A 144,179-nucleotide genomic window follows, 5' to 3' on the forward strand; every position below is an offset into this window, starting at 1 on the left:
ACAAGTGACTACTTTGCTGGCACGGTTCTTTTACCTTATAAATGTATATGGAGGGCGTCTGCATAGCCTATGTCCTTCTGCTGCAACTGCCCTTTCCAACGCTGTATTGGGTGTTGTGATTGGTGCTGTGGTTCCTGAGATTACCCGCCTCAAAGGTTTGGGCTCTCTCTTTATTATATTAGTATAGATAGAGATAGATTTGTGACCTGAGTAATTCAATAGCTTTTGTTTTGGTTTTTGCAACTTTCACCCCTCACAGATTGCCTTCCTTGCATTAAAAAACCTGCACTTCAGCAGTGCTGTATTGCCTAGTATAAAAAAAATGCACAATGGAATATTTATTAAGAGTTGCTCGCTTATTATGATATCAGTCACAAGTACAACTGATCAAAGGTAAACTAAGACGAAAGTCACAGTTAGACTTAAGACCAAAACTTACGTTAAACTGAAACAAAAGTCTAACTTTACTACTCGGAAATGCCCTATGTGAATAACAATAGTCGTAAAGTTAGACTTTCGTCTCAGTTTACTTTTGTGAATCGGGCCCAATATGTAAAATTTCATAATAATTACACAGCTTACATTTAGGACAATCAAACACATATTCCCCTCCCTTGTTTCATTTGGAGCTAAGATTCCACAAATGGCAGGTCACGCCATTTTAATAGATTTGCCTTTGTGTAATGATCCACAGATCTGCACGCTGTTCCCGTCTTTATCCCCTTTGCATAACAAAGAATGGGATTGCTGCCCCTGAACTAGAGCCTGTTTGAAGGTTTCAGAAGTATTAGCTGAACATGAAACAAGATGCCCTGCCTCAGGCACCTCATAAGTGCAACTGCCTTATTCAGAATTCTTTAGAACTTACATTCATTCTAAGCTGTGTTTCAGATCCAAGTCCAACCACAACAACCTTCTAACTAAATGGTATTGTCTCTGTTTTTTTCTTTCCAGTTTTCTTTTGTTCTCTAGTTCGGCTTGTTTCTTCGTTTGCTATAAGCAGCCAACAATGTTTGTTGCAACTGCACTGTTCGATCAGTGCTTCATTCTGTTATCTAAAGTTTAAAAACTTAATAAGGAACAAAAGCACTCTAACTAAAAGGGGGAGTACAGTGCACAACACATCCCTTTTTCCATAACCATAGGCAAGTTACAATCAAAATGTACAAATCAAATGAAAATAAAACCAACCAGAAAATGAAAAGACAAAAACTGTGCAGCACTCTGAAATTGCACAATCACTTAATTATGTTTTCTTGAAATAGCCAGTCATACTTTCTTCACTAAGTCCTTCCTCCACATGCACAGCAGTCACAATGTTTCCTTCCCTCTCAAGCTCATTCCCACATATCCTTGAGAAAGGCCCCACCTTCTTACACCCATAGCTTCTTACTTTAATCATTGGGCAACTACTTGAGCATGCCATATGTTTTATGCTATGGCATCTATAACTGTGTGCAATGTCATTTATTCTCCATGTTTTGTCCATCCCCAGTGTTTCCTGTTCGCCTTTCTCAGCACATTTCACTTTATTCACAGCATATGCTCTATCTGCCTCTAATCTTTTTTCACCCTTCAATCCTCAGTATTATTGGCCTGATTTAGTTCTCGGCGGATGAGTTGCGCCGTCACACCGGTGATGGATATCCCATCCGCCGAAATATAAATCCCACAGGATATGATCGGATTTATATTTCCATGAACACGTTTTGATGGAGTAACCGGTCTGCCGAGATCTAAATCAGATCCTATGTTCCTTAGAAATCTTGATGTGCTTTCTGGTCATTTTACCATATTCATCGCCTTTTTCTCTGAGCAGTCTTTCCCACATAATAATTTGTCTGGTATTTTGAAATCATTATTTGTATTTATTTATTAGTCTCTTCCAATCTCTTCATGCAGATCCTTGAATTTGTCTGCCTCGACAAGGCCACATAATGCTCAGTACTGTCACCCAGCAGTTTCTTTCGACAATGTGATGCACTTTCTGCCATAATTCTCTTTCAGTGCTTTCATTGCCCCTCATTAAGCATGATCGGATTCTTCCTGTACATCCACATCCTCTTCCACATTGTTTCTATCTCTCTTCGATATGAGACTCTATAATACCCTTCTTCCTTCCACCACAAAACAATCTGTAATTTAGAAAGCTTCCTTTTAGATGCCAACACATCTTCTTCCACATCCCCCAAAAATGTTTCAAAGGCATTTCAGTCCTCCACACCATTATGGGCTTACCAGGAATCTGTAACAAGCATTTACAATGCAATAGGCCTCGCAATCGTCTGATTTTGAGCTATTTGCAATGCCTTTTAAAGTATTAAAACGCATTGTCATTTATTTACAATACCAATAGGTCAAACTTCTGCAAAAGCAAGACGCATTGTATTGCAGAACGTGGTATCTGTGAAGCAGGCGCCGCGCTTACTATTAAAGTTTTTAACAAAAGAAACGGAGAGCGGTTTCCCTGAAGTGGGCGCCACGCTCACGATGAAAGTTTATAATTTTTTTAATGAAACAGAGCGCTGTGTTCCTAAAGTGGGTGCTGCACTCAGCATGCAAGTTTATTAAAAAAAAAATAAGAGCTGAAAGTAAACACGGTGTCCCTGAAGCAGACACTGTGTTCTTCTTAAAAATAATAAAAAGATTATTTTGAAAAGTGTCGCTATTGTACTCTGAGTGCTGTGGGGGTAGGGGGCAGCCACTTTTAAAGTTAGAGCTGCATAGCGCTTCATTAGAAAAGCGGCACCATTGTCCTGTGTGGGCGAGCTAAAAATACAAAAAGCAGACGCCATTGTCCCCAATAGTCAATAAACAAAATAGTGCTCACCGACTTATAACGCAGACCGTGTAACAAGCCAAGTAAAAGGTCCAGTCATTATGGGAGGTAACAAATGCCGACAAGTGGGTCCCACAGAGGAACTAACAAGCCTATTTACGAATCAGATGCCAGCATTTTTACAAAAGACAATGGCACAAGCCAATTAAAAATATGGGTGGAGAGTGGGCGGGGTTTCAAAGCCATACTCCACTACTGCATGCCTCGGAACAGCGCATGTGCTGCCCAGTCTCGACCTAAAAACAATGGTGGCACTTCTATTGGTGGTGTGTCACAATGCAATAAACAAAACAGAAATAGTCACTGTGCTATAATCACTTTGCACCTTTTATAACAGAGTAAATCAATAAAATAGCAAGGCACTGGTGAAATTTCCTTTACGCCGACTTAATCTCACATAATTTTTAAAATTTCACATTATGTCTGTTATATGAAATTCCTGAAATATTGCTATACCATATAAATGTGTCATCCTTGACAACAAAATCCTGGAAGCGCACAGGACCCATGCAAACAATCAGAACCTGAGTGGATGCTTCTTACAGCACTATGTGTTTTTGTGCAAAATCAGTCCTTCCGTACAAAGTGAATGCCAGGATGCATTTCGTACTTAAATATAGCCAGTGTCAGTTTATGTAAATGTCCCTGGCAAGAATGTCAGATTAATACACAAATTCCTCTTAATATTGCCACAGTCAAGCCACCATCAAATACTACATGGGCATATTCAGAATTTCCCTGGCCTCGAGCATGAACATGCAAACTGTTCTTGTAGACCTTCATCGACGGGTCAAGCCTACCAGAAAGCATAAGCTGTCTTGTTGCAAAAGACTTGTTGGGAGATTAACCAATAAATTACAGTGGGTTTACAGCATGCCCATTGCTTATCATTGGTTTGTTCTATTGTCACTCTTAACTGGTTGCTTCTTATTTGATGGCTTTTCTTAACCAATCTTGTCCAGTCTGTGTTTGTCCATAATTTAGAGCAGAGGTCTTCAAACTTGTGAGCGGGTCTCCCTGGGGGGTTGGAGGTTAAGTAATCTCAGGGGGGCGCCAGGCTCTGGCCAAGATAAGCATCATGCTTTGTTTTAAGTGATAAAAACATGTGCAGCAGTAAGACCCTTTTTAATGGGCGATCACTAACATCTTTTGTCCTTTATATTCTGACTAGGATTATGTGCAAAAGGGGTAACAGAGCTTAACTCCAATGTTTAAATATGTTTAGACATATTTAAATATTGTCAATTTAGCAGAATAATTGTGAAACAATTGCGGGCCCTATGATTCTTTTTTTGGGGGGGGGGGGGCACGGCCTTAGGAAGTTCGAAGACCACTGATGAAGAGCATACCCTCTTTACCTTATTTTTGCTTGGCTGACTTTACTTTTAGGGACTCCTTTTTTCACTTCTGTTAAGCATCTTGTTAAAAGCAAAACGACATTCATGAACATCATTTGCGCCATCTTGTCTGATGGAAGTTTCTATGTGCACATAAACTGCAGTCATTCTGACCGACCGCAGCCATTTTGTATTCCATTGGTCACCTTTGTTTCACCCTGCCCTTACTAGCATCCCTCTGACCAACCTGGTATGTGAGTTGGGGGCTATAAACTATTGCCACAACAAACATCAACACCACCTGCTGCCACAAACTCGTTTTTCCTCTCTTCTCTGTTTACAGGCAAACCCATGGACACTCCTACACAAACTGGTTCCAAATACCAAACAGACTCTTGAAAACATGGGTTATTGCACTGCACACAGCAAGACTTGTTTTTGCCAACAATGGGACCTGTTTTTATCAACAGAACGGACTCTTCGATCAGGCCGGTCTCACATGTTTTAGACCCTGAAGCAAGGTCCAGCTGCAAGATTAAATTGTCTGTTTTGACCTGGGTGGGAGGAGAATTAATGTTGGGCTTGTGTAACCATGTTGATGAAACAATGTTGGGCTTGTGTGCCAACCTGCCCGGGGGCGGAGACTCCAAGCTTGTAACCATGATAAATGAAACAAATACATTGTGTCAAACCTGTATAAAAGGAAGAGCCAAAGCAGTTGCCAGAAGAACACCTCCCTGAGACATCCCGGTGTCTGCAGTTGACGTGGTCTCCTCTTAAGAATAATAAACCTTTTTCTTGTCTTCCAGTTTCCAGCGCTTGCCTCATTATTTTGGTAACGAACACAAGGTGAATTAGAGGTGGGACCCTGCCACTGGGCAGCATTGGGGGTCTTAGAAGACTCGCTGCTTTTCACAAATTGGCACCCACGTGGGGCCCATCAGCGACACATGGGTCCGGTAGAGAGGTCCTAACGACAGAGTGAACGACTAAATGATTGGGTGCACCTGCCTGAAAGAGACCCTCGTCTGGCTGCTGATCGACTAAACTTCACCGGTTCCGAACGGACCTATCTCGTGTGACCTGCGGTCCTGACTGGGACCTTACAGGAACGCCGCATTGATTGTTGGAGTAAGAGGACAACCAGGCGCTGGAAGGGGAAGACGAAGAACTGTCCATAAGGTCCGGGTAAGGTCGTGAAAAAAAACACCTTAACTTGATTGATTGATTGATAGAAATACTAGTATTCTTTTTTGAGTTATTTGAGACATTCCCTGCTTGCAAACAATGTAGAATAGGAATATTCTCTCTTTTCAGACAGCGAAGGACAGGTGGTGCAGACTTTTTTGTCTAAAAATAATTGAGATATTAATTTTGACCGCTAAATACGTCATGCCTATTTTCTCTAGATTGTTTGATTGTTTTGGACCGGACCGTTTGTTAGAGGTCAGTCATCCGGCACCGCCGGATGGCACCCCTAACAAGGACATGTACGTAAAATATGGATTAGCCACTGTAGCTTATAGCAAACTATGGCATACGTACACTAGGAAGGACCGGGTAAATCAGTGGCCACTGACGGAATCTTTCGATAGAAACGTTAGAATTCGCTCTCCACAAAAAGAAAGCTAGACCAGCCATGTTTGATAGTTTGGGTTTATGGCGAAAAGAGGCAGCTCAACGAAAGAAAAGAGACGAAGCTAGACAAGATAAAGAAACGCGAAAATCAGCTTACCAAGCCTGTAAAAAGTTAGAAGAAGAACTAAAAGAAAAGGAAATCGATAAAAAGGAACAGGAATGAAACATATCAGGTCAATGCCCTGTTAGAACGCCCCACAACTCTTTACCCCGAGTTACCAGCAAAACAGAGGGTAGATGATGATTTATTGTTAGGTCCCCCAATTATATACATGCCACCCCCTTATGCCCCTACTCATCCCGTAGTACAATGCCAGGAACCCCAAAGTATATCTGGAGATGGCACGATCGCCTCAGTCTCCACTGCCTCTGCTCCCACCGAGTCACCCACACCAAATCCCCCAACAAAGGATGCAGTAGTAAAGGTAGGAACAAAAGAAATAGGAGCGCCCAGGGTCCCGCGATTAAGTAAAAATGAGCGAGCAGTTTTAAAATAGTTAAAACCATCATAGATAGAAAAGAAACAGAAGAATATGTAACTGACATATGCGACTCCTATGTTGAAAACCACACACAATACTTTATTGTACGTCTCTGTTACCACACCCTTACTGCATATGAAGAGAAGTACCAAGATGTAGGGCCCGAGAGACTAGTGGCTCTCTATGGGAAGGTAGACATCGGAGATGAAGGCGACAACGATGTTGCAGAACTATTTTCACCCAAACTAGAAGTATTGCGTCACCTCATAGAACAAGGACAGATAGATAGGGACAGGATAACTAAGATAGCAGGACCCCCGGTGGAAAACCCAGATAGCATGATGCCAATAAAAGAAGATGTCCCTTACTAGGTACCTCCTAGAGGACAAGGGACTCATGACGGTATGAACCATCAAGACGTTAGAGGAAGGCTGGTCTACAATTGGGTGTACCAGTCATGGGAGAGACAAGACATTTTGACGTTCCGTAAATCCTTACCGGATTTAGGAAAGAATCCCACTACCTTTAACACTGAGCTAGGTACCGCTCTGGAATCAACAATAATGACACTAGACTTGTTCTTCGGGTTATGTTTGCCAACAGATGTGTGGAAACAGATTAGGAAAGTAGACCATACCGAACTGTTTGGTCATACCTGGGAACAACTCGACACCTAGATAAACAGCGGAACCCTGGTCAAAAACCAGTTAAAGCAATATTAGACCTTCTTGACAAAATAGTGCAAAAAGGAAAACGCTGATCCCAGAGAAAAAGATAGACTGGTCCATAGCAACCGCGTGCCGCCAGAAACCACAAGAGGATGTCTCAGAATATTTCTTCAGATTTGAAACTGTGTTCTCCAATTACAGTGGACAAGACATGTCCACCGCAACCGGACACCACTTATTTGTGCAGAACTACGTCAAAGGACTACTGCCAGATGTATCCCAGAAGCTACCAGCCAGCGAAAGCAGTTGGGCAGCATCTAAACCGGCGGCCATTCTCCAAATGGCCCTGTACTACGAGCATCAGAGAAACAAAAATGACAGGGCTACAGAAAGGAAAAAGATGGACTTGAAGGAAAGGGTAATGATAGCACAACTCCAGGGGGTGAATACAGGAAGGGAGCAATGTAGGGGAGGAAACCAGCAGAGTACCCCTAGAGTACAGCCACCTAGGAACAATCCATTGACATCATATGTAGGACGCCAAGACCTAGGACAGGATCAATGTGCATTTTGCAAAGAATATGGACACTGGAAATCCCAATGCCCGGCTTTATTAGGAGCTGGTAGGGGCAGAGGGACGAGGGAAATAGCAAATGGACAGAGAGGAACAGGACGTGGGAGAGGGTATGCGAGTGAAGCAAGTGAGGAAAGGCCAGGAAGAGTGAACACATTTGACCACCCCAGGCAGAATCAGTACCAACAGACAGATGACGACAACACTTACGACTTTGCATAGGACAGCCAAGGGCAAGGGAGGGATCCAGTCGAGTTCTATGTTGATCAGCAAGGTCCTTATGTTACCGCTGAGGTCCTGGGCACAAAGTCGCCATTGTAGACACAAGTCGCCATTTGGTAGACACAGGAGAAACGCGTAGTGCACTATCCAAACGACTGATTCCAAGGGCACCCTTGTCAGGCTCACATGTGACCTCAATAGGATTTGATGGTACGCCCTCCACCAACCCTTTGTCCCGACCGATCCCTTATTATCTTGACAGCAATGGCGTCAAAACAACATTCCTCCTCTCATCTAACACCCCAGACGCCATTATGGGTCTCGACTTTTTGAAACACTTCCATGCGACTATCAGATGCTCACCAGACGGAATGCGTGTCATTCTGTATGACAACCCCCGACGCCATAGAGAGAACCCTTTTCAGCACATGTTTTCCATCTCCGAGACTGACGCATCCCTACTAGACACCTTGCCATCACACTTATGGGCTAGGGCTGATTCAGACGTAGGACGAATGATGATTGACCCAGTACACGTAACAATACGACAGGACGCCACCCTACCGAAGGTACCGCAGTACAAAATATCGCCAGAGGGTGAGAAACCATTGACAGAGATCATACACTCTTTGGCAGAGGCAGGGGTGGTAGAGGAAGTAGTGAGCAACATTTATAACAGTCCCATACTACCGATTGTAAAGAGACAGGAGAGGGAGACGGGAAGGCCTACCGCTTCATCATTGACCTGCAGGAGGTAAACAGTATCGTAGTGCCACAATATCCGGTAGTTTCCGACAGCACGACAATTTTGACTTTAATCCCCTCCACTGCTACCACCTTCACTGTGATCGACGTCAAGAACGCCTTCTTTTCCATACCTATACACGAGGACAGCCGCTATCTTTTTGGATTTTCCCTAAATTCCCATTCATATAGATTTTGTAGAGCACTTCAGGGGTACACTGAGGGCCCAAGCATCTATAGCCAGGCGCTTAAAAGACAGTTGGATGCCATACGATTGCCAGATGGAGTGGCACTAATACAATATGTAGACAGCATACTTCTAGCAGCAGACACCATACCAATAGCCGTCACAGCCACCATCAAACTACTCCATTTCTTTGCTGAGAATGGTCACAAGGTCTCCTGAAAGAAATTGCAGTTCTGTAAATCACAAGTGACCTATTTGGGTAACCTTTTATCAAAAGAAGGGAGAAAACATACGCCTGACAGGATCCAGACAATTCTAGACACCCCTGTCCCCAAAAATCAGAAGCAAGTCCGCTCTTTGATAGGCCTCACTTCGTTTTGCAGACAGTGGTTACCGAACTTTAGCCTCAAGGCCAAACCCCTTCGCTCCCTCCTAGCTAAAGACATCCCCTCATCTCTCCCCTGGACCCCTGAATGCCAATCAGCCTTTAAAGAACTACGCAATGCCCTTTGCTCAGCACCAGTCCTAGGAACCCCAGATTACTCCAAACCATTCTTCCCCTGCACACACGAAAGGGAGGGATGTGCATTGTCTGTCCTAACACAATCAATTGGTCACAAACAACGCCCGTGTGCATATTTTTCTGCCACCCTCGATCCATTAGCCAGAGCACTGCCAGCGTGCCTGCGCTCTGTGGCAGCTGCAGCAGTATCAATACGCCAGAGTGAAGGAATAGTGCTCTCCAATTCAGTCACTGTTTTAGTACCCCATGCAGTCGACACACTATTGAACCAGACCAAAACAGAACACTTGACTGGCGCCCGACTGACAGGATATGAGTTGACCCTGCTAGCACCGCACATTACCCTAAAGCGGTGCACCGCCCTCAATCCAGCCACACTGTTACCCCTACCCGTGACACTAACCGATTAACAAACAAAGAGTAGAGTAGACCTCAGAGACACCGCCTTTCTAGAGCCAGATGGAGAACTATTGGTGGATGGTTCCTGCATCAAACTCCCCGATGGCACCACCTCAGCTGCATACGCTGTCACCACAGCCCGAACCATTCTAGAAACAGCCTGTATTGCCCAACTCATTGCCCTCACACGAGCTTGCATCTTAGCGACTGACAAGACAGTTAACATATACACCGACAGCCAGAATGCCTTCGGGGTGGTTCACCATTTCGGGATTCTATGGAAAGAAAGAGGGTTCCTGACTTCACACGGTACACCCATCCTGCATTGGGATTTTGTCTTCAACTTGACGGAAGCAGTCCTCCTCCACAAAAAGCTAGCAGTGATAAAATGCCAAGCACATATGAAAGTGACAGATCTCATTGGATAGGGAAATGCGCTAGCAGACGTTACTGCCGGAGCCACGGCAGAAGACAGGACTACGACACGAATGTATGTGACCAGGTCACAAGCTGAACAATGGACTGACGCTAGGGCCACTGTAAGGGACATACAGACAACAGGCACACAAGACGAATTGACCGAGTGGGAAAGGGTGGGACTAAAAGATGAGGAAAATAGCTGGAGAACTAAAGACGGGAATAAATGGCTGTTACCCAATGCCTATCTTATCCCCATATTGACCATGGCACATTTACCAGCACACATAGGCTCCACCCCCATGATTGAACTAATCACCAGAGTATGGCATAATGTCAAGATAGCAGAATCTGCAAAACGCCTAGTACGACAATGTAGAACACAACCCACGAAAGGGGACAGTAGTACCACGGGGAGGGTTTGGAGTCCCTGACCACCCCTTTGAAGTCCTTCAAAGGGATTACATCCAACTAGAGAGATGCCATGGTCTAAAATATGTCCTGGTGGTTGTGTGCGCTTTTAGCAAATGAGTGGAGGCATATCCCACCCGCAACAATACTGCCATAGCCACTGCGAAGGTATTGTTGAAAGAGTCCTTCCCCCGATACGGCCTTTGCAGAATTTTATGGAGCGACAATGGCCCACACTTCGTAGCCGAAGTGATATAGAACATACTGTAAGGGTGGGGGGTAAAACAAAAGTTCCATGCCGTCTTCCACCCCCAATCAGCGGGCCTGGTAGAGAGACACGATACAACATTGCAACTAAAGCTAGCCAAAATAGTTGCCACGACCGGGTTGAAATGGCCCGACGCACTTCCATTGGCATTGCTATCAATGCGCTCCACCCTAACCAAACACAGACTGACCCCGTATGAAGTGGTCTTCGGCAGGCCTATGAGCATTTGGGCGGCACCAAGACCTACCTCCTTTAACGATGCCCCGAACATATTAATGTCAGATTATTTGCATAAATTGACAAACGAGCTAGCAATTATCCACCAACAGGTGCAGCAAGCCTTGCCTGACGTATCCGGGGGTCCAGGACACATGATAAAGCCTGGGGACTTCATCCTAGTTCGCAACTTCCAAAGAACGAAGAATCTGGAGCCCATGTGGACGGGCCCCTGGCAAGTCTTGATCACCACTCGAACTGCCCTCCGAGTGGAAGGAAAACAAAACTGGCTGCATGCCCATCACTGCAAGAAAGTCCCTCCAACGCTGGCAACCTGTGAAGAGGCGGAGGTGCAAGAGGAAGTACTCGCGAAGGACCGACCAGCTCTGAGTTGCTACCCACAAGAAGACACCCTTGAACTGTCCGAGTTTCCCGACCCCACAGTGCCATCCAAGAAAGGGTACAACCTAAGATCGAATTAAGGAGGGTGCTCCAACAACCAGACCACTAACCGAGTCAAGGTCTCAGATCGGTAGCACAGTCAACCAACGCTACCAGGAAAAGCGCTAGACAAAAGTCTGTGGTCCTGCCAGCCGTTGAGCCTCTCGAAGATGATGGAAGAAACTGAGCACCTGAAGAGCAACCGCAAAGACACCAAGACTGCCAACCTGCACAGCACAAAGACAATTGCACTTGTAGCAGCATTTCTCACCTGTCTCCTGCTAATGGTCACCTTCTGGATCATTGAAGAAAATGCTCCTGCATACAGAACAATGCCACCCACCATGCAACCAACCACCAAGAAAGAACATTATCTGGTATCACTGTCGGCACATCTCCGAGAACGACGAAAGAATTCTGGAATAATTATTTCGTGCAGATGCTGGACCAGCACAATCTTGCCACCAATGCCACTAACTGTTGGGTCTGTGGGCTGCTACCACATGCCAGTGAACATTCCATCCCTTTCATCCCTTCACCCTTTTCTGTTCCCAGATCTTTCCTTGCCTGGATGATGCTCCTACAAGAAAGTTACAAAGACAATGCCCCTTCCGATGGGACAATCGCTCAGTTCTACAAGGAGTTCTGGCTAAACAAAACAGGAAGAACAGCCGCTCCCTAGTGCCCTCACACCTCCAATGTGACATTCCCAATGAATGTCCCCTCCAAAGAACGAATGGAAATACAAGTGTTCAATAATCCTGTCAGAGACACATTTTTCTACCTGAAGAAAAGAACTGCTGCAACACTGACTGTGGCCCTATCTGTGGTGAACGTCTCTGGCCTTGTATGCATTGAAGGCCGTGGGACTAAGAATGTGGGTCACAGCACTTGTAACATTGTGCTACCTAGTCTTATAGACCCTCGCACACCATGTTGCTCTCTTCCTTTTGTGCTTTCCCCATTGCAATCACATCAAACCGTATTGGCAAAGCAAGTAGGATTATTGGCTTTGCTAATGCTTCTTCATTAAATAGTGGACTATAAAGCTCACTCTGCTCGACTCCTGTACTTTTTACACAGGACAGTTGAACATTGCTTCCCTTCTGGTCAAGCTACTGCTTGTTCTATCTCTCTGGTTCCACAGATATAAAACCATAGACGGCTGTTCTACCCATAAAGCCGACCATCAGCTACCATTTAATTCTAAATGCACCAGAGAGCAGATAATCCCTTCTGCAGTCTAATATTGCAATTGAGAAATATAAGGCAATGGGGCCTGTTCAATTTGCAGGTCTGCTTTGTACTGAAAAACTCATATTTAGCAAGAAATAGGCCTGTCTTTTGAAGGCCATCTCATGCATTTCCATTGACAAGGAAGGATCATGTTAACAGATAGCGAGGCCACAGCAATAAACCATTTAAAACGCCAGGCCACACATGGCATTGATGACAGGGTGGTCATTATTGTGGATTCAGATTTTCTCACTAGTCTAGCTACAATTGACACAGTACATTTAATTTCAGCTGTGGTGTACTTCCCTCAAAAGTTTTCACCTTTTTTTCTTATAGAGCCGGCTACTAAGAAAGAAATAATCCTAAATATTAAGATATTTTGACACTGGAAATTTAAGATAACTTTGCGTAAGCTGACTGGAAATGTTAACCATTTTTAATGTGCTAACTGCCCTAGTCCTCAGTCTGAAAATGTTTGGCTTTCTCGACTAACCTTACAATACCTGCTATCTTATCCCTCTGGCAGATTCATCCTCCTGTGTCTAGTCCACGTGGTTTTCCGAGTTTGTTGCAATCCGGGTCTATGTCACTTTCACCAGCTCGCTCCTCCCACCCTCATCTTTTGGCTCTTGTTTTCAGGCAGTGCTATTGCACCATAGATGGCACCCTTGCCGCCTCTGCCTCCTTCACCCCAACGATATAATGAGTAGATAGAAAATGATGACGTTTCACTCGTGCTTAGGATGCATGTGTACTATGCCCGGGATCTATTTTACTCTTCAATCCAACTCCACGCCTGCCAGGGTGACTGGTCTATTAGTCCTTCCATTCAGGCACGCATCGGGAACCTTGGCATATTTTTGCTTGCCCAACCTCCATCATTGTCTCAGGCCCAGACACCCTCGCCATTACCTGCACCTTTAGAATCCTTTTCGCAGTCCCCATCCGCCCCTCCTGCCGTGGCCACAGCCTATTTCCTTAATACCCGCTCGGCGGTTAAGCATCAACTAGAGCTGTTCAATCTTTTGGACTCTGCAAAACCGGACTTTTTATTTCTCACTGAAACTTGGTTCTCACCCGAGTCACTACCTGGTGTTTTAGCGGCTCTCCCTGACTCCTATTACGCCCTCCGAGCAGATAGTCCGGGTGGGAAGGTAGGTGGGGGAGTGGCCATGATAGCCCGCTCCAATCTTCAGTTGCAGCTCCTCTCTTATCCCACTATCGCTTCAGTCGACTTTTTGGTCGCCCGCTCGGTCAACCCTACTGTCCCCCTTACTTGCTCATTATTCTATCGCCCTCCCCAGGCCAGGCCCCATTTCATCTCAGCTATTCAGGAACTGCTGGCCACTCTTGTGGTCAATAATTCCTCTGTGCTGATCTTGGGCGACTTTAATTTCTGGCCCTACGACCCCCGGGAAGACCTTACATCCAAGGACTTCACTGAATCTCTTCATTGTTTAAATCTCACTCCTCAGATTCACCTCCCCATCCACATATGCGGTCATACTGTCGATCAGATCTGGTCAGCTAACCTGTCTATCTCTTCCCTTACCATCTCTCCCTGTATCTGGTCTGACCATTCTTTGATTTCTTTCTCCCTCGACCTTGGGGCCATCAACAAGTCCTCCCTTCCCAAAAACATCTGGGCTTGGAACTGGAACCATGGGGACACGGCCGCCCTCTGCTCCTCGCTTGCGGCCTCACTCCCACATTTGGCTGAGGCCTCCCCTGACTCGCAGGTGGCCGCCATCGACAACTGGCTCTCTGCCTCCTGCGACTTAGCTGCCCCTCCTAAGCTAGTCAGGATGTGCTGCTCACATGAGGCCAACAGATGGTTCACCAACGACATTAAAGCCCTCAAACTCTCACTCAGACAAGCTGAACGCCACTGGAGGCGCGAGTACTGTCCCATCCTTTAGTCCCAATACTTGGCCCTCCTCAACGATTACAAGAAAGCTATTTTATTAGCTAAAACAGAACACTTCTCTACTAAGATTCTCCTAGCGGTCAACAAACCCAAGGAGATCTTCACTATTGTTCACAACCTAGCAGCTGCTGACAGAGTCACTCCCAAGCCTGCTCCCTCTCAATTTCTTTGCAATTCCCTCAACTGTTATTTCATTGAGAAGATTGCCACCATTAAACACAACATTCCCCTGCCCTCTCCTTCTTTTTCTCTGCCTTCACTATCTCCTCCATCTATCTTTCTTGATCAGCTTCCCTCGATCTCTAAGGAGACCTTTCTTACCCTGTTGAAGAAAGTGAAATCAGGGTCCCCTTCCAACTGCTGCCCTGTTTGTATACTGAAGGAGGTCTTTTCTAACTGCCCTGAATCCCCGCTTACTCTCCTTAACACTTCTATCACTCGGGGAATTGTTCCAGCTGCTTTTAAATCAGCTACAGTGATTCCCATCCTGGAAAAACCTGGGGCTGATCTTTCCTCCCTTTCTAGTTTCCGCCCTATTTCTCTGCTCCCGTTCCTGGGCAAGATCCTGGAGAGCCATGTTACCACCTGTCTCTCGGCCTTCATCGAGGAGAACCATCTTTTGGCCCTCCATCAGGCCGGCTTTCGTCCGGCCCATTCAACAGAATCTGTTGTTATCTCCGTCCTGGATGAGCTCAGGCAGAGTGCGGACACCAACTCCCCCCAGGCCCTCGTTCTCCTCGATTTGTCCGCCGCCTTCGACACGGTCGACCATTTCATCCTCCTCGACCGTGTCGGGGGCGCCGGCATCCGGGGGACTGCCCTGGCCTGGCTCACTTCCTTCTTTTAGGATCGGACACAGGCCGTCCAGCTGGAAGGCTTTTCTGCTCCCTCCTATTCTGTTGTTTGTGGGGTCCCCCAGGGTTCTTCTCTGTCCCCCCTTGTGTTCAACCTTTATATTCACCCTCTCATAGCCGCCTTACAAAAAATGGAGGTATAAGTATTTAACTATGCTGATGACCTCCAGCTCATTTTCAACCTTTCTTCCTCTCACGATTCTACTCTCAAGTTCCACACTGTACTTATTTTCATCTATGACTGGATGAATCATAATCATTTAAAACTCAATCCTGACAAAATGGAACTGGTCCTCACCAGTGGCCTTCCCAGTCCATGGTCCCCTGCCTTTTGGCCCCCTGCCCTTGGCCCCCCCCTTACCTTCCATCAAAGTTAAAACCCTGCGTATCCAAATTAGTCAAGATCTGACCATGCGCCCCCAGATCAGCTTCGTTGTTTCGGCCCATTTGTTGTCCCTCAAATCATCCGTAAAATCTCTCGCTTCTTTTCTGTCGAGGCCCTTAAACTCATCATCTCGGCCATCATCATCTCCCGCCTGGATTATGGCAATGGCCTTTTATGTAGGGATTCCGGCTTACGAGCTTCGGCGCCTTCAGCTTATCCAAAATCAATCAGCACACCTTATTTACAGGCTCCCTAAGTTTCATCGTGTTACCCCTCTGCTCAAATCCCTTCACTGGTTACCCATTCCCCAGCGATCCCTATTTAAGTTGGGCTGCCTTACTTTCATGGCTCTAGCCGGCACTGCTCCAGCGTTTGTCAACGCGAAAATTTGTGCCTATATCCCCAACAGAAGTCTCTGCTCCTCTACCCAGGCACTCTTGGAGGTGCCGGCACTGCTCCAGCGTTTGTCAACTCGAAAATTCGTGCCTATCTCCCCAACAGAAGCCTCTGCTCCTCTACCCAAATAAAGATCATTGTCTCCTCGATTAAAACTGGATCGGCATTAGATCCTCGTCCTTTTTCAGTCCTCCCACCGGTGATGGACACTGTCATCCCGGTCATTACTTTAGTTTGAAACACTCTATTGGGTTCAGGGACATACCCGGACTCCTTGAAAAATACCCTGGTGAAACCACTATTGAAGAAACCGAGTCTGGACAAGGATGAACTAAAGAACTATAGGCCCATAGCAAGCCTCCCTTTTTTAGCCAAAGTGGCTGAAAAAGCTATGAACCAACAACTATCCGAGCATGTAGAGAAACACCGTCTACTGGATGATACACAGTTCGGTTTCCGCAAGTATCATGGTACCGAAACCGCTTTAATCAAAGCAGCAGACGACATTAGAGCAATCCGAGACCAGGGAGGGACAGCAGTACTCGTACTGCTTGATTTATCGGCGGCTTTCGACGCGGTCGACCATAAGATCTTGGTGGACCGTGTCGGAAAGATGGGCATTTACCATGCAGCTAGAGATCTGCTCGCATCCTTCCTGGCCGATAGAACACAGGCCGTCACCCTGGGGCCATACCAATCTGCCAAGCTGTCACTACCGTGTGGCGTTCCTCAAGGCTCATCCCTAAGTCCGACACTATTTAACATCTATGTGTCGGACCTTGCTAATGTTATCAAAGCATACGGGATGAGCCTAACCTCCTACGCTGATGATACGCAATTGGTTCTGGCCATTAAAGGTGATGGATTTGAGGTGGCAGAGCGCTTCCAAAGTGGAATGCTAGCTATCGGAGAGTGGATGGCATCTAATTGCCTGAAGCTCAACTCCGAAAAAACGGAGGTGGTCATTTTTGGACCCCTTTCACCAGGTTGGTCAGCAGCCTGGTGGCCACCAGCCTTTGTAGCCCCTCCCAGCCCGGCCTCTAACATCAGGAACCTGGGAGTAACTTTTGATGAGGGTCTCAACTTTGTGGCACATGCAAACAAAATAGCGGCCACAGCCCATCATAAACTAAGAATGATCAGGAAAATCAGCCCGTTTTTACCAGATGCAGCTGCTAAAACACTGGTTAGTTCTTTCGTTTTATCATCCCTTGATTACTGCAATGGCCTATTTTTAAATGCCCAGGTCAGGGTAACCAACAAGCTTCAGACGATACAGAATGCAGCAGCACGTCTGCTTTCTAGAACACCCAAGTTCTCTGCCATATCAGACACAATCAAGAAATATCACTGGTTGACGATCCAGAATCGGATCAAGTTCAAATCACTTTGCATAGTGTACAAGGCACTCATGATCAAGGACCGCATTTCCTTAAGGACCAGCTGATACCCTACAAACCTGCCAGACAGCTCCGATCCACTACGCTTAACCAACTAGTGGTCCCACCTTCTAAAACAGTTTCATGGGGTGACCGCCGCTTTCAAGTCGCTGCACCTAAATTATGGAATGCCCTGCCGCAACACATTAGGACTAGCCCCTCACTTCTGCACTTTCGCAAAAGACTGAAGACCTGGCTCTTTAACCAGTATCACTGATCATTAACCATTCTTGGAGCCATTAACACCTTGGGAAAGTTATGTGAATAGTCTAGCGCCGAGACGCCTGCGGGTATTCGTTCGCGCTTAATAAATGACAAAAATACATAAATAAATAAATACCCAGGCACTCTTGGAGGTACCTCGCTTTCGGAGGAAAAAACAGGGAGGCCTGCGGTTTTCTACCCTTGTCCCCCGTTTCTGGAACGCCCTCCCTTTCACCATCAGGTCCATTCCTGTCTACATGGACTTACGCAAAGCTTTAAAAACTCATCTCTTTTCCCTAGCCTTCCCACTGCAGTAATCTTCCGGCATCCCCTCTTCCTCTGCTGTCAAATCATAGCGCCAAGAAACCGTTGGGTGTTAGCGCGCTTAATAAATTCTTTCAACTTCAACTTCATGGGATTTGTGGAGTTAATTCACAGTTTAGTTTATTTGAGATTTTTGCATACGTTTCTGTGCCATAGTTTCAAGACTGACAAGTTACAGGGTGAAGGTTTTGACTCTTTTACCAAAGCACCAGATTGTTTGGCTTCTGTAAATTGCTTTTCTGATATGATATCACCACACCATATCGTATAACACTATACCAAACAACGATACACACAACACAGTTCACACCAGGCCACAATGTAGAACACAGTACTATCATTTGTACAATTAACCTTATTTCCCTCTACCCCTCCACTACCCTTTTCAATCCAAATAACAGACTAACATATCCACCACTCAAATTACTTTCATATTTCACTGTACTAATTCACCACTAATCCTTTATGGGTTCAGGAGTAGCATTCTACTGGAAGAAAAAGCGCTTTGACGGCTCGTCAGGGGTAGCAAGCGCAATATAAATGCAATTTCAATACAATACAATTTTCTAACACAAATCTAGTAGATCAAGCCATATCACATATATTTATGCCACCCCACATCACAACACCATTGCTCACCATATCACTCGATACCTCGTCAAACCTCTCTGTGCTAACTCACTCTGCACCTTACACTACCCCACTACGATTCTACAGTCAAAAATCTGCATTCTGACTCTCCAAACACATCTCTACAGGATACTGCACCTTACAAAATGTTCCTTCAAAATAATGCCACATCACCCATCACATACCTCACTGCATCAGTGTCCACAGAGCACCACACCACATCTACCATATCATATCACCCGACCCAAACCACATTGCATACTTTCACAACACACCACATCAAATAACAACTGTCGATATCGGTTTCACCAAAAATAAGATGAGGAAGGCACAGACTGTCAACACTAGACATATGTGAGAATATGACATGATGAATAGAGGAACACACACGTCATTAAACAATTCAAATGGGCACCAAATATATGCCGCACATCTGCATTCTTGCAAAGAGTGAGATGTATATCTACTTAGACTTTGCGCCATGTTCCCATCACAAAAGTCACGCATATCTAGGCAAAAATCTTTTTATTCTCAACTTCCCATTTGCAAAAAGGGTTTTGCGCTGGAAATGTACTTGAAAATAATGCGCCGCGAGCCAATGCTTAAAGCCCCCCCCACCCCACCCCACCCCGGTGTCTTTTCCCGGTCTTTTCTCTTGTTTTTCAGTTATCTCCCATGTATATCCTCTGCACCATGTAAATATAATTTTCAATAAAAAATTACTGAAATAAAAAAGAAAATAATGCACAGCAGCGCCTATTGCTGCTTTCCATTGCTTAGCTCCAAGGGGGCATACCATGGGTAGTGCATGGGTGTTCTGAAGTAACCAGCCATGGTTTTTGTTGTAGAACACTTATGTACTACAAGTGTAGACAAGGTTGGGCATTAAAAAAAATACCTTTATACATGTGTGCAGCACATATCCGAAGTGGGAAAACATTTAAAGTTAGGCTAAGCTAGTATTTTCTACTGGGAAGGTACCCTTTCAGCACAAAAGCTATGCTAGTGTCACAAAGATACCCTTGCACTATGGCGCAAAGGTGTGTGCATGGTGCTTTGCAACCTTATTGTGTACTGCTGCTAGGGAAAGAGGAGATTTCTCTGTAGATGTCGTACTGTCCGGCTCTCCTTCCCACGCAGTGCATCACAAGAATTTTGGCTGCCTGCTACATTGCATGGGAATGGGAGAGGATGTAGCCTTATAGCTAGAGCGGTAGACCTTGAAGCTGGGGAACTGGGGGGCATATTATCAAGGGATTTATCTCCGCATTTTTGGCTTTAACCCCTTGCATGCTTGTGACGGAACAGTTCCGTCACAAGCCTCAGGTGAGCTGTGCTTGTGACGGAACGGTTCCGTCATGGCCCACTCGCCGCGCCTGCGAGGCGCGAATTCCGCGCCTGCGCTGACGTTTTAATGGGCGGGCGGGTTCGTGACGGAACCGTTCCGTCACAAGCACAGCTCACCCGCGAGCCGTGACGAAGCGGTTCCGTCACAAGCACGGAACCGCCGCGCGGCCGCCCCACACCCTTAGCGCTGCGGCGGAATAGCCGCCGCAGCGAAGGGGTTAAAAGCCAAGAAAGCGGAGATAAAATTATCTCCCTATCAGCAACAGGGTGCTAACACGCACATTTGCATGTTAGCCCCCTTTTTCTCTACGCTTCCCCTTGTATCTCTAATGAGATGCAAAGGGGGCGTTCCAGACAAAAATAATAGGAGAAATGTTGTTAAGCGACATTTCTCCTATTATCAAGGATTTCGCCAACCCTGTTAGTGATAAAAAAAAGCAGCGCTAACCGCGGTTTGCACTGCTTTTTTTTACACCTGGTATTTTCCTGACTTAGCAATGATATCCTATGGACGGTGGATATCATGGCTAAGTTTGTGAGCCCCTATCATCAAGCTAACGCCAAACTTTGAGAGATTATCGTTTGTTTTCCAGCGATAATCTCTCAATTGGCAGTTAGCGTGAGGATTTTTATCACTTCTGAGATAAACCTTGCTAATAGCAAGTTATCTCTGCGATAATTTTCGGGGATGCTTAGCGATAAAAAATGTGTTGCTAAGCATCGTTATCGATAAATATCGCTTAACGTTGGTAATATGCCCCTGGGTTCGAGTCACAGCAGGGACGCTCAAAATCCTGCGATTCTGCCTAAAAAAATGTATGTGTCCATCTGTAACAAAACTGGTGCTCATGTACGTCTCAGATCTAGTACTTGCTATATATAAAACTCTCCCAAAAAATGCAGTAAATAGATTGCTGATTGTTAAGACGCCATTGGCGAGTTCTATGGGACAGATCATATCAAGTAGAAAAGAGTCAAGGAAACACATAGGAATAAGATCAACATTAGATCCACTACAAACCTCGATCTTCTAATATTCATGAGACCTAATCCACCCAGAGTCAACTTTTCATGTAACATTCAATATTGTTTGGCATCATGAAGCTTGATTTAGCAGAAACCGGGTAATAAAATGCAAAACTGCTCCGGACAGGGGACCCCAAAGTATTGCTTGCCCCAGGCCCCGTAAAATCCTTGAAATGACACTGGGTAAAGAACAACAGGAAAGCATGACGCATAGAGCAAGGTGTATATGACGTTTATTACAAGAAGAATGTTACAAAACAAGTGGTGTCTTTTCTATGCAATATCGGCGGCTGGGTATCACAAAACAGATCTTTTTCCCCTTTTTTATTATAAAAAATATTAACAAATAAATACTCCAAGACGTATAAACTACAGGGAGAGAACAGAAAGGAAAGATCTATTGGGAAGTAGGAATGCACAAACTACATGACAAGCTTGACAGCTTTTCTAAACAAATGTGAAAAAATATTGTATATAAAATATGCAATGCTACTGCCAGTCATGCCAGGTTCGGTGTGTTTTTCTTTCTCGGCTTTCTCCAGTCAGGGGATTTGGTGAATCACAAAGGAATGGGAGTAGAGTTTTAATACTTTACATTTTACATCTATGTCATGCAAAGCGGTTACAGCATAGCAAGTATGGTTTGAGTTCCCTCCTGAGTGGAGCCCATCGAGTCAGAATGGGAGAGCGCCTTCTGCCTTCGTGGCCTGAGCGTCCTGAACATCTGATAGCTTCGGACATTTTTCTGTACATGTCTACACAACATTTGGTAGAGGTTAAAAAATGTAGGCTAAGGCTGCTTGCAAACGTACACATTAATTTTGATGTAAACGTGTGTTTAAATGGACCATTGCCCAATTTTCATCTGAATATGAAGAGTTTCACACTTGACCATACAGAACAAGAACCCAATCCACAGTTTCCAATGGGAATCCCATCATGGGCTCCAATCTGTACATTGAAGCACTGCATCGCCAGCCTTGTAAGCTCCCTGTCCCGGACATGGGGACTCCCTTGCATCCTGGACAGGGAGCCTGCTTGGGGCGTTTGATTTACAGTTCTGTGGAACAACAAAGCTCGGATTTTGGAGGAAGTGCTATCTATATGAGGGATCCAGCAGTGGAAGAATCTTCCATCATATACTGACGATCCAGGAAATTCTGTCAAAGAATTCCCCCCTGTAAATTGCGTTTTCAAAGACTTTCCATTACCACCACACTCTAAACTAGATCCTCTAGTCAGATCTCTTAACTGTGCCTGTTTTCCATAGCATACAGTTGTGCATGCTTGTTGTGTCATTTTGGTCTGCTGGCGTATTCAATGAATGCGTCCATGTCAGGGATCTGGGTTTGCACTCATGATCACAGGTTCTATTTCTGGTGGCTTAAGTGAGCTTTACATCCTTTTGAGGCAATATGCTTTCACATAGCGCTTTTGGGTAACAATAAACACCAATTGTCAGTCAATAGTGCCAAGGCACCTCAGGGACAAAGTACAGCTCTAGAAGTAGACTGGTAAAAATGTCTGTTGTTATTTAGATCCCTCCTTAAATTAAGAGTCCAAAACAAAGAAATAACATCTGTGGCATCTACCGGGTGTGCTGTGCACATATTACACATAGGCACACGCTGGGGAATAATGCACAGACACTACTCTCTCCTGTTTTGACTGAATTCTTTTCAAAGTTTCCTTTGTTTTGAGGTTGCTACTGGTAATAATGGACTGGAACACCGTGGGTCCAAAGCAGGAATAGGCACAATGTACACAAGGCTTATAATTGATGATAGTGCAAATATTGGTGAAAATACTGTCTGCACCACCTCATAAGTGTAAAAAATATGTGTTAACCAAATACAGTCCACGGGGTTGGCTCTATGCCAGATTTTTAGAAGAAAACATTATAAACCATCAATCTAAATTGCAATTATTTACACATTTAGTGGTTATACCGAAAATGTTGCATGGATTTAGCCATCATGGATTAGCCCTGGCTATCTCAGAATGCAGTTGAAACAATCACATTTTGCCATTACAAATTTCTAGAATAGAAGGCGTTGCTACCCATTGTTAGAACTACGCCTGCATCAGTAGTTTTCTAAAGGTGTGCAGTATTGCTGCGAAGAAGCAACTTTCTATGATCTTTCTTGATGCAAATGTTGTGTGTGGCACTATGTCTGGGTTTTTGAGTCAGTAGGAATTTGGTGGGCACCCACAACAAAAACAGAAAAACACAGATGGCGTCACATTAGTATGCGATCTAAGGCGCGCTGCAAGTTAAACGTTATCTTAAATAAAGCCTGTCTGTGATTGGAATCAAATGCTGAAATTTGTGGTTTTAATGAGGCAATGAAGGCTGCTATCCTTCTTCCAAGGTGTACTTAAACAGCACAGTAATATAATTATTGCAATTATACACTACAGGCTGAACGTAATTTTCATGCAGCATCTGCAATAACACAGGGACCTGATGGAACAAGGAAGTCCAACAATGACTTTCCTTTCAGTGGGAACGACCCAAATCGCATTGTTTAAGCACAGGTCCACCCAGAGTCCACCCAGAGAAGTCACATGGAGTTACTGTCAGATAACAGATATTTATTCTTATCTACAGGTGTTCATTGTGGATGTATGTCGTTACAATGCGATGTTCTACATCGCAGTACTTTACGATCATGTTTTACAACGCAAGTCATTACCACGATTTGCGTTGTTGGGGGCTGGATAGTGAATAGTTTAATTTACTATTCCAACTCCAGTCCCCGTGGATAGTAGGGAAGGAGTTGGATAGTAAATTAAACTATTTACTATCCTGGAGCGCCCCCCAGCGCAATTCGTTGTTACAACTTGCGTTCTAAAGGTTGCGTCGTAAGGGAACTGCTGTGTAACATCCGCGTTGTAAACGATGTTCCCCGTTCATTGTATCAACCTTGAGATGGTGAAAGGAAAACTGGGTGCACCAGGGTCCAAGACACATAATTGCAGTGGATGCATCAGTCCACTGAACCAGTGGCCTCCTCCTTATATTCAGTGAAATTGGATGGATACCTCTTTCAAAAACTGTAGAATTAACTTTTAAATTAGCAAATGAAGATTGACTCGATTATTTGACTCAATTTACTAAGTGAATAGAAGTGGTCAGTCTAAGGCAGTGAGGGAAATGACTTCCTGCTCAGTGGCTGAGTAACTGTTAATCACTCAGTGATTGGAAACTACTCTCTAATTTCAAGCTGTAAGCATTCTGAGCATCAGCAACGAAAGTAATAAGCATAACTGGGCGTTCACAATTTCAGTTTGTTATTTAGGAGGAATTCTGCAAAGAGGATGTCTTGAGAATGTTTCCATTATTGGTGCTTTTTTTATGCAAATTATTTTGCCTCATGTAAATGTACATCAGTAGGCAGACCACTTACAGAAACATGTCAGTGGCTGAAATGTTTTGTATTATGACTTCATGGATTTGCCTCCTTAGGCATGACAACATTATTGTTACCCCTCTGATCCTCTTTCTTAACCCCTTCACTGCGGCGGCTATTCCGCCGCAGTACTAAGGGGGGCGGGGCGGCCGCGCAGCGGGTCCATGCTGGTGACAGAACCGCTCCGTCACCAGCCACAGTTGCGCTGTGTTCATGACGGAGCGGTTCTGTCACGGCCCTGCCCGCTCAATAGAACGCTCAGCGCAGGCGAGGAATCCGCGCCGCGCAGGCGTGCCGAGCGGGCCGTGATGGACCGCTCCGTCATCAGCACAGCGCGACCGCGGCTGATGGCGGAGTGGTTCCGTCACCAGCAGGGGAGGGGTTAAGAAGGAATGTGACCATGAATGTGGCCCTTTGAATAAAATTGACAACTTACGAGTGGGGAGATCACTTTGTCACACAAGACAGCTTTTCCAGTAAAAGAGGACATCTGTGAAAAGCCCAGAAACAACAATGTAAGTTTTGAATCAAACATGGGCGTCAAATGGTTTCTTCTTTACTTATACAGTTTTATTAGAAGATGGACTAAAGTGTTATGAACTGTCATAACACAGCTGTTTTAACAAAACTGACCCAAGAAATGTAGACAGCGCAGTGCTGAAGCCTTGCGGTATACGACAGGCCTGAGTGCCACTTTATGTTTTAGAGATCCCCTTGGCTTGCTTTGTAGTACTACTAACTAACTGCACACAGTGGTATAAATACTTATTTTATTTGCACCTGTTGACCACACAATGTCTTTGTTCACCGAGTACAGTGAGTAGTACAATCAATGAGCGGGGGGGCCTCCATGAAATAATCTTAGTGCAGTGTAAGCTTAATGAAGGTTACTGGATTGCCAATATTGGAAAGCAATACCCCCTCTCCATTAATTAACACACTGAAGTCCCCACACAATTTAGTGGCCAGTAAATGCAGAAATGCAGACACTATGCTACGAATGATGCATATGCTTTCCCACACGAATCAGCCCTTGGACTGACTGACAAGGGTACATCTTGCTGCCAGGGTAGTACTTTACACTGTGTGGATGAAAGTGCATTGGGAAATGTATTGAAATGATTCCCTTGTCCAAAGAGGTGGTGTTTCGATCATGATACCAACCAGCATTTAACAAATCAGGTCTATTCCCTTAAAATCAATGAGGGAGTCCCGAACAATACTGAGTGAGACTCAGCCTTGCGTTACATTATATTGATTTGTATAGCGCACTAATCACCGAGAGAATATCCAGGTGCCTTCTCAAGGTAGGTTTAACAGCAAAAGGACTAGTTGACCACTGACATGTGTGGCTGGTTGGGGTTTGTGATTTATAAAAAGTTCTACCAGAAGAAATATCAGGTTTTTAGCTCTCACATGCACACATTTGGACTGGCTTAATGTGGAAGCTGGAGATTTCTGACAAGCCAGGTCATGAGGACTACGGGACAGTCAGTCACGTTAGGCAAAGCCACGCACAAATATCCTATTATTCCCTACATGCTGGGTGGCCTCTTCAAAGGCCCCGAAGATAAGATCATTGAGGCTGAGGCGGAGTGGGATATAAGCAGTATTATATATATCCACAGCAGTCATCTCTAGTGGCACTGTGTGTGGCCACAGCTCTGGAAAAGGATGTTCAGAGTTCCACGGGTCAAGCTGGGTCGAGTGGACATTTCTTGCAAGCGATAGGCAGGATACTGTCTGCTTTTTTGGCGATAGTGGTGTCTTGATGTTGGTGGGCACACTACGACTGGCAGGACTGAGGTGAGAGCTGGAGGGTATGCTGGCTTTCTGTGAGTTTTCTTGCATCATCACTCTCGAACATAGATCCTCGTGCAAACAACATTGTCCGCTGTCATAGTCTGGAAACGGAAGAAAACGACAGAAGTGAGAACAATAATCATATTACCTTGATTTTTATATAGTATTCACTACTGGTTTTGTAGCTTGCAGGGTCTCTATGTTACAGTCTTAGCTTGAAGGTTTTAGGAAGTGGAATAAGGGGAGGGGGGTCGTGTAAAGGGGACAGAGGATGGGGACAAACTAGGGAGAAGGGCAGGAGTGGACAAGGATGACAGGATGGGGTATAGGAGGGGACAAACATGAGGGAGAAGAAAGTAGGACAGGGAAGAAAACAGACCAAGGAAAAAGTGGGGACAAGGGGAAGAGGTTATGAGGGGGTAGGGCACACGGAAGTAGGTGAAAGAGAACAAAGAAGAAGAGCAAGCAGGGCAGTACCAGTGACCAGGGGGAGAAAGTGGAGAACATGGAAAGGGACTGAGAGGCGGAGAAAGAGCGGAGGATGGAGGAAAAGTTTGAAGGGTAGAAGCAGAGAGGAGAGAGTGACAGGGGAGTGCCAGAGGATGATGCTGTCTGGAGGCGCCAAGGAAGGTGTGCCAAGAGGGGAAATTGGAGACCTCTTTAATATGGGTGCAAATGGAGGCGGAGACCTCATGCAGGGTAAACTGTTAGATGATTTGGTATCTAATATGGTGCATTGTTCGTGCATGGTCGGTAGAGGACAGGGGGAGATAAGAGAAAGAGAAACGGAAGGGAGACAGCACATCACACATCTCTCTCGAGTCTGTCTTTCGAAGTGATCACTAATAACCCCTCCTTCCATTACACGTCCTGTACAACTCCTTTTATACAGGTTGGGGGGGGGGGGGGGCAATCGGTTTCCTGATTAAACATTCTTTTAGAAAACTCCTACAAGATGGGTACATATTAAAACATATTTGACATAATAAAAGCCGTGGAACGTTGTACATGTCCCCAATACGCCGTAACGGACTGGAGGGATTTAGAACTGTAGTGACAAAATGTAAAGAAATGAGAACAACCGAAGGCATGCTTTAAAGAAATTGAGGAAATTCATGACATGGTGGTGCCTCTGAAAGTGGCGCCACTACAGCGCCTTCTGGTAAATTGATAATTTTCCCTTGTAACGATTGGCAGGGCTGCCGCAGTGGCAGCCAATCACGTTAGGCTTACTGGACAGTCGGTAACTTGTCTGGAGTGCCTGTCACGTGACTGGCTCTGCCTCGTGCGGACCATGGAACCCCTTTGGAGGGATCGGGCTGTCACACAAGATGGCCGTTTCGGTACAGCCCCAAGTAGGCCGATTATAATAACAATAACCAATGGGACGAGGGGCAGTCAAGAGTTCACACATTGTGTCGCGCTCTCCCCTACCAGGATCAGCTCCCCGTCGTTGGTCATCTCCCTGGACCAGGCAGTTTTGGGGCCCTCCCCCTTCAGCAGCCGCTGTTCACACACCATCTTGTTCTCGCTCTCCCATTTGGCCAAACTCTGAAAAAAAAGAACAAAACGTGAGAGACGGAATTACAATGAACCACAACATAAAAGGAGAGACATTTAAATAACAAACGCCCCCTCCCCGGCAGGATATCGAACACCTCCGCAGTGAGGCCATCCGTCATGGCGTCATGGCGGGAGGCAGACGCCTCCTGAGGAGGGCCTTCCCTGGGGAACGATGCGCCGCCAATTTGTTCCAACTTCTAAACACTTGAGCTGTCACTTCCCAGCCTCATCTGTTACACGATAGGGCAGGGGAAGAGGGAGGGAGGGGGGAAAGGGGGGTGCGTGGAAAGGGCCGGTTTCCTGGCAGAAGTAGAAAGGACACGCGCACCTACTACTGTCGATTTCCGCAATGTAATCGCAACAAAAATTGCACCACTGCATGCAGTCTCACATACCTTGTTAGGACACCGACATAGTTTCAAAGCTGGCCCGATTTGTAGAGTGTTGGCCGCTTTTTAGCTATCAGATTCGTTAATAAGGGGCACTATTATTTTGGTATCTGGGCCGCTTTTGTGCCCCAGTTCGACAATGGCAGGAACACAAGAAACCACCAGCAGGAATAGGAATAGCAGGGAAGACCCTAGAACTTAATTTCGGTTGTACACTGACTTCTTCCTGTCCTCCTGATCAAAGCAAGAAAGGAACACAAGACAAATACTATTGTGCCAAGCCTATTCTGTATTGGCAGGTGTAGGCTTTCTGAACTTACATTCCATTGCTTGTTTTTCTGTTTCTTCTTGTTTAATTAAGAATATTCTACTCGCTGTATTTGGAATGTTCTAATAGAATTATGACCGTTCTGTCATTCATAAAGTCTTGATCACTGGTTATAGGACCTCAGAGATGTGAAAGCCTGTATTTTGGGGAAAGGCCTTTAATCAGGGTATTCGCCTCAGCAGTTGGCTTTAATACTGTAGCAGAACGTTTGAATACTGAAAACTCCATACAACATACTGAAGTGACTCAGAGTCAATAAGGATTGATATAGACCTTCTGCTCCACCTTTCCAACATTTCTCTTTCATTTTCTCCCTGTTTAATTGACAATATTCAACCCTCAGTGGGTTGAATATTCTAATAGTCTTATAGGTCTTCTGCCTCAGGCGGTACTGGTTGCTAAAGGATATCTCCTCCATTATAGGGTTTCCCCCGTGACTCAGGTCTATGACCCAAGGTCAGGGCTTTTAACAACCAGTATAGCCTTCAGCAGTAACTTATAATGCTATGCAGTTACCCTGAGCCTTTCCATTTATGTCATGTACTCTAGTTCTAGGGCACTCCTCTGAAGAAAAATTTTCTTATTATTTGGGGCTGGCTAGGTATTTGAATGTTTCTTTATAAAAATGTTCAGACCCCTTACCTTCTCACCCTATGATATGTGGTTCAAACCACGAACCAACATCTTCAAGGGTACCACAACAAGATTGACGCCTCTTTTCTTTCTTTGTAGGCACTTAGGTGCCTGTTTTTGAGAGTTGCCTGGTTCTGTTACTCCTGGCGCCATCTTGGAAAGGGCTTGTCCCGTTTTAAAAAGCTTTTAATCAGTTTATGAGTTTGTTCGCCCCTTTTTTGTTGCCTTATTTTTTAATTTTGTCAGAGGTCAGTAGACACAGGGGAGCCTGTGTCTATTGATAGAGGTTGCTTGACCTCAATTATAACTTTTACTTTCCCCTCATATGTTTTCTTCTTGATCGCTTGTGCTGCTAGTGCGGACCTTGCCATGCCCCCAATGAAATGCCTCTCTGATGATGGCCTTCTTAATGTAGTTAACAGCGCATCCAGCACATTGGCCCTGGTTCACCCCCTCAGCTGTCACCTACCCAGCCGGACATCTGACATTGTTTTCGTCTTTTCCCAGTTTTGCTTCCTTCCCACTATCTTTCTCTTATGTCTATACCTGGAATCTGTAACTGAAGTAATTATGTAATCTTTAACTTGCTGAACCTCATGGAGAAGCGTGGCTCAATGGTTAGAGCGGCAGACCCTGATGCAGAGGTCTAGCCCGGGACCAGAGTTCAATTCCTTGCCTCGGCGGGTCTTGGACTCAAAAATTTCACGGACCTGATCATTCTCGCCACGGTGCCTATTCTAATCATAGAGTCCCACTCTGCAACTCTGGGCAATAGCTTGCTTAATCTCCACAACGGCCCCCACGACGCTAAGGATGCCTGGCCTTCACCCTGGGGGTGCCCAGGAGTGGACGCCTCACAGGGAAAGCCAGGACGGGTTCCACAGCGGTATTCGTACAAGCGCCTTGAGACCCTTGCAGGTGAGTAGTGCGCTATACAAGTATCAATTTACATTTACATGTAAAGCGCTCTGATACCTACGGGTCTAGCCAGTGCTATATAAAACTTTGCAGATAAAAAATACACTGTTTCTTGTTTTGATCTTTCCCAGATAGTGAATGAACCCACGCATGGGCAGGACATTTGCTGGATGGGATATTTACTAACAATTCCAACCTTGTAAACCCTCACTCCCTCCCATTGACCTGGTCAGGTCGAACTGGCAGATAAAACTACAAGAAAGGCTTCCTGCAGTAATAAGAAATCTGTAGGTCGAGCTTGGCACAAAATACCAGATACTGAATTAAATTCCCTACTTCTAAAAATGTGCTGCCTGAATTAGGGAATAACTGAAATCATGTGGCAGAGGACTATTCCGATTGAATTAGCTCCGCCCTCAACAGCATTGCTTCTGCCAAACTAAGAGCTAATAATACAAAAAAGTTCTCAGCCCTGGTTTGATGAAACACTCAGGGCTGCTAAACTGGGATGTAGGAGACAAGAGCACAAATGCCATTGGGGACATAAGGAGGGAGAGAGAGAAAAATACAAACTCTTCTTACCAGAATACAAAGTACGCTTTCATTTGTTGCAAATGAGGATATTACACAGAGCAAATAAAACTAGCAAGTGTTTCTAATAAATCTCTTTTAAACAATTAAAAAAATCTGTCCCTCTCTACAGCAAGCAACTCAGCAGTGAGTAATCAAGATTTCAGTGACTCTTGAGCTTTTAGCTAGTTTCTTTCAGGAAAAAGTAATGACCATCTTTAAAATGTCACCTCTGACTCCCCCGGCATTCATTATAATAACCAACCCTTAGACATGGGCTCAAAAAATGCCAGTTTCAGGCAATTTGAGGCCCCTTCAGTAGAGCAAATCGTAAAAGTCATACCCAGTATTAAACCTGGATCTCCTCAGGATCCCTGCCCCCTAAGACAGTGTACTTAGCACCCAAGGCAACATCATATCTGATAAAAATGTGTACTTCTATGTTCGAGACAGGAGTCTTTACTGCGCCCTGGAAGCTAGCATCAGTTCGCCCATTACTAAAGAAAAATCCAGTCTTAACGTTATGGATTTGAATGATTACCATCCTATATTGCGGCTTCTGTGTCTACCCAAACTGGCAGAGAGGATCATGAATATGCAACTTACCCCCTACATAGATACAAATCATCTCCTCGATGATACTCAGTTCAGCTTTAGGCAGGGCCACAGCACGGAATCTGCACTTATAGTGGCTACTGAGGCAATTAGAGCCACCCTGGATGGGGACGGAAGTGCAGCCCTCATCTTGCTGGATCTGTCAGCAACCTTTGATATGGTCAACCATGAGCTTTTGGATGACTGTATGTGAGAACTTGGGATAGAAGGTCCTGCGCTGGCCCTATTACAGTCATTCCTTTCTGGGCGGCGACAAGCAGTGTTCCTGGGGGAATTCACCTCAGAATCCTATTGTCTGCCCTGTAGTGTCTCTCAGGGATCATCCCTAAGCCCCACAAAGTCCAATCTATATTTAACACCGCTGGCCACTTTCATAAAAGCCTTCTGGGCCAGATATACGACCTGCAAAATAGCGCCTTGCAAATTGCGACTCATTTGTGGCTCGCAATTTGCAAGGCGCTATTTGAAATGTACAACAGTGTGTTTAACACTGTTTGCGATTCCCAATGGGGTTGCAAATCGCGAGGCTCATGAATATTAATGAGCCTCTCGCAATTTGCAAGTCCATTGGGAATGACAGGCCCTCCCAGGGATGGTGGCCTGCTGGGCTCAGCAGACCACCATGTCTGGGACTGCTTTTAAATAAAGCATTTTTTTTTTTAATGCAGACCATTTTCCTCAAAGGAAAACGGGATGCATTAAAAAAAAAAATGTTACGTTTCGTTTACTTTTTTAAGGGCAGGTAGTGGTCTTATAAAACCTGGCATTTTATTCAGTTAATACAAATATAACTGAGTTCCACTGTCCTCTTGTTTCGCTTAGTGCCAAGATGCCTCCGGGCAATCGTTGCGCTCAATAAGACCACTCGTTCATTCGTTACTTAAGAGAATTCCATAAAACAAAGGTTATATTTGGTGGTTTAATCCTTCCAGTTCACCCCTGAAGGTCCATCCAAACGGTACCCCACTCTCCTAACCATGGCAAAGGTTCCCTCAGGGTACTCTGTTGTTATTGATTGCCTAACCCTGTTTGTTACATGAGACATATGTATTATTCATGGCTAATTAAGACAATGCAAAAAGCAATTATACCCTTCACTTTCTGCCCTGTGTGGAAATGCCAACTCCTGCATAAGTTTGCACAAACTACTCTCTGTGCTATAAGATGATATATGACGCTCATTGAAGTGCACTCCACCTATATTGTACACGTCTGCACCCGAATATACACTACTGAACACAGCTGTATCAAAATATTACTCTTTACAGGACCTTGTATGGCAATACCCTGATGGTGCATGAAATCGGTCTTTTGTAATACTCTGCAGCTGGCATTGTTCAGACGCCCATGAGACCTTGCCCACTCCTTACAAAACCCTGCGCATAACATAACATGTGTATTTGTAAAGGGCACATATCACCCAAGGGTCTCAAGGCGCTGAATAACAGATGTATATTGTTACCCAACTCAATGGTACTCATTTTATCGACCTCAGATGGATGAAAGGCTGAGTGGACCCACCGGGATTAGATCCTGTGACCATGAGGTTGAACACAGGCCCCTACCGTGAATGCATTAGTCCACTGCGCCACCAGATTTGGCATAAATAAATAAACAAACAAATATAAATAAATGAACATAAATAAATGAATAAATAAATGATTCAGCAGCCTGTCTTTACACTCTCCCGGATCTGGATCCCGGGGACTCCCTGACCCGGTGTGCTGTCCTGGTCCAGGGAGTTTGAGAGTTCACTCTGATGCTACAACAGTGGTCCTTTTGTTATACGCTCTGAGGGTGACGTACTGTGCCGTGCAGCCATGGCGCTCGGTATTAATAAGTGATGATATGTGTGTTTCACCCGCTGTGTCCCTGTTGCCCATTTCCATCTCCTCACTGCAGCGGTCGCTCATTGGCCCAGGGCTCCATTAGCCTTCCACTGGTCATTTCTATGTTCACCACACCTGAACAGAGTGATTACTAGAGTGAAATGGATGAACCAGCAATGAAACCAGATCTCTCTATTGGCCAGAGCCTCATAAAATCCCCTGGCGCTGAGAAAGTGGGCCTTTGCTTGGCACCTCAGACTGACGAAAGTTTCGAGAAACAGCCTGTCGCTGGTGCTACCAGTCCTCACAAGTGACTGAGTCACTCCTTGGGAAGAGTGAGCTGCTCCTGCTTTTCATGCTCCCAAATCTGAAGCTTGCATGGCAAGCCTTCAGTGAGTCAGCACTTGATCAGAAGGGATTGACTGACAGGGACGAGTCAGTCGCAAATGAAACCCTGCTCGTCAGGCAGCTGACCTTGACTGTAACGGCCTGCCTTCACAGACTGCCCAACCCCGCCACCTACTAATTTGAAACACATAAACCTGTTGGTCGAAAGCTGCAAACGAGAGAGAGAGCTACCAGGGGCGGCTCTAGGCTCATGGCGGCCCGGGGCAGGGAGCGTAGGTAGGGGCCCCAGAAGAGGGGGTTCGGGCGGGGCGGAACGTGGAGGCCAGTGAAGAGGGGTCAGGGTGTTTGGAAGTGGAACAGAGCTGGAGGCCGCCAAATCCCTGCCAGGGGCCGCCACACAAATATGTATCCATCCTCAGAGGATTATTATATTAAGGATATATTTTGGCGTGGCGGCCCCTGGGGTTTGGTGGCCCTGTGCAGGTGCACAGCTTGCACATGCCTAAGGCCGCCCCTGGAGCTACATAGGCTGGGTCTGAAACTGCCCGTCAGCCATTTTAAGAATGCTTCTGTTCTGAGGCACCAGATCTGAAAGTCTAATTTTAAACACAACATAATACATACAAGTCTTTTGTTTACTGGTTGTTATTTTTGGATTTGTTTTCAGCTTCTTTTGGATTTAAAAACACAACTGAAGCACTAACAGGTTCACTGATAAAAAAACAATAACTGATCTCGAGTGGGTTATGTCCTAAAATCTTCTTTAAAATCTTTGACTAAAGGGAGATTTTTTTTGCACAGTTTTATATAGCACGAACTCGACCTGAATGTTGAGCGTCGTTGCCGAGACTCGATTCCAGTTCCCCAGATTCGAGGTCGACAGCCCTAGCCGTTAGGCCAATTACAAGCAGTTTTGAAACAAAAAGTTATTATGTATTTAAAGTAATGTACAGTCCTCAGTGGTGTTATTTTTCCTTTGTAGCAAATATGTCTCTATAAAGGAACTGCCACTTCCTTGCAGCTGGTATCAGACCGGGATGAGGGGAGTATCTCTCTGAACGACATTGGAAGGATGTCTCTTTTCCTGGTTTCCTATACCTTTCCTTCTGCATCCCATGTCCAGTGCAGCCATTCAGGTTCCTGCTCTGAACAGAGGTCAGTTTCAGGCCTCAGCATTTTTTAATCTTGGTAGAGGGGCTCTGACTATACTACCACTTTGGCGCAGGTTATGATGCAATGCCACCCCATAAACACCACCAGGGCAGGGCAGCTGTTTCATTGCCAGGAGAGAAGATGAAGCCTACCTAGTGGTAGTTTCTGTTAGATGACCGAGCATATATTAATGTTGCTGTGTAAGTAAAATATTGTAAAATGTGTTATTTTGATCTGTCCCCGAACTTTTCAGGAATCGAGGTAATTGAGGATAGAATTGAGCGTTTAACCCACTTAGTTTTACAATAAAAAGTGATGGAGGCTAGAGCGGTAGCCAGATAGAGATTTAGAATATCTGAAGACAACAGCACTGGTATCATAACATCACACACATTATCAAGAGGTAGAGAAACTAACCCTTGTACAACATGTTTCTACCTGGAAACTACAATGAGGAGAATGATACAGGAACTTTGTTGTGCTTAATTGTTATTGATGCTCACACGAAGCACAAAAAGATACATCAGGTTGTCATTAAGTTGTGTCACAGTCCTTGGGGTTGACAAAGTCTATGGTAGTGCCCAAAAACAACACGTGTGTGTTCCCCATTTCACACAATCGGTTACACACAAGCTTACCTCCTCATTACAAAGTACCTCACTTGCAGTGAAGTCCAACCAAAAACTGTAAAAGACATACACATTATAAATATACATTATTATATATGGATCGTCACCAATCCTAGTAATGGTTTGGTCTACCTTGGCTATTCCTTTAACTCATTATAGATCATTGGGAGGGCATGTTTAACAATTCAGATTGATACAAGCTTCTGTAACTGTGAACTTTGCTGACTTTCTCTGGACCTCCTTCTGCCTTTTTTTAAAGTACAGGAGGCATGTTCAGTGGTCATCCATAAGGTCTGGATCCATACCAGATGTTCAGGGTAATCCCTGTCAATGTATACTAGCCCCCTTAAGATTGATACATTTATTTAGGAGTTTTATATAGTGCTGAGTGTCACCTCATGGATACTTCAGAGCACTGTACAGTTTGATTTAACCCGTTGCGTGCTCATGACGGCTCCACGCCGTCATGAGTCACGGGCGGCGTGTGCTCATGATGGCGTGGAGCCGTCTTAAGTACGGGAGCACCACGCCCACCCCCTAGCCCCTCCCGCGCCGCTCCGGAATTCGGGGCGCAGGGAAGGGGTTAAAGTTCAGGCTTACTTGTATATAAATGTATGCCTGTAGATATCCTAATGATCTAACATGATTCCTGCCCTGTAGAACATTGTCTGAAACCATTGCAGTGCTTAATTTGAGCCGGTGGTTCCTGGTGCTCAGCACCAGCACTTAATTGTCAACACCAGCATTTATTACAGTCTGCCACATGATGGCATTGTTTAGTTAATTCAGAGATGAGTAGAACAGTTGTTTATCAATTCAATATACATTTAAACAACTAAAATCTGCCACCCAAGACACACTTGTAGCTTTGGGGGCCTGAAATAGTCTGAATTGTCACACTTGTAGGAGTGTGATAGTTGTGTTTCATAGGTACTGTCATTGGCAGCGCTGACAGGGGCAATGGGTGGTACAACCTGCAATGGCCTCCTGATGAGGGCCCTGGCACTTCTTATTTTACAAATGAAGCACAGCACTAATGTCAGGTACAGGCAGAACAGTTCAGAGGCACCCGTCCGATGCGGTCTCTAGAGATCAATATGGCAGATTGTGCCGCCTTGGGTGGTATGGTATCAGAATATCATTGTCATAATTTCACCTGAAATAAATAGTGTCCTAAATATCATTTACAAAAATATCATCTCATTGGAGCCAATAATAGAACATCTATACTCGGGGACACAATTTTAGAGATGACATTTATGACACAATATTTAAGTCCGGACAATATTTCTCTATGCCAAATTCTGATATATAACCACCTGGGGCTAACCAATGCACCAGAGGAAGAGACTGGATGGAAGAGGTTCTAAGAACAGAACAAGTGGGCACACATGCAGTCAGGTTTAAATGTAAGAATCCCCTTTACGGGGCCCAATAGTAAAACAAAGAAAGGGTCCTGAGAGGTCAGGTGAAGAGAGACAGGAATCTGCATTTCCTAAGTTTTCTGTGGGTCATCACATTTAAGAACTATTATCATTAAGCTACAGACTCCCTTCCCTGATCTAGTGTTTATGAGGCTTCTCAGCATATGAAGCTTTATGAATGATATCTTCTCAATAAATTCATATTTTGCATCACAGAAGGGTTAACACCATGTGACAAATGACTACTTTTCTAATGTAATCCACGGACTTTACCGGTATTTGCCCTAAACCACATATACTGCGCAAAGCATTGGTCAGCGAGGAAGAGGCCAAAGTACGGCTGCAGCGGGAGGTTGAGGCAGGGATTGAGTATGAATGGTTCACCTTGCAAGGTCGGCCATCAACAGTTTGTTCTTCAAACTCCTCCCCAATTTTGAAGTTGATCTCGGTGGTACGGACCGTGGTGGAGGTTTTGATGTAGAAGGTTTCGCAGTCCTGCTTGATCTCCACCGCTGGTTTAGATGCCGCAGCCACAGCAATCTTCCGCAGCATGACGTTGACGCCTGGAATTGAGTAGAGACATTAGGATTAGAATTAGGAATGGAGACAAGAAAGATAGAATTAGGAAACATTTTCATTTTAGGATTTCAATGCTGTGTCTGCTGGTGGGTGGAGGGAGGGGAGAGAATTGCTGATGTTAAAGACCAAGCATACAATTGGAGGAACCCCACTTAGCATATGCATATGACCACTCTCAATTCTACTCTATGCAGGTGTGGTTCTTCCTTCTCAGTCACCTCTACCAGTCTTGGTCATGATGTTTCTTTCACCTTACAATCACTCCTCCTTGTTTCTGTGTGCCTGCATGTTGGAATACATATGTACAGCCACACACATTAGCATACAGAGCTCAAATTTTATATATTCATCATGTGATCAAGCCTCTGGCTAGAGGCGAAACGCGTCATGCAGGACTGCTTGGGTGTTAATCTTTTGATGAAATAAACACTACTTTTGCACAAGAGCTGGGTCTGGCTTGTTCGTTCTAATCCAGTTGGAGTAGCAGAACTGGGAAGCGGCAGCGTCGAGCGATACAAGTGCAATATATATATATATATATATATATATATATATATACGCTCGCGAGAGCTGAAACGCGTATTGACATCAGGAAAATAAAGTCATTTCAGCACGTAATTGGGCCAGTGTCCGCAATTTTTTACTTGAGGGATTTGGATTCAGAACGGAACTTCGTGATATATATATATATATATATATATATATATATATATATATATATATATATACTTAGGGACTGTTTAGAGGATGGTTGTATGTCTGTCTGAGCCGTGGAGTATATTGCTCTGATGCCCAGGCGGACATCAAGTCCCCCAAATCTAGAGATGTCTCCGCCCCATGGACATTTCTTAACACTGGCAGGAACTGGTGTCATTGGTGGCTCCTATCAATGTTGTAAAGTATAACAGACGCCTCTGTCATACTGGACGGCCATCCATCAAGCTATACATAATTTTACTTTATTTAAAAGCAAACTTCCGGAGTGGGGAGTCTTTTTTTAAAAAAATCTTTACTGCTCTAACCCCCAGGTTCTATCACGGTGAGGGACAGCAAATAAAAAAGCCATCCACGGACCTCGTGCGCTGGTCGAATGGCTGACCTCCGACGGCTCAATGGAGTGCGGCCGTAGGGCTCAGCGGAGTACGGCTGTCGGGCTCAGTGGAGTACGGCAAAAGGGCTCAGTGGAGTGCGGCCATAGGGCTCAGAGGAGTACAGCCGTAGGGCTCAGTAGATTGGCTGTCGGGCTCAGTGGAGTACGGCCGTAGGGCTCAGCGGAGTACGGCCGTAGGGCTCAGCGGAGCACGACTGTAGGGCTCAGTGGAGTACAGCTGTCGGGCTCAGTGGAGTATGGCCGTAGGGCTCAGTGGAGTATGGCTGTCAGGCTCAGTGGAGTACGGCCGTAGGGCTCAGTGGAGTACAGCTGTAGGGCTCAGTGGAGTACAGCTGTAGGGCTCAGTGGAGTACGGCCATAGGGCTCAGTGGAGTAAGACTGTAGGGCTCTGTGGAGTATGGCTGTAGTGTTTAGTGGAGGACAGCCGTCGGGCTCATTGGAGTGCGGCCGTAGGGCTCAGTGGAGTACGGCCGTAGGGCTCAGTAGATTGGCCGTAGGGCTCAGTGGATTGGCTGTCTGGCTCAGTGGAGTACGGCCGTAGGGCTTAGTGGAGTACGGCCGTAGGGCTCAGTGGATTACGACTGTAGGGCTCAGTGGAGTATGGCTGTCGGCTCAGTGGAGTACGGCCATAGGGCTCATTGGAGTGCGGCCGTAGGGCTCAGTGGATTACGACTGTGAGGCTCAGTGGAGATCGGCTGTAAGGCTCAGTGGAGTATGGCCATAGGGCTCAGTGGAGTAAGACTGTAGGGCTCAGTGGAGTAAGACTGTAGGGCTCATTGGAGTTGTGCTGTAGGGCTCAGTGGAGTACAGCCATAGGGCTCAGTGGAGTAAGACTGTAGGGCTCAGTGGAGTAAGACTGTAGGGCTCATTGGAGTGGGGCTGTCGGGCTCAGTGGAGTACGGCTGTTGGGCTCAGTGGAGTACGGCCGTAGGGCTCAGCGGAGTACGGCTGTCGTGCTCAGTGGAGTACGGCCGTAGGGCTCAGCGGAGTACAGCTGTTGGGCTCAGTAGATTGGCTGTCGGGCTCAGTGGAGTACGGCTGTCGGGATCAGTGGAGTACGGCCATAGGGCTCAGCGGAGTATGGCTGTCGGGCTCAGTGGAGTACGGCCGTAGGGCTCAGTGGAGTACGGCCGTAGGGCTCAGTGGAGTACGGCCGTAGGACTCAGTGGTGTACGACTGTAGGGCTCAGTGGAGTACAGCTGTAGGGCTCAGTGGAGTACGGCCGTAGCGCTCAGCAGAGTATGGCTGTCGGGCTCAGTGGAGTACGGCCGTAGGGCTCAGTGAAATAAAGCTGTAGGGCTCAGTGGAGAACGGCCATAGGGCTCAGTGGAGTAAGACTGTAGGGCTCTGTGGAGTACGGCCGTAGGGTTTAGTGGAGTACAGCCGTCGGGCTCATTGGAGTGCGGCCGTAGGGCTCAGTGGAGTACGGCCGTAGGGCTCAGTAGATTCGCCGTAGGGCTCAGTTGATCGGCTGCCGGGCTCAGTGGAGTATGGCCGTAGGGCTCAGTGGAGTACGGCCGTAGGGCTCAGTGGATTACGACCGTAGGGCTCAGCGGAGTATGGCTGCCGTCTCAGTGGAGTACGGCCATAGGGCTCATTGGATTACGACTGTAGGGCTCAGTGGAGTAAGACTGTAGGGCTCAGTGGAGTACGGCCGTAGGGCTCAGTGGAGTACTGCCATAGGGCTCAGTGGATTACGACTGTAGGGCTCAGCGGAGTATGGCTGTCGGCTCAGTGGAGTACGGCCATAGGGCTCAGTGGAGTACGGCCATAGGGCTCATTGGATTACGACTGTAGGGCTCTGTGGAATACGGCCGTAGGATTCAGTGGAGTATAGCCGTCGGGCTCAGTGGAGTGCGGCGGTAGGACTCAGTGGATTACGACTGTAGTGCTCAGTGGAGTACGGCCGTAGGGCTCAGTGGAGTACGGCCGTAGGGCTCAGTGGATTATGACTGTAGGGCTCAGTGGAGTATGGCTGCCGTCTCAGTGGAGTACAGCGATAGGGTTCAGTGGAGTACGGCCATAGGGCTCATTGGATTACGATTGTAGGGCTCAGTGGAGTAAGACTGTAGGGCTCTGTGGAGTACGGCCGTAGGTTTTAGTGGAGTACAGCCGTCTGGCTCATTGGAGTGCGGCCGTAGGGCTCAGTGGAGTACGGCCGTAGGGCTCAGTGGAGTACGGCCGTAGGGCTCAGTGGAGTACGGCCGTAGGGCTCAGTGGAATACGGCCTTAGGGCTCAGTGGATTACGACTGTAGGGCTAAGCGGAGTATGACTGTCGGCTCAGTGGAGTACGGCCATAGGGCTCTGTGGAGTACGGCCGTAGGATTCAGTCGATTATAGCCGTCGGGCTCATTGGAGTGCGGCCAAAGGACTCAGTGGATTACGACTGTAGGGCTCAGTGGAGATAAGCTGTAGGGCTCTGTGGAGTACGGCCGTAGGGTTTAGTGGAGTATAGCCGTCGGGCTCAGTGGATCGGCGGTAGGGCTCAGTGGAGTACGGCCATAGGATTCAGTGGAGTATAGCCGTCAGGCTCAGTGGAGTACGGCCATAGGGCTCATTGGAGTGCGGCCGTAGGACTCAGTGGATTACGACTGTAGGGCTCAGTGGAGTAAGACTGTAGGGCTTAGTGGAGTAAGACTGTAGGGCTCTGTGGAGTACGGCCGTAGGGTTTAGTGGAGTACAGCCGTCGGGCTCAGTGGAGTACGGCTGTCGGAGAGGTAGGTCAGCGATGGAGCCGGAGTATTATATTTATATTTCTCAATCCTGTGCCCTTTCGGGATCCCTTCTGAGGCGGCCACATAATGAATCGGTTTATTCTGCCACAGAATCACAAGTCATATCTTGTTTCCAGTGCCTTTTTAGCGGTGCCAACGCCTTCTCTAAGAAGGCACCAGCCAGGCGGGCCTGCCACCGTGTGCCGTCCCTTCGGGGACTGCAGGTAAGCGCTGCTCTGAACCCAGCCTGGAATGACCTCGTATGGATTACATTTTCATTTCACTCTCTTGTTCCTCGGCTGATGGTACCTGATAAGGTAGCTTAGTGTGTTAAAGCACCTTCTGCACACTCACTCATCTGGAAATACCTCCTTCGTCCCTTCCTTGTCATCCAAATTCTTTAGATCCCTTGTAAATTGATACTTGTATAGCGCACTACTCACCCGCAAGGGTCTCAAGGCGCTTGTACGAATACCGCTGTGGAACCCATCCTGGCTTTCCCTGTGAGGCGTCCACTCCTGGGCACCCCCAAGGTGGAGGTCAGGCTTCACGTTGATAGCTAATTTTCTTCACTTTCCACTTAATAGTGTCCTTAATTTGCACTAGAAAAAGAAACCTTAATAATTTTTAGAAAGTAATCGCGCTGGGGGACACCCACTAGCGTTGTCAAATTTCGCGGTTATAAAATACCAAGGCTGCCTTTCCTTGATTCCGGCTCATGGCTCGCACTTCCAGCACTCGACACTTCTTGCCTTTTAATTTTACTCTTGCGGGTTACTTTTCATCCATGCTTTCTGCTTTTGTTGCCGCTGTTTTCGTTTCTTTCTGTTCCTCCTTATTTCCCCTCGCTGCCTTTCTCAATCTTGCCCTGAGCCAAAGTCCGAAAATGAAAAATAACGTCCCGCCTCCAAAAATGTGAGACGGTATTCACCGGAAGCCACCGGCACAAATTAAGTGCTGCTTTTAACGCTGAAAGAGCCTCCTACGCGAGAGATTGATGCCTGGTTTCAGGACATGCGTGCATGTGTACTGCCTATTGGAAAATTCGACCCTAAACCACAATTCACACCCACCCCCAGCCCTGGCTGTCAACAAGGCCTTGCTCCGCCCCATGAGGAAAAAAAGTGAGCCCTGTAAACCATAAGGTTCGGAAAACACACACGCAGATACCTCACACATTTGTTCTTATCATTATTCAGTCACTCAGCAACCTTACACTCTACATTCCCAATGGCGGTTGTAGCCATAACACTACCCGACAAGCATGCAGGTTTCCATTAACATCATAAGCCGCAGCAAAGCGTGCCTGCTAGCCACGGCCTGGCATTGCACACGCAACCAGGCTTTCCCAAACATCGTCATCAACGCCCCTCTAACAGAGTCGCACGAGCTATCTAGTGATTGGCCAATAATCTACATTTAGGCACCAGTGACTTTTGGCTCGTCCCAATGGACCTTCCCAGTCAATGCAAGCATCAACAAAGCCAATAGGCCCGACCTTGGCAAAATAGTACGATGGTTGTTTTTTTGTATTTTTATTGCAAGTATATGTAGTGAGGTGAAAAAAAAGAATAAATACATTAAAACACGCCGCCACCTTAAAGTGGCAGCAATATGGTTGCTATAAAATGTTAAAAATAAAACAATTAACCAGTGCTTAATAGCATGGTATTAAGGTGCTTACAGCCCGTTTTCAGTTTTTAATCCAGCCCACAAGAAAACAGGATATTTATTGGCCCAGCAAAAATGTACCATCGTCTTTGAATTGCTGAAACATTTTAAAAACGGGACTGAAAAAGAAACCAATGTTCCTAAAGTGCACTTCATTTTTAGGCGGATGTGCAGCTGTGATCAAGAGAATGATCAGGGTCTTGAGCTCAAATGTCCACGGACTCGATAATTCTCGCTTCGGTGCCTGACCTAATCATGGGTTCACACTCTGTAACTCTGGGCATTAAGCTTGCTTAATCTCCACAACGCCCCCCCCCCCCCCCTCCGCGGCGGGATGCCTGGCTTTCACCTTGGGGATGCCCTGTAGGGGCTATCTCACAGGGAAAAACCAGGACGGGTTCCCAAGGCAAGCGCGGAGATACCCCTTCGGGGGTCGGCGCTATATAAGAAATATAATAATAATAATAATAATGCTGCCATCTTCGGTGGAAACCAGCTCATGGAAGAGGTGGGCTGACCCAAGGCCACATGCTGTACACCATGGGGGGCAGAAGCAACATGTGAAAGACAGTTGAACAGATCAATGGATGAAGAAGGCTGTCCCAAAGCCCCTCAATGTACACATGTATATGCACTACTACGAGTCCTGAGGCTGTCACACATCATCCATGAGGCAAATATCCACAAACGAAAGGTGCGACTTTCCACAAGATTGAGTATTTCTTTTCCTAGGTCACAAAATAATCCATGCTTAGGGTGCAAAAACACACACCACATTAACTGGCCTACATCATGGGTCATGCTCCTTTATGGCTCATGGTCCTAATGGATCATGCTCCTCGGTGGGTCATGCTCCTCCTGGGTCATGCTCCTCGTACGGTCATGGTCCTCATCGGGTCATGCTACTTGTTGGGTCATGCTCCTCGTACGGTCATGCTCCTCGTAGGGTCATGCTACTTGTTGGGTCATGCTCCTCGTACGGTCATGCTCCTCGTAGGGTCATGCTCCTCCTCGGTCATGCTCCTCATCGGGTCATGCTCCTCATCGGGTCATGCTACTTGTTGGGTCATGCTACTCCTGGGTCATGCTCCTTGGTGGGTCATGCTCCTCGGTGGGTCATGCTCCTCGGTGGGTCATGCTCCTCGGTGGGTCATGCTCCTTCTCGGTCATGCTCTTTATCGGGTCATGCTCCTCGGTGGGTCATGCTCCTCATAGGGTCATGCTCCTTGGTGGGTCATGCTCCTCGTTGGGTCATGCTCCTTCTCGGTCATGCTCCTCCTGGGTCATGCTCCTTGGTGGGTCATGCTCCTCATTGGGTCATGCCCCTCATGGGCCATGCTCCTCTGTGGGTCATGCTCCTCAGTGGGTCATGCTCCTCGGTGGGTCATGCTCCTCTGTGGGTCATGATCCTCGTCTGGTCATGCTCCTCCTGGGTCATGCTCCTCGTTGGGTCATCCTCCTCGGTCATGCTCCTCTTGGGGTCATGCTCCTCTTCGGGTCATGCACCTCGTCAGGTCATGCTCCTTAGTGGATCATGCTCCTCCTGGGTTATGATCCTCCTGGGTCATGTTCCTCGGTGGGTCATGCACCTCGTTGTGTCATGGATCGTAGGGTCATGCTCCTCGTTGGGTCATGCTCCTCGTTGAGTCATGCTCCTCATTGGGTCATGCTCCTCATTGGTCATGCTCCTCATCCGGTCAAGCTCCTTCTGGGTCATGCTCCTCGTTCGGTCAAGCTCCACATGGGTCATGTTCCTCGTCGGGTCATGATCTACATGGGTCATGCTCCCTGTCGATTCATGCTCCTCGTCAGGTCATGCTCTTCATGGGTCATGCTCCTTGCCTGGTCATGCTTTTCGTCAGATCATGCTCCTTATGGGTCATGCTCCTCCTGGGTCATAATTCTCGTCGAGTCATGATCCTTGTAGGGTCATGCTCCTCGTCGGGTCGCTTCTCGTTGGGTCATGATCCACATGGGTCAGGCTCCTTGGTGGGTCATGCTCCTCAGTGGAAAAGTGAGTGACCCATTTGACCCAATGGGCCCCCATTAATGGAGATCTTTGAGAAGATCTTTTTGATTTAGCCCCCTTAGATGATCATAGACGTAAGTACAACCCCAGGATCCTCTTGAATGTATGAGGATGAATTGCCCGGAGGTGTACTATGAATACCCACAATAAATATCTTCTGTGCTAAGGCTAAAACAAAGCAGGACTTTCCAGGCCGCTATTATCCTTTTAAGTCTCTACATCCTGATCAACAGGTTTCTACATAACCTTTGCCCTGAAAGGGTCAGTGACATTCAACATAACCAATTAAGGAGATATAGTGTAGATGTACCTACCCCAATAGTTTGAAATGAGTGGCTGGGCGGGTGGGGGGGGGGGTTTATAAAGGGGGCATCGGGGTCGTGAAGGGAGGGAGGAATAAAAAATAATAAAAAACAAAAACTTAACTGCAGTCGGCCGCGTCCGCATCCGCATCGCTTTTCTCTGCTTCAGGCACAGGCTCCCAGACCACCCTGCTGCCAATCCAGAAGCTCCTCTCACATGACAGCAGCTTCAGGATTCGCCTGAGCACCCTCGGACAGTGCTCCAGGACAGACTGGGAGTCAGTGCCTGCTCTCTCAAACCTCAGCAATGTAGCTGGGGTTGGAGAGAGGTTCACTGTGCATGGTTTGGCTGACCTGAGAGGGCCGGCCAAACAATCATGAGCAGTGAAGGGAGTGCACTCCCACTACCTTCATCTCCCGGGCCCTGCCCACAAGACTCGGTAAGAAAGGAGAAATTAAACAAGTGTTGTTTTTTATTCTCCTCTCCTGACGTTTTTGGGGTGGGCGACGCTCCTCCGCCATAGCAGAGGAGCCGCCGCTGACCTACCCACTACATTGTCTCAGGCTAACATTATGTGTACATGGACACTGTGCAAGAAGGGACTTGTAGTCTTGTTTGTTAGTTTATAACACCAAAATTACAAGCCCCAGAGTTCAAAGAAAGAAATCTGTACCGGAGTAGCCAATCATGTCAGCACCTTGGAAACTAGGTAACTATGCTAATAGGATGCAGGACCCTGGCGACTTTCTATGCATGGAACTATCATTCAGAAAAACGCCAGGCCATTAGACCTAAATTGGACGGCTCTTGCTCCTGTATAAATATGTATGTATTTACACCTGAATTTTGTTTTTTTATTACCAGAGGCTGTCCATTCTGCTAATGCTCTCTCCAAGCCAGACCTAAACAAACATTTGCAATGCATTAGGTCTGGCATTTGTGAGTGTTTAAGGTGTTGGCATTGTAAATGACAATGCCTTTTATTTATCTGTTTTGATAATTAACACATAAATAAAAGGCATTGTCATTTACAATGCCAATAGCTCAAACTCTTGTAAATGCAAGACCTATTTCATTTCAGTTAATGCCCGCATGGCTTGCTGAATGTTGCAGGAAAGCATGTTGTGCCTGTAGTAGGAGACATTCAATAAAGAAAACAGTGCTTACAGACTAAATAAGACATACCGTGTAACAACAGAAGTAAAAGGGCCAGTCCTCATGGGAGGTTACTTATTAAGAGGCAAGGCTGTACTAAGGAGGGACTAACATGCCTACTAATGAATCAGAAGCCAGCATTTATGAAGGACATTGACACAAGCCAATGACAAACATGGACGGAGAGTGGGCGGGGCTTCAAGTCTATACTTTAATACAGCATGCCTCGCAGAGCAGCGCATGCACTGCCCAGGCTTGACCTAAAAACACTAAAGTCCACAGTGGCTGGGTTTCCTTGTGAAAGAATTATTTGAGAAAGGATCATGGCTGTGAACAAATTAGGACGACTGACTTCTGTGTGGCTCTCTGCACTTTCTGTACTTTCTTCTATGAAGATGCAAGCTCTTCATAGAAGAATGTACCACAACGGCCAATAGCATGAGGTGAGAAAGCAATACTCATGTGAGCGGTTTCAAAGCCCACTGGAGGTGTATTTTAAAGAACTGCTAACAATAGCTCTACATACAGCTGCATTGTCAAATCCAACTCACAATAGCGTTTAGGTTTTTAGACAAAAAGGTGGGTTTGGCGCCAGGCTAATAATCCATACCCTTGTTCCCAGGATGAAAGAGGCAGTTAGCCATTCTGCAGAAAAATCACAATGGCAGGTTTATTGCCTCTAAAGCAAACACGCCTGTTTAAGGAGTGTGACTGTTCACCTGGTTGTCACTTATTGAAATATTATTGCCTCCTAATTTATCCTGTCAAAAGGTAATGGAAAGGTTGTGTTTACCCTGAGGGCAGGACTGGTCACAGGAAAACATGGTCTTTTGTTAACGCTTTTTTGCCCTGTCTGGTGCGCACAAAAGTTTTCGTTAATGCCAGGGCCTGACGTGGATTGGCCACTAGCTAACGTCAGCAACCAGCCGCAAGGTGTGGCGAGCACTAGCCACTGGTGCAGACTCAGGCAAGAAACAGGCGTGGCGAGTGCTAACCGCAAGCGCTCAAGGATAGGTGGCATAAAGGCCCAAGCTGCCAACTTTGCAGCGGATTCGAGTCCTGCCGTTGTCTGAATATCCTGTGATTCAGAGCAAATCACTGAATTGCCCTGTGCTTGCCCCCCCACCCCCCAAAAAAATAAAAGGAATCAGACCTTGTGTAATGTAGTCTTGTGCTCATGTAAAATGCCCTTGGGCTGTGTTCACAATATAAATACTACAGCAAAAGCTAAACAGCTTAGGTATTTTGGGCTCCTTTCTTCATTTAGACTGATGATTCAGATTTGGAACTGTGGCGCATATTACCCTTGGATCTCTTTGGACCATCGTTATTGGTCACTTCTCCACCTTTCTCTGAAGGATTCATTCTCATAATTTGATATAGGTAAGTGTATAAATGATCCCTTAGTCAGCAGTTTGTGTTTTTGTTTGTTAGGAGGACTACCCTCAAGCATATCAAATTGTAGGCTACAGGTGTAGTGAGAACTAACCTCATGCAAGGTATGGCACTATGAACGCTGATCTGCTGCACGTCACTGGCAGCCAATGGGAGCAGAGGGCTCGATCCTGAGGCGCTAACCAGACAAGAGATCCTCATGCGCAACTCCACACAAGTCCATGGCAACTCAACTCACCAGGTAGCGTCATGGCAGCCAAGCTCCGAATCCCCACCCTACATTGACAGACACCAAACAATCCTCCAACCTTAGAAAACTCCACCTACTTCATTGCAGGGCAGCAGCTCAAAGGATCGAGGTGGCTCTACAGGCAAATCAATTTGTGGTGTTTAAGTTTAACATTGTGCAAATCTAGTTTCAATGGAAGATTGTGTTGTCCTGCTTACTCTTTTGACACTCTCTTTCCAATATTCATTTCTGATTGGACGTTCACACTATTATGATTCTATACACACCAGCCACAGAGTTATGCGGAACAAATATACCACGCGCCTGGCTCTGTCCATTTGTTCCACAACATGCACTGGAAATGACTCATATGTAGTCAACCTCACGGAGCTCTCTTCCAATGATCTAGGCTCCAAGGGCCCGATGTAGGTAATTTTATTTTACCACTTCTTAAATACCGAATGATACCGAATCGGTATTTAAGAAGTGGTAAAATAGAGGGGGGGGGGGGCTGGGGGGGGTAGGTAATGCAGAATCGGTAAATACCGAATCGTTAAGATTCGGTATTTACCGATTCTGTAAATACCGATTCGGTAATGCCCATTGATTCCAATGGGCATTGAAGCCCATAGGAATCAATGGGCATTACCGAATCAGTATTTATCGATTCGGTAAATACCGATTCCAGCAAGGGTGCAGGGGGTGTCACTTTGACACCCTCTAGCACTCCAAATACAGGCATGTGTGCCATGTGGCACACAGACATGCCCTAAGGGCATGTCTGTCTGTCACATGGCATAGGTGTGCATGCACACCTGGATTCGGTATTTTACCATCCAATTGGATTGGGTGGTAAAATACCGAATCTGAAAGGCCTGTAGCACTGGAAACAGTGCTACCTACATCAGGAATTTTCCGAATCAGTAAAATTACCGATTCGGTATTTTACAGAATCGGTAAATTTACCTAATCGGTAAATTTACGGATTCTGTAAAATATAGCCCCCTACATCTCAATCACCAAATACCGGTCGGTAACGGCCGAATTCGGCTGTTACTGACTGGTATTTGGTGACCTACATCGGGCCCCAAATCACTTATTAAGACCACAGCACCCTTGCCACAGGTACCATTAAGCCGCCTCCCCAACTTCCAATACTTGCTTTCACCAACGGCAATGGGTACCCCTTCCAAGGTCAGGCCTGCTGCCCCAGACCACAGTCAAGGTTCATGTCTCATCCCAGCCACTTACTGCGCCAAATATTGGTGGAAACTCCTCTGACCCCTCAAAATCTGCTGGCCCAAAGCATGGCGATGAACAAACCATTGCCCTTTCCTTCCCCACCAGCAATCAGCATTGTGATTAATACACACCAACTCATTTCCATATGATAGGACCCCTTTTAGTCTTAGCACCAGGACTATTTTTAATTCAATCCACCATATGCACCCGCAGGCCAAAGTGGTGTAAATGGTGGATTGAGGTTGTGTGCGGTGTGGTAGCGGTGGCACTGAATTTCAATTCTGCAACATCACCCAAGTGAATGAACTGAGGGACCATCCCTGTAACTCAATCCACGCCACGTCCAAACAGTAGTGGTGTTAGTAGGTATTGGTAGCACACTCTGACATGTCCCTATTAATGTCGAAAACGTAGGAGGTGAAATGCCAGTGGTGGACCTGGAGAGGACAAAAGGAACATGCCTACCTAGGCAGGTACTCAATGAGCTCCGTAAGCGCCTAACATATTAATTCAATTTAGCTCTGGTATTAGCCTACCAATGCTTTAACTAATTCCACTTTCATTTGGAAAGCAGTTGCACATGTGCGGCAGAGTATGATATCCTGAAGAAGAACATCATTCTGTTTACAATATGGGTCAAAAAACTAAGGGCCCTATTACGGATACGGTGGCGGTCGACTACCACTACCACTGCGGGTCTGCTTGCAGTATTAGCAGTGTGGCGGTTGGACCCCCACAGAATTGCTGCATCCGTCAGGCATCTAGGGTCCTGCAATGGTCGCACAACGGAAGGAGGCGGCAATATGCTGGCAGTGCGGCTGCAGCACCACCGCGCATATTACGAGTTGCCTGACAACTGCCCCTTTCATGGCAGTGAGCCCGCCATGAAAAGCGTGGGAGAGAGCCAACTAAGGGGGTCCGAACAGGGCTCCCTGCTGCTCCTGGGGGTGTGCACGGGTGGGGGCACATATTGTGCCCCCTGGCATTGCACTGCACCCCAGTTCCTGCACAATGGGACATGCATGCCACACCGTGCAGGTACTTGCTGCAGGCGCGGTCACTGTGGCATCTGTAGTTAAGATTCACCTATGAGCCTTATACAACCGCCGCTGTGAGACCGCCGCAGCACCACCCGCCCAACATGGATTACAAATGTAATCTGGCAGGCGGGCCCTCGACAATGTCAGCATGACGTCCTCCTGTCCGCGTAGCAGTGGTGGGCCAACAGGAAGACCGCCAACCTCGCAATAAGGCCCTAAAACTAGACCTTGAAGCACAGCCTCTAAGATCGATTAATGACACCTCCAAAAGCACACATGGGGAAATAGTAATCAATAGACAACTAGGGCCTCATTTATGAAAAGTGACGCATCGCTCGTGAATACAGCGATGCGTCACTTTTCACTGCGCACTCCTTGCGACACCAATGATGCGTCATATTTAATGTATGACGCATCATGTCGCAAGGACTTACAGATACGTCAGTATTTCTGACGTATCTGTAAGCGCAAAAGTGACGTAATGCTGGAGTGTGTCACAAAAGTGATGCAACTCCAGCAATGCGTCCTTTCACATGGGGAAAGCCCCATGTGAAAGGGCTTGCGTCAGTCTTACGCCTGCTGTGAGCCAGGCGCAAGATTTTGACGCAACAGCATCCTAAAAGTGACGCAGTGAAATCTCATAGATTTTACTGCGTCACTATTACGAGGCTTTTTGCGGGGGAACGCCCCCTCTGCATACATTATACCTGATGCAGGTATAATGTGGCACAGTGGTTTATAAAGTGACGCATCTACCTAGATGCGTCACTTTTTAAATATGGCGCAACAAGGCTCATATTTTACGCCGCTGGTGCGTCTCAAAAAGTGACGCATCGGTGGCTCAAAACTGACGCAAGGCCTCATAAATAAGGGCCCTAGTCATTATTGTTAACATTGTTGCAGACCCTTATGTTTTACATTTTAACTTAATGAACGCAGCCAAAATATACTCCCACAAGCGCATCCCGTGCTGTTCCACCAACTGTTCACTTCCTGACTTTTATAATCAGTGATTATTAAATCTGGAAAAAAACGAATCTGTAGAAGCATTGTGTAGTTTACTACTTCAAAATGTATGGTCTATGAATGCCCTGTTCTTTCTTAACAAATATGTCACAGATATTTGACCGGTATTTGAAGAATCTCAGCCTCCCGCTCTCCATTATCACGATGGGTCATTTGAAAACATCGTCTTCAGCTAAAATAAATATATTTTGTATTATTCAAGAAGTCCGAAGCAAGCGGCAGACCCTTGGGCAACAAGACTCATACACAATGCTGACTTTATGTGTGTATGGCATGGGGGAGCCGTCTTTGTGATAGCAAGCTGGGATTTTCTGCAGTTTTGTTGTGAGAAAGGACTGGCTTCCAGGCCAAGCCCGGTGGAGAGGAACTGTGTGAGTTTGATTCGACACTGTTCTTGTTACAAGGTGTCTATCAATAAAAGAGGCTCAGACATTTCCTCTCAGATGTTGTAATATGTCCAAGTACCGTGTTCGAAAGTGTAATAATAAACATTTATTTTGTGACTGATTGAAAAGTTCCATCTATCCTGCACACATCCACTGATAACCGTAGACCCAGGCAGATACTGACCAGGGCTCTCTGTACTCATCGACGAACCGGATCTACTCACACGGTTCCGCTTTCTGCTTCCGGGTTGACTGTAGCATCCTGCATGCGTTTAGAACTGTGTTCTTCTGTTAGTTTAAAGCTGACTCATTCGGGCCGTCAGTCCTTAACTGTTCTATTGCCAAGAATTAAGTTCCTAGAGGCGGTTTAATTTGCAGGGTAAGCGCTTCATAAATAAAGTCCGCTCTGAAAGTGGAGATAGGATTGTGCACATCAAGAGCAGGAGCCGAGCCAGAGAATGCCTGGGGTGAGTGACAGGCCTGCTGACCCCTGGGACAGTGATCCTGTCTCTCGGAACAGAAAGGACAGGAAGGCAGCTGGCAGTGCCCTTCAGATGGCTTGCCAGCACCCTGGTGATGACACCGCCTTTCATTAGGTGCCCATTATCAGGTCTAGAATGTAATTGTTCAGCGCGAGCTAAGGTGCCCAGCTGTTGAACATGATGCCAGTCTGTGCTGCTGGCGCAGCTTTACAGTAGGCGAGCTTCTGCCCCCCCCTTGCTCAGTCACTACTGCCGCCACCCCACCAGTAAACTATTACTACCCTCTTACCTCTCCTCCTTACCACACACCTCCCTGCAGTGGAAGGCTCTCCAGCCTTCCAGTGACATAGGCAAGTCCAACTATAGAGTAACAGCGCAAGGTCTACCGTCTCAAGACTGTCAGGAAGGCTCACAGTTTCCCTACAGTCAAAACAACTACTCAAAAAAAACTCTTAGATGACCCCAGTGTGGTTCTGTCAGATGAATTTGTCAGCTCTGTTTACTTTGGGTCTGTAGACATCTTCAGTTTCATCCATTTTTTTTCTGTCCAACTATCAATCTCATTGCCCTCTGCCAACCACACTATTAATAGTACCTTTTCTATGTGCCGCCAATAGGAATCATAGCCACCTTTGATGTGAATTAAAACTAAATACGTTTTCTATACTGAGATAGATAGATAGATAGATAGATAGATAGATAGATAGATAGATAGATAGATAGATAGATAGATAGATAGATAGATAGATAGATAGATAGATAGATAGATAGATAGATAGATAGATAGATAGATAGATAGATAGATAGATAGATAGATAGATAGATAGATAGGACTTCCACAAGTTTGCCAGGACCAGAGCTATATTAGCCTTTGCCAATGCTTTTTATCAGGTATTTACACCATCCAATATCAGTTTCAAGAGCACATACAAAAAATATAACTGGGCTAATACAGAATAGTAGAGAAATTAAATATAAATATGTGACTCTTTTCTGAAAGTATTCTCGTACTTGTCGCTCAGAGCTTAAAATCTTTCACAGAACAGATGGCTCATGAAAAAGGAGTTTGGAAGAGAGGATACCAGGCATTGGCAAAATCAGTCGGTCTGCCTATTGGGTTTGTCAATGCAGACCTATTGGTTTTACCAATGCTTTTTTTGCTGTTCAGCATTGGCAAAAGTTAAAACAAACAAGAATCTATATGGTGACCCCAGCGTGAAGTCGTACACACGTGCGTGCTTTAACATGCATGAATGCTCTTACATCATGATGCAGTAGCCATTTTGGGCTTTGTTTAAAAATATAAGTCCGTAGAATCCCATCCACCGCTTCTTTCAAAAAGGACGTGAAAAAAATCCTAATGATCAAGTTCTTGCCCTAAAGGCCTTGGCTCTGCTAATTAATTTCTGCCCTCTTTTCTGATGCTGTGATTGTCTATTATATGGTTGTACACCTGGGAATAACATTGTTAGCATGTCATTGCACATATTTGTATTGTATATATGGGTTGTTCTTCTACCATTACCCGATCAGGAAGTACTTCGAATCCCATCCACCGCCTCCTCCAATAAGGATTTTAAAAAAACAACAACAAAAAAACTACTGTTCAAGTTTCTGCCACATAGGCCATGGCTCTGCTGCCTTATTCCCCCTCTTTTCTGATGCCTTGATTGTCTATTACTTGAGTCTACCCCGGTGATTAACTGTGCTGGCAGGCTATGCACTTATTGGTATTGTATATATTGACTAGCAGCCCATCACGACGTTGTCCTAGTATGAAATAGAATGTGTGAAATAGCAGTCTGTAGATTTTTTTGTATCCCCGCTGGTACAGTGGCTCTCCTCAGCCCCTTGAGAGTTCAGTGCGTGACAGCGTGCACACGATGCTGCACGTGTGTGAAAGAGCAGTCTCTTTATGTTTTTTAATCCCCGCTGGTACGCTGACTCTCCTCAGCCCCCCCATCGCTGTATGGCCACGCCCCCAGCACAACGCATCCAGGATTGCTCGGCCATTTTCCACGAATGCCGCGCGAATGCCTTGCCCATCGCTGTATGGCCACGCCCCCAGCAGAACGCACACGCCCACAAGGAAGTACTGTGAAGGCTTTGTTTTTCGGAAGAATGCCACGCCCATCGCTGTATGCACACGCCCCCAGCACAACACCCCTAGCAGAACGCCCATGCCCACAAGGGACTACTTTGCCCCTAAGGTTCTTTTACCCTTCTAATGTATATGGTAGGCAGCTGTATAGCCCATGTCCATCTGCTGCAACTGTCCTTTCCAATGATGTATTGGGTGTTGTGATTTGTGCTGTGGTTCCTGAGATTACCCGCCTCAAAGGTTTGGGCTCTCTCTTTATAATATTAGTATAGATATAGATTGCTCTTCTCTTATTACTGGACCCGTCCGACCTCAAATGTTAAGCGCTCGACTCGCGCCTGGGTCATGCTCACGCCTTGCACTTATTTGTAATGAATGATCCTTTCCCACTATTGCATCATATCTACCCTAATTGTGAAGCGCTCTAATACCTGCCTGGGTCATGTTTGCACTATACAACACTTTATAATTAAATAAATAAATAATAAATAAGTATATTTAGTTCCAAGATAGGGCAGACGCACTTGGTGCAGCAAATTAAAAAATGTCAAAGCAGTAGTTAGGAAGCGAATTGAAGCTGAACAGCCCTCCAAAACGTTTATACAAATTAACAATTGTGGTGGCATCAACAGTGAAGACCATGCCAGCAATGGATGGGGTTATGGGGTGTTTAACCCTTTGTATGCTGATGACGGAACCGCTCCATCATCAGCTGCGGTGGCGCTGTGCTGATGACGGAGCGGTTCCATCATGGCCCTGCCGCCGCGCCTGCGCTGGGCGTTCTATTGAGCGGGCGGGGCCATGACAGAACCGCTCCGTCATGAGCACAGCCCAACCGCGGCTGATGACGGAGCGGTTCCATCACCAGCATGCGACCCCCGCGCGGCCGCCCCACCCCCTTAGCACTACGGCGGAATAGCTGCCGCAGTGAAGGGGTTAAAATCAGAGATGGGCGGCAAGGCATGAGGGAAGCAATGGGACATGGAATGAAAAAGCAGCAAAGAGAGCACAGAGGAAGGGGGCGAGTGCAAAAGCACACAGTGGAGAGGTGGACAGCCACAGCCCGTATAAGGCGTGCCACCGGGCGGTGACGTGGGGTGGGGCGTTTCAGAAAGCGGCAAATGGACTATTTCAGGTAAGTAACGAAAAAAACGAATTTCGTTGCGTGTGCTGCATCGCCAAATGCGATGCAGCGTGCGCAACAAAAATCGTTTTTTTTTAGTTACTTGAAATCGTCCGTTTGCCGCTTTTTGCAACCCCCCCCAACCTGCCCCTCCCCCGCCCCACGTCACCACCTGGTGGCACGCCCTATACGGGTCATGGCTGGAGGTTAAGAGAGCTAGAAAACACATGCACTCCCATGGAGTGTTAAAAGAAAAAAGTAGTTCCCTGAATGTAAGTGGTGGAAGTACTTAAGTAATCAGGTAAACCATGATTGAAAATAAATGCTCCAGAGACAGGAGAAACAAAGAATGCAGAGGACAGACATTGAAAAACAAGCAATAAGAATTAGACAAGAGAGTCCTCTAATTATAACCACGGGGCTGGCACACAGCCCTCTGCATGTGTATATGTTAATGTATTGGAAACAAATGGTCTTTAAAAACATATAGCTAAAGCTGTCAGTAGGCAAGACTTAAGAAAGCATTTGCAATGCAATAGGTCTCGCATTTGCGAAAATTTGAGTCATTGGCATTTACAATGCCTATAGTTCAAACTCTTGCAAATGCGAGACCTATTGCATTGCAAATATTTTTTGTGTCAAAGCGCCTCATGCTGCGCTTTCACTTTAACTGAGGCCACGCCCCTTTCTTTAAACAAGCTGCGTCTAAAGAAAGGGGCGTGGCTGACATTAAAGTGAAACCGTGGCATGGGGGCGCTGACAAAAAAAAAGCATCTGTTGTGAAGTTGACAAACAAATTCTTCTTTGTAAAAGCGCCCCATGCCAAGCTTTCACTTTAATAGCAGCCATGCACCTTTCTTTAGACACGGCTTATCTAAAGAAAGGGAAAAGGGGCACGGCCTCGATTACTGTGAAAGTGCTGCATGGGCAATAGTCAACAAAAATAAATAAATAAGCGCGGCTGCTATACTTAAAGCGGACCGCGATTCTAAAATAAATAAATAAAGAATTGCGGCCGCTATAGTTAAAGTGGACCGCCATTAATAATTAAAATAAAACCAGGCGGCATGCTGCGACGTAGTGGGTGGAATGGGGGCAAATCATTGAACAACATAGTGCTCACAGCCAAGATAAAGCAGACAAGTAAAATGTCCAGTAGTTACGGTAGATTACAAAGGCAGACAAGGTGGTACCAAGGAGGGACTAACAAGCCTATTCAGGAATTAAAAGCAACGATTTTACAAGGACGGTAACAGGAGCCAGTTGAAAAGATGGGCGGAGCTTTAAGTCCCTACCTCACTACAGCATGCCTCGCAGAGCAGCGCATGCGCGGCCCGCGTTCGACCTACAAAGGGGTAGAGTTTGGGAAACAATTGAGGGTGAAATACATAGGCAGAGAGCAGGTGGGAAGAGAGAAGGGCAGGGACAAAGAGGGAGGAGAGAATATGGCTTACGGACCAGAGCTGCGTGCAGGAGAAAGAGGGCGTGGGATTTGAAGATCGGAGTGCACATATGGAATTAAGCAAGAGTACAATATGAGGTCAAAGGAGGAAAGGGGGGGCAGAAGGGTGGTGTACTTGGACTAGAAGACACCAGGACAGGAAGGCAGAAGGGCGATAAGAGAGCTCATGAGGAAGGTGGTGGGAGCAGTGCATGAGCACCAGAGGCCACATGGGGTGGACAGGAGGGTAAGGTACGTGGAGAAGTGACACAGAACTAAGGGAACATAGACTCTGAGTAGCCAAGGGCACTTGGGGACGAAACAGGACTATAGGGACATGAGTGCCTCATTCTTAATGCCCCTATGGCAATAGAATCCCATACCAGATGTGCAATATTTTGCTATTATCTGTTTGACTGCATGGCTTGTCTCTTCCACATGCTAGAGGAAGACATGCTTCTTCTCCTTTTCTTGACTGCTCAATTCATCCCCCCATGATCCTGTGTACCGACATTCCCAAGATCCCTCTGATAGGAGACTTGGGTCGGCGACCTAAAGGGTGCTACAGACTGGAGATTTCTGTTAACAATATTATGCATTCTGGGAATTGTAGTCCAGGTTCACCTCTACTGAAGCAAGTGGCATCAATAAAGTCGTTTCTAAAAGGAAGGCACAGGATATTATATGTCTCAAGTCATTGGGTTATCTGGTAAACATATGCAGAAAGGCCTTGCAGGTTTTGAGCTCAGGTGGAGCAAGAGGAACACAGACCTCATTCAATTGTAAGTGGCACTCATACATTTGGAGGTCAGTTTGAGCTCTTACTCTAGAAGGCTAGATGTCATTCTTCCTGTGAAGTACTTGAGCATGAGCTCTGCATGCATCTTTATTCCGAGCTCTGCTCTGTGCCAATTGAATCCCCGGAGCTCCAGAAGTTTCTGGAAGGAACGCCACCTCTCCCATCAAACGGGGCGAGGTGCTTTGATACATGCATCAGCATGCTGCTCCACGAACTCTGCCAGCATTGTCTACCTTGTTATTCTAATAATTCGACATTTAAATGGTATCATTTAAATGATGTCAATTCCTCGCCATTGGGGTTAAAGGTTGTGTGACATCACTTCCTATGTTGTAAAATGCTAATTCGTTCTCACTCCTAAGAATTTGACAACGTAAGAACAAAGGGGTGCCTGGGAGTGAATATGAAGAGGGGAGGCTGAAACACAGCACAAGCCCGGACTGAGAGAGAGAAGGGAGGGAATGCAGGCAGGAAAGAGGACAGGGAAACAATGGAGGAGGAGCGGAGCCCCTGATTCAAGGCTGGGTCTAGAGGGCACCAGGGCACGAACCTACTGGAGGCCATAAAGCAGGGGTCAGGTTTGGGTTTGGGGGCCCTTTCAGGAGGTGTGAGAGCTGGGAGTCCTGCGACAGGAGGAGCTCTGGTGGGTGCATGATACGCACACAATACAATGTATTTCTTCTGAGAACACTTCAAAAGAAAAGAATTCTGGGAGGAGCCGCTGTGGGTAGCATGAAGCCGACATAACGCAGAAAAATGTAATTTTTTTGTGTGGAGTCTGATAGATTGGGGAAAAGGCCTATATGTAAAATATGAATCTAATGCAGGCTGAGAATTACATGAGGCCATCATTTTGTGGAATGCATAATGAAGTGGAGCGAAACATCATCAAAACAAATCGATCTCTCGTAAAGCATTCGATTTGTATTTTTTTTAAAACACAATTTAGGTCTCATGGGTGGTCATGGCGACAAAATGATTATTCAGTGGCTGGGTGCTGGTGGGGTCTGCGCTCATCCGGTCCTGGGTCGCAAAGGTGCAAACAGTAAGTGTGAAAAGCGCGAGGGGCGGAGGTCAGGGGGGGTGGGGGGGTGGAGGGGACAGCAGAGCTCTTCATGGCCGTCTGTGAGACGGGGGGCGCAGACATACATTGCTGCATTTCCGAATTCTCACGCCGCCCCCCCCCCCCCCCCCCCCCCCCCCCCCCCCCCCCCCCCCCAGGGAAATGGGCTGAGAATTATTGCTTCCACTTGCGGCAGGGAAGGGTTCCAAGAACAGAGTTTTTATTTCCATGTGGGTTCCTCCGTCTGCTTTTAAGCTCCACTAAGTGAGACGTGTAGTTTTTCACCTCAGGCCTCCCGCTCAGCCCCGTTCCCCCCGTGAGGATTGGCCGCTTTGAAGGTTAACCGAGCTCGAAAGACTAACACACACAGCCAGCGTGAGTCCACGTGGGCTCACCGTCAGGTGGGTGGGGTCAGCACGCGCCGTGTGCAGGGGTCGGACTGCAATGAAGTGCGCGGAGTTAGCATTTTGGAGAAAAAAATGAAAATGCAAGGCGAGCAATCTACGGTGACCTCATCTGCTGTGCTGACGGTGCATTCTCCATGTGCCCCACTCATTCCTTTCAGGAACGTTGCCGGTTGCCCCCTCCAAATGTCGTCATTTATCAGCTTCAGTTTTTCATGATTTTTCATATTTTATTTGGTAGCCTGCCCCCCAGATTACTTCTTGAGACGTGTACATTGATTGCGCCTTAAATATTTTGAGTAAAATATTCCTCATATCTTATAAGAATATTGCATTTCACCCAAACATTCCCAATATCGCCTGAATTTCTATATAATTAATGTGAAAGACCAGTGCTTTCAAAAAGGGGGGGGGGGGGGCGCTAAAATGGGCGGAGCTTGAGGAGCCTTCACACGAGGAAGTAGTGCTGGAGCAATTTTCAGGGTGGTGGTGCCATTAATGTTATTTCAATGAAGTCAGAGGGATTGTGAAAAATCCAAGGCCATGACAGAGAACAAGTGTAGCAAATGGCTGGGGAGAACTGGTGAAGTAGCGCACTGTCATTTACAGACAGTACATTTTCCTTTGAAATGGGCAATACATTTGCATAGACGTGCAGTTTTAATGGTAAAAAGATACAGTGCAAATATGATAATGTATGGAAATCTGTATCTCTTTCTAGTGAATATTTATAATTCGTGCATCACTAAGTAAAATGTTTTGAGTCGGATTGATCTTATTAGAAACTTTGTTTCTATCACACTTCAGGATTACAAAAAATAGCTTCATTTCTGCTTCATAATTGCTGATATAATTTGAAGTATAGGTATAGCTCATTTTCCAAAATCTAAATGTTGTGTGTTGGAAAAAAACAGACATTGGACAGCTTTTCCACTCGTTTTCTGTACCCCAGAAGGATTGTCTCATACATCTCTTTTATAAAGTCCTCTTACTGTGCAGCCAGAGATATAAAAGTAACCACCAACAAGCAGCAGTTTGTCAGAAGACACAGCCTGACATTTGACCTTTGCCTTTGAATGCACAGCAAATCCTGACAAGACAACCACAAAATGTAAAAATTACAGCATATTTCGGGGGGGCAGAAAGCCCAGCACCCCTACTTCCAGCGCCTAAGACACAAGGCGTTGCCTATGCAATGAAGGTATGTGAATGTGTCTCCTGTGTTTGAAAGGTTCATACATCGAATCTCATTGGGAATAGCATAATGAAAATCAGCAGGATATTTTATTTGACAGTTTATACAGCACCTTTATTGAAATGTGAGTTTCAAAGGAGGTGGCAATACATTATTTATTCAGTTGCAATGGAGTGATGTTTTAAGCCCTGGAACATCAAGGCAAACAACGGTAGCCACCTGTCACTTAGTCCCCGTATCACAAAACTCTCCTCTGATGACACTGCCAGTGCGTATCTAGCACATGACGGCAGGAAGTTAGGTTTTTTTTCTTCAACCAGCGAATGGCAGAAACATAGAGCCCTGTAGGGCCCTGGTTCACTGCCCAGGTTTTCTTGTTGCTTTGCCAGGCACTGTCCCACTCAGAGCATTGTGCCTCACATCTATTCATCGTATAAAGCACTTTCGTGCTTCACCCCTCTATCTACTCCCCTTAATGGGCATGCAGAATTCATATGTGAACCCTAAAGAAATAGAAGCTCCAAACAGTGTGTAGAAGTTCATTGCCAAAGCCTGCTGCTTGTTTAGGTCTCGCCTAGTGTTGCAGCGTGCATGCGCTGCTCGCTCTGCAAGACATATTGTGAGAGCGGACATTTCAGAAGGGGGCTTGACGCCCCGCCCCTCATTTTCATTGGATGGCGTCATCATTTATGGTAAACAGTGGCTTTCCACTGAAAATGAGGCTTCTTTGTTACCGCCCTTTCTCCTTTTGGGATGGGCCATTCAGACTGGATCGTTTTCTAAAGGAGGTGTGTTATCTAAACAACCCGTGAAGCAAAGGATCCAGTCTGTATGGGCCGTCCCAAAAGGAGGAAGGGCTGCAGGCAGGCACAATGCGCATGGCGCGTTTTCACTTTCCGATTCCATTGCGTGGCGACAGCTTGTTCCAAATGCTCTAAGTGAGGAACGTAAGTTTTCTTTGTATTGGCCTGGGATGAAAGAGAAACATTGTCATGTGATCCAAGGACGCGGACGATGATTCGTGGAGTTTTGGCGGTCATGCACTCAGCTCCTCGGCTGCTATCTGTGTGGTTTTTAAGGCTGTCTGAACCCAGATCCACGGAGTCCCGGTCCAGTTCATGAGGGCTTCAGACTTGCAGCCGCAGAAGTTACAGAGGCGGCTAGTCGCTGGAGTGCTTGAGCCAAACAAACAACCCCGGCCGAGTGAGCCGCTCCGTGGAGCCCGTGCTGCATTGCTGGTTCCCCAAGATAGCTTGGGTGCCAAATGAATCCAAGACTATTCAAGCAAACTCACATTTAATCGAGCAATAATCCATGACTGTCTGCGTCTTGACTACACACATAAAATTCCATGGCTAAGATATGTAAAGAGCTAGCTTACATTTTTAGGGACAGCTGACTGCTTTCACAATCCGGAACTTATTACCGCCATCACCAACATCAGTTAAAGCACAATCTTTTAACTAAACTTAAAGAACAAAGAGAACGTGCACAGGTGGGCAAGAAGAGAGTGGCAGAATACCTCCCCCTAATAACTACTGAATGCATGGAACCCTACCTTTTGTTCCTCTTAAACCATATGCAAAGGTATTACCTGACAAGGTTCAGGTTTGGTATAGCTTATTTCCTGGTTTCCTATCCCAGTATTGTATATTATGACTCCCTTCCTGAACCTTGCCCATTTGACCTGATTATTTCTCAATGCCCCCCACCCCACTATGTTCCATTCTTTTCATCTAAAGGTGAAGTCGAAAAATCTGTGGTGTTCGTGTGGATCTTATTGGCATTAAGTGGCAACTCGAAAGACTTCAATAGTTGACTTCAAGGTCTTCTGTTCCAAAAGAACTCCGACAATTAACTGTTCTCATCGTCTTGGTACATCTTAGCAGACTAAGGGCCTTATTTAGTCTTAGGCAGGTGGGATACTCCATGTGGAAAATCTCCCATCGCCTTTTAAGTGCCACTGGCTATAATGCATGTGGTACACTGGACGCCATTTGTGACAGAGTAGCCCGTCCATCAAACTCTAAATAAGGACCTACGTTGTTTATAAGAATGCTCTTAACTTTCCTATCTGCCAGCTCCCTTTAGTGCCCATGATTTTAAGCTGCCCCATCATATTGAACTGCCCTTTGTTATTATGCGCTTCATGAGCCTAAGTGTTTGCTGGAAAGTGCACCTCTTGCTTCACTTGCTAGAACCATTTTACTGTAAATCGCTCTTCCCCCTACTAGGTTTAGTCCGTGCCGCATAAAACCATTAAAAAACACCTCATAATAGTCCGCTTGCAATATCTGAAGCTGATTGGATACCATTACGACGAAAGCATTTGAATGATGTGACACACTCTAACACTGGAAAGCCCATACCATAATGCCCATCTTTCTATGCTAGGCTGATGGGAGAAAGGCGCAGAAACAGCCTGCTGCCCACACACCAGCCTTCATGTCCTTTGCTATGCTGCTATCCCCCTCCACAGTTATGCAGTTAGTGAATAGCTGTGTAGTGACTCAAACCTTTGTAAAGTACAAATGTTGAAGAGCACAGCGCCTACAATGATTCCAGTGCATATGTTTCTGCTGTGGACACTGTGAAGCCCTTGTTCTAATGCATGCTTTTCGCCCACAGGCTGCTGAAGTGTCAGGAGAGAGGAGCAGACCAGGGTATGATTCATTGTTACCCAGTGTATGAGCAGCCATTGTCATGGCTGTGCCAGGCATGACCTCTTTGCTCTGTTGTGCTGGCAGCTGTGGCCTGGGCATGTCTGTGGGTGTGGGCAGGCAGTGCCCTGCCATGTGTAGGAGTCGACACGCCTCCTTACTCTTCACGCACTGTTTTTTCTAGAACCAGGGGAGCATATTTTACACTCTTGCTTTGCATTCTCACCCGAGGGTGCGGATGTGCTTGCATGCTGCTGAAACAGTGACACATATATTTACTTTTTCTTGTTTGTCTCTCTTAACAGTCCATTCAGCTCAGGGCTTTTCGGTGGCGAGCTCCTGATTCCAGATGTCACTCTTAGCACCTTCTGATGTTCTGGGGATGGAATTGCCCATTTGTGGCATTAAATTGCAGTTGTATCTCATAGGTATAGGCCTACTTTTCGCTTACTGTTCTAAGGATCAGTATAGCACTTCCTACCTTACCGGTCACTCTTGCTTTTGGCTCTTGTGCGTCTGGTATATGGAGATTCTCTAGTGCTTCCCAAACTGTGCGCCGCGGCGCCCCGGTGCGCCGTGATGGGAAGCCCGGGGCGCCGCGCCGCCACGCACCATGTGGTAAATAGGAGCTGCAGAAACTTGCGGGGGTGTTTGAAATGGCACTTAAGAAAGGGTTTAGCCAACTACGTCTACGTGCGTAGTCTTCTCCTTACTCTGCCTACGCAGCATTTTAATAGTGTTGTTCCTGCCCGCCTTGCCTCGCCGTTCCTTGCCTCGCTGTGCTTCACCTTGTGGGACCCTCTTCCCTCTTCAGAAGAAACTCGGTGAGTAAGGGCTTGTAAACCTTGTACATAGCTGCCAAGGTTTCAGTTTGCGACGTGTCACATTTTCATAATTTGATTGCAATTATGAGTGACATTTCGACAACTATGAGTGGCACTTTCTCAGGAGAAAAATCAAGCAATGAAGAGGACGGAAACATATACATTTCAGAAATAACACCCATTTATACGAGAAACTCTAAGGCGATCTTAAAACTAAGGCTGCAAATCACCAGAAACGGAAGTTGCCCTTCGCGGCTCCCACCCGCCCACACATAGATGTAGCCTGTGGTTAAGTTTAAAGGTATTTATTGGGCATGTTTTCAAAACTCAACCTTATGAGCAACGGCCTTTAACTTTAGCTGACGGGGATGTGACCTGCTACGTGGAAGAATTGCACTTTTATATTCAACTTCAATACTCAATTATGAAGTCGCACCCATGCCTAGAAAATAAATATTTTCCAAACATCTGCTGAAAGATTTTCTTCCAACCTCTGCAACGTGTGCTGTGGCCCCTGCGGGACTAGCAGCACACTTCTCCCGAGGGGCTCACTTCCTGAAAATATTAATTAAATTGCTGTAGCAGTCTTTATATGAAAAATATCTTCACCATGCCCTAGTCACCTTTAGTCACGTGTGCTTTGCACATTCCTCTCAGTGGCCCGGTTCACATCTCAGTGGCGCTTAGTTAAAGATGAGAACTCTAACAGCAGCAGCATTGCACTTGTGAAAGTGTTGGTGATGGTACTAAAATATACAACACCTCTGATATATTAATATAGTTTCTTGGGATCTGAACACTTACAGGAGTAACACCAAGGTTAGCATTTTGGGCCAACGTTTTTAACTAAAACATTTATTCCACTGTGCTGCCCGAAAACACTATTAGGCACTTGGTCCGGGCACCCTGCGACGGACATTCACTAATTGGCTGACAGCAAATTTGCCAAGGCACGATCGGCTGCAAAGTCCAGGTTCCTGTCTCTGAGAAACAGGTCTTTAGAAGCGGGAATAGACACAGACAAAGTGAGAAAGGCGGGAATGGAATTGTTTTTTCAGTCTCTGCTGAGAGCAAGGCTCGCTGCCAAGCCGGTGCTTTTGCACTGCTGCTGTCCGTGCTGCTTCTGTTGTGTGGGTCGTTCGGGTCCAGAAGCGTACTTTGCTCCCACCCAGTTAGAAAGATTTTCTCTTCCACCAACAATGCCACACTGAATGATGCACGTCCAAACAACTTTGCACTGCAAATTCAAAGTACAGTGCGATTTCAAAAGATCAAGAAGGCAGGTTGGGGTGAACGGGGATTCATAAAATTAAAGCGGGTGCCGCGTGCAGGATGCAAGTTGCCAAAATGCCTGCTGGTCCGGAAGACAAAAAGAAAGTACACTTCACTTACTCTGCCAGCACCGACCCCATTGATTGCACTGGCACCACAGACAATCCCGGCCAGTGCCGCGGCCGCAGTCTGGATCAACTGGACTGCTGGCAGCAGCTGAGGCAGTAGTCATCATGCTCACCACCAGCACGGTCAATTCATTATGGCGGCCACATTTTGAGAGCTGCAGTGGCAGGCCCAAAGCCTGCTAGCTGCGAAATTAGTGAAATTATGCCGCACAGCCACGCCCTCCTATGGTGTTTGGGCCTAATTAATCATATTTGGCTTGAATCTTGTATCGTTTTTCACTTAACAAGTTTTTATTAAACAACTGTTATCTTTTTATTTTGTTACAAATATGATTATAATACCTTCACTGCATCCCAATTAATTTAGGGAAGACAACAGGAAGTACTCCAGAGGTCTGGTTTACATCCCGCGCACCGGTAAAAAATGGTGGGGAGCCACGGCCAACTGCCAATTAGGTCAAGGGAGCCACGGGCCAAAAAAGTTTGGGAACCCCTGCTAGCAGGTGGTATAGCAGTGTCCTGCAGGATAGTCTGGCAGGTGAGACTAGAGGCCCCTTATCCCTTTTGAAGTTTTTCTTGCTGGTCTGTCCCCAGTAGCTTTAGTGGGTCAATTTCGCATGCCCTTTTTCTTATGTGGTGGATCTCCCTAACCGACAGGGTCGGATTGGTAATGCAGGCACTCGGGCAATGGCCGAGGGGCCATATTCGAGTTCGCTGTGCGCCGCTTATTTGGCCAGCCTGGGGGCTGATTTGGGCAGTGGTTGTGCTGTTCGGATGTCGCCAGCGGCCCAGTGGGCGCCTGAGTGGCCGTTCTGGAGGATGATTGGCCTACATTACCACCCTTTTATCAACGGGCAGAGGTGTCACTCATTTCTCTCGCTGGGCCGGCCCATTATTGTATTGCCTGTTGAGTTGGGCAGGGGCCTGAGCAGAAATAGCCTCACTTGTTTTTCAGGTGTGTTTCACTAGTGTGAACTAATCCATGCATTTTTATCGTATCTAAAGTTAGAAAAAATGCCTCTGTCAGAGACCCCCCTCCCACTTCTTTTTAAAATACTTCGCCAAAGCAGTGCTTTGAGTTAAGGAAATATGCAAATGTGGGCCACTTTTTTTTAGTGTGCCCGGGCCGATTTTTAATCCTACTCCAACCCTGCTAACCGATCATTACATGGGTCCATCCTGTAACCTCTCATCCAGGTCTATTCATTGGTCCATCAAATAGATCCCTTCCTTGGACGATTCTTGCACTTCTATGACACCCCGCTGTCTGGCTTTACCTTTTATTCTTTTTATTCAACCTTTACTCACTGTTGTAAGAAACTGTATAGACACTAGGGGGACTAGTATTAATAATGTTAATATGAAATCTTTAGCCTGTGCTGATGATGTGCTTTTGTTTATTAGTAATCCAGAATCTTTCCTGCGACCTTTAATTGATCTAAGGTCCTCATATTCACAGATTTCAAGTTATACGTTAAATACTAACAAAACAGATTTTTTTCTTCTAAATGTTCATTGCACTCCTTATATGTTACCTATATAGGAAATAATTTCTCAGAAGGATAAACTTCAGTATCTTGGTATATTATTTTCCCAAATCACTAAAAAAAAAAGATTGATCACATTAAATTATGATAGTATTATAAAATTATATTAATTACACATTTTTCAAATGGTCTGCACTCCTTATATATTACCTATATAGGAAATAATTTCGCATAAGGATAAACTTCAGTATCTTGGTATATTATTTTCCCAAATCATAACAAAAAAGATTGCACATTAAATTATGATAGTAATATAAATTATATTAATGACACATTTTGCAAATGCTCTGCACTGTATCTCTCATGGTAGGCAAAAATGAATTCAATAAAAATGGGATTGGCACCATTTTACCTCCTTGCTATGATCCCTGTTCAGTTCCCTGTTCAGTTTTATAAAAATGTTGATAAACTATTTTCTAAGTTTATCTGGAATATTAAAACTCCTTGTATAAGTTATAAAACATTGCTAAATGCAATGGAGGTTTTGGTTTCTGTTCAGAACGGACCATCAGTTCTCTGTCCGTCTAATGAGCCTGTCTCGCCAAATACCCGCAGGAATTCTCATTCAAAGTCATTGTTTTCGAGGAAAGTAGGATGGTGGTCATTAAAGAAAGCTTTAAATGCTCATATATACGTCTCATGGGCTCTGCTGAGGACCTGTGCCTACTGAGAGTCTACTCAGTAAGTAGAGCCTTAGAGGCACTTTATCTGACCTTACTGGCTCTGAGCGGAGGTCTGGATCAGCACATACTTTGATGCCAATCATTAAACAAAGCGTAAACGTTTTTGTGCATGTGCTCCTTATGGATTCTTCTGAGGATCTGTACATTTTAAGAGTCCGGAGCTTTGTGACGTCTGTATCTCCTCCTTTATTGACTCAGGGCTGAGGCCAGGATCTGGACAAAAGTTAATGCCAGAGCTTAAAAGGCCTATACATATAAATATATGTATACAAACATGCGCAGGTATGTATATATATATATATATATTCCCTCGCCTCCGTGTAAAGCTTCTCAGTCACGACGAAAGTCACCGCACCACAGCAAGGTACTGGTTTTTAAATTTGATTTATTTCCACACCATTGTGCAAAGTGAACAAAAATAGGATGGCCTACGCGTTTCGGCTACCACTAGCCTTCTACTGGACCATATATATATATATGTGTTCAACAAATTGCCCGAAAGCTTAAGGACGCACTCAATAGTCAATGTCAACCTTCCAGTTTAATTAAAAATGAAAACCAGCATCTGCTTTCCAGGTTCAAAGTTCTATATTGCCAAAGCATTTCGAGTCTCCAGTCTCTTCTTCTTGAAAATGCAGCACAGAAGTTCCTATTCCTTCATTAACCCGAAGGTTGACATTTACTGTCGAGTGCATCCTTAAGGTATCGGGCAATTTGCTGAACAATTGAATTACACGGCTGCCCTGCCCGAAGGACTGCACCATTTCTGATTGAAATTGAAAGGCTGTGCGGTTCAGAACTGTGACATAACCGCGTACAGCACGGCAAATGTGAAAATACTGACCTGCTCGGCATCCTGGGGCCCACTGGAGGTTATATGAAGATATATGGAATGCAGTTACAATTAAGAATGTCGTACGGTGCCCACTGAGGGTAACAATTTTTCCAATTCGGGCTGCATGTCCCAACATGCATTGCAAGGTTACCGCAATTTGCGTGGCCCACTGGGGGTTAGTACATAAAGCAGAATGCAGTTAATGAAGGAATTGGAACTTCTGTGCCGCATTTTCAAGCTGCCTAAGAAGCTGGCAAACGAAACGAGCTGGCAATAGAGAACTTTGAACCTGGAATGCAGATGCTGGTTTTCATGTTTAATTAAACCGGAAGGTTGACATTGGCTGTCAAGTGCGTCCTTAAGCTTTCAGGGATATATAAATATATATATATCTATATCTATCTATCTATCTATCTATCTATATATATATATATATATATAGATATATATATATATATATATTCGCGCTCAATCCCCTGCAGGTTATATATATATATGAGAGAGAGAGAGAGAGCAATAGGCAGACAGTAAGAGACAGACAGACAGACAGACAGACAGACAGACAGACAGACAGACGGACGGGCAGACAGACAGACAGACAGACAGACAGATATGTTACTTATTGACGCTTGAGGACCTGTACATATTGGGAGTCCAGGCTCCTGGCCGAGTTTAAAAGTCTCTGTATCGCCTCCTTACTGACTCTGCCTTGAGTACCTATATAAACTTTGGGCCATATGTATCAAGATACCCATTTGCGATTCTCAAATAGCGATTTTTAAGAAATCGCTATTTGAGAATCGCAAATGGGTATGTATGTACAAAATCCCATTTTTTTTGTGATTCCTTAAAATTCTTTAATTGCGATTAGCAAATTGCAAATCGCAATTAAGGAATACTTTCCCATTCATTTTTATGGGCCAGAAGGCCCATAGAAATGAATGGGAAGTTATTCTCAATTTGCGATTCGCAATTTGCTAATCGCAAATTGAGAATAATTTCAAGGGTGCAGGGGTGTCCAAAGGACACCCTGTTGCACCCCTGAAATATACATGGGTGCACATGTGGCGCACATACATGCCCTAAGAGCATGTATGTGTGTCACATGGCACTTTGAAAAATGCAAAAATTTGCATTTTTCAAGGAATTCGCAACTTACCATCACCTAGAAGTTGGTGGTAATTTGCGATTCCTTAAGGGCATTTTGCTATTTTTTTTTGCTACATACATTGCATTTAAGGAATCGCAAAATTTGTGATTCCCTAAATGCAATTGCAAAATAAGGAATCACAAATTTTGCGATTCCTTATTTTGCACCAAATTTTTCTTAATACATTCCATTTAGCAAATTCGCATTCGCAAAGGCCGAAATTCTGCGAATTTCGGCCTTTGCGAATGCGAATTTGCTTGATACATATGACCCTTAGATGCTGATCATTAAACAGCGTTTACGAGTGTCTTGTGTGTCCTACTTACTGACTAGACGCTGAGGATCTGCATACAACAGAGATGCCTGTGTAGTCAATAAACAGACCTGGTATTGCAGCAGCCTAGTCACGTGTCCTCCATCTACTCCACATTGCAACATGAGAAACTGTTCCTGTCCAGAAAAAAAGAATGATTAGTTTCATCATTGCTCGTTTATAAACTAACTTCTAATCTCTTTGCAAACTCTTCATCGCTAAGGAAGCTGAGGCACTGGGAGGCGTTCGCACAGACGTGTGCAGGTCATGACTGGGGCATTAGCACTCGGCTGTAATCACAGCCAACACTGATCTGGGATCCTGTGACTTCCCTGCAGCGCTGGGGCTCATAGTGATGAGCTGGCAGCAGCGGGGCTCTTTGTTGCTCACCGGCAGTAGCAGTGGAATCACAAGGTATAGGGTGCACTTTGTTCTCAGCAGCTATATACATCTCCCAGCAGCAGGCTGCTTCTCTGCAGTAGCAGGTTGTGGATCTTTGAGGCTCCCCAGCAATAGGTTACGTCTCCTCGGTAGCAGGTTCATTTCCCCAGCAGCACACTGATCCTCAGCAGCAGCAGGCTCCACCTCTGCATCAGCAGCACGCGGTTAACCACAACTTCCACCCGACATTGATGAGTGCACCTGGGGCATCGACAGGGCGGGCTTTTAAAAGCCTCCTGTCAGTGTCAATCTGCTGCAGTGTGAGTGGTGCTCGAATCTGTTTGAGTAGGCTTCATCCTCCGTCGTCGACATCCCCTGGTGCCCGAGGGGCCCCGGAGTTGTTTCATTCAGTTCCTGTGGGTTTGGTGGCAAGGCCGTGACTCACCAAAAGCCCCTGGCACCGATACACCCCTGGGTGTGCGCACAAAGCACCCACTGGGAAGAGATGACAGGGAGGTGTTTTGCATTCCTCCTTAACAGGCAGGTTACGTTACGTGAAAGGCGAGGTATGCCCTGCAACAAAGAGCCATTCTTTGTTGGCAGCAAAGAGAGGGCGGGTGCCGAAAGTGTGTGAGGCATGTGAGAGCTAAGCCAGTGACATGCCCATGTTCTCGTCAGGACTTACTCTTCATATTGTTGACCCTCCCCCTTCCTTTGTTTAATTGTATATTGTGTCAAGGGCCCATATTGGCTTTGTACTGAGGCACACAGAAGTCACAGTGCTATATCGAAAGACGTCTTGCTCTCCACCCCTCAGCTTCCAGCTTAGGATGGCAAGCTATTACCAAAAGGAATGTTCGACCCAGGGTGGAAGTTGTAATGACAATTATATAAGGGGCGTGGTGCTCATCTGCTGGTGGTGTTAAATGTATTGTGTGAAAAAAGTCCCCTTTTACCAATCATTTGGGAATTTCCTAAAGTGCTGCCTCTCTCTACCTTTTGTTACTAAAGATCCCTATAAAGTCTAGACGATGAAAGGGAGTTAGGGTGGCGTGTGGGGGTTGCTACAGTCCAGTGAGCGAGGTATAAACAGTGTCTTCTGTTCTTCAGTGATGAACCCTTTACTATATATAGCCGAGTTGGAGTCAAGTTCAACAAGTTTACTTTTCAGAAAGATGATAGTTCCATTCTACTCTCAGGTTTGAATGAAGGGCGTTTCAGAGTCTGGGGTCTCGAGCATCTGACTGTAGTGAGATGTTTGCTTCTTATCAAAGGATATGATAGACCTGGGATCTCTTCAGGGCAAACATGATATAACATTGACTGAGAGGTGAAACGACACACTAGTTGCGTGCACCTCCACCGAAAGGGGAATGTTTATAACACCTGTTGTATGTATGTTCTAACATTGACTGAGAGGCAGATCGTGCCGCTGGTTCTGCGCACCTACACCGGAAGATGAATATTTATAGCACCTGTTGTGTGTATGTTCTAACATTCACTGAGAGATAGATTGTACCACTGGTTCTGTGCACCTACACGGGAAGGTGAATATTTATAGCACTGGTTACATGTATGTTTTAACATTGACTAAGAGATGGATCCAGCCACTGGTTCTGCGCTCGTACACGGAAAGGGGAATATTTATATCACCTGTTACATGTATGTTCTAACATTGGCTGAGGGGTGGATCCTGCTGCTGGTTCTGCGCACCTACACCGGAAAGGTGAATATTTATAGCACCTGTTGTGGGCATGTTCTAACATTGACTGAGAGGTAGATTGTGCCGCTGGTTCTGCGCACCTACACAGGAAGGTGAATGTTTATGGCACTTGTTGCCTGTATGTTCTAACATTGACTGAGAGGTGGATCCAGCCGCTGGTTCTGCGCACCTACACAGGAAGGTGAATATTTATGGCACCTGTTGTGGGCATGTTCTAACATTGACTGAGAGGTAGATCGTATCCCTGGTTCTGCGCACCTACACAGGAAGGTGAATGTTTATAGCACCTGTTGTGGGCATGTTCTAACATTGACTGAGAGGTAGATTGTGCCGCTGGTTCTGCGCACCTACACAGGAAGGTGAATGTTTATGGCACTTGTTGCGTGTATGTTCTAACATTGACTGAGAGGTGGATCCAGCCACTGGTTCTGCACACCTACACAGGAAGGTGACTATTTATAGCACCTGTTACATGTATGTTCTAGCATTGACTGAGAGGTGGATCCAGACGATGGTTCTGTGCACCTACACAGGAAGGTGAATATTTATGGCACCTGTTACGTGTATGTTCTAACATTGACTGAGAGGTAGATCGTGTCCCTGGTTCTGCGCACCTACACAGGAAGGTGAATATTTATAGCACCTGTTGCATGTATGTTCTAACAGTGAGTAAGAGGTGGATTTAGCTGCTATTTGTGTGCACCTACATGAGAAGGCGTTTATAACACCTGGGGCTATATTACACATAGAGGGCATTTTGCTTGACTGCGCCGGGCACGCCTTTAAAAAAGGTGCGCCAGGCGCAGCCAAGGAAAATGCAAAGTATTAGGGTGAATGTACTGCCCCCAGGGCAGCCATGAACTAATTCTGCCTGGGGGCAGTGAGCAACTGTTCGTTTTTTCTTCACAGTGCAGGTGACAACCCGCCTACACTTTGAAGGGGGATTAGAGATTCTCTTGCAGGAGGGGGCAGTAACTGCCCCCACGTGCAAAGGGATGTCTGTGGGGGTCCATGGGGCTCCCTTTCCCACAGAAAGAGGGCTGCAATCAGGGACCTGCACTATCAGTATTACAGAAGGGCCATGCAAGCATCTGCGGCTCCTATTGTAAGGGCTCCAGGGGCGTGCAAAGCAGGTGCAAATGCCAGTTGGGCAGCCGGGTCACTTGTATAATATGGCCCCTTAAGTATCTATGTTCTAAAATTGACTGAGAGATGGAAGCAGCTGCTGGTAGTGTGCACCTACAGGAGTAGGCGAATATTTATAAAAGCTATTGTGTGCATGTTCTAACAGTGACTAAGAGGTGGATCCAGTCGTTTGTTGTCTGCTCCTACATGGGAAGGTGATTATTTATAACACCTGTTGCATGTATGTTCTTTGTGTGTTAAAAATATTGTATTGAATTATATAATAAAACAAAGACAATTCAAAAATAGCATTGAACGAGTATTAATATAAAAACTGTACCTATACAATAACAATTATAGAAATATATGATATGTAACAGACAATTAAAAAAAAGGGAGAGGAAAGAAAATCCAATTATCATCAATATAAATATAAAAAAGTCAGAGCTTCTTCCAGTAATCTTAATTTTTTAATACTTCAAAGAATAAATAGCTCATAAATATACTCATTTCTAAATATAAAGCTATATAATGATAAATTGGATTCGAAAATAAATGACAAGTAAAAGTGTTATGAACCACACCTAATAAAGACAGATTAGCACATCTTCTAGTAAAACATTATCTATGACGACCATGTATGAAGTGATAATAAATAAGCATCTTTCCAACTCATGGTAATATATTTTAAGGCTGCGATAATAAAAAAAAATGAAAGAGTTTACATTTCAAATCAGACATATTTGTGGAAAGAGCAATAGATTTACAAATCAACATGCTAAACTAAAGAGTATCAGAGATATTGAATATTTTTTTAAGACATCCCATACCTCCCTCCAAAACTTAGGCGATGAAATTACAATTATAAAGATTTCACGAACATTGAATTAATTTACAATGCCAACAATTCGAAGAAGCTAAAAGTTTACCATGAAATAACTACAAGGTAGTCTATAGGCAATTAAATAGAATGAACACATTTGATACAAGGACACCAGCAACCATCCTGAAATATTGTTTAAATATATTCTTCTATATATCATAAGATAATGATAAGGATAATTAATTATTGCAAAACATCAATATCATAAATATTGCTACCTTGAATTTTTTTTTTTAATGTAACTTAATGATACAGCATAAGATGAGGTAGCTACTTTTTGAATTTAGACTTTTAAATCAGAAGTAACATTTGAAGGAAAATTATTAGAAAAATAATTTGAGATACAATTACATAAAAGTTCATATTGGGAAACATAAGAAGGAGGTAAACAAAAGTTTAGTTGCAGATCATCAAATGATAAAAAACTGTTATTGTGATATGTCTTTAAAATAAATATATTAGCTTTAATCCAGGATTGACAACATTTTGCATTTCTGGAAAGATTCCACAGAGGATTATACCATAACAATATGTTTAAGGAATGTGATATAGTAGAATGAAAAAACTAATCTAAATCATGTAATATTAACTTTGTACGTTTCAAAATAATAGATAAGTTAAGTAACGTTGAAACATTAGACATAGTTAATAAAACAGGTAAAGGATATGACGCTATCAACCCTTTTTTATGAGAAGCCATGTAGGATGATTATTAAGGTGCGTATGATTAAAAAAAGGGAACATTGCTTTAATTTAAATGCCTTATGCTAAATAAAAAAAATCTGGTAAACCAAAACCACCATTGCATTTAGCAATGTTGTTTAATAACTTATATGAGGAGTTTTATTATTCCAGATAAACTTAGAAAAGAGCCTATCAACATTTTTATAAAACTGAACAGGGAATTGAATAGGAATCATAGCAAGGAGTTCAAATATTTTGGTGCTAATACCACTTTTATTGAATTAATGTTCCTCTACCATGAGAGATGGAGTGCAGACCATATGCAAAATGTGTCACTAATATAATTTATAATACTATCACAATTTTATGTGGTTGATTTTTTATGATGTGGGAAAAGAATATACCAAGATACTTAAGTTTACTGCATGGGAGCAGGTTGTCTTTAAGCCCCGTCATTCTCTCGATCTAAGCCCCGTCCTTTTCAGACTGGGGGGGGGGGGGCGTGTTTTTCTTTCTCCCCTCTTCTCCATTGCTGGAATGTAAACAACGGGCGTATTTTTTACTGTTGTTTACATTCCAGCCAATGGAGAAGAGGGGAGAAAGAAACTAAAAAACACGCCCCCAATCCGAAAAGGACAGGGCTTTGATCGAGAGAATGTCGTCACTGGGACCTCTTCTCCAATGGCTGGCTGCCATTTAGGAGGCCAGCCAATGGAGAAGAGGGGCGGCGCTTAACCTCGCTACTCAGAGACATTAAATCTCGCCAGCGAGACTGCGCATGTGCGCAGCCTACTCTAGCCGAGACCTAAAAAGGAAAAATTGATTAGAGATTTGACCATTAATAACACTCTAGTATTGTTTACAGAGTTTCTTTGTTTTATGAAACTAGATCGATCAGTATGTACAAGGGAATCCAAAACAGAGGTAATCCTGGTTGCAAGAATTTTAGCATGGAGTTTACAGTCTTGATTTATTAAGGAAATAGTGCGATAATTCAAGCCAATTGTAGGATCTTTGTTAGGTTTTGGAAGAACTATAATCAGTGCTTCAGTAAATGACCCAGAAGTAGTTCCAGGGAAACTAAAATAGGCAAAAAAAACTTAAGCAAATGAGATATGAGATGTGAAGAAAATTCCTTGTAAAATTTAGCTGGAATGCCATCTGGGCCAGGAGATTTATGGAATTTAAGGGACTTGATATCCAATTCAATCTCATCTACTAGAATAGGCGAATCTACAACATCTTTAGCTGTTTGTGATATTTTTGGTAAACCGCTACTGTGCAAGAAACAATCAATAAGTGATGCAACTCCAGAAGCAGGATTATTGTCTGAGGTTGAATAAAAAAATGCAAAATTCTTTAACTATATATTTTAGGGATAATACAATCTTTCCATTCAAACCATGAACTGCATTAATTTGAGCTTTATGGTTTTAAATATCCAGATAATTTGCTCAAAATGTTCCAGATCTGTTTGAGTTAAAACAGAATTTGGCTTTATTATTTGAAAGTTATACCTTCTGCTTAGTATTGAATTTAATTCATAATGAAGCTTTTGTAAGTGTATTTTATATTTGAGGTCATTGGATGCTATAAAGAGTATCTAAAATTATGCCATTTGCTTGTCCAAATCTTTAAATTTAGAGTTAAAAGATTAGTTTTTATGTGCCATAAGGGAAATGGCTACCCCTCTGATTTATGCCTTTAATGCATCCCGTTGAGGTAAAATTGATGTAGAGCCTTCTGGATTAAAAGTAAAATAATCATGAAGTCTTGACTAAAGTGTTGGTTAATTATTTTCATTAAGGTCAATATTTGTATTCATATGCCATCTGGATTGAGCATACTGAGTAGAGCTAAGTTGTAGAACAACTCAAATGAGTGCATGATCCGAAATATCTATGCTATGTATAATTGGAAAAGAAACTGAATGCATTAATTGATGGGAACCTAATAAATAATCTAGCCTTGAATAAGAATGTTGAGGATTTGAAAGAAATGTAAAATATTTCTCTTCTGGGTGATGTGACCTACCTACGCACAACAGACCCATAACCTGATACAAGAGATCTGTAGCCTGATGGCTGCGATCTGTAGGCTGATAGAACACCTATGTTGTGACGTAGAATACCTCTAGGCCAAAACCATTAAAACCACCAATAAAAAGAAGCTTGCACACAACTCATTCACCACAACACCAGACCAACTCTCCGAGATAAAAGAGGTAAAGCATGAAACTGCAGGTGTAACGAGTGTGGTGACACATTTGGTTTGTTAGCAGATCTTCACAACAATGTGAAATGACATAACAGAGTTATAACCTAAAGCAAGAGCCTTCTAGTGTACTCAAGATACCTCAAAATGCCACTGTAGACCTCCAGCATGAAATAAGTTACAACTGGTACCTTTGTTGACATGATAATGCAACTGGTTGTTCATTCGTTTTTTGGAGCCTCCGACAGGCGTTCCGCTTATGTGTGTGTATAACTCATACAGACTTTTTCAGAGCTCTTTACTTTGTCTTCCTCGAAAATGTTTGGTTCCTCGAAAATGTATGTTAATCGCGGTTTTCACATTTGCCTGTTTAGTTCCATTGGAATATTGTTGCTACATGTTGTTTGTTTCCGCCAGATGAATCTTCTGTTTCCGTTAAATCCCTATATATGCACTTAGTTTGGTCTTATTTTTTGGGAAATTACATTCGCTTGTCCTTGACCAAAAGCACTGGCCTGGTCCCTTTGTAAAGATTCTTCTCCTTTATATAACAGTAAATTAAAATGTAAAATCACTATAAAGATTGCAAGAATTAACTCATAGGCGAGTGAAACTCATGCTGTCGGTTACAAAACACGATTATAGAACGGGATTATTTAACAGTGCCAGCAGATAGATACATGTTCTCAGGAGGGAATCTAAGTATTTCGTTTTCCAAACTTTGATGGACTAAGCACTCTGATGAATAAAGAATTGCGTTTCAGTGTAAGTTTCTCACAGTTCACAGTGTGTTTTATATAGTACACAATGTTTAACCCTTTACTAACAAATGTAAATAACAGGTTGTGCTACTGTCTAAGTTGATGGTACTCAGTAAGAAAGCTCCGGCCTTACTAGACTTTTTTGGGGGGGGCTATGGGGTTCAGATGTGAAGCGAGCCCGCAAAGGTTCAGCCCCAGATGTTGTGTATTCCTGGTCCTCATTGGCTAATCAGGCGGGCAGCCAGCTTAGATCATACCGTCACTGGGTGCCCAGCCCTTGGATTGTAAACCATTACATTATCAAGTAAACCTGCAACATATCGTTCTCCAACAAAACTGGTGTGGTCTCAGATATTCACCTGCAGACTTTTCCTTGGGGGTGGGCAAGAGAGGGGAGGGGGAGAGAGAGGGGGGAAGGGAGATGGAGGGACTATCTGCATTGCAAGCAGGGCACCAATTTGGGCAGGTAGCATCTTAGTGCAGCATTCTCCTGAAAGCAGGAGTCGGGGTACACGCGGGTGGACGGCGTCCACCCACTTTTTTCACAGGGTGGACGCCGTCCACCCTGCTAAGAAGTTGGGCCCCACTGAAAAATAGGCTGAATTCGTCCCGGTGTAATTTGCAAACACCGGGACACATTCAGCAGCGCCTGCGCGTTGTTTTCTGCTTTCGATCGCAACAACGTGCAGGCGGGAGGGGGGCTTTCTTAGTTCAGACTCCTGCTGGGCCGAATCTGAGGGGTCATCTGGCCTCCTTTAGTGCGAGTCTCCTGGCTGGCAGCAGCCAGGAGCCTCACACCTAGATGCCAATGAAGCTGAGGGGAAACAAAAGCTCACACTTTGTTAGCACTTCACACATACTTAAATTTAAAAAAGGCAACTTTTCACTTTGTTCAGTCCCTGTTTTGGAAATAGACATACACTGTAAGAATGTCTGATGCATTGGCCTTTCCCTGTATTCACACAAAATAAATGTAAGTGTTTACTACTCCCGATGAGGCATTGAAATAATTTATTTTTCTTGTAAAGCAGAAGTTTACGCTGACAAAAGACAACATTGTTTTTTATGTGCAGTTTTGAAAAGTGTGAATCTTTTGCCTACATCAGGAGGGTTTACCTGTGTACTTGAAATGTGCTCCAATGTACTCATACATGTGAGGTCTTAAGATCTGATGTCACTTCATATGATGCCACTTCCTGTGATGTCACGTGCTGTGATGCCACTAGCATTATGATTAACTAGGTTATTCCCCCACTTCTTTTGTTAGGATGTGTGCCCTGTCTGAAGGGCTGCACGCCCTTCCATCCACTTTACCCTTAGTGTTGGGTGGTCGGGGCTGCTGGGGCACTAGTTACATTGGGAGAAGAAGGCCAAACTCCCTTCAGTGATGTCACTTCTGGGATTGGGGTTCCCCATTATATGCAGCCCAGCCGCTGGGGTCGTCCTACTCGGTACAGCAAAACCCGCCTTACTACTTATTCTTTTTGACATGTGTGAGATGACTTATGTAATGCAACTGTTGTGATCTTTTATTTCCTCATGTTCTGCATTGCAGGCGGAGTGGCAGGGCGATCTAAAGGCCTCGTCCACATTGTGCCTGTTAATATCCAGCTCTCTGGTTAATGTGCCTGCAGCCCCCAATCAACCAGTCCCCCCCAGTCTCCCCCCCCCCCCCACCTGGTGCCTTGGGGAACAGAACTTGCATGTGTGGGAGGAACCTCTGTGGTGTGTCACTTACACACCACACGTGACCCCAGTCTACATCGACGGGAGAGAATGATTCAGCACGGTCACTGACCAAACGTGACCACCCCCACCTCTCATTTCGTGTTGCAAAGCAGTTCATGTGACGTACCTCTCTGTCCGCACTAAACAATCCTCCCAAACTCATAAGTGCAGGCTGCAAAGAACTGGAGATCCGAGTCACTGATGGGGGGGACACAAAGGAGCTCGCTGGATGGGCGTGGCCCCGGCTGCGTACAGGCGGTGGGGGTGGCATGTGGTGGTGAGTTACGGTCTGGTGGCCCCGTTAATGACTGCGGAGCAATAACACGTGGTTTCAAATCCCATCGCCTTCCCCTGACCACATCGTGTGATCCTGGCCAATCGCGGTCCGGGTTGGAAGTGTTTAGAAACAGGATCAATAACGCCTAGCGCTACAAAGTGCTGCCACTTGAGCCTACAGTAGGAGCTGGAAGGAGGGGTGCGGATGACTTTCTCCTCCGCCGGAAGCTCTGGAGCGACATTCCGGGTTTTTTCGCCTTGTGGATTCGTGTGTGGTGTTCCTTCTTTCGCCCCTCAGAAACACCTCACCTGTACAAAGTGTTTCAATCAGGACTCGACAGTTTTTACTTTTTAATGTGCCGATGGGCAATGTATAAAAAGGCTTTTATTTCTGGGGCATGTTAAATGGAATGATTTCAACGCCCCACACAATAGCAAAGCGCACGTGAGAGGACCCCTTTCCCAAGAGGCAGCCCCCCAAATATTATTCCTTACCCCGGCACCGCCACCAAAGCCTCAGAGTCGGAGTCGGAGTCGTAAATGTGCACCGCGCAGGTAACTTGACGCCTCTGTGTGACTAGAAATGCTCGATTTATCACGTGAATACAATTTCCTGCTGTGTCCGCTGGCTGGATTTGTCTTTCAGTTTTACATACTGAGTACATAGGAATGGCGAACGAGTGTATAATGTCGCCCAAGGGAGTGGAAACCATTTTGGAGAAGCCCATTTTATTTTTTATTTTACTTGGCGCTCAGATTCTAAGCGCTTCTTATTTTTCCACAACATGTAAATAGAGGGACGGTGAGGCAGATAAGATTCTGTGCATTTCACCGCGCTGCCACTTAAAAAGCACGCCATCTATTCATCTGCCCGATCGAACCCGTGACCTACAAGTTACACGTTACCCACGCACCTCGGCAGCGGCGCTTAACTCAGTAAATCACATTAAAGCGTGAGGAGAACCCGTTACCAAGATCACAAGATTGATTTGTGGAACGAGGAGATTAGAAATCAGCGGGTTTCAAGGCACTTTGTTGTTTCTGGGCTGAGGGTGCAAAAGGAAGGGGGCGAGATCTCTGCAGAGCCGACTCAGATGTTCATCGCAGCGAGGTCGATGACATAAAAGTTTAGCTAATAACTCCTCTCCAAGTGCCTGGTCAATGAACTCCGGGCTGTGCAGTTTACTATCACCATTAATTTGTTCTGTGTGTCTCTGCGTTTCGAGTATTTTAGAATGACTACCTCTGCAAACGGCACGTGTTCTCCCAAAATAGGACCCTTTCCAGCTCGATTGAACATGCACATCTGTGAGTAAAGCCTTCGATCGTTTTAATGTGATTGACAGCCGTCTAAATCAATAAATATGATACTGTGCAGCACGCATGAACATTTTACGGGCGCTATAGAGAAATGGGGAGATGCCCTCCTGACAGCGGGTGCCCATGAACTCCTGTAAGGGCGGGTAGAGGTATGTTTGTTTAACGTGACGTTGTTAGACGCATGGGCACAGTCACCCGCTCCACGGCGCAGCCGGGACACTTTTTGACAGCCTTGGGCTGGGGCGCGCGTTTGTTATGTTGAATGTTTGGATGGCGCTTTGAGAATATAACGTTACTTCGAAGCGCCGGGAGAAGCAAGAGGGATGGAAAAGATACAGGCGGGGGCTAGAAAGCGAGGATGGGGGAGTTGATGAAAGCAGCTTCTCCAAAACGCTGGCGACGCACCGGACTGAATGACAGCACTTTACGGGAGCGCCTGGAGGGTTCTTGCAGGAAGGGAGGAGAGGAGCAGGAAGGTAGAGGGAGATGACAGCAGGAGGAGAGGGGGGGCAGTCAGGTGATGGTGCGAGAGAGCACAGTTTGGGGTGTCCAGACCGGACTAAGTGAAACATCACAGTACGCCGGCTCAAAGATAGCTGGGACTGGGAGTCCAACAGGGAGACACCCCCCCCCCCCCCCCTGCACCCCCCCCCCCACCCTTCCCCACCCCCATTCCAAACTCTGCTTTTAATGAGGCACTATCTCGTGGGTCCTGGGCTTATAAGACGCAGCACCTGAGTGAATGAAAGGTAAGGTGACAGCCCCCCCCTCAGACCTTGTCTAGTACTGCCAGTGCCTACATGCCAGGGCGTGAATGCATGAATAAAATAAAGCAGTGCGTCCAGATAGCGTCACAGCCTTTGGGATAGCCCAGTGTAGCATATACAGGCTATTCACCCACACAGACCGCTAGTAGGGTCGGTGCAGCAGCCTCTTACGGGCGGTGTCTCTGAGGGCCGCTTGGCCCGGGGCAGAGTCGCCGTCACCTCGAGTTCCGCCGGGGCAGAGTCACCGTCCCCTCGAGCTCCGCCTGACTCGGCCCTGGCGCCTTTCAGAGCCATGGGCACGCATTCTCCCCGCTCCACATCAGCTCACCCCCCTACGCAGCGTCGCGGGCATGTTTAGCTATTTATATGGTAAATGAAAATAGACGCACACAAACAGATACCGTCAGCAAGAGAGAAGCACACAGCAGAGCTCCCGGACGCGAGGACACGTATAGGAAAATCAATGTGCAGCCCGTCCGCGCTGAAGACACAAAGACGCGGCGTGTCTAGACAGGGGACGTCAGAGCAGCTCGGTGGGTTGAGAGCCGGAAGCAGAGCTCTGCCCTGAAGGGAGCCCGCTGACTGCTGCTGGCCAGCCCTTGGCCTCTCCAGGGTCGTTAACATCGGACAAACATTTTCTTAGGTTTACAGCACAACGAGGCGCTTCTGTGGGTGAGCTGTCCATGCCATCAGATCCCATTCCCAGCGCGAGCCCCATTCTACGGAGGCGCGCGGTGCATACCCGTCCTCCAAAGCGGAAAAGGGACAGTCACATTTCCCAGTGAGGCAGTTCACATGTGGCACCCACACTGCCACACAACCCCATTGGAACTCCCCTGTGGCTTCAGGCTTAAGGGACCGATCCACCCCTGCCAAGTGGACTCGCCCAGAGCACCAGGAGACCCCACTCCCACTGGGCTCAGCACAGCAATTAGAGAACTCACCCACCCACTCCCATGGGACTCGCCTCAGCCTCGGGAAAACTCTCCCGCCCACTCCCACGGAACTCACTGACAGCTTAGGGAAAACTCATCCGCCCAGAGCACCGGGAGACTCCATCCACCCACTCCCACGGCACACACCGAGAGCACCAAGAGACTGCACCCAGCCTCTTCCACTGGGCTCAGCACAGCATCGAGACCTCACCCACCCACTCCAATGGGACTCACCCACAGCTCCGATAGAACCCATCCACCCACTCCACGGGACTCCCACAGAGCACGAGAAGACTCCATCCACCCACCCCCAGGGGACTCCCCCACGACACCAGAACTCATCCTCCCACTCCCAATGGACTCCCCCACAGCGCCGATAAAACTCTATCGCCCACTCAGCATCGGGACTCACCCACACAGTCCCATGGGACTCACCCACAGCAACAGGAGACTCCGTCCACCCTCTCCATTGGACTCCCCACGGCACCAGAACGTAGCGTCCCACTCGCAAGGGACTGGGACTCACCCAAAAGTACCAATTTAACTCATCCCCCCACTCCCAATTGCCTCGCACACAGCACCGACAGAACTCAACCACCCATCCCATAGGACGCAGCACAGCACCAGCACATACCCGCCCCTCCCAAGGGACTCACCCACAGCAACTGGAGAACTCACCCATCCATTTCCATGACTCACCAACTGCACATCCGACTCACCTGGAGAACTCACTCGCCCACAGCAACAGGGGCTTCGTCGTCGCCGATAGGATGATTCACCCACTGCCATTGCACCCACCTACTGTTCACACAGGACTGGCGCCCCCGAAGGCTCAGCCAACCCCCCCCCCCCCCTTCATTCCCCCGCGTGCACTCACCTAGCGCCTTGAGTAGCTCATCGAAGTTCTCCGAGTGCTTCATCTTCCATTTGCCGTTGAAGTTCGGCATGTTTTCAGGATGAGTCTTGAGCTGTGCGAGGCCGAGGGCTGGTGGCAGGTGCGCCCGGGGAGGGACCTCCTGAGGCGGGCTTCTTGTGCCCTGTGGCGGGGCTCTGTGGGCGCAGCACCCCGGTATCCCTCTGCGAGCACCTTTTCAATCACCCGAGCGCCAGCCCCCGTCAGTGGTAGGGCGAGGACCGGGACCCCGTGCCTCTGCAGTGCGGGCCGCTCCCCGTCTGATCTCCGCGCTGCGGTGCTACAGTCACCGGTCTGTGCTGCCTGCAGACGTGCCCTCCGTGCCCGCTGGCTGCTTCCTGGGAGAAGGCGACTCGGCGTGGACGCTGTACCCTTTACCGCGCTCCAAGCGCCATGTGTCTTTTTATTCCTCGCCGAGCCCCGGCCTCCCAGCTCGAGTCCCTGCCCCCTCGGGGAGGAGCCCGCCAACAAAACCTTTCTCCATCCCACCTGTGGAGTTCGATTCTCCCCACCCCCTTGTTGTCCCCCTCTGCACCCTCTCCCCACCGAAAAGAAAATCTATCTATTTTAAGGTGACACTTAAGACTGCGGGTGGCTGCTGTGTCTGCAGATCGCCCTGCTTCCTGCGGCGCCTGGTCAATACATGTCTTTTCTTCCTGGTGAATGCCTCGCCTGCCTCCGGGATTCCTTCTCCCCCGTCTCCTGATGGGGTTTATTCACTCCTGTCATTTCTGCAGTTAATCTGCCCTCAAGTCTTGGCCAGAGCTTCCCCTGGGTGGCCGGTCTGGCTGGGGGCTAATGGCCGACTGGAGCGCAGCTTGACGACTGACTCTGTCCCAACCCAAAAGACTCTCTGGGGTTATGGTGACACTGGCAGGAGACTGGCTCTGATCTAGCCCTGCAAGCACTTTATTTCAGCATTAACTGAAAACTCGTAGTCACTACAATCTCCAACAGCAGTCAGTTTTCTGGGGGACAGCTCTGTTAGCGCCTAAAAGCAGCACTATTCAGCATTCTGTGCTAAAGACGTCACAAATCAATTGGTACATCACAAATAGGTAAGCACAATTATCTAGGCATGTGGCTTTTTAGTCGAATGAATAAAAGATGTAATTAATTAGCACACGAATGAATGAGTGAATGAAAACTTTATATCGAAGCCAGTGAAGCGATTCGCCTGTAGTCGTCCTTGCTAAAGAAAATAAGCCTTGGTGGTAAGAGGTTTTGCGGGCACACGCGAAGTGCGGAGTGAAGCCTCTATAGTCTCAGCAAAGAGGCCAAAGACCGTACTTCTGACAATCTGCGCTGCTCCCGATGCTTCCTGGCTTAGTTTGGTGCAGTGAGCTCATGAAACGGAGGCCAAGGGCCCAGAGGTGACTCGGATAAGCGCATGACCCAAAAGTGATCAATTTAACACCACGGCCTGGAGGCGGGAGACTCGACACCTAAACACGGAAGTGAGTCGGCTAACTCCAAACCCTGTGACTTGCAACACCTCAGTCTCGCCTAGTGCCCAGAGTAGTGCTTAGATGTCATTCATTTGGCACTAGTGTCCAGAAAAGACGCATTTGACCGAATTCGGTTCCCACTGCTGTATGGGAAGGGGCGGGGGTACCGGCTGCGCTAGGGGATTCAATAACATGACGAGTCGCGCTTTTGATCGGGCAGTGTGTGTTGCCCAAACACCAGGCTGTGTATTGCGTAGATAACTTGTATCTTCCCATCTCGTTCGTCTTTTTACTTTTCTGATGTCGTTTTTTTCTTACTTTCGCTGTAAAACCCAACCACACATGCTCTCTTCTGTCCGACCTCATTTCACCGATCTCTGCTCGTTTCAACCCCCATGCCTCTATTTTCCTCCCTCGTGCCGTTCTTTCGCTTTCTCCATTATCGCCTAGTTGTTTCTCTAATTCGAGCTCGAGGCCCCCAACCTTTACTCCTTTCTCCTTATGGCTTTTATCTCTTTCACCGCCCACAGCTCCTCCTCTTTCCTCCCCCTTTCGCTTTCATCTCCTTTTTCGTCTTCACACCTCATCCTTTCTTCTCTCTTTTGTCATAGTTCCCCTCTCGTTTACCCTCCTTCTAATTCATTTCTCTACACTCCCTTGTCATTTTACTCGTGTCTCCCATTTTATTATCTCTTCGTGTTTCTTTCCCCTCTCCATGTTCCTCTCACCTCACCTCGCATCTCACCCCACCCACCCGCACTTCAGTTCTCTTTTGCTTTCTCTTCCGTTTTCTCTTCTTACCTCATCTCATCACTCTTTCTTCCTCTTAGTCTCTTTCTTTCATGTATTTCCGCTTCTCTAAATTTCTTTATCTTTCCTGTATTCCCCGTTTAGTTTCATTTCCCTCGTCTCCTTTCCCTCCCCTTGCCTCTCTCTGTTTTATTTCCATGCCTTTTTTTTTCTCTAGTCGCTCCTCATTTCGCATCGTTTTCTTTCAATTTGTTCTCTTCTTCTTACCATCCACACTTCCCTAAACCTAACTCCCAATCCCCTTTCTTTCCTATAGGTGTTATCCTCTTCTTTCCTTTCATCTTGCAGAACTTCTTCTGTCCCCTCTCTTTTCAATTCATTCTTCCTCCCCTTTCCCCTTCTACCCAACTCTTCCCTCGCGAACTCCTACAACCTCGTGACATTTCCTTGTGCACAAAAGTGATCTGGTCTCTCCTGTGTTAGAGGGTTTTTCGCGTAGAAATGATTGAAAGCCCAGTGCGTTCACAATCAGGTGTCAGACTTCAGTGCCTGGAGGCGTTTCATACCTAGGCGCTATAGCAACGTATGCAGACGCTTGTTTATTTCTGCAGTGTGTCACTTATAAAGTGTTAAATGTAGAGGCCGACTCATTTTCTCAGCAGCTGAGGAATTCCTAGTCCGACTAAACGGCGTCCTTCCAGTGGCTAGAATATACTCACTGTCAGATTTGACACCCGCTCTTTTGGACAGTTAGGTGCTGAGTGTACGACCTGTCACAAGGGCCTCTGGAATTATGCGGCAAAGGAGGACCCAAGGTCAGGCTAACTCAATCAACCAGCAGGATGCTGCAGCATATCATGTGACGGTGTATGCTTGTTATTTTATCATTTTATCAAAGATGCAGATTATACAGCAGATTATGCAATATGCGGCAAATAGAGTAAATTCACAACTATACCGGAAACACCGCAGATTAAACCGCCTAATTAGTGGCCCTGACTATAGCACGACTTGCAGGATGTGCTAGCTCTGATAGATGGAGGAGAATGGATGTTCTGCACAGGTAAGAAAGTACGTCTTGTATTTTATTAAATACATTACAAAATTTATGAGAAACATAACATGCTCAAAACCTATTTTTACTGTCTCTAGCCCCCCTTTCTTTCTATCTTCAATTATCTCTCACTTTGCTTTATTCTCGCTCTCAGTGGCCCTCTACCTCTCGCTTCTCTGTTTCTCCTTCTGTCTTTCTTACTCCTTCCAATCCGTTTATAGCCCCCTTCCACCTAGTTCTTTCTTTCTGCCTCCCTTCCCTCTGTGCACCATCACCCCATTCTACAAGCCCCCTGGGTGTCACGCAGGCTTTTTGCGTCTTGATCGCGGAAGTAGAGGCAGACACGGAGCAGCCTCTAAACCGGAACACCCGGAGGGGCCTGGAGAATGATGTGCCAGGGGGAGCTTGAATGCAGGGGGTGCAATCCACAGCTTCCGGGCTCGGATCTCTCTAGGCTTGAGGTACCAAGTGTAGTATCCGACTGGATACGTTCTAGTGTTTTAACCCACACTGCGGCCCCTGGGGGAAGTAAAGGTCGCAGACCAGTCTTCCCCCGGGGTATTCGCGCAATAGCGGAAGGACAAGGTGGGGGGGCGGGTCTAGCGGGGTTAAAGGAAGGGGTGGGATTCGGAGGGCATAGAAGGTGTCAGGAGAGGAAGATCCGGCCTCTTCCTGACACCTGAGCACCACCGGGAGGATTTAGAAAGTTTGTTAGGAAAGTTTGTAGGTTGGAGGGTGGCTGAGGACAGGAGCAGGGATCGAGTTGGAGGTACACGGCGTCCCCTCACTCTTTTCACAGGGTGGACGCCGTCCCCCTTGCCAAGAAACTGGGCCCCACAGAAATATGCTGAACGTGTTTCGGTGTAATTTTCAGACACCGGGATACATTCAGCACGTGATGTCATGAGGTCATTTGCATATTGTCAGTCCCCCCACTTCATTTTATAGGACTTGTGCCCTGGACAGGAGGCGATTTGTCGATCGGCTGGTGGTCGGGTGGTTAACAATATGTCGTGGCTGGGCTAGGGAGAGTGTCTCCGTTTGAGGTGCCCACCGGGAGACTTACGGTGCCGTGGATGGCTTTGCTGCACTGTACGAGCGAGTCCGATCAGGCTGGGTGGAGCGGTTGCGGCGGGCGTGTCCAGCAGGCAATCCTGGATAGGTTTCATGCGGACATTTATGCAGGTGCGATGGACGGTCCGGGTGCTGCTGCAGTGGTTTGTGAGGAGCCGCCACTGGAAACGTCGGGTGTGGCAGGTAGGGAGGGGGCATACTGTTCTGGGAGCGGGTGGTGTTCATGCAAGATGCAGACACTACCCACAGCCTGGCATGCTGGTAAGTTTGGCAGCATTACGTGGGCTCAATGCAGTAGCGGAGAAGGGGACAGGGCAGATTGGGGGGGCTGTAGGTTTCTGCAGAACGTAATATGCCGGACAGGCCCTCCGGGGTCAAAGGGGACGGATTTCAATGACGTGACGCTAGTGGGGGGGGAGGTTGGGGGCCTGGGGGGGGTCCTACCTGGGGGCCATGGGATTGTGGCGCTAGATGTCTCCTGGGGGGAAGCCAGGTTTTTTGGTGCATGATGTAGGAGGCGGCATATGTCCCATCAGGGCTCATCGGATGTGCGAGGTAGGGGCTTGTCAAATGGGCTGTCCACACCAGGGTGGGGGCCGGTTGTGACGGGCTATAAAGGATTGTAAATGGTTTTAGTATCCAGGATTTGTTGCAATGCAATTGCCTGGGGGCGGGGTCACTTGAGCCGAGTGCAGGATTGAAGGCACAGTCTTCGACAGCGAACGTGGGTATGACAGTACTACGCAGGGAGTTCGTGGGGTGCAAGTACTAAGGTGACGGGCGACTGACGCGTCAGGATGGGGCAGGGTCTTTTGGCGGTATTGAAGGGGGAGGTGTGTTTTTTGGCGGGGGAACAAGGAGATTCTGAAGGCCCGGGCATGTGTGCAGTGAGGTTACGTGGTTTTTGACTTCGCTTCATATCTAGCCGCCATTTTGTATGTAACCGCCATTTTGTGTTGCCTCACTCAGGCAGCACGGCGAATGTGGTGAGCGCGATGTTTTTGCCTTTTCAGCTGCTACGTGTCCTTCCCGTTAAAGAGTAACCCCTGCCCATGTTTACGAAACCGATGTCAGGGTCTCCCGAGTTTTGTAAATCCATGTCTAGACTGATTAATCCATGTCTTACTCCACTGTTTGGGTCCCACCATTCTTCTCCTCTCTATCTTGTTTAACTGACCTTCGCTATTCTCTTCGTGTGTTCTCTTGTTACATAGACTGTCCTTTGAAGCATTCAAGTGTGTTCTACCACCTGCAAATAGAATTACGGATACTAGTGTTGATTAACTTGAGGGGAGGGGAACACACAGGGTCTGAAAGGAGGGTGTGTTTTAGACATTCAATAGCTTGTTTTCAAACTATTCCTATTTGTCAGTTTTGTATGTTTTGGGAGTTGACATTGTAAACATGTGTACTATAATAGACTGTGCGCCACGGAATGAAGTGGCAGTCTCCTGATAACCTACCAGTTGGTGTACTTAGAGGACCACTGTCCGGTTCTTTAGAGCTCCCAGCGCCAGGAAGCCGTTTGGCCGTCGCGCGCTTTACAAATAATTTTCATTCATTCATTCATTCATTCATTCATTCATTCATTCATTCATTCATTCACTGTGCTTAGCTGCAGCTAATAAATGTGCTTTTCTACGCCTAACAGAGTGTCACGTGTCTCTGTCTGCCAAAGCAGGTGAACCCGGAGATCTTAGGCGTGCCCTGCGCCGCCTGGCCCATAAGGTCAGGTTCTTCAATTGGCGGCCCAACGTGTGGGCGAGTTCAGCGGTAGTAGTTTTGCCTGAGAGTCGTGAGGAGCTTCGCAAGAAAATTCCGGAGGATTTCGCGAGCCACGTGAGCGACCCCTGTATGTCGAAGTGGACTGAAGGTCTTTTGAGGCGCGGCTACTCCTTCCCGACAGCTGCTGACGACTGCTGTCCTGACTGTCGCCCTGCTTTGGCCCCTGGTGATGATTAATATCGCGGACATCTGTTGGCGTGGGAAAACATTTAGTTAAGTATTCGTGGGTAGCGCCCACTTTTTGTTTTTGTTTTTTGTTATTCGATTAGTGCACTAACCGAAGCCAAGGGGTAAGTACGATTGTGCTGTGACTATATTGTCAAAAATCCCTTGACGTTTGTAAGTAGTCCAGTTCGTTACGAAATGCCTGGATTTAGTAAGTTTAAGAAATTTTGTTGTTTTGGTTGTATTAGGGATTCGCGCCTAGATGATTTGTGTCCTATTCCTTCGGTTGGAACTCCCACTTATGAGCTCTATTCAAACATGGTTTAGGTCCTATTATCTTTAATGAAAAATGGATTCGATACACTAAAAAAGATGGTGTTTTACGGTGGCCACAACATAGTACCTTTGAGCCTGCTATATTAGACAATTTGGAAACAATTCTATTCAAGAGAAAAGCCCGGCCGGCGATGTTTGACTCTTTCCGCCTTTGGCGTAAAGAAGCCAAACAGAAAGACACCAGTTCTTGTATCTACGGAGGCATCTACGGAGGCATCTTTACTCAGGCGGTTCTCAGGCGGTTCTGCCCAACGTGACTTCGCCCACACCTCGCCGCACCCGCTTCGCGGGTGCCGCATCGCACAGGAGTGCGTGGGGCTCCGACTTCTAGTCCAGAGGAACAGCAAGACGGCTTGGGCGTGAGGCTCGGCGGGGCTGCGAGCGTGCGGGGGACTCCAACTACCAGGAGCCCCTGCTAGACCGGTAACCAGCATCCGGTCCGCTCTCCCTGCTGGCCCGCCCCCGCCCACCTGAGGGTTGTAAAGGCGCCCTGCACCTTTCCTCGGCGGGACACCAGTTCTTGTATCTACGGAGGCATCTTTACTCAGGCGGTTCTGCCCAACGTGACTTCGCCCACACCTCGCCGCACCCGCTTTGCGGGTGCCGCATCGCACAGGAGTGCGTGGGGCTCTGACTTCTAGTCCACTGGAACAGCAAGGCGGCTTGGGCGTGAGGCTCGGCGGGGCTGCGAGCGTGCGGGGGACTCCAACTACCAGGAGCCCCTGCTAGACCGGTAACCAGCATCCGGTCCGCTCTCCCTGCTAGCCCGCCCCCCCGCCCACCTGAGGGTTGTAAAGGCGCCCTGCACCTTTCCTCGGCGGGACAGCAGTTCTTGTATCTACGAAGGCATCTTTACTCAGGCGGTTCTGCCCAACGTGACTTCGCCCACACCTCGCCACACCCGCTTCGCGGGTGCCGCATCGCACAGGAGTGCATGGGGCTCCGACTTCTAGTCCAGAGGAACAGCAAGGCGGCTTGGGCGTGAGGCTCGGCGGGGCTGCGAGCGTGCTGGGGACTCCAACTACCAGGAGCCCCTGCTAGACCGGTAACCAGCATCCGGTCCACTCTCCCTGCTGGCCCGCCTCCCGCCCACCTGAGGGTTGTAAAGGCGCCCTGCACCTTTCCTCGGCGGGACACCAGTTCTTGTATCTACGGAGGCATCTTTACTCAGGCGGTTCTGCCCAACGTGACTTCGCCCACACCTCGCCGCACCCGCTTTGCGGGTGCCGCATCGCACAGGAGTGCATGGGGCTCCGACTTCTAGTCCAGAGGAACAGCAAGGCGGCTTGGGCGTGAGGCTCGGCGGGGCTGCGAGCGTGCGGGGGACTCCAACTACCAGGAGCCCCTGCTAGACCGGTAACCAGCATTCGGTCCGCTCTCCCTGCTGGCCCACCCCCCGCCCACCTGAGGGTTGTTAAGGCGCCCTGCACCTTTCCTCGGCGGGACACCAGTTCTTGTATCTACGGAGGCATCTTTACTCAGGCGGTTCTGCCCAACGTGACTTTGCCCACACCTCGCCGCACCCGCTTCGCGGGTGCCGCATCGCACAGGAGTGTGTGGGGCTCCGACTTCTAGTCCAGAGAAACAGCAAGGCGGCTTGGGCGTGAGGCTCGGCGGGGCTGCGAGCGTGCGGGGGACTCCAACTATCAGGAGCCCCTGCTAGACCGGTAACCAGCATCCGGTCCGCTCTCCCTGCTGGCCCGCCCCCCGCCCACCTGAGGGTTGGAAAGGCGCCCTGCACCTTTCCTCGGCGGGACACCAGTTCTTGTATCTACGGAGGCATCTTTACTCAGGCGGTTCTGCCCAACGTGACTTCGCCCACACCTCGCCGCACCCGCTTCGCGGGTGCCGCATCGCACAGGAGTGCGTGGGGCTCCGACTTCTAGTCCAGAGGAACAGCAAGACGGCTTGGGCGTGAGGCTCGGCGGGGCTGCGAGCGTGCGGGGGACTCCAACTACCAGGAGCCCCTGCTAGACCGGTAACCAGCATCCGGTCTGCTCTCCCTGCTGGCCCGCCCCCCGCCCACCTGAGGGTTGTAAAGGCGCCCTGCACCTTTCCTCGGCGGGACACCAGTTCTTGTATCTACGGAGGCATCTTTACTCAGGCGGTTCTGCCCAACGTGACTTCGCCCACACCTCGCCGCACCCGCTTTGCGGGTGCCGCATCGCACAGGAGTGCGTGGGGCTCTGACTTCTAGTCCACTGGAACAGCAAGGCGGCTTGGGCGTGAGGCTCGGCGGGGCTGCGAGCGTGCGGGGGACTCCAACTACCAGGAGCCCCTGCTAGACCGGTAACCAGCATTCGGTCCGCTCTCCCTGCTGGCCCACCCTCCGCCCACCTGAGGGTTGTTAAGGCGCCCTGCACCTTTCCTCGGCGGGACACCAGTTCTTGTATCTACGGAGGCATCTTTACTCAGGCGGTTCTGCCCAACGTGACTTTGCCCACACCTCGCCGCACCCGCTTCGCGGGTGCCGCATCGCACAGGAGTGTGTGGGGCTCCGACTTCTAGTTCAGAGAAACAGCAAGGCGGCTTGGGCGTGAGGCTCGGTGGGGCTGCGAGCGTGCGGGGGACTCCAACTACCAGGAGCCCCTGCTAGACCGGTAACCAGCATCCGGTCCGCTCTCCCTGCTGGCCCGCCCCCCGCCCACCTGAGGGTTGGAAAGGCGCCCTGCACCTTTCCTCGGCGGGACACCAGTTCTTGTATCTACGGAGGCATCTTTACTCAGGCGGTTCTGCCCAACGTGACTTCGCCCACACCTCGCCGCACCCGCTTCGCGGGTGCCGCATCGCACAGGAGTGCGTGGGGCTCCGACTTCTAGTCCAGAGGAACAGCAAGGCGGCTTGGGCGTGAGGCTCGGCGGGGCTGCGAGCGTGCGGGGGACTCCAACTACCAGGAGCCCCTGCTAGACCGGTAACCAGCATCCGGTCCGCTCTCCCTGCTTGCCCGCCCCCCGCCCACCTGAGGGTTGTAAAGGCGCCCTGCACCTTTCCTCGGCGGGACACCAGTTCTTGTATCTACGGAGGCATCTTTACTCAGGCGGTTCTGCCCAACGTGACTTCGCCTACACCTCGCTGCACCCGCTTTGCGGGTGCCGCATCGCACAGGAGTGCGTGGGGCTCCGACTTCTAGTCCAGAGGAACAGCAAGGCGGCTTGGGCGTGAGGCTCGGCGGGGCTGCGAGCGTGCGGGGGACTCCAACTACCAGCAGCCCCTGCTAGACCGGTAACCAGCATCCGGTCCACTCTCCCTGCTGGCCCGCCCCCGCCCACCTGAGGGTTGTAAAGGCGCCCTGCACCTTTCCTCGGCGGGACACAAGTTCTTGTATCTACGGAGGCATCTTTACTCAGGCGGTTCTGCTCAACGTGACTTCGCCCACACCTCGCCGCACCCGCTTCGCGGGTGCCGCATCGCACAGGAGTGCGTGGGGCTCCGACTTCTAGTCCAGAGGAACAGCAAGGCGGCTTGGGCGTGAGGCTCGGCGGGGCTGCGAGCGTGCGGGGGACTCCAACTACCAGGAGCCCCTGCTAGACCGGTAACCAGCATCCGGTCCGCTCTCCCTGCTGGCCCGCCCCCCGCCCAACACGCCCCCCTATATCACATTCTCAAACTCCTGCAGCGCGGGACGCAGCTCGGGGCGAAGACCGGGTTAAGAGCGGGCCGTTTGAGGCCGTTCGAGTACGGCAGAGTCCGGCCCGGGCCCATCCCCCCTGGCCGTTTCTTGGTACCTAAGGTAGGCGGTCTACCTTACTATTCTAACTCTCGAAAGAAATAAAGAAAATGAGGAAAGATAAGAAAGAGCAGGATATGACGATCTTATAGGCTGCCCAACAGTTTAAAAATAACGAAGCTGATCAGATGGTTGAGGTTTCGGAAAGACAGCATCGTATGGCAATAGATAGATGTTATCCTGTGTTACCTACTGTTTCAAAGAATAAGGGTTCTGACAAAGATCCTTTCGTGTCCCATCTCCTGACATTACCTCCACCTTATGTGTCAGGTGCTAATGCACCTCCATTACAACCTGTTGTTAATCCAGCTGTTCTGGTTCCTGCACAGTTGCCTCTTCCTGTAATTCCACCTCCATCCCATTTGCCACCGACTTCTGTACCCCAAATTCCTGTGTCTCAGTCTCCTTTACCCTTTTTTGCTACTGCTTCTTCTCCTGTTTTGCAGAATACGTTGTCTTCTGTTCTAGTGTCAGATTCCCCTACAGCTCGACATCGTTTAGTTGAAACTGTTTCTGGTCTTTTGTCGCCTTTTCTTGGATCTCTCTTCTTTTCTCCTGCTTCGTCTCAAAGACAATCTCGTAGTCAGATCCCAGATTTGGAAGAACAGACTAAGTTAGATTCTCTTGCCCATAATTGGATCACGAGTAGTTTACAGTATAGTGTGCGTGATATTTTAGACACCTTTCTGCAGTGGAACGTGCCTACACAGAGGTATGTCTTTTATACTATGTGCAAGACTCTTAATAAAGGGTGGGAAGATATTGATTTGGATATACCTCCTTAGGGTTTATTTGAAATACGGGATCAATTTGATAAGGGTCTTATTGTGGGTCCTGATGTAGAAAGTACTGTTCAGAAGCTTGGTACTTTCCGATCTTCCTTCTTCTCTCAAACTTCTCTTGAGCCTGATCCTGCGGTTCGTCATAAAATGGCACAATATCCTATGCGAGAAGTTCCTCCGATATGGAGGGATGCGGTTCCACAGGCAGGTAATGTTGCAGCTATCCCCGCTCATTCCCAGCGCATATGGATACATGATCCGTGGAAAAGATCAGAAGTGTTGGCACTTAAGCAGTCCTTACCGGTCCCTCCCAAGAATCCTGCTGGGTATTATAAAGAATTGTCTCAGACTGTTAATGCATGTATTATGAATTTGGCAGATATTGATTTGCTTATGGGAAATGTAGTCCCACAAGCTTTATGGGCTAAAATTCGTAGACAAGACCATGATCAAGCTTTAGGTGGTAATTGGGCTGCTCTTGTGGCCGCAGATGAAGGACAAGTAGGTGGTGCCAAGCCTGATGATCTGATTACGGAGTTGCACGGTAGAATAATAGAACTTATGAAAACGATGATGCCTGCTGTACGTGTTAACTGGGATAAGTTAGCAGAGTGCAAACAAAAGAGTGATGAAAGCGTCTCCGATTTCTTTACTCGTTTTGAAGAGACTTTCATCGACCATAGTGGTCAAGATATGAGTACTGAAGGTGGACATCGATTATTTGTAGATAAATTCGTTTTTAATTTACTTCCAGAATTATCACATAAATTGAAGCAATCTGAGAGTGCATAGGCTGTTTCTTCAACTGCCCAGATATTAGCTACTGCTCAATATTATGAGAATAGGGATAAGGAAGATAAGGAGAAAGCGGAGAAGAAAACCAAAGAATTAAAAACAAAGGTTCTTCTGCAACAGGCTTATCCTCCTCGCTCTACTCAGCCTCAATTTCAACAGCCCCCACAGTTTCAGAAGCTGTTGCAAAAACCTGAATCTCCAGCTCCGCGATTTCCGTTGGGTCCTAATCAATGCGCCTATTGTAAAGAGGAAGGTCATTTTAAGATTAGCTGTCCGATTCTGTTGCAGCGTTATGGAGGATCACAGTCACGGGGTTGTGGAGATTCTCAGTCAGTGTCCTGAGGTAGAGGGCGTGGTGCGTCGTCTCAGGACCGACGTCCCTCTCCCCCTCAGGACTCTGCAAATTATTTTGACCAGCGGAATTCTCAGTCTGCACAATATTACAATGACGATTATTGCACAGATGGTGAGAATGCTGACTTCCTCACTTGCCAGGACAGCCTTAGACAGAGTAATTGAGTCGTATCAGTTCCAGTGGATCAGGATGGACCTTATGTTAATGTTGTAGCATTGGGTGTTACGGAACCATTTCTTTTGGATACTGGTGCAATGAGAAGTTCTATTATGCATTCCAAACTCCCTGGGGCACCTTTGTATGGCTTAACCAATGTTTCTGTGGGATTCTCTGGCGCCCCAGTTTGCAACCGTGTTTCTTGTCCTTTGCCTATTTCCACTGGCCCGTACGATTTAGAGGCTCCACTTCTTTTGACGACGGGTTGTGGAGAGAATTTGTTGGGGTTGGATTTATTGAAACGTCTGCATGCCGTTGTATTGCTCACCTTCTGGTGTACATCTTACTTTAGGTGCTAAATTGACTTCTCCAATGTACGTATCTAAAGACAAACTGCCACTCGAACTGCGTTCGCTTCCTGCTACGCTTTGGGCTACGGGTCCGAATGATGTTGGTTTGCTTCACATTCCACCTTATGCGATTACTGTGAAGCCTGATGTTAAGTTGCCATGCATTCCACAATACAAAATCTCTAACGATGGCGAGAGAGCTCTGTTGGCTATTGTTCATGACTTAGTTCACAAGGGTGTGGTCGAGGAGACCAGAGGAAATGTTTGTAACAGTCCTGTTTTGCCTGTTCTGAAGCGTACTGATCCTTCTCAGCCACCTGTGTATCGTTTTGTGATAGATCTTCGAGAGGTCAACAAAATTTTTGTTCCTCAGTTTCCTGTTGTTCCAGATATCACTGCTTTGCTTACTATGATTCCTGCTTCGGCAGCTTGGTTTTCGGTTATTGATCTCAAAAATGCTTTCTTTAGCATTTCCATTGCTGAGGAAAGTAGGGATCTCTTTGGTTTCTCTCTTGGAGGCCGAAGTTTTCTATTTAAGCGCGCTCCTCAAGGTTATTGTGAGAGTCCCTCCATCTACAGTCAAGCTTTGAAGTCTCAGCTTGACACTTTCTCTTTGCCATCAGGTGCTACTCTTATCCAATATATGGATGACTTGTTAGTGGCTGCCGATTCAGAAGATATCTGTAAGAATGCGACTGTGTCACTTCTGCGACATTTGTCCGATTTACACCACAAAGTTTCGCTTTCTAAGTTACAATATTGCCGACAAGAGGTTACCTATTTAGGTCATCTCTTGTCGAAGGATGGAAGGCGATTGACCCCAGAGCGTATCCAAGCAATTGCGCAAATGTCTGTACCATCCACACAAAGAGAGATGCGTGCTTTCTTAGGTATTACCTTGTATTGTAGACAATGGATTCCGAACTTTTCTTTACTAGCTAAACCTTTGTTGGCACTTACTCTGAAAGATACGCCCCAACCCTTTTCTTGGACTGATGAATGTCAAAAGAGTTTTTCTGATTTACGTACTGCTTTATGTTCGGCTCCTGTGTTGGGTACTCCAGATTACAGTAAACCTTTTACACTTTATGTTCATGAAAGAGAAGGTTGTGCATTATCAGTTCTGACACAACAATTCGGAAGTAGACAAAGGCCATGTGCCTATTTCTCGGCTACATTAGATCCAGTTGCTAAAGCATTACCCAGTTGTCTTAGAGCAACTGCGGCAGCAGCGATTTCTATTCGTCAATCTGCTGGATTGGTGTTGGATCAAACTCTTAATGTTATGGTGCCACACGCAGTAGATACTGTCATGAACAGGACAAAAACCACCCAGCACTGACGAGTGCCCGCTTGTCTGGATATGAGTTGACGCTTTTAGCTAGTCACATACATTTCAGGAGATGTAATGTTCTGAATCCAGCAACATTGTTGCCTATTTTGGATGAGAAAAATGTACAAGATCAGAATGATTGTTTTCTTCGTACGGAAGAAGAAAATAAGGGTCGAGTTGATTTGAAAGATACACCTCTTACGTATCCGGATGGGATCCTGTGGGTAGATGGGTCTTGTTTTAAGCTTCCTAATAGTGAGACAACAGCAGCTTATGCTGTTACAACCCTACATACGATAGTGGACACTGCACGCATTTCACAGCATTCAGCGCAAGCTGCAGAGTTAATTGCGTTGACAAGAGCATGTGTGTTGGCGAAAGGAAAGATAGTGACTGTTTACACAGATAGTCAATATGCGTTTGGCTTTGCCCATAGCTTCGGCCATTTGTGGAGAGAAAGAGGATTCTTTACCTCCCACGGCACTAAAATACAGCATGGTCAGTTGGTAACTGACCTTCTTGAATCACTTGCTTTGCCTACTCAAATAGCGATTGTGAAGTGTAGTGCGCATAAAAAGATTACTGATGATGTGGGTCGAGGGAATACATTTGCGGATGAAATAGCGAGGGAAATGGCACAAAATGTTGAAAGTCGCATGTATGTTGCAGGACCGGCAAATTGGGTCCCAGATGCTGGTATGTGTGAAGACACAGTGGAGAGCGTGAAAATGTTTCAGAAGGAAGCAACTGAGAAGGAATTGAGTAAGTGGAAAGAAAGTACGGGAATGTTGGATACGATGGGATGTTGGACGGAATTGTCAGAGCATCAGCGATGGTTGTTACCAGATGCGTATGTATTACCTGGGGTTACTATGGCTCATGGACCCGCCCATATTAATGCAAGGGGTATATGTAAACTCCTAGCTCCAGTATGGCAGAACAAAAATATTCCTAAATGTGCAGAAAATGTAGTAAAGCACTGTATTGTTTGCTTAATGCATAATCCAGGAAAGGGAACTCCAGTTCCAGCAGGTCACTTTGCTCCCCCTACATATCCTTTTGAGGTACTGCAAATAGATTACATCCACATGGAACGTTTCAATAATCTTAAGTATGTCCTGGTGGTGGTTTGCGCCTTTTCCAGATAGATAGAGGCTTACCCCCTAAAGGACAATACTGCTTTGTCTACTGCCAAAGTCCTTATGAAGGAATTCTTCCCGAGGTTTGGTTTGCCACGCATTGTCTGGAGTGACAATGGGAGTGAATTCGTAGGTCAGATTATGCAGAAAGTGTGTGTGGGTCTTGGAATTAGACAGAAATTTCATGCGGCAAACCACCCTCAGTCAACGGGTTTGGTAGAGTGTTACAATGGCACTCTCAAACTTAAGTTAGCAAAGATTCAGACCAGTACAGGCCTTTCCTGGCCTGATGCTTTGCCTTTAGCACTTCTCTCAACAAGAACGACTGTCCATTCTCGTTTGGGGCTTAACCTATATGAGATTGTTTTTGGACGCCCAGCTAATGTCTGGGGAGTCCCTCGTCCCAAAAAGTACTCAGATATTCCGTATCCATTGTTGGTTGATTATTTGCACGACCTCACCACTAAATTGCGTGTTATTTGTCAACAGATCCAAAACGCTTTACCGGAGGCCTCCTCAGATCCAGGACACTCCATCCAACCCGGAGACTGGGTGTGTATAAAAAACTTCCAGAGGAAAAAGAATCTGGAACCTCGTTGGGGGCCGCCGAGACAAGTCCTACTGGTTACCCGTACAGCAGTGAAGGTCGTCGGAAAACGAAACTGGATCCAAGGCGTGCACTGTAAGCGGGTACCATTTAGGCATGAGCGGATTTTGCGGATTGGCAATCCGCGAATTTGCGGATTTGCGAACTCGCAATCCGCAAAATCCGCGAATTCCCGCGAATTTGCGGATTTTTTTTTTTTTTGTGTTCGCCCGTGTTTCTGCCAGTTCGCGAGGGTTTTTACAATTTCGCAATTTGCGAACTTACCTGTCGGGTCGCAAGTTTTGCGAACTTGTTGTTTCTACGTGTCCAACCTGTTTGGGACACTCTTCTTCATCACTGCCACTCTCTGTCACCACTGCCACTCTCTGACTACTCATGCCACCCTCTGGCCCACCCATGCCACCCTCTGTTTCATCACCACACCCTCTGGTTGTCCAGTGTACATTATTTTCGGCAAAGCAAAGCACACCTTCCCTGCCTCAAGTGACCTGAATTAATTTGGGGCTGATTAATGTGTCACAGAATATTTTTTTAGCTGGCACCTGCTTCCTTAGTGCGCCCTGATTAGTGATCTTTTGCACTTGCTAAGTGCTTTCATTGTTGCAAAATTAGTTACAACACCTGCCCTGCCCCAATAATGAATTAGGGGCTGATTAATGGATTTTAACTTCCAGCCTGGCTCCTGCTTGTCTCCCTTAGCTGTAATTCATGACCTTTGTGGCATATGTGTAACTATTCTGAGGTTCAGAGCAGGGTCACATAATAGTTTCAACTGGCAACTGAACTCTGGAGGGGCCCCTCAGGAAGCACTACAGGAAATGGCTACTAATGATGTGCCTGAACTTTTGAACCTGGTAAGTAGTTACTTTCAGTTTTGCTTAGATCGTATTTCCGCAATTTCGCACTTATTCGCGGGGCGCGAACTCACGCGAACAGTGCGAGCAGTGCGAGCAAAATCCGCTGCTCGCGGATTTGCGGATTTTGCAGGAAATTCGCAAATCTCGCGGATTGCGGATTTCCCGAAAATCCGCAAAATCCGCGAGCGGAACGGATTTTCCGCCCATGCCTAGTACCATTGCCTTTACCTTACGACCAGTGGGTCCGAGAAGGCGTTGGTGACAGTGAACGCGAAAAGGTACCCAAACTCGTACCGTTCAGCAGTGCACGCCTGGATTAGACTAGTTCTGAGAAAGAGGACGACGACGTTTTACAGGAAGCTGTACCTCCACACCTACGACTAAACACATCGGATCCAGAAACATTGTTCAAGGACCAGACGATACCTGGCAAGACACGGTATAACTTGAGAGAAAGACTGCCTAAGGACATTTAAAGTCTGTGTGTTTCATAAATTTGTTTTTGTTAAGAAGAGAAACATTCTTTTCCATTATCCATCAAGTTGCAGGGTCACGGTAGGAGTCTTAGGCTGTGACCTGAATAGTGACTAGGTCAACAGGACTTGCAGTGTCATAGGACGGCTAACAATCACAGCCAAGTGATTAAGGAAGATTATCGTGAGCAACGCCTTTAGAGCAATGGATAGCGCAGGAAAAGAGAATGATGTAAAAATAATGATGAGAAAACATTATAAGAAATTATTATTCAGTCGTTGTGGCGTAGCATTATGTATTTCAGTATGTTTATGCAGTTTATTAGCATGTGTAGGATGGATCATACACAGTATGCAGCCGACACCTGTCCCTACTTCTACTTTACTTCTTTGATTTCCTCTACTACTATTTCTCTGCATACATTTTACGCACTCCCAGACAATGAGCAGATGAGAAGGATGGAATATCTTAACAATTCATTTATCCTATTGTTACATCAGCATCAATTGGTTGTTAATACTACTGATTGTTGGGTTTGTGGGCTCATACCACATAACACAGAGAGAGGGATGCCGTATTTAGTCCTTCCATTTACGTATGAAGGTTCTGCTTGGGCTTATCTGGCTATGTTTTCTAGTGCATACCAGAACCTACTCCGATATCCTCCTGGTGGGTCCTATAATGGTGGAGTGGATTTCAGTCATAGCTCTTTGATAAAGGGAATAGTAACCATGGCAAACAATGCTGATATTATTAAAATTCCCAAGGACGAGAAGAGAGCGTATGATGGATGGAACGTGACTCGGTACGTCACTAGTCTTACTGACAAGGTTAAACAGAAGAGATTTACACCAATTTGGGTCTTACCCCAGAGAGGTAATCTGTGTTTACAAAAAAATGGTCAGATTACTAAAATTAAGCAAGAAAGGAGTAATTGTTCTCACATATATGTCTATACACCCTTGACTCCTTCACCGTTAGTGCCCTCCCAAGGTACATACTTTATCTGTCATGACAAAGCTTATACATGGCTTCCCACACATTTCTTGGGAACATGTTATATAGCTTTTCTTCTTCCTCCAACATATACTGCTCCTGCAGATCACCATAGAAAGAGATTTGGTAGAGGAGTTATTGATGCGGAAGACACAGCCGGACAAGAGGGAGGAGATTTTCTGAAAGGGTTTATTCCTTTTTGGGGTCCAATGGTAAATAGTAGAAACATCAGACACCTAATTCATGTGGTCGATGCTACCATAAATATAACTTCTGGAGCATTGAATAATTTGACAGCTGAACTTCAGGCGGATCGCTTTATGACTTTGCAGAACCGGATGGTTCTAGACATCGTCCTTGCAGATAGAGGCGGAGTCTGTAAATTGATTGGGTCCAGTTGCTGTGTTTACGTTCCGGATAATGCACCTACAGTATACAAAGCCATTTCTAAGCTACATGTCATCTCCGAGTCCATTCATCAGGACACTGGAGATTGGTCTGTGATGGGATGGTTTTGGGGACTACTGTCCACATGGGGATGGATAGTGTTAACTTTCCTTGGAGCGATTCTAGCAATTATTTTCTCTTGTTGTCTTTGTTTACAGTGCGGTCCAGCTATTTGTGGACTTTGTGCCACTGTGTGTGTTTCTAAGGCCGTAACACAAGAAACAGAGAACATTAGAATGATGTTGCAGCAACATCTCAATGACCTCATGACCATCGATATCGACTCAGACTAGCATGAGTCTTTTGTGCTTTGCCTGAGTATGGCAAAAGGAGGGTATGAGGTTACGTGGTTTTCGACTTTGCTTCGTATCTAGCCGCCATTTTGTATGTAACCGCCATTTTGTGTTGCCTCACTCAGGCAGCCGACGCGTTTCGTTCTGTACAACAGAACTTCTTCAGGGCGTTCTTATTTCCTTCAAGTTATGTCGGTATCCTGTTGTCATATAACTAGATATTTCTTCCAAATGTTAGACGAGTAGTAAGTACATTCTTATTCAAAGTGACTAGGTATCAATTTTACCCACACAATTCAGGCAGACTTGAGTAATTTATAGCATCCTTAAAATCAGTCTTTCAAAAATTCCAAAGTATAGGACATGATAATCCAAATCCAAATCTTTTTCAAGAAAAGTCATTTTCAATCATTCGGAATATCGGCGTTTGGGCAGATATGACCCACGGACACGGTTTATGACTTTTCTTGAGAAACATTTGGATTTGGATTATCATGTCCTATACTTTGGAATTTTTAAAAGACTGACTTTGAGGGTGCTATAAATTACTCAAGTCCATGGATGCTGCTGGGAACGCCCCCAGCAACACCCATTGCATGCCCCTTTAACGCAGGACACTGCGTTAAAGGGACTGATATTTATCAGGCAGGATTACGCCACAAAAAGTGGCTTAGTCATGCCTGATAAATATCACTCAGTCTTCTGTGCCACCGGAACGTCATAAAAAGTGACGTTCCGGAGGCGCAAGGGGCTTGTAAATAAGGGCCTATAGGTTTCACACTCGTTATAGTTAGAAATTAGCATTTAAAAAACCTTTGAAATTCGCTGAAAAACATAGGTTTTACACCAGTTATAGTTAGCTGGACATTTTACTCCTACAAAACCATTGAAATTCCCCCGTTATAGTTAGTTGTATTCACTATAACTCGTGCGCCCGCAATCCACTGCTGATGATGTCACATATTACATCATTCATAACATGTTCAGTGACATCACTGATGACATCACTGATGACATCTCAAATGACATCACTGATGACATATGTATATATATATATATATCCAAATACTTCTTCTGGTGGAGACGATCACCAACCAACGAGACACTTTAATGAAATGTACTACAAGCAGAAATCAGTTCTTGATTTTTATTCCATCAGCGCAATGTGGGGCTCCTGCAATCCCCCAATCATCCAGAACAGTACACGAACAGACGATGACCAACCCAGTTGAAGGTGCAAGTGAGTAATTTTATTTAAATCTCAGCATGCCTGCATGACTTGTTTCAGACTACCAGATGCCTTAATCACCTGACGCCTTGGGAGTTACAATGCCGCATTTAAAGTGCATAGTGCAATGTAAACAATAACACGATTGGTTGCCTGAGAAAAGGGTAATGGACATAGACAAAATACATGTTTGTTTATAGTCACAATAAAACCGACAGCGTAATAATCATCGGAGCACAACTAGCAACATCATAAATATCTTAAAATTCTTTCAGAATATAAAAACAGTGAATGAGTGTAATTAATCCATATTAAAAGTATAAGCTATATAAAAGGAGAATTAAAAAATACATTTAAATTCAATTAATCTCCTGCATGTGTAATATGAACGCTGTTGTGCAAACTGATCAAGTTTAGGATGTAATCCTAGTGGGTAATGTCTCTCTTAAACAACCTGTCCATCTGTTGAATAACGGGCATACCTGGAGGTGCCAGGTAACAATCATAACTAACCTAAGTATGCATGCATAGCAAAGCCTACTCAACATTTATTGTTATGAACCCATAGATGCTGCAGATGGCCAAAACAAACCTCTTGAGTATCTGTCCAAATGGACACCAATGTATCTATGTCCAGATAGAGTTGTCAGTGCAAGATAACGTGCAAAAGTGCAAATAGTGATAAAAATATCATGTAGAAGTGTTTAAAAATACAGTGGATTCGGGAGGCATGACCAATAAAAATAGATATGTAAAATACATGTTGTTATTATACATGGGAACCAACCTACAGACATGTGTAAATATATATATATATTACCTGCGCTTGACTGCCAGCGCCACCCTTACCTGCCAGGAGCACCTTATCTCTCGCCAGCAAATCCAGTGGGGTGGTTTTTGAATTCCCCATTGACCGGCTGCCCTCCCTCCCGCCGCCGCCAAGGAACACCAGGTGGCCGCTGTGCGGAGGGAGAACTACCACTCCCGGCATCCCCTGCGGGCGCTGACGCCCGCGACGCGCCTGGAGGCGGTGAAAAACACACGGGAGGTCCCGCGACATGGGACGCACGCGGGACTGAGCTCGGGGCTAAGCCCGGGCAAAGGGCGGGCCCTCTGCGGCCCTCAGAGGCACGAGGAGGCCGGGCCGGGCCACCCCTCTTGGCTACTACGAAGGTGGAGGTACTGAGTTGTTTTATTGTATCTTATCATTATTGATCCCTCACTGTACTGTTTCACATCATGTCCATCTGGGAGGAGCTGAATGCCCTATGTGTTACGAACTACGTCCAGGACGTATCTACCCCCCCCTATAGTGGGTAGAGATGCTGATGAGGAAAATGACAATGACACTGAGAATTCCGACAAAATGCGCACTAGCCCCTCACTATCTCCCCCCAACCCACCTATATTACTGCCGATTGAGGCTGTGAACAGAATACCTGACTCAGTATCGCCACTACAATTTTCCTTACTGGCTCAGATCGAGCAACTGTTAATAACTGCACTATCACCCCTGGTCACAAAAATCAATAATCTGGGAGACAGGTTGACCAGTATTGATAATACAATACTAAGGATCCATACTCCAACTGAAATAACTGCTAGACCCATTCACCCTATTCTCCCCAGTAACAATGAAAAATTCAAGCCAACGATACGCACGAAAGCTCAAACTCTTGAACCCCTCATGTCTATACCTAATCCAAGAAGCCGGGACATTACTTTTAACTCCGTACCTGTACCCCTTAGAGCTCCCAGGACCGCACTTGAAAGCAGGAATCGGATTAACCGACCTCCAGAAGCTGCCCCTTACGTGACTGTTCTCTCTGGGGTCCATGCACCCAGTCAGGGCAAATTTGAAACTCACCAGGACCTTTTAAACAAAGCCATTTCCTGGCTAGAACAACACAGACCACTGCCATCTGCCTTAGATGGCGGCATCTTGACAGTCAGGAGGGTGGGGTGGCTAGGTACGTCGCCCAAAGACATCCCGGGCGACCTTATTTTAATTAAATTCAAGAGTACGAACATTGTCCCCTATTTGTGATCTTCCCAACCCAAAGAGGGAGACGGCCCCATTCGCATCTGGGACTTGTACGATTTCTACCCCGGCCCCCGACCCTATCTGTCCCTAAGGCAAATGACATGGAACCACAATTCTTGGTGAAAGGGGATGCCATGCATCTTGTGCTACTAACCCTCTACCCGTTTCTTGATTTTGCATGTACCTTTTTCTTTCAGTTGAATTGCCAGATTGTTTTTAGTTTGCTTTTAATAGTTGGTTCCTTTTTACTTTGCAAAAGATATACTGAGTCATTTATACATGTTTGCATTTTTTCTTGCTGCTTTTATGGTTTTAAACATAAAACCGAATAAAGCTTATTTCGATTTGATTTGATATATATTACCTACTGGCGGTTGCCAGTAGGTAGTTATAGTTACGACCTAGTTACCACAGGAAAATTGTTGTTGCGTGTGATTTCCTTTTTTTCTTCCCCTCTCACCTTACAGGCTGGAACACTGCGGGCGGTAGTTCTGCAGGCAGGTGTGAGCGGAGTCACTATGGGTGGGTACGGCGGGAACATTGTGGGCGGGGTTGCGGGTGGGTGCATTGCGGACGGACATTGCGGGCGGGACCCTGTGAGCGGTTATGCTGAGGGTGAGTTTCATTCAGCGGGACACATGCAGGCGAGAAACTTGCGGACAGACATGAGTGGGTAGAACCTTGCGGGCGGGATCAGGAGGCAGAACCTCTTGTGGCGGGAATTCTATTCTGATGCAGGGTAGGTGGCCAGGCATCTCCCTTCTGTTCTCTGCCTAGCGATAGGCGGATGGGAAGGGCCTTGGTTACTATTTAAGGCCTCTCTCCATCCTTTCCTTGCTTGGGTTCCATTCCGGTTTTTGGGCCCCGGAAGTACTTTGGCCTTTGCTATCCTGGCGTCCTGCTGTCTGGATCTTGCGTTCTCTGCTCCATGGTGATTTTTACTTTTGGACTCCTGTTTTATTGGCCCATCATTGGATTCTCTTTCGCTGTTAAGGATTCATTCTGTTATCCGGCAAGAGCAGACTCTTTGTGGGACATCATTTCCTCTACAGTTTTATCTTGGATATACTAGGAATCACCTTCAAACAAGCAGTGGATTTTTGTGGACTCTTGGCAAGATATAATTGTCTATATCCTTCAGTTATTGATTTTTGTTATCTCAGTGCACTGAGAAGGGATTTTGCTAGCGGGTTTTTTGGTCACTTGTACATTTGGAGGTGTTCCTTTTTTCCCGCAATCTGGAAGAACCTGGTGTTTTAGAACTGCCCTTTGTGGATTCCTTCCCATCCCTATTCTCTTTTATTCATCAAGACACCTCAAGATTGCCCTTGGAGCGGTTCCATATCTTGTTTTGGGTATGTGAAGGGTCAGATGGGAAGGGGTACAAAGGGTGATATTATTGTTTATTCCATTGGGTCTATCTCTTCCTTCTAATCTGCTATCTCTTTTTCTTTTCTACTTGCTGCAGTATGTTCCTGGTATGGAGATGTGGTATGCCTGCAGTCTAGAGGATGGCCATATGAATATCTGTATTACCTTGAATATTTGACGTTAACCGGTTCTTCCCCGAGTGTGTTGCCCGCTCGGGTGATTATAATTGATTATCACTCGGGGGGTTTAGGCACTTTAGGCGATGACTCGGACCATCTTCGCTCCTGTAGTACTTATGTTACCAGGTGAGTGGGGTCGGAACAGAAACCCAAGCCCACTAATTGTATACTACCCGAGCGAAGATGGATGTGGACCCATTGACTGGAGCATTGGGGGGGGGGGTCCTTCGTTACAGGAATTGGCCAAGGCTCTCACATCATTACAGGAAGAAGTGAGGGGTTTGAGGCAGGAACAGGTGGGGGTTGGGAGAACACCAGTGCAACACGCCACTTTCCTTTATGATCGTACCTCTGGTAGCTCAGGTAGTGTGCAGTTGCAGTGACTGTTAATACATCTGTATCAGTGCCTTTGGCTGTCCCTGAGCGTTTTTCAGGAGACAGCAATAAATATGGCATATTTATGAACCAATGCCATTTGCACTTTGTGCAGACCAACGGCTTTTTCAGATGGTGCAGCGAAGGTTGCATTTGTGATATCTTATTTGGCTGGTACAGCTGCATTATGGTCTGTTCCATTGGTGGATAATGATGATCCCATTCTATATGATTTTAAGTCTTTTAAGGAGCAGATGAGACGTTTGTGTGCAAAGCATACCTTTATGCAGGCTAGCGAGGCTGAGCTCCTTAAATTACGGCAGGGTAAACAGGACCTATTGGTGTATATAGCCACTTTCAATCGTTTGGGTTCAGAGAAACATTGGCCCAATGAAAAAAGAACTTCCCTTTTTTATCAGAGTCTATGTGAGGAGTTAAAAGATGTGATATCACAGATTGTTGATCCCCCTGAAGACTGTACTGAGTTTATTGACCTAGTGGTCAAAATGGATCACCGGTTATCAGAGAGGAAGGGGGAAAGGTATCGCTTGCCCATGTCCAGGTATTATGCTGGTCGTAGAGAGGTTAAAACTGAGGCAGGAGAAAAGAATCATCCTGAGCCTATGCAGATAGGGAGTGTATGAGGTCCCCTGTCCAAGGAGGAGAAAGAGAGGCGACGAAGGCTTAACCTATGTTTATATTGTGGTGGGAACAGGCATTTTGCATGTGAATGTACAGTTAAACCCTCTTCAGTGCCTGTACGGAAGTCCGTAGCCTTTGTCGAACAGGGAGGAATGTTTCCTGTACAGGAAAACGTACATGATTGCAATCCTTATGATGTGGCAGGGTTGGTATCTCGAGTACCGCGTCCTTTTACTATCACAGTTACCTTGGTAACATCTGGTAACAAAATATACACCTTTCCTGTTCTTCTGGATTCCGGTGCCACAGGGAATTTTATAGATATACAGTTGGCCAAGACATTTGACATCCCTTGTGTTTGTAAGACCCACCCAGAGCCAGTGAGGGCAGTTGATGGCACTGAATTGTCCTCCGGATTGACCGTGAAACAAACTGAGCCACTAATTCTGATCTGTGATAATGGTCATTCAGAGTCTTTGAGCTTTGATCTTATTGATGCTCCAGATTTTGGTGTGATCCTGGGAGTGCCCTGGTTGCAAACCCATAATCCCAAAATTGATTGGGTGAGACGTACGGTTACCCTGGACTAAGGATAATGTCTGCAACATTGCTATCAGGAGGCTTCTAATTGGGTATCCCCTTTGGTATGTGCTTCTGGGTGTGCCATGACAGGTGCTGGTATTCCACGACAATTTATGTCATTTGCGGATGTCTTTTGTCATTTGTGGATGTCTTTGATACAGTCAAATCCGGTGCTTTACCACCTCACCGTTCTTTTGACTGTCGTATCAACTTGGTTCCGGGGGGGAGCTTGCCTTGTATCAGAATGTATGCCTTGTCCAAACCGGAAACACAACATCTCCGGCTATATTTGGACGAGATGTTAGCTGCAGGTTTTATTCGACCTTCCTCATCCCCCGTTTCTTCTCCTCTCTTCTTCGTACCGAAGAAGGGAGGCAAATTACGCACTTACATTGATTATAGGGCTTTAAACAAGGTAACCATGAAAAACAAATACCCTCTCCCATTGATTTCGATGTTGTTGGACCAACTACGACATGCTGCCATCTTTACAAAACAGGACCTGTGGGGGGCTTACCATCTCATTCATGCCCGTGAAGGGGACAAATGGAAGACCGCCTTCAGAACGAAGTACGGTCTTTTTGAGTATTGCATTATGCCCTTCGGGCTTTGTAATGCCCCCGCAGCGTTCCAGTTTTCTATCAATGAGGTGTTGAGGGATTTGCTGGATATTTGTGTCATTGTGTATATCGATGACATTTTGGCGTTTTCACAGCATGTTGGGGATCATGAAAAACATGTGTCTCAGGTCTTACAGCATTTGCGGGATAATCTGTTGTCTGTGAAACGTGTAGTGTTAATTAACGAGTGATTTTAATCCTCCAGTAGATTCCGTGCAACTACAGTATTATTTTCAAATGTTTATAGGTAAGCGGCATAGAGGACAAATTAATTGGAAACTGTTTGTTTAATTTCCCAAGGCACACTGGAGTGCTTTGTTTTAAAGAAACTATAAACATTTGAAAATAATACTCTCATTGCACGGAATCCACTGGAGGATTAAAATCACTAGTTAATTAACACTACACGTTCCAGCATGCATCGTAAAAATCAGTTACCAGAACCGGCACACCGGAAGCTCATAAATTATGGATATCATGCAGGGAACGCGAAGAGTTGATACTGCTGTAGTCTCAGTAAATGGCCTAAGAAGAAGGAGCTTGCAGCTCCGAAACGCGTCAGGCAGATGAAATAATTGGGAGGAAACCGGCAGTTCTTGAAATAAATGGTTTGTTAACCGTCCTTCGTTGAGTGCGTCCTCATTGCAGGGCGTCATATGGAAACATAAATACACGGCAGGACCAGGCGTGGAGGATTCACACCGCCTGGAAAATAGTATACGGGTCCGCAGGGTCACTGAACTGCTCTAACCCGGTAAGCGGCACAGAGGACAAACTAATTGGAAACTGTTTGTTTAATTTCCCCTAGTCACACTGGAGTGCTTTGTTTTAAAGAAACTATAAACATTTGAAAATAATACTGTAGTTGCATGGAATCACTGGAGGATTAAAATCAATCATTAATTAACACTACACGTTCCAGCATGCATTGTAAAAATCAGTTACCAGAACGGGCACACCGAAAGCTCATAAATTATGGATATCATGCAGGGAACGTGAAGAGTTGATACTGCTGTGGACTCATTAAATGGCCTAAGAAGAAGAAGCTTGCAGCTCCGAAACGCATCAGGCAGATGAAATAATTGGGAGGAAACCAGCAGTCCTTGAAATAAATGGTTTGTTAACCGTCCTTCGTGGAGTGCGTCCTCATTGCAGGGCTTCATATATATACATATATATATATATATATATATATATATATATATATATATATATATATATATATATATATATATATATATATATATATATATATATTAATACCACACCAAACTTCACCATCCAAGAAGGCGCTGACTCCGTGTATCTTAGTTCAAGAGTTTTATTTCATATCAACTTCTGCTCACGCGTTTCGGCGGCAACCTCCGCCTTGCTCACTAACATCTGACTAAACAAAATGACGCTTTTATACATGTTTAAACTCTCACATGTGTCATAATGGTCATTCTCAATTGGCACTCATTAGTTTCCATGGTAATCACATGTTACACCCCATCAATTGTACATGTTCACTCAATTTTCTGGCAATTTACAATACATTTCTTTGTTTCTTATTTTATTTACATAGGCACACATTAGATATATAAACATATTCATGAATAGTACAGTTTCAACATTCTGTCCTTTCTATGTCACATTAATTGGTAGTTAATCATACTGGCGGGAGAAAGCCTCCGTTTTCGGTGCTTGCTTACATGTTAGCGGTGTCATGGTTACACTGGCCTATCAGTTAAGGAGGTGTGTTCCCCTGAGGCCCCTGATTGGTAACCCAGAACAAATCAGTTCTCAAATGGGTTCTGCCGTTTCAGACATCGGTTTGTTAGTCTGGTTGGCAGGGGCAGAACAAGTTCACAAGTGACAGACGGCGCTCCTGAAACGAGTGAGTGATGCACTGTTCGTTCCGTGTCAGTCTGCCCGGGGTTTTTTTACCGCTGCTGTGTGAAACCTCTAATTGCGCTATTGAGCCTTTGTTTTACATGTATGGGACAGCTGTTTCCTACGATTTGAGATCCCAGCGTCCCGAGTGCCTTTTAAGCCAGCAAATAGTTTTCCCGCTTAAGGCGAATTTGCCGTTTTGCGCTAGTGCGCGTTAATTCTCCCACTCAAAGGTAATTCCGCTACGGAATGGAGTTGCCTGTGTGCCATATGTGCCATTCGGGAGTGAGTTGGTGCCAACTAGTCAAAGATTTAGCTATGACTATGTGATGAGATAAGTGATAATTTTCACATTATCGCGTGTGCTGTTTACCAAAAGTTAAAGGGTACTTGGGAAAGAGGAAGCGGACACTGCTTTTATATATGTACACTTAAGGCTTCATCTGCATTGAGCCCTACAGGGATTTTGGAATTAAGTAAGATTATGTAACGTGATTCCAAACGACGCAATGCAAGTTTGCGATTGCCTCCCCTCAGATTTTTTGGGACATTATCCAGTACGCAGTATGTTAAGCCTTTTGCATCACCACCATGTACTTCGTGGATATGTCTCGCTACAGGATATGCTGGGTCCCTATTGGTTATTGCCCTGAGATGTTGCAGCACTCTGACATGTACTGGGTGAATGGTTGATCCTACGTACATTTTGCCACATATGCATGTTAGAAGATATACAGCATGGTCTGTTTTACATGTATAGTGATCCCTCAGAGTGTAGGGTTGTTTGCGGAAGGGTACTGTGATGCTGACAGTGTTTTTGCCATGGATACAGGCTTTGCATTTCATGCATTTTTTAAAACCTTTTTGAGACTGAAACCAGGCTTTTTGTTTGGGTATTTCTGGGGCATTGCAAACCAGTTGTTGTCGCATGGATTTTGCCTTCCTGAAGGACACTAGTGGTCTTTCACCCACTGTTTTGCCTATGGTTGAGTCATTTTTAACCAATGGCCAATGTCTTCGGAGTATCTTGCGAAGATTGGCTTGGTGACGATTAAAGCCTGTGATTAGCCTGGGTGGTTGTCTGTCGGGTGTGGTTGTCGCAGACTCCACTTCTTTTGTGAATAGTAAATCCAGGCGGGTTTTAGATTTACACTTTGTTTCTGCAGCCTTGCATGTCTCATCTGTGTACCCTCTTTTTTTCAGTCTAGAAAAGAGATTTGTCTTTGCATTGGTTAACCCCTCCCTTGTGCTGCAATTGCGAGTCATCCTAAGGCATTCTGCATATGGGATCGACTGTTTTAGTGGTGTTGGGTGGAAGCTGTTCGCGTGGAGGATTGTATTGCCCGCAGTGGGCTTACGGTACGTGCGTGTTTGTATTTTTCCATTCTCTACAAATAGCTCCACATCTAAAAATTGAATGCTTTCTTTACTAGCATTGCAAGTAAATTTTAGATTTAGTGAGTTCTCATTCAACTGTTCTGTGAAGATATTGGCACTTTCCACACTCCCCTCCCACAAAATAAAAATGTCATCTATAAATCGTTTATAAACAATTACATTATTCTCCAATGTCTCCTTGTGTAGGTTCATCAGTACCTGCTCCTCCCACCAGCCCATATGCAAATTCGCATAGCTGGGGGAGAAGCATGTACCCATGGCTGAACCCTGGATCTGTTTATAAAACAATTTATCAAAAATAAAAGTATTATTTGTGAGACACCACTCAGTCATTTCCAAAATCATTGCAGTATGCTTGTACTGGTTAATAGGTCTTTTTCCCAAAAAATGTCTTATGGCATTCAGTCCATCTTTGTGTCTAATGCTGGTATACAGCCCTTGGACATCCAATGTTAGGAATACATAGTTCTCTTTCCATCTCACATCGAATATCTTTTTTAGGAAATCTCCCGTGTCCTTTATATATGCTGGTAGTTTTTTGACCTCTGGTTGGAGAAAGTGGTCAATGTATACACTCGTATTCTCGAAGAGGCTTCCTATGGCTGAAATTATTGGTCTACCCGGAGGTACTTTCTCATTTTTATGCACCTTAGGGATTAGGTACAGTTGTGCTGTTACTGGATAGTCTGTTTTGAGGAATTCTAGTTCATTTTTGCTCAGTAAGCCTTCTCCTCTCCATTTATACAGTTCATTATGGTACTTCTCTTGGATACCTACCAAATGGGTTGGACTGATCCTTGTATAGCACTCCCTGTCTTGCAATTGTGCAAGTGCCTCCGCATTGTACATCTCCAATGGCCAGAGTACAATATTGCCACCTTTGTCGGACCATCTTACTACGATGTCAGGCCTGGATTTGATTTTCTCCATTAATGCATTGTATTTTCTATTCTGATCTTCATTTTTCCTATATCTCTGCTTGGTGCTTAAAATGGAGAGTTCTTTCAGGTCTTTTATTACGTATTCTGCAAACAGATCCAGTCCATCTTTTGGCATTGTTGGCATAAAAATTGATTTTGGTTTGAAACCGGTTTTCACTGGTTGCCAGATGTTAATATCCGAACTCATTGCTGCCCCACTGGGTGTGATTTCCTCATTCATACCTTCATTCTCCATTTCCAAGTCAATTAGGTTCTGTAGTGTTTCCATATGTTCAACATTCAGTGTATTCGTTGTTTCACTGCTCAATCCTGCCCCTGTTGCGGTTGCGTTGACATTGTAGAAATACTTTTGCAGTTTTAATTTTCTTACATAGAGGAAGAGATCAATCCTTGTTTGTGTGTAATCAAAGTTTGTATCACTGCAATAGGTCAGGCCTAGTGACAAGATTTCAAGTTCATCTTTGGTCAGCTCCATGTTTGAAAGGTTTATTACTGTGTTGTCTTTTTCTGTAATATTCATCGGCGCCTGTTGGATCTGTATTTTTGTTTTTGTTTCTGTTTTTCTGTTTTTTGAGCCTGTAGCTCCCCATCTCCTATCTTTCCGTCTCCTGCTTTTTGTTTTTGTTTTTGTGTCTGATTGTTCGTGCCTCGCCCTGTTCCCTGAGTCAGTGTACTTCTTGGGCGCAATGTTCTGAGGCGTTGTAGGCGTAAAAAAGCTAGCTCTTCAGCTGGAGTTGGTGTTGGACCTTCCGCACCCTGATTGCTTTCGTTATCAGTTTCATATTCTGAACTAAACTCAGTTTCACTTTGGCCTGCCCCCCCCATTTGATCATTTTGAGTTTTTTGTAGGGGTTGTTTTCTAATCTGGTCGAATTTCTTTGCAAAGGTATATATTCTCCCATTCAGATAGTCATTCCTGTCCCTCTGAAATTTGATTGCTTTCCTCTCTTTGATCTCTTCCTCATGTTTGATTATTCTCGTTTGAATTTCTTTCATTCTTTCTGCAATTTCATCCTTGTTGTCTTTAGTATCTAGTTCTTTCATGATTTCTTCAATCCGCGTTATCATTTTTGCCCTGTCGCTTGCTGCAAATTTTATCAGAATTTTTAACATGTTCTCCGACGATTTGGCACTGTTTTCTGCCCACATTTGCAGCATTTCAGGGTCGGGGTCTTCATAGGTGGGTGCCACCAATATTCTCAATCCCCTCGGTATTCTATTCACATCTAGATACCTGGATAATGATTTGACTTCCCACCACTTGGCTACTTCTTTTTTGCGAAGTTTTTCCAATTCATTTAATAATGCCTTGGTCTCATCTTTCTCTTTCGGTTCAGGTTGAGCATTTTGTTTGGACTTATTGCCTTTCCCTGTGTCTGTATCATTAAATATGTCCAGTGCAGCCTCCTCTCTTTCCTTTTCCCACTCAGCAGCCATGTTGATTGATTAATGAATAATGCACTTGTACAGATACACTGCCCGTGTAGTACCACCACACTATATATATATATATATATATATATATATATATATATATATATATATATATATATATATATATATATATATATATATATATATGTATATATATATATATATATATATATTACCTACTGGCGTCTCGCCAGTAGGTATATATAGTTAGGATTTTTTGTCTATGGGACTTTTGAAAATTCTATGTCTAATAACTTTGGCGTTTGTGGACGGAATCGGCTGAAATTTTCCGGAAAATGGCACATTTTGTTTCTGAGCAGCCCCTGAAAATTTGGGGGGGTTTCGTCAAGGGGGGGGCGAGAAAAAAGGGGGGTCCCAAAACGCGTTTTTCCCATGTTAATTTCCATAGGGCCTTTGGCCTCACTTTTAGCTCGAACGGCTGAATGGATTTGCACGAAACTTGGCAAAATTGTAGGGACTGTTAGCCCGATGTGCCTTTGCTAGGTCTCAATATATGTGCTCCAGTGGATTTTGAGAAATTAACGTTCAAAACAAGATATATATCTGTAACAGCGCTCCGGGCTGCGCTCCGGTCCGCTTACTTTTCGCGAAACGGAACTTTGCGATGCGAAGCTGATTGGCTCCCCGGTGTCTGTCAACATTCTAAACAGTCCGGAGCGGCCGCCATCTTATCTCTCGGTAGGATCGAGAGAGAAGAAGAGGTGAAAAACGAAGGGGGAATTTAATGAAAGGGGGCAAGGTATACCCCTCTTGACCCCCTAGGAATGTTGTTGGGGTTATTAAAGGGTCCCGTGGGGAAAATAAAAAAATATATATTTTTCACGGTAGAAGCGCTTCCGGGCCGCGAACTGGGCCGCAAACTGGTAGCGAAACGGGAATTCGCCATTTTGTGCTTCGTTTTAATTAAATTACTAGGTATGAGGGGGTGCGGGAGACGTATCCTAATCCCTTATGTTTTCTGAGGGTGGCTGAGGAGGCTCATATATGTTGATACATGTCTTCCAGCGGCTGTGCGTGAGCTTTTTTTTTTTTTTGCTGCGTGACGTCTGTTAACGTTCGATTCGATGGAAATCAGGAAGTGTTGACCGCCAATTTGTCAGTGCGATAAAATATTTTGTTATAAATGAATCCTTATTGATAAACATTGTCTGCGCCATCTTGCCTTTTTTCCAATGCCACAATTTTGTCGTGCACGGCAGCCATTTTAGATGCCAGGCCGGTCCCAGGCTATCACCTAGCCCTGCGGATGTAGTTTATGGCCCCAGCTGTAGAGAATCCAGACATGCCAACCCTCCCGATTCAGGCGTGAGACTACTGATTTCAGTGCTAGTCTCCCGCCTCCCGATTTCTGCAAGCAAAAACCCGGGGGCATATTACCAACAACTAGCGATAATTTTTGTCTCTAACTTGTTTAGAGACAAAAATTATCGCCGCACATCGGCGATTTTTATCGCAGATAAACCTTGCTATTAGCAAGGTTTATCGCAAATGCGATAAAAAACGGCCGCAATGCATGAATATCGCTGAAAAGTCAGCGATATTCATGCATTATCGAGCAAATGCTCTTAGCCATGTTATCCACCTCCCATTGGATAACATGGCTAAGAACTGCTCAGGGCAGGCGTTAGCTTTTGGAGATATTCACGCTTAGCGCGAATATCTCCAAAAGTTGGTAATAGGAGATAGCGATGTTAGGGACTGTTTCCAGTCGCTAACATCTTGGCACGCCCACTTTGCATGTCATTAGTGATAAATATCACTGACATGCAAAGCGGGGCCCAAGATGGTCGCTATCTCCTTTTAGCTGTCACTAACTGGTGTTAGCGACAGCTTGGTAATAGGGAGATAATTTTATCTCCGCTTTCTTGGCTTTTAAAGCCAAAAAAGCGGAGATAAACCCCCTTGATAATATGCCCCACGATTCCTCGGGGGTTTCAGCTGACAAGGCTTGGTATTGTGTTACGTGGTAATTCTTCCAGGAAACGTCAGAGGGTCGATGCAGGGGTTCTAGAAGGGGTAATAAACCATTTAAGCCTCATGAACAAGCGCATGGTCTTTTAAAGATCTGTGAAGTACTCGGGGCGGCGGTGTGTGTGTGTCCTCTTTCAGGAGCGGGCGGGGGGGGGGCACTGCCAGCAACTTGCCAGGCCAGGCAGTGTTCAACACTTGCATCACCCTTTCTCTGCCTGCTATTGCGCTCCATGCTTCGGAAAGGTAAGAAAAAGAACGTGCATTTGAGTTTGAAATGTCCGATCCTGTAGCAGTACACTTGCAAAGCCCACACATGACAATAACCCGATTCAAGGCCCCATTCACCCGATTTTTTAAAAATATATAGCACTCCAACAAAGTAGGATTATAAAACTTTATTAACTTTTAAATATAACGAACGGAACAAAAACTGTAAAAACATTTAAACATTTTTGACAAAAAAAAGCAACAATGGTCAGAAGCTGTCTTTTGTGCGAATAGTCCCAAGGCAGCACAACGTGCTGAGTTCTGGACGGCACCCAGGTGATGTCACCTGGGTGCCGCACTGGTTTTTGGGATCCTACAATGCAGCTCAGAAAAACAGCGTGGGGCGTCCCGGGTGGTGCGGGGGGAGGCCTCGTCAGTAGCGGTCTGTTGTGCGAATAGTCCCAAGGCAGCAGAACGCGCTGAGATGTGGATGGCACCCAGGTGATGTCCAGTAAACTGCCGCACTGGTTTTGGTATCCTACAATGCTGCTCCGAAAATTGGCGTGGGGCGGCCCGGGGGGGGCGTGGGGGAGGCGGCGTGAACGGGCCTCCCCAGGTGGCGGCCATCCAGCTGAGTTGCGCCCGCTCTTGCGGCTACAGCGTCTCGCTCACCATGTAGTTGAGTTGCTCCCACTCTTGCAGTGCAGCGATAGGCGGCTGCCACAGGACTCTTAAAATGGCGGCCGGCTCTTCGGTTTTGGGCCTGGTCCACTAAAATGGCCCTGGGACACCTTGGAACTCGGACGCTTGCCTGCTAGGGCTTGGGCTCCATTCTCGAAAGCGTCCCCTCAGCCGTGAAGATTCTACAAAAGTCTTGGGGGCTTCCGGTGGGGAGCGGCTGCCATGATTGCTCGCGGAATGACCACGACGGAGCCACGAGATGGTGGTGCTCTCATGCTGACGCCAGCTTCAGTCTGAAACATCCAGAAACAAGGTGGGGCTTTCATCGTTTGGGAAAAAAATGTTCTAAACCAATAAAAAGTGTTATTTTTAGGTCATATGACCAAGCCTTCCATCTTTAGGAAACCAAAAGTAAAATGAACCAATGAAAAGTTTTATAAACAAGTCACATGACCTGTTATGCGGCATAGGGCTACAAAAAGCGTAGAAAATCCGTTGGCACGTGAGGCGGCGTCAGTAGCGGACCGATGTGCGAATAGGCCGAAGGCAGCACAACGCGCCGAGATCCGGATGGCACCGAGTTAGTGTCCAGCAAGTTGCTGCACTGGTGTGGCTATCCTACAATGCCGCGCCGAAAATCGGCGTGGGGCGCCCCATTGGCCTGTGAGGTCGCGTCAGTCAGTGGGGGCTGTGCGTCTCCCCCAAGATGGAGGCTCCTCGGCTGCAGTGGGGCGCCCCTTATCTTTTCACTCGCCGTCCAACTGAGTTGCGTCCGCACTTGCGGCTACAGTAGGCCGAAGGCAGCACAACGCGCCGAGATCCGGATGGCACCGAGGTGGTGTCCAGCAAGTTGCCGCACTGGTGTGGCCATCCTACAATGCTGCGCCGAAAGACGGCGTGTCCAGCTGAGATGCGGTCACTCTTGCGGTACAGTGACTCGAACGCGCTGAGATCCGGATGGCACCGAGGTGGTGTCCAGCAAGTTGCCGCACTGGTGTGGCCATCCTACAATGCTGCGCCGAAAGTCGGCGTGGGGTGCCCCGTTGGCTTATGAGGTGATGTCAGTAGTGGACCGATGTGTGAATAGGTCGGAACCAGCACAAGGCGCCAAGATCCGAATGGCAAGTCTTGGATGTTGAGTGCCATAGTTGAGAGTTCTGAGCAGTGCTTGTAAGACTGTCTGAAGCCTATTTGCACCTGCTGCAGCTTCACTATTGCCCTGGTGTGGCCAAAGGTCGCACATGACATAGGCGGCCGGCTCCCGAGGTCCGGCGGAACTTTTTTCCTTTTCCTTTTTGCTTCTTGTCCCACAATCCGTTTCATCTGAAGACACGACCAGGTCCCTGAATGTGTGCAGGGGGACGTTATTGATTGAATCAAAATGGCGGCTTGACACAAAGCTGACTCAAGCGTTGCTGTTGATGCTATACAGACAAAAATTGGTTTTCAGTTTGTACATTCTTCAGGATTTTTTTTTCCATCCAAGGCTGATTGAGAGTTTGTAGAAAAATGGCTTCAGATTTTCCACATACTACTCTTCAACATTCTTCCTAAATGTAACAATGTGAGACTCACTAGGAGAACGGCTGTTTATCTTTCCTTTCAAAATCCTGCCAACAATATTTTCTGAATGGAAGACACCATCTTGTAGCATAAAGGGCCGAAAGGGGTTCTGGTCTGGCCGATGGTTGGTGGAGACATTTTGACTATATCTTGGACCTGCCCGGCCTCGCCCAAAATGGCGCCGGTATAAATGGGACTCGTAACTCCTTGTTGTGTACTGGTTGAACAACCTTGATATCACGAGATATGAATGCAGTTTTGATGCTCATGGCGGGCGGGGACGAGAATTGATTGAATATTTCGACATCCCTATTGATATTAAGTTCTGATGTGTTATTTATTACTGTACTATTGAAAGTTCGAATTAACGTCACCCATGGTACTTGCACGCAAATGTATATTTAGATAACTTTTTTGTAAGTGGCCCTGTCGTATTTTAATTACAAAATGTACGTCCACCGATTCCGCAACTGTTAGACACCTTAGTTCTTGCAACCTAATGACTCGCTCGTTACGTTCCTTTATAATGTAAATGTCTCCTCATCATATACGATTTCAGTTTGCTCCGTGGCCGGCCCACGTGGTTATAGGCCCGTATTTGTATACTGACATTTTCACAATAAAGGTTTTTAAAACAAAACATGGTAGTAGTATTTACATTGGTAAAGTTTTTACTTTTAGTCACTGTTTTCGAATCAGTAAAAGGCAAGTGAAATAAAGCAGTCCAATTACATGACGGATAAAAGGTATAATATGTAGGAACGCAGTAAAGATAAATGGTCAAGGGAAGTTGTGTTTTCCACTCCTGCAACATAAAGTGATCGATAAGAATCTGATAATCAGGCGTATCGGCGACTAAGACAGCAGGCCGAGTCTCCTTTACTCAACGGCTCCGTCATGGAACGAAGAAATGCCCTTTTTCTCGAAAAAGGAATATATTTTACTTGCAGGACAGTTGTAAATTTTCCGGGAAAGTACATTAGCCTGGAATATTATAACATATATGTTTTAAAAAAAAAGTTCGAAATCAATAAAAAGCGTATTTTTTAGGTCATATGACCAAGCTTTTCATTATTAAAATAACAAAAGTAAAATGAAGCAATAAAAAGTTTTATTAACAAGTCACATGACCTGTTATGCTTACGTTACGCGCTGCGCGCCGCGCCCCGGATCACTTCCGGGTGCGCTAACGCGGCGTGTCATATAACGCATTACGCGACAACGTAGGTCAAGAATATAGTCAAAATGTCTCCACCAACCAGCGTTCGGAACACAACCCCTTTCAGCAGTCCAAAAAGTTCTGTAAAATGACAACAGAGGGGACAGGCAACAAGAACCATCAGTCAAAGAGGGGAGGGCAAGTTCTTCTCTACCGGGTCATGTTGGGGCGCTACCGGAACTGATCGAATTGGTAGTCTACAGTGTTTCTGGATGTTTCAGACTAAAGCTGGCGTCAGCATGAGAGCACTACCATCTCGTAGGTTCGTCGTGGCCATTCCACGAGTAAACATGGCAGCCGCTCCCCACCAGAAGCCTGCGGGAGTCGGGGGCCCCCAAGACTTTTGTAGAATCTTCACGGCTGAGGGGACGCTTTCGAGAATGGGACCCAAGCCCTATCAGGGAAGCGTCCGAGTTCCAAGGTGTCCCAGGGCCATTTTAGTGGACCACGCCCAAATCTGAAGAGCCGGCCGCCATTTTGAGAGTCCTGTGGCAGTCGCTTATCGTTGCATCGCAAGAGCGGGAGCAACTCAACTACATGGTGAGCGAGACGCTGTAGTCGCAAGAGCGGGCGGTAAACAGCTGAATGGCGGAAGAGGCACAGTGTAGCAAAAGCGGCCGGAATGGCAACTAAAACGGTAAAGGGGCGCCCCACTACAGCGTGTCTTCAGGTCAAACGGATTGTGGGACAAGGTCCAGAATAGAAGAGTCATCAAAAGGCAAAAAGTTCCGCCGGACCCCGGGAGCCGGCCGCCTATGTCGGGGGCGATCTCAGGCTAAACCGGTGCTATAAGACTTGGGGAGGGGGTCGGCGCCAAGCGTCTTCTCCGAGTCCGTGCCATCACACCGCCCCTCGGGGGCCTCCGTCAAGCGGTTTAGGTAGGTACCATATCACATTGTTTTCAAATGCAGTCAGGTCCACAAACGACACTCACTTACTTTGAGAATAGTGATGCTGCAGTAGGTGGAAATAAGCTTCAGACAGTGTTACAAGCGCTGCCCAGAACTCTGAACTATGGCACCCAACATCCAGAACTTATGCCATTTGAGAATGGCAGTGACATTGAAGCAACTCAGGGACCAAAATCATTAACGTACTTTCACGTATGAAAATCTTACTTGGGGAGGGGGCAGGAGCGAAGCGCCCCCTCCCAGTCCGCGCCACCACACCGTATGTTGAAAATCTGAAGCCATCGTTCTACAAACTCAACCAACCTTGGATGGAAAAATCTCGAAAAATGTACAAACTGAAAACCAGTTTTGGTCTGCATAGCATCAGTAGCAACGCTTGCTATCAGAGTGCATGAGTTTCATGCTCGATCGATTGAGCTAGCCGGATCGGGCAATAAAAAGTATAAAATAGTTATGTAAATAGTTATTTAATAAAATGTTTTACCCTGTTTCTTTGCTGGTGTGTTGTATATATTTTTAATATTTGCATAGGGTTTGTCGTTATTTTGGGCGGGGTGGGTGACGGAGCCGAACTGTCTTGCAGCCCTCATGGTGTGGAGCTCAGTTCATCTCACTATTTTCGTATTTCTCATGAAGGGTTGTTCCTAATATTTCTATTTTAGCGAGGTCAAAAAGAGATCCAATTAGTGGCCTACTGATTTTGCTCGATTAATTTTATTTTTTTACACGATTTTTCACGATTTTTCACTATCTGCAAAGACTAAACAGAGTATTGCGACTTTGTGCTTGTTTGTAAATAGAGAATGAACCAAAGAGAATCAATTGTAAAACAGTAAATGCTTGGATAACAATCAATCAAATGGAGAGACAAGCAGGCATGACGGATTACAACAGGGGTAAAGGCCTGCGTTAACTACTCTTCACTATCTGCAAAGAGAGAGTACTACTAAGAGAAAAGAGGGGAGGGGGGCAGCGTTCAAAGCACATCAGCGTGCATAAACACGAAAAAGTTTTTACCTATCACGTACTTGACATTTTACAGCTTTTGATATTTGCTATTAAAAAACCAATGAAATTCACTGAAAAAACCATAGGTTATAGGCCATATATAGTTAGGAATTTGCATTTACAAAACCTTGAAAATTCACTGAAAAAACCATTGGTTATAGACCATATATAGTTAGGGATTAGCCTTTTCAAAACCTTATTTTACTCACACAAAACCATTGAAATTTCATATATAGTTAGTTCCACTAACTATATATCGCGCACCCGCAATCCACTGCTGATGATGTCACATAATACATCATTCATGACATGGTTAGTGACATCACTGATGACATCACTGATGACATCTCAAATGACATCACTGATGACATCTCAAATGACATCACTGATGACATCTCAAATGACATCACTGATAAAATCACTGATAACATCTCATTTGACATGACTGATCACATCACTGATGATATCATTCATGTGATAATACCATGAACCTCTTCAGACTCTAATATAACCTTAGATACAATCAGTGTAAACAGACAGTCACAGACTGTCACTCATCCATGGAGTTACTCACACACCTAGTCAGTTATGCAAAAAATCAATCACACCTCCATTTTCTCAACTATACAGTTATACACACCTTACTTATTCAAACATATACTAACACATATTTACTTTACTCTCTTATACAATCCCTGATACATGTTCACAATGATCCATACAGCCACTCACACATTCACTGGCTCTTATGCACAGTTATTTATATATGTCAACTCTCACATGTACTGTGTTATACATATGTACTTACTTTGACATGTAGCACTGAGATATCCATTCACTCACTAATACACTCATGCACAGTCAACCGCCCATACAGCTGTTTCCACATGCACTTTTGAACCCATACATATAGTGAATCAACTACTCACACATCTATGTACAGAGTCACACACCTCCCAGCCACCCATACACACACACTCAGTTTCCCATACAAATACTTGGACAACCAATGAATAACCCATACAGTTACTCATATAGCTACTGATCAACATATGCAGCAGTTTGTAGAACAACAGATATAATGATGCACAAATTAAAACAGTTTAGTCACTAACCCATGCACTCAGTGAGACACATTTAATCACTCACTCATACAGTCAGTCATGCACCTACTAAATCCTTCATCCAGACACTTATACATCCACTCATTCTTCAATATGTAAGACATATTTTAACTTTACAGAAACATACAGTCACTGGATGTTGTCATCAGTGATGTCATCAGTGATGTCATTTGAGATGTCATCAGTGATGTCATCGGTGATGTCACTAACCATGTCATGAATGATGTAATATGTGACATCATCAGCAGTGGATTGCGGGTGCACGATATATAGTTAGTGGAACTAACTATATATGAAATTTCAATGGTTTTGTGTGAGTAAAATAAGGTTTTGAAAAGGCTAATCCCTAACTATATATGGTCTATAACCAATGGTTTTTTCAGTGAATATATATATATATATATATATATATATTTTTTTTTTTTTTTTTTTTAGCTCCGTATGGTGTCACACTGTGTTTCCAAACCCCCTAAAGTAAAGTGTGGGATGCCACCGCCCCCCGAACTGTTAAATTAAATTAAATAGACTGCACATTTCTATCACCATGGCGACCATGGGAGAACTAACGGGCGAGAGGGAGGCTGCTGCAAATATGATGTTTATGTCGGCGAAGGATAAACCATCAAAGGGAAAGGGCACGGCCCCACCGACCGAAGAAACCACCAACCTGAAAAGTCTGTAAAAGAAGCTAGAGCAGCTACAGGAACGAGAAGTGAGGAAATGGTGGGAGGCCACCTCCCTAGAAAGATATCTAGAGTGCAACAGAGTTCCCCGAGCCCTGCGCATCTACACAATCCCCTCCTATGAAAACCCGGACCCTGCCCTTTTAAAAGATTGGGCAGAATACACCGCAGAGTCCTCCAAGGGGATGGTCAGGTTGCTCATAAAATATGCGTGGAGCGACCGTGAGAAGTGTTTAAAAGACATAGCAGACCTCGAGGACGAGATTGCTAAGGACAAAGACATCAAAACCTGTGAAGAACTCCGCAATGCGATGGGTAAAAGGATTAAAGATTATGAAATGGGAATGCGTAAAAGGAAGCAAACTAAGTTCCAGAGGGATGAGCAAGACTACTTATCTGGTAGAATTCTTACGTTTGCACGGAAATTTGACGCCACACGTAAGAGATTAGCTCAGGGTACCGCACAGTCAACAGGGATTGACACTGAGGAGTCAGAAGTAGAAACCTCAGATGGGGAACAGAACCTAGCCCCGGGAACAAAGGAAAAAGAAACAGGGGAACCTTTTTTCGACGAGTATCAGGTAATGAAGGAAACCCGCCAGAGACCACAACTAAGAAACCATCCCCCTCAACAAAATCAAAGAGGAGGACGAGGCGGGGGAAGAGGCACAAGGGGAGGTTCACAGAACAACACCACCCCAATGGTGACACGGAGTGCTTCCAATCGCAGAAGAAAGTAATTACCAGAGAAGACAATAATGTCATTAATCTTTCCAAAAGGATTTTAACTACTGATGAGATCAACGTCTTGAAAAAAGGTCTAAGTTTCTGCCCGAACAGTGAGTTCAATCTAGTGGATGCCAAAATCGACTTGTTCAAATATATCAGAAAGTTGAAGTTCAAAAAAATCTTCCTGCAGATTCCAGAAAAAGCAGCTTTGGAAAATTCAGAAAATGCAGCTGCGATAGATGAAGATGATCTCTTGGAAATCTTGATCACACCAACACAAGATTTACAAAATTCAGGACAAGAGACTGAACCTCCTCTCGAACAAGTCAGAGATCCGACCAACCTAAAACATAAATCAAGAAAACTACCAAATACACCCCATGATGCAATTGACGTTTTAATGAAGCAGTAACAGCAGATTTGGAAAGAATGGCAAACAGAAAAATTGATATGAAGTCCTCTAACATCTCCAGGAAAGAATGGGCAGCAATAAAATCTTTGAGAGATGACAAGTCAATAGAGATCAAGCCCTCAGATAAGGGCGGAAACATCGTCATCTTTAGCAAAGAACTTTACGAACAGGAGGCACATAGACAATTAAGAGATAAAGAATGCTATATCACAGTTAAAAGAGAGGAATACGTTAAGAGCACCATTGCTTACGAGAATCTATTAAAGCAATGGAAAGAAGAGGGCATGATTAGCCAAGATGAATTCGTCTTCTTATACTGTGATTCCCCCATGCTGCCCACCTTCTACCATTTGCCTAAGATCCACAAAAATGCCAAACGACCACCAGGGAGGCCGATTGTCTCGGCAATCGGAAGTCTCCTGGAAAATACATCACGCTTCATTGACACTTTTCTAGCACCTATTGTTAAGGACCTGCCCTCTTATGTAAGAGATACACAGGACTTTCTTCGCATCATGGACAATATCTCCTGGGACAAAGACATGCTACTAATAACTATGGATGTCGTTAATCTGTACACATGCATAGATCATGAGCAGGGACTGTGTGCTACGAAAGGGTTTTTGGAGAAAAAACAGCCAAAATACCGAGCACATAGCAAGATGATTCTAAGCATGATGAGATTTTGTTTGTTCAATAATTACTTCCTTTTTGCAGGCCAACTTTACAAGCAGATCAGAGGGACCTCAATGGGTTCGTGCTTCTCCCCCAGCTGCGCGAATCTCTTCGTGGGCTGGTGGGAGAAGCACGAGGCATGGGGAGGCAGAAATGAAAGGTGGAACGAAAGAATATTGATGTGGACCAGGTACATTGATGACCTGTTTATTGTTTGGAGGGGAGACAGAGCCTCGGCTGAGGAATATGTCTCAACTCTAAACAATAATGAACTGAATCTTAAATTCACCAGCACCATAAGTGATCAGAGTGTATGTTACCTTGACCTAGAGGTCTTTGTGGATAATGACCATCTCCACACCAGACTTTATAGAAAGCCAACTGCTAGCAATGCCGTATTGCACGCGGCTAGCCACCATCCAAAAAGTCTGATAAGGAATGTACCATATGGTGAGTACCTTAGACTCAAAAGAAACTGCTCTGGAACTGAGGATTTTAAGAAAGCTCATGAAGAAGCTAGCGACAGGTTCCAAGCGAGGGGTTACTCCCGGAACATCCTAGAACAAGCTAATGCAAAAGCAGATACTGTTGACAGAAGGGATCTTCTGTTAGTGAAAGAGTCAAGGAAAGACAGTGATCAGGTCAGAATGATTACGACATTCAATAACAAATCTGGAGAACTGGTCCAGTCATTTAAAACAAACTGGCACATATTACATACTGATAACATCTTAAAAAAATCGTTACCAGATAGACCTATGGTAACATATAGGAGATGCCAGTCTCTTTCGGACCATCTTGTCCATAGCCATTACTCCCCTGTAAAAGCGAATCAGACAACAAACAAGATAGTTGGCTTTTTTCCTTGCTTACGTTGCAAGGCTTGTAAATTCAGTAAGAAGGGCAAGGAGTATCCTTGCAGATCAGGTGAGGACAGACCCAGTAGAAAGATCATGAAACATCTGAACTGGAACTCTGAGTATACAGTCTACTGTTTGGTTTGCCCTTGTAACAAACGTTACATAGGAAGTACCATAAAACCAGCGAAAATTAGAATCTTAGAACATATGAGGGCTATCGTGAACAATGATAAAACCTATCCGAGAGCCCGCCACTTTGCAGAACAACATCATAGCAACAGGGATTTACTCATTTATTATTGTATTGATCAGGTTCCAAAGACAGAACGAGGGGGAAACAGAGAAAGATCCCTCCGCATATTGGAATCACGTTACATTCTGGACCTTAAAACGATGACACCATGGGGTCTTAACAACGATGCTGAAATGTGGGTACACCTATAACAAATTCATGATCTGCAAAAAAACAATCAATTTGTTATAACATAATGATACTACTCCTTGTCCAAATGTAAATAGAAACTGACTGTAGGCCTGTAAATACATATTCCCTTCATCCGCGCCACGGTGATGAGATAGAAAATGACATTAATGATACCAGTAAATTGTGTTGGCGAACTGTGGCAAAATCATAAGCCCATACAGGGCCTAATGTCAATCAACTAGCCCTGCTGAAAACTGTTTATAAGATATGTAAATACATAATGTAGATTTGTATATAGCGGGCATAGGGTTGAACAATGAGCAACTTGTATACATATATGATTTGCACACAATGGGGCCATGTACATAATAGGGGATACACCCCTACACAACTCCAGAGTCGTCTGTGGGTAACGGGTATTGGGTTGAATAACTCATCATATGCATACAGGCGATTTGCATATAAATGCCGTGTATACATTAGGGGATACACCCCCACATGACACCTAAGACGTCTGTAAATATGTAAAGTACATTACTCGGTATCGCAAATGTAATTATTGTAAATATGTGTCAGTCATATAACATATTTTGTCAAATGTCAAACTTTGTTTTATATTTTTGCACTGAGCACTTTTATTTTATCGCCTTGTTTAAACAGTGGTAGGAACCTTGTATATACACACTATAAGATGGCCGCCACAAAATTGATTGTGTACCATCGTTGATGTCTATGACTCTAAAAAGGGCGGACTGTTTAAAAGGCGAAAATGTTTGGACACTGACGACACTGACGAAGCCTTGAGCGAAACGCGTCTGTCGGGGGGGCTGGGGGGTTTGGAAATAAAATAAATCAAGAGATCACGACATTGGAGTGCTGGCCGTTTTCTTTCCTGGTGTCAATCCTTGGGAACGTGTAACGATATATATATATACATATATATATATATACATATATATATATATATATATATTTGAAAGGAGAAACTTGGTGTTTAAATTCGGGGGCATGACTCGCTCGCCTCGCCCAGAATGGATTACAGGACTTCCTACGCATTCACGAAAGGCGAGTAAGGGAAAGTAGTGAAGGGTATTGCACCACTTCATGATGGCACAGGAGACCGGAGCTCGTGAGGACTTTCACGTTTGTGGCAGAGCAGAACCAGCAGCACCTTGGGAGCACGTTTTTTTGAACACTTTGCACGAATATTTCATTTGATAAAACACGGCATCCTGAACTTACTTGAATTGACATTTTGGTGCATTATGGGCAATGAAGGACTGACCACTTGGCTAAAGTAACCCGCCCTCCAATGATTAAGGCTTATCAGCCGAAACGCGTCGGAACGTGATGTTGAACTGCCGCCCAGTGTCCAATAAACGAGCGCTTTGTCTCCCATGCTCGTGTCTTGGCTGTTTGTTGTGCTGGCGTACACTAAGCAGGTAGCTCCATTCCTGCCGAAACCGAGACCGCCCTGACAGGGTCGGAGGCCCCTTTGAAAGGAGAAACTTGGTGTTTAAATTCGGGGGCATGACTCGCTCGCCTCGCCCAGAAATGGATTACAGGACTTCCTACGCATTCACGAAAGGCGAGTAAGGGAAAGTCGTGAAGGGTATTGCACCACTTCATGATGGCACAGGAGACCGGAGCTCGTGAGGACTTTCACGTTTGTGGCAGAGCAGAACCAGCAGCACCTTGGGAGCACGTTTTTTTGAACACTTTGCACGAATATTTCATTTGATAAAACACGGCATCCTGAACTTACTTGAATTGACATTTTGGTGCATTATGGGCAATGAAGGACTGACCACTTGGCTAAAGTAACCCGCCCTCCAATGATTAAGGCTTATCAGCCGAAACGCGTCGGAACGTGATGTTGAACTGCCGCCCAGTGTCCAATAAACGAGCGCTTTGTCTCCCATGCTCGTGTCTTGGCTGTTTGTTGTGCTGGCGTACACTAAGCAGGTAGCTCCATTCCTGCCGAAACCGAGACCGCCCAGACAGGGTCGGAGGCCCCTTTGAAAGGAGAAACTTGGTGTTTAAATTCGGGGGCATGACTCGCTCGCCTCGCCCAGAAATGGATTACAGGACTTCCTACGCATTCACGAAAGGCGAGTAAGGGAAAGTCGTGAAGGGTATTGCACCACTTCATGATGGCACAGGAGACCGGAGCTCGTGAGGACTTTCACGTTTGTGGCAGAGCAGAACCAGCAGCACCTTGGGAGCACGTTTTTTTGAACACTTTGCACGAATATTTCATTTGATAAAACACGGCATCCTGAACTTACTTGAATTGACATTTTGGTGCATTATGGGCAATGAAGGACTGACCACTTGGCTAAAGTAACCCGCCCTCCAATGATTAAGGCTTATCAGCCGAAACGCGTCGGAACGTGATGTTGAACTGCCGCCCAGTGTCCAATAAACGAGCGCTTTGTCTCCCATGCTCGTGTCTTGGCTGTTTGTTGTGCTGGCGTACACTAAGCAGGTAGCTCCATTCCTGCCGAAACCGAGACCGCCCTGACAGGGTCGGAGGCCCCTTTGAAAGGAGAAACTTGGTGTTTAAATTCGGGGGCATGACTCGCTCGCCTCGCCCAGAAATGTATTACAGGACTTCCTACGCATTCACGAAAGGCGAGTAAGGGAAAGTCGTGAAGGGTATTGCACCACTTCATGATGGCACAGGAGACCGGAGCTCGTGAGGACTTTCACGTTTGTGGCAGAGCAGAACCAGCAGCACCTTGGGAGCACGTTTTTTTGAACACTTTGCACAAATATTTCATTTGATAAAACACGGCATCCTGAACTTACTTGAATTGACATTTTGGTGCATTATGGGCAATGAAGGTCTGACCACTTGGCTAAAGTAACCCGCCCTCCAATGATTAAGGCTTATCAGCCGAAACGCGTCGGAACGTGATGTTGAACTGCCGCCCAGTGTCCAATAAACGAGCGCTTTGTCTCCCATGCTCGTGTCTTGGCTGTTTGTTGTGCTGGCGTACACTAAGCAGGTAGCTCCATTCCTGCCGAAACCGAGACCGCCCTGACAGGGTCGGAGGCCCCTTTGAAAGGAGAAACTTGGTGTTTAAATTCGGGGGCATGACTCGCTCGCCTCGCCCAGAAATGGATTACAGGACTTCCTACGCATTCACGAAAGGCGAGTAAGGGAAAGTCGTGAAGGGTATTGCACCACTTCATGATGGCACAGGAGACCGGAGCTCGTGAGGACTTTCACGTTTGTGGCAGAGCAGAACCAGCAGCACCTTGGGAGCACGTTTTTTTGAACACTTTGCACGAATATTTCATTTGATAAAACACGGCATCCTGAACTTACTTGAATTGACATTTTGGTGCATTATGGGCAATGAAGGACTGACCACTTGGCTAAAGTAACCCGCCCTCCAATGATTAAGGCTTATCAGCCGAAACGCGTCGGAACGTGATGTTGAACTGCCGCCCAGTGTCCAATAAACGAGCGCTTTGTCTCCCATGCTCGTGTCTTGGCTGTTTGTTGTGCTGGCGTACACTAAGCAGGTAGCTCCATTCCTGCCGAAACCGAGACCGCCCTGACAGGGTCGGAGGCCCCTTTGAAAGGAGAAACTTGGTGTTTAAATTCGGGGGCATGACTCGCTCGCCTCGCCCAGAAATGGATTACAGGACTTCCTACGCATTCACGAAAGGCGAGTAAGGGAAAGTCGTGAAGGGTATTGCACCACTTCATGATGGCACAGGAGACCGGAGCTCGTGAGGACTTTCACGTTTGTGGCAGAGCAGAACCAGCAGCACCTTGGGAGCACGTTTTTTTGAACACTTTGCACGAATATTTCATTTGATAAAACACGGCATCCTGAACTTACTTGAATTGACATTTTGGTGCATTATGGGCAATGAAGGACTGACCACTTGGCTAAAGTAACCCGCCCTCCAATGATTAAGGCTTATCAGCCGAAACGCGTCGGAACGTGATGTTGAACTGCCGCCCAGTGTCCAATAAACGAGCGCTTTGTCTCCCATGCTCGTGTCTTGGCTGTTTGTTGTGCTGGCGTACACTAAGCAGGTAGCTCCATTCCTGCCGAAACCGAGACCGCCCTGACAGGGTCGGAGGCCCCTTTGAAAGGAGAAACTTGGTGTTTAAATTCGGGGGCATGACTCGCTCGCCTCGCCCAGAAATGGATTACAGGACTTCCTACGCATTCACGAAAGGCGAGTAAGGGAAAGTCGTGAAGGGTATTGCACCACTTCATGATGGCACAGGAGACCGGAGCTCGTGAGGACTTTCACGTTTGTGGCAGAGCAGAACCAGCAGCACCTTGGGAGCACGTTTTTTTGAACACTTTGCACGAATATTTCATTTGATAAAACACGGCATCCTGAAATTACTTGAATTGACATTTTGGTGCATTATGGGCAATGAAGGACTGACCACTTGGCTAAAGTAACCCGCCCTCCAATGATTAAGGCTTATCAGCCGAAACGCGTCGGAACGTGATGTTGAACTGCCGCCCAGTGTCCAATAAACGAGCGCTTTGTCTCCCATGCTCGTGTCTTGGCTGTTTGTTGTGCTGGCGTACACTAAGCAGGTAGCTCCATTCCTGCCGAAACCGAGACCGCCCTGACAGGGTCGGAGGCCCCTTTGAAAGGAGAAACTTGGTGTTTAAATTCGGGGGCATGACTCGCTCGCCTCGCCCAGAAATGGATTACAGGACTTCCTACGCATTCACGAAAGGCGAGTAAGGGAAAGTCGTGAAGGGTATTGCACCACTTCATGATGGCACAGGAGACCGGAGCTCGTGAGGACTTTCACGTTTGTGGCAGAGCAGAACCAGCAGCACCTCGGGAGCACGTTTTTTTGAACACTTTGCACGAATATTTCATTTGATAAAACACGGCATCCTGAACTTACTTGAATTGACATTTTGGTGCATTATGGGCAATGAAGGACTGACCACTTGGCTAAAGTAACCCGCCCTCCAATGATTAAGGCTTATCAGCCGAAACGCGTCGGAACGTGATGTTGAACTGCCGCCCAGTGTCCAATAAACGAGCGCTTTGTCTCCCATGCTCGTGTCTTGGCTGTTTGTTGTGCTGGCGTACACTAAGCAGGTAGCTCCATTCCTGCCGAAACCGAGACCGCCCTGACAGGGTCGGAGGCCCCTTTGAAAGGAGAAACTTGGTGTTTAAATTCGGGGGCATGACTCGCTCGCCTCGCCCAGAAATGGATTACAGGACTTCCTACGCATTCACAAAAGGCGAGTAAGGGAAAGTCGTGAAGGGTATTTCACCACTTCATGATGGCACAGGAGACCGGAGCTCGTGAGGACTTTCACGTTTGTGGCAGAGCAGAACCAGCAGCACCTTGGGAGCACGTTTTTTTTAACACTTTGCACGAATATTTCATTTGATAAAACACGGCATCCTGAACTTACTTGAATTGACATTTTGGTGCATTATGGGCAATGAAGGACTGACCACTTGGCTAAAGTAACCCGCCCTCCAATGATTAAGGCTTATCAGCCGAAACGCGTCGGAACGTGATGTTGAACTGCCGCCCAGTGTCCAATAAACGAGCGCTTTGTCTCCCATGCTCGTGTCTTGGCTGTTTGTTGTGCTGGCGTACACTAAGCAGGTAGCTCCATTCCTGCCGAAACCGAGACCGCCCTGACAGGGTCGGAGGCCCCTTTGAAAGGAGAAACTTGGTGTTTAAATTCGGGGGCATGACTCGCTCGCCTCGCCCAGAAATGGATTATAGGACTTCCTACGCATTCACGAAAGGCGAGTAAGGGAAAGTCGTGAAGGGTATTGCACCACTTCATGATGGCACAGGAGACCGGAGCTCGTGAGGACTTTCACGTTTGTGGCAGAGCAGAACCAGCAGCACCTTGGGAGCACGTTTTTTTTAACACTTTGCACGAATATTTCATTTGATAAAACACGGCATCCTGAACTTACTTGAATTGACATTTTGGTGCATTATGGGCAATGAAGGACTGACCACTTGGCTAAAGTAACCCGCCCTCCAATGATTAAGGCTTATCAGCCGAAACGCGTCGGAACGTGATGTTGAACTGCCGCCCAGTGTCCAATAAACGAGCGCTTTGTCTCCCATGCTCGTGTCTTGGCTGTTTGTTGTGCTGGCGTACACTAAGCAGGTAGCTCCATTCCTGCCGAAACCGAGACCGCCCTGACAGGGTCGGAGGCCCCTTTGAAAGGAGAAACTTGGTGTTTAAATTCGGGGGCATGACTCGCTCGCCTCGCCCAGAAATGGATTACAGGACTTCCTACGCATTCACGAAAGGCGAGTAAGGGAAAGTCGTGAAGGGTATTGCACCACTTCATGATGGCACAGGAGACCGGAGCTCGTGAGGACTTTCACGTTTGTGGCAGAGCAGAACCAGCAGCACCTTGGGAGCACGTTTTTTTGAACACTTTGCACGAATATTTCATTTGATAAAACACAGCATCCTGAACTTACTTGAATTGACATTTTGGTGCATTATGGGCAATGAAGGACTGACCACTTGGCTAAAGTAACCTGCCCTCCAATGATTAAGGCTTATCAGCCGAAACACGTCGGAACGTGATGTTGAACTGCCGCCCAGTGTCCAATAAACGAGCGCTTTGTCTCCCATGCTCGTGTCTTGGCTGTTTGTTGTGCTGGCGTACACTAAGCAGGTAGCTCCATTCCTGCCGAAACCGAGACCGCCCTGACAGGGTCGGAGGCCCCTTTGAAAGGAGAAACTTGGTGTTTAAATTCGGGGGCATGACTCGCTCGCCTCGCCCAGAAATGGATTACAGGACTTCCTACGCATTCACGAAAGGCGAGTAAGGGAAAGTCGTGAAGGGTATTGCACCACTTCATGATGGCACAGGAGACCGGAGCTCGTGAGGACTTTCACGTTTGTGGCAGAGCAGAACCAGCAGCACCTTGGGAGCACGTTTTTTTGAACACTTTGCACGAATATTTCATTTGATAAAACACGGCATCCTGAACTTACTTGAATTGACATTTTGGTGCATTATGGGCAATGAAGGACTGACCACTTGGCTAAAGTAACCCGCCCTCCAATGATTAAGGCTTATCAGCCGAAACGCGTCGGAACGTGATGTTGAACTGCCGCCCAGTGTCCAATAAACGAGCGCTTTGTCTCCCATGCTCGTGTCTTGGCTGTTTGTTGTGCTGGCGTACACTAAGCAGGTAGCTCCATTCCTGCCGAAACCGAGACCGCCCTGACAGGGTCGGAGGCCCCTTTGAAAGGAGAAACTTGGTGTTTAAATTCGGGGGCATGACTCGCTCGCCTCGCCCAGAAATGGATTACAGGACTTCCTATGCATTCACGAAAGGCGAGTAAGGGAAAGTCGTGAAGGGTATTGCACCACTTCATGATGGCACAGGAGACCGGAGCTCGTGAGGACTTTCACGTTTGTGGCAGAGCAGAACCAGCAGCACCTTGGGAGCACGTTTTTTTGAACACTTTGCACGAATATTTCATTTGATAAAACACGGCATCCTGAACTTACTTGAATTGACATTTTGGTGCATTATGGGCAATGAAGGACTGACCACTTGGCTAAAGTAACCCGCCCTCCAATGATTAAGGCTTATCAGCCGAAACGCGTCGGAACGTGATGTTGAACTGCCGCCCAGTGTCCAATAAACGAGCGCTTTGTCTCCCATGCTCGTGTCTTGGCTGTTTGTTGTGCTGGCGTACACTAAGCAGGTAGCTCCATTCCTGCCGAAACCGAGACCGCCCTGACAGGGTCGGAGGCCCCATTGAAAGGAGAAACTTGGTGTTTAAATTCGGGGGCATGACTCGCTCGCCTCGCCCAGAAATGGATTACAGGACTTCCTACGCATTCACGAAAGACGAGTAAGGGAAAGTCGTGAAGGGTATTGCACCACTTCATGATGGCACAGGAGACCGGAGCTCGTGAGGACTTTCACGTTTGTGGCAGAGCAGAACCAGCAGCACCTTGGGAGCACGTTTTTTTGAACACTTTGCACGAATATTTCATTTGATAAAACACGGCATCCTGAACTTACTTGAATTGACATTTTGGTGCATTATGGGCAATGAAGGACTGACCACTTGGCTAAAGTAACCCGCTCTCCAATGATTAAGGCTTATCAGCCGAAACACGTCGGACCGTGATGTTGAACTGCCGCCCAGTGTCCAATAAACGAGCGCTTTGTCTCCCATGCTCGTGTCTTGGCTGTTTGTTGTGCTGGCGTACACTAAGCAGGTAGCTCCATTCCTGCCGAAACCGAGACTGCCCTGACAGGGTCGGAGGCCCCTTTGAAAGGAGAAACTTGGTGTGTATATATATATATATATATATATATATATACATATATATATATTGATCAACAGAAGTCCGCCAGTCTCCCAGCCACGCACGGCGGCGGGCTCGAGTGAGGAGGCGACCCTCGTAATTTTTCCACAAAACGACTTTGCCTTCAAAGAAGTTGACTCGAGCCCAGATCCTTTTAGCGTGCAGTTTTATTTCAACACAGAATGTCAATCAACACCCTGATTGATTGACATTCTGTGTTGAAATAAAACTGCACGCTAAAAGGATCTGGGCTCGAGTCAACTTCTTTGAAGGCAAAGTCGTTTTGTGAAAAAAAAAAAAAAAAAATATATATATATATATATATATATATATATATATATATATATATATATATATATATATATATATATATATATGTCCGAAAGGGCTCCCAGCCAACATCCACGCCGGAACCACACAAAGAGACTCGCACTCCAGGGTCTGTGTTTTTAGATGTCTTTAATGGCGACGCGTTTCGACCAAACGGTCTTCTTCCAAAGCCAAACATGAATGAACAAAATCACCATTTTATGCCAAAAGTGTTCCACACAATAAAGGAAATTGAGGTAGGACTGCTCCATTACTTGGAACTACATTTTAAGTAAACTACCATGAAGGTGGAAGACAGACTCTGCCAAAACGGTCTCAGAATACAAATTAAAATTAATGATGACAATTTGTTGAACATATACAGGGTACAGATTAAATAGTATAAAATAAATCACTATACTATTAATGGTAATTTTACAAAATATTGTGTGCGTAAAAATATGGGCTACTTATATGCCAAAAAACAGTTCATTTTTCACTGCACATAACAAACATGTCATTTCAAATTATTGTTTAACCTTTTCTAGACCGCTTGAAACTATCCTAGTTTCATATTGATTGCACAGTACTGTAAAATCATATCATCACGGCCAAGTGGCCTAATTCACAACAACGTTGAAAGTTAACACATCACGGCCAAGTGGCCAAGTAATAATGTCGTGAATACTCCAGAATGGTAGTCTAGGTTGCTCATAAGGATTCAAGCAGTTGAACCTACTCTCTATCTAAGGTAGGATGGGGAAATACCCCCTTATATATAACGGGAGTTCCCAACGTTATATAGAAATCATTTCAAACCAACTAAAAAGTAAACAAAATTAAAGGGTGAGGTACTGAAATACTTCTTTCAGCCCTGTGAGCTAAAAAAGTGAACCCTGTGTTGTCTGAAAACTTACCTAGCCAGGTATATCAAGGACAAGCACAATGGTGTGAATGTGAAAAAATAATAAAATCAATGGTATTAGCATGGTTACCCTCATTCGGATAGGGGGCATATCATTACACATGATAGATTGTATCATAGTACAAAACCAGACATTTCGGACAGATTGGGCCAAGTAAGGTAACTCAGATCCCATTTGGAGTATAAGGGTACAGATGTAATTGACCCACCTGTGTCAGAGAGAGCCCTCTCTGAGCAGGTTAGTGAGGAAAGGGGGGGGACAAACACAGACATCAGTGAAGAGGGATCTGGGTAACAGAGGGAGTAAGGACACAGTTAGAACTGGTGCAGAGTAAAGGCAGATCTTTCGGCTCAACATAGGGTCTTAGCCAATATGCACATACAGTTCTTCATCTTCGTTCAGACCAAAGGGGTTCTTCGAATCCAGGCGGATGATATAGCGGGATTCCAGGACACGTAGTTGTTTGAGACGGTTACCCCCTCTGGGGTTTGCTGGGACCCTGTCGATGCCAAAAAAGGAAAAGTGGTTAACATCACTGTTGTGAACACGAAGCCAATGTCTTGCAGTTGCATAGGACAAATCAACATTTCTGATAGCACGCATGTGCTCGAGGATCCTCTTTTTTATAGGAAAGATGGTACTGCCTACATAGAGCTTTGAACATGGACACATAATTACATAGACACAGTGATCGGTGTTACAGTTCATGAATTTGCCTATACTCTCAGTTTTTCCCGTAGGGAGTAAATAGGACTTCACATTTCGACTGGTAGCACAGGCTTTGCATTTGCCACATTTATAGAACCCTTTTTGTTCTTTGAGCCAGTGTTTCTTTTTTATTGGGCCCTCAAAGTAACTCCTAATAAGCATGTCTTGTAGAGAGCGTGCCTTTCTGTAGCTAACCTGTGGTGAACTATTGATCAATTTACCAATGGTCGGATCACTTTTCACTATGTGCCAATGTTTCTTGAGAATACCTCGTATACTGCCTGCCTCAACATTGTATGATGTTATCATCCTGACATTGCTAGACCCAGAATTCTCAAGATGTTTGTTAACCTTCTTGGTTAGAAGTGATGCCCTATTCCTTGTTTTCACTTTTTCTTTCGCTGTCATAAGTGTCTGGTCTGAGTAACCCCTGGCTCGGAACCTTTGAATCATGTTATATATATTACTTACTGGCGATCGCCAGTAGGTTTATATAGTTAGTATTTTTTCTCTATGGAACTTTTGAAAATTCTATGTCTAATGACTTTGGCGTTTGTGGACGGAATCGGCTGAAATTTTCAGGAAAATGGCACATTTTGTTTCTGAGCAGCCTCTGAAAATTTGAGGGGGTTTCGTCAAGGGGGGGCCGAGAAAAAAGGGGGGTCCCAAAATGCGTTTTTCCCATTCATTTTTCCATAGGGCGTTTGGCCTCACTTTTAGCTCGAACGGCTGAATGGATTTACACGAAACTTGGCAAAATTGTAGGGACTGTTAGCCCGATGTGCCTTTGCTGGGTCTCAATTAGGCATGGGCGGAAAATCCGTTCCGCTCGCGGATTTTGCGGATTTTCGGGAAATCCGCAATCCGCGAGATTTGCGAATTTCCTGAAAAATCCGCAAATCCGCGAGCAGCGGATTTTGCTCGCACTGCTCGCACTGTTCGCGTGAGTTCGCGCCCCGCGAATAAGTGCGAAATTGCAGAAATACGATTTTAGCAAAACTGAAAGTAACTACTTACCAGGTTCAAAAGTTCAGGCTCATCATTAGTAGCCATTTCCTGTAGTGCTTCCTGAGGGGCCCCTCCAGAGTTCAGTTGCCAGTTGCAACTATTATGTGACCCTGCTCTGAACCTCAGAATAGTTACACATATGCCACAAAGGTCCTGAATTACAGCTAAGGGAGACAAGCAGGAGCCAGGCTGGAAGTTAAAATCCATTAATCAGCCCCTAATTCATTATTGTCAGTTGGGGCAGGGCAGGTGTTGTAACTAATTTTGCAACAATGAAAGCACTTAGCAAGTGCAAAAGATCACTAATCAGGGCGCACTAAGGAAGCAGGTGCCAGCTAAAAAAATATTCTGTGACACATTAATCAGCCCCAAATTAATTCAGGTCACTTGAGGCAGGGAAGGTGTGCTTTGCTTTGCCAAAAATAATGTACACTGGACAACCAGAGGGTGTGGTGATGAAACAGAGGGTGGCATGGGTGGGCCAGAGGGTGGCATGAGTAGTCAGAGAGTGGCAGTGGTGACAGAGAGTGGCAGTGATGAAGAAGAGTGTCCCAAACAGGTTGGACACGTAGAAACAACAAGTTCGCAAAACTTGCGACCCGACAGGTAAGTTCGCAAATTGCGAAATTGTAAAAACCCTCGCGAACTGGCAGAAACACGGGCGAACACAAAAAAAAAAAAAAATCCGCAAATTCGCGGGAATTCGCGGATTTTGCGGATTGCGAGTTTGCAAATCCGCAAATTCGCGGATTGCCAATCCGCAAAATCCGCTCATGCTTAGTCTCAATATATGTGCTCCAGTGGATTTCGAGAAATTAACGTTTAAAAAAACAGATATATCTGTGACAGCGTCCCGGATAGCGCTCCAGATCGCGTACTTTTCGCGTAACGGAGCTTTGCGAAGCGAAGCTGATTGGCTCTCCGGTGTCTGTCAACATTCTAAACAGTCCGGTGCGGCCGCCATCTTGTCTCTCGGTAGGATCGAGAGACAAGAGGAGGAGAAAAACGAAGGGGGAATTTAATGAAAGGGGGCAAGGTAGACCCCTCTTGACCCCCTAAGAATGATGGTGGGGTTATTAAAGGGTCCCGTGGGGCAAATAAAAAAAATTTAATTTTTCGCGGTAGAAGCGCTTCCCGGTTCGCGAACCGGGTCGCAAACTGGTAGCGAAACGGGAATTCGCCATTTTGTGTTTCGATTTAATTAAATTACAAGATGGAGGAAAAACAATGTGAGAAATGGGTATAAGAGGGTACGGGAGACGTATCCTGACCCCCTATGTTTTCTGAGGGTGGTTGAGGAGGCTCATATATGTTGATACTTGTCTTCCACCGGCTGCGCGTGAGCGTTTTTGGTTTTTTTTTGCTGCGTGACGTCTGTTGACGTTCGATTCGACGGAAATCAGGAAGTGTTGACCGCCATTTTGACAGTGCGAGTAAATATATTGTTAAAAATAATTGTTATACATTAATCCGTATTGATGAACATTGTCTGCGCCATCTTGCTTTTTTAACAATGCCACACTTTTGTCGTGTACGGCAGCCATTTTAGATGCCTTGACCAGACCCACTCTCTGCACGCCGCCGATCCTCAGCATGGCTCCCCACCTTCGCAAGCATCTCCCCCATGCACTGGTCACCCACGTTCTCTCTCTCATGCATGGGCCATAAACCTCCTCCCATGCGCATCCTTAGCATCCTACTTATTTCATCTGGGGGCTGAGCTCTTTTTACCTTTTTCTTCTCTCTTATCGTCGGCTGCCTTCGCTGGTGGCTTTGGTTGCAACTACTTACACCTTTGCCAATTGGTCGTGAACTAACCTGGTCGGGCTAATACTGAGGGGGGATCTTCGAATCATTTTTAGCGAATGGGTTTCCAGGCTGAGGCAACGGTAGGTGTCAGTCGGGAGAACAATGGGGCAGCTTTGAGTTTCATGTCTATGAGGGTGCGAGAAGGAGGTGGTAAATCTTAAACATTGGCAACATTCCTAGTCCTCCAGACGGAGGGTACTTGGGTAAACCTCACCTCGGAATATTCCTTAAACTTTCCCTATTTAGTTAAACGTAGGAATTTATTCATTGGTGCACGTCATTCTTGGTTGTATTATTCGGGGTGCCAAGCGAAGTCATATTTTGTCATCCTGTAATAACCCGTCAAGGTTCTGCTTCAGGCTGCCCTCCCAAGCGCTGGGTTCAGAGAGAGACATAGTCATTGTTTGCTCGTCGTGTATAGGCACCATATTCAAACCCTTTTTCTCATCCCATCGGCCGTTAAGTCACCATTTTTCCGTACTTTAATCGACGTTCCGAAGTGACCTGCAGAAAAGAGGGAAAAAGAAGGGGCGGGGGCAGCGTTTAAAACACATCAGCGCGCATAAACCTGAAAAGGCTTTTACTTACTACATACTCGGCCTATCTCCACGGGATGCAGTCCCTACCATCTCGGCGTTTAAGCCCAGGGAGGACCGGTATTGTGGGAGAGATAATTATCGGAGGCCTGTGGATAGCATAGGTCGCCCAAGTGGGGCATTACGGATCGTGTGCAGGGGAGGGTCAAAACAAAGTGCAGTCGGTGTAAAGTGGGGGCGAGCTCGTGTTCTCCTTTGAGGAAGAGAGATAACCTACAGTGGTACGGGGTCGTTTTCGTTCGTACTAGGGGGGCCAGGTGACATTCCTTCGGGGTGGCTTAGGGGCATTTAAAACAACTTCCCTGATACAGGTAGCATATAAAGTAGAGGCTAAATACCAGGATCTTTATCGATTGCTTTATGCTGTACAAAAATGAAAAACACATACAACAAACCTGGACCATTCATATTTGCAATGTTTCTGCGTACTATACTTTTTAACCCTTAACTAATCGAGCTGCTTCATTTCACCTGCTTTTTTTAAAAAAAAAAATTTTAAAATCGGAAACAGTGGCCATTTATTTGAAACATACCAATCTACGCGTTACAACTTCGTTTGCTTTTTCAAAAACCTTTAATAAAAATGTTGGTGCACAAATACGGGCCTACAACCCTGTGGGCCGGCCACGGAGCAGGCTGGAACTGTAAATGGGTGGGGCAGGTATTTATTTGTGGAAAACATAACAGAGTCAGTGGTCGTTGATTTCATAGTAAAAAGTGCTACAAGTGTAACAAAATCATATCGATAATTCATTGTGAGCAAGTGCCAAAAGTGTCGACAATTCGAACCTTCAATAAATACAGTAATCAATGATGCATTAGAACTTAATATCAATTCATTGTCCGAACGTGTAATCAGTACCCGTCCCATGTCAATTCATTGTTCGAACGTATAATCAATACCCATCCCGGATCAATTCATTGTCCGAACATATAATCAGTAAAAAGTGCGACAAGTGCAACAAAATCATATTGATAATTCATTGTGAGCAAGTACCAAAAGTGTCGACAATTCGAACTTTCAATAAATACAGTAATCAATGATGCATTAGAACTTAATTTCAATTCATTGTCCGAACGTGTAATCAGTGCCCGTCCCATGTCAATTCATTGTTCGAACTTATAATCAATACCCATCCTGGATCAATTCATTGTCCGAACATATAATCAGTCTTATCCCATATCAATTCATGTGCTAAAAACTGCATACATATCTCATGATATCAAGGCTGAGCAATCGGGGCACAACAAGGAGTTGAGAGTTTCATTTGTACTGGCGCCATTTTGGGTGAGGTCAGGAAGGTCCAAGTATAGTCAAAATGTCTCCACCAACTCGTGGTTGGACCGGGACCTCTTTCGGCAGTCCAAAAGTTTTCGTTGAAGGGTAGCAGAGGGGACTGCCGACATGAACCATCAGTCAAAGTGGGGTGGGAGGCAACAATCTCTCCTACTGGGTCATACTGGTGTCCCACCGGAACTGATCAAGTTGGTAGTCTTGCAGGATTTTGGTCATTTCAAGACTGAGGCCGGCGCCGGCATGAGCGCGCCGACGTCCCGCGGCTACGTCGTGGTCGTTCCTTGGGTGATCATGGCAGTCATTCCCCATCGGGGGTGTCTGCGGGGGTCGGGGGCCCCCGTGGCTCTTAAAGAATCTTCAAGTTGAGGAGAACGTTTCTGGACGCAGGACTCATTTTCTAGTTGAACTCAGAAGCGCCGTTGCACCGCAACAGTGGACGAGACCCCCGCTGGGTGAGCGGAGCATCATTGCCTCGCAATAGTGGACGAGACCTTTTGTTGGGTGAGTGGAGCGTTGGGGGTGCAGCCGAGGGGCCCCCACCTGTGGGGGTGGGAGAGGCTTGTTCGCGCTGCCTCTCCCTCCCAGCGCACCCCACGCCGACACCTGGCGTTGATATCCGTGATGTCCGGACCAGGCGATAAGAGGGGGGGGGAGGGGTCGGAGGCAGAGGCAAGACATCCCCCCGTGGCCTGCAGGGCGCCGCTTCAGGACCGAACGGGGAGCTCATACCAAGCCGGGGGCAGACCAGGAGATACGAGGGGAGGGGGGGGTCGGTGGCATGTGCAAGACATCCCCCCCAGTGTTGTCGCAGCCATTATTGAAGAAAGAAGAAGATCTCGTCGGCCTCGGCTCCTCTCCTGGTGCACCTTACGCGACGACTCTTTTGTTGGGTGAGTGGAGCGTTGGGGGTGCAGCTGATGGGCCCCCACCTATGGGGGTGGGAGAGGCTCGTTCGCGCCACCTCTCCCTCCCAGCGCACCCCACGCCGACACCTGGCGTTGATATCCGTGATGTCCGGACCAGGCGATAAGAGGGGGCGGGGGTCGGAGGCAGAGGCAAGACATCCCCCCGTGGCCTGCAGGGCGCCGCTTCAGGACCGAACGGGGAGCTCACACCAAGCCGGGGCCAGACCAGGAGATACGAGGGGAGGGGGGGGTCGGTGGCATGTGCAAGACATCCCCCCCCAGTGTTGTCGCAGCCATTATTGAAGAAAGAAGAAGATCCCGTCGGCCTCGGCTCCTCTCCTGGTGCACCTTACGCGACGACCCTTTTGTTGGGTGAGTGGAGCGTTGGGGGTGCAGCTGATGGGCCCCCACCTATGGGGGTGGGAGAGGCTCGTTCGCGCCGCCTCTCCCTCCCAGCGCACCCCACGCCGACACCTGGCGTTGATATCCGTGATGTCCGGACCAGGCGATAAGAGGGGGGGGTCGGAGGCAGAGGCAAGACATCCCCCCCGTGGCCTGCAAGGCGGCAGAAGAAGGGAATCGGGAGACCAGTACATTTCGGGCCATCCACCCCACGGCTGATGGCGGTTAGCCGGGCCCCGCCCTGCACGTGTCGAGGCCTCATCTTCCGGATGGGCGTAACCGTGGCCCTGTTGCACTTCGGGAGTTTCCGGAATGGGGGTAGGTATCTGTTGATTTGTATCTATTTCATGTTACCGTTAATGGGCGTGGCGGGCGGTGGGACAGACATGCTTGGAGCAGTGGGGGGGTGGCGGAGCATAGCTACCTCGT

The 144,179-nt window shown here is 46.3% G+C and overlaps 2 protein-coding genes across 2 annotated transcripts; one reads left to right on the forward strand and one right to left on the reverse strand.

Annotated features, from left to right (window-relative positions):
- Window positions 1-21,350: 21,350 nt before the first annotated feature.
- On the reverse strand, window positions 21,351-83,771 carry CRABP2 (cellular retinoic acid binding protein 2). The gene is made up of 5 exons (XM_086945023.1): window positions 83,324-83,771; window positions 37,133-37,311; window positions 27,785-27,901; window positions 25,394-26,451; window positions 21,351-24,011 (listed from the first exon to the last, which is right to left on the reverse strand). The coding sequence occupies exons 1-4, from the start codon at window positions 83,391-83,393 to the stop codon at window positions 26,401-26,403; spliced, it is 417 nt and encodes a 138-aa protein (XP_086801149.1). The 5' UTR covers window positions 83,394-83,771; the 3' UTR covers window positions 21,351-24,011; window positions 25,394-26,400.
- Window positions 83,772-100,881: 17,110 nt separating this feature from the next.
- LOC147673932 (endogenous retrovirus group PABLB member 1 Env polyprotein-like) lies at window positions 100,882-102,282 on the forward strand. Its single transcript, XM_086945541.1, has one exon. It carries the CDS (start codon window positions 100,882-100,884, stop codon window positions 102,280-102,282), a length of 1,401 nt encoding a protein of 466 aa, XP_086801667.1.
- Window positions 102,283-144,179: the final 41,897 nt, after the last annotated feature.

The sequence above is a fragment of the Lissotriton vulgaris genome, chromosome 12 (genome assembly GCF_964263255.1).
Source record: "Lissotriton vulgaris chromosome 12, aLisVul1.2, whole genome shotgun sequence".
NCBI lineage: Eukaryota > Metazoa > Chordata > Amphibia > Caudata > Salamandridae > Lissotriton > Lissotriton vulgaris.

Excerpts from the sequence above, each read along its gene's own strand:
- CRABP2 (XM_086945023.1), bottom strand. The coding sequence starts at position 83,393 with ATGCCGAACTTCAACGGCAAATGGAAGATGAAGCACTCGGAGAACTTC. Across the intron at positions 27,902-37,132 it reads TTGATGGCCGACCTTGCAAG|AGTTTGGCCAAATGGGAGAG; the intron begins GTGAACCATTCA and ends CTTTTTTTTCAG. Across the intron at positions 26,452-27,784 it reads ACGACGGGGAGCTGATCCTG|ACTATGACAGCGGACAATGT; the intron begins GTAGGGGAGAGC and ends TTCCGTTTCCAG.
- LOC147673932 (XM_086945541.1), top strand. The coding sequence starts at position 100,882 with ATGGATCATACACAGTATGCAGCCGACACCTGTCCCTACTTCTACTTT.